At 24.2% G+C, this 121,736-nt stretch overlaps 1 protein-coding gene across 2 annotated transcripts; it reads left to right on the forward strand.

Moving 5' to 3' along the window:
* Positions 1-44,833: 44,833 nt before the first annotated feature.
* LOC122507752 (protein TIS11) lies at positions 44,834-71,338 on the forward strand. 2 transcript variants are annotated; one of them, XM_043620627.1, is made up of 3 exons: positions 44,834-45,784; positions 49,880-49,996; positions 69,771-71,338. In XM_043620627.1, the coding sequence occupies exons 2-3, from the start codon at positions 49,940-49,942 to the stop codon at positions 70,851-70,853; spliced, it is 1,140 nt and encodes a 379-aa protein (XP_043476562.1). In that variant the 5' UTR covers positions 44,834-45,784; positions 49,880-49,939; the 3' UTR covers positions 70,854-71,338. The 2 variants fall into 2 exon arrangements, with proteins under 2 accessions (XP_043476562.1, XP_043476563.1); XM_043620628.1 differs by lacking the exon at positions 44,834-45,784 and adding an exon at positions 49,607-49,698.
* The last annotated feature ends 50,398 nt before the right edge of the window (positions 71,339-121,736 follow it).

Genomic DNA, 121,736 nt, shown 5'->3' on the forward strand with positions numbered 1-121,736 from the left:
GAAACCTTTTCAAAATTAAATTATTTCTAAAAATTTACGCTCTGATGCTGTTAAAATTCAATTATAATTTAAAATTTTAACTGAAATCCATTTTTAAATCAATGTTTATGAGAAAATTCTACTAGAATTCAATTATTTAAATACAAAAATAACAATTTATTGAATAATTGCACGATTCTTAAAATTGAATTCTCATAGAGAATTTTATCTATAAATTTTTGAATAACTGAATTCTTTTGACGAATTTTAATAAAATTTTTAAGAATTTTTTGAGGAATTGGATTAAAATTGTATTAAAAATAATTGAAATTCTGCAATAAGTTTTATTATTTATGAAAATAATTGAATTCCTAAAAAGAATTTTCTTATTTACGAAAATAATTTAATCCCCGTAAAAATTTTACTATTTATGAAAATAATTGAATGACTGCGAAGAAATTTATAAAAAAAATTTAAATAATAAATGCAATCATTTGTAACTTCTCCAAAATTGAATTGTTTTATAGTGTTTTTAAATAAAATTCTTTTATAAATTCAAAATTAAAATTTTCTATAATTTCAAATGTAAACCTTTTAAAGTTCATTTATTTATGAAAATTGTAAACGCAACTCTTTTAAAATTCAATTAATTTTGAAATATTTAAGTAAAATTATTCATTAATTAATTTCTAAGTAATCATTTCATGATAGTTATTTGCGAAGAAATTTATAAGAAATTTGTAATGGAATGACATTGTAATGGATGAATTTAATATTTCTAAAAAGTGCCACAAAAGGTGGCAGCGATGGGATTTGTTTTAACCCAAATTCTAAATGTTCAAAGAAATCATTTTTGCTCTAGAATTCGGATTCTAATTTTGTCAAAAATAGGTTACTTGTTGACTCTATACACCATTTTATTTATTCCCACTAAAATGAACAATCGTCATGGTATATATTAATTTCAAATATCCAAATTATCAATAATTACTCGGTTGTCTTCGAACAATAATAAAAGAAAAAGGTAATTATTGAAACACTGAACCATTAATTGAAATATAAAACAAACATACAACTTGTTTGAAAGACATTTTCACAAAGAAAAAGAAGAAGAAAAAATACAGTAAACAGTGAAAAATAAAATATAAGAAATAGTAAAAGAATAAAAGAATAAAATGTAAGTACAATATATTCAGAAACAAAATTGATACACGATTGAGTAAACAATGAATTGCAATCACGAAATCAATTAATATTTTATGACTGAAGCAATCATTATAGAAATACATATAATGTCATTTGGAAAGATCGAAAATGAGATTGGTTGATTTGAAAATGAGTTTTATATATACGTATATATATAATATGTGCGTGGGAGTTGCTAGAGTCTTATCGACATGGCTAGAGCACTTTGAGCGCTAGATAGTTTATCAATGCAAAAGTCAATGACTCGTTTATGTAGAGCAAAATGATAGGTATGTATTTGCACTTATCGCCGCGTTCAGTAACAACAACTAACAATAAGTACATTGAACGAATGCAGACATGTAACAAGAAAACACTTGGGGGATGATTAAAATAGAGCATTATAAACCAGAGATATATATATGTACACATGAGAAAGTTACAAACACTATCAGTTACGCTATCATCTATTCTTTTCTCTAAATATCAAACACTCTGCTGGTGTACAGTTTATTTTTAGACAATATCATTCTCTCTCTGATTTTTCATTTATTTTTAATTAAGTGACAAATGTCATTTCTTTATATCATAATAGGTGTTTACACAGTAAATCGAGAGGTATTAAAAAGTGTTGCAGATTAAATTAACACCAAAAAAGATTAAAATAATCAATTTTGGTGTTATTTTTTACAATGAATGAAATTTTAGTTCATTAAATTTTTTTATAACTATAAAACATGAAGATATCGATAACTCCGAGTCTTCGACTCGGAGTCATCGATTTCTTCATATTTTATAATAATTAAAGATGACCAAGTAATAAAATCATTATTTTATATTATAAGAATATTATACTTCTTCAAAATTATTTTCATTATTATTTCAATTCAATTATTATTTTCAAAAATTTTTAACTACAATTTTACTTTATATCTATTATTTTTAATAATTTTCGAAAAAGTTCTTTGGGAATTTTCAAATCCATTTGTTTTCAATATTCAATTTCACGAACTTTCAATTATTCCTAAATTCTTTAATTAAATGCATATTAGAAAATAAAAACTTCAAATAATATAAAAGAAAATTCAATTAAACTTTTTCAAAAAAATTAATTTCAAAATTCAATTATTTCTCAAAATTCACGCTATATTGCTTTTAATATTCAATTATAATCTAAAATTTTAACTGAAATTCATTTTTATGAAATGAAGATCAATTTTTATTAGAAAATTCTACAAGAATTTAATTATTTAAATGCAAAAGTAAATAATTTATTTAATAATTGAATGTTTCTAAAAATTCAATTCTCATAAAGAATTTTAGTAACAAATTTTTAAATAATTGAATTCTTTTTGTCGAATTTTATTAAAACTTGCATGAACATAATTACTATTTTCAAGGAATTCAATTTATTATAATTGTATGAAAAATAATTGAAACGCTGCGATGAGTTTTATAAGAATTTTCAAATTCATTCGTTTACAATTTAATTTCACAAAATTTCAATTATTCGGAAATTCTGCAATTAAATATATATTGAAAAATAAAAACTTGAAATAATTTCAATAAAAATTTTTGAGATTTTATTGTTAAGAATAATTACATTTTCCGAGGAATTCGATTAAAATTGCATTAAAAATAAATAATAATTGAAATTCTGCAATGAGTTTTATTATTTATGAAACTAATTGAATTCCTAAAAGAATTTTATTATTTATAAAAATAATTAAATATCTGTAAAAATGTTATTATTTATGAAAATAATTGAATTATTGCGAAGAAATAACTTACTATTCTCCCTGAAGAAGCTAAATTCGTTGAATTTTGACAAATCGTTGACTTTGGTGTTTTATTTAAAGTAAAATTTCATTCATAGTTAAAAAATAACACCAAAATAGATTATTTTAATTCTTTCTGGTGTTAATTTAATCCTAGAGGGATTAAACTGTTGCAGATTATTTTAATCCATTTTGGTGTTATTTTAATACTTCACGTTTTACTGTGTATAATTAACATCAATATTAACATTAAACTAAACTTTAAATTGAATTTAAGAACTTGAAACGATAGTTACAACAAAAACAACAACGACAATATGCGAGAATGATAATATTACCACAAATATTTATAATTATAATAATATTTTAAAAAATATGTACAATAATATAAAAATACTAATTACAACTCCTTAAGGTTTAATTAGTAAAAAACTATTCTTTTGAGATAAAAGATAAAAACTAAAAGTTATAGAAATAAAATTTTGACACTATTTCTGCTTAAGGTTTTAAAATTCGTTAGGACCCTATTTCAATATAAAGGCTCGAATTTTTTTGTTTAAAAAAAATTCTTATTTAATAAGTTTAATTTTATTAATAAATTGTAAAAAAATTGCATATAAATTTATTAATGAATTGTAAAGAATTCATTGGCAAGAATTTAACATACTTAATTAGTAGTTCAATTTTTAATAATTAAGATTTAAAGAATATTTCTACAAATATTGTAATAATAGAAACGAAAAATTCAGATACTTTTGAGTGGTAATTTTTTTTCTATAAGTGTATAAAAGAATGTAACTTTAAAAAAACTTCATTCAGTTTGAACAAGTGTTCTGTTTTTGATACATTCCAAATTAATTATAAAGTTCAACAATTTTTTTTTAAATTCGAAAAGAAATAATTTTCATGAACAAACTGAAAAATTAAAAAAAAATTCTTTTTAGGAATAATAAATGTTTATTAATTCGTTTATTAAAACGACCATTTTTAAATGAACGATCAAACGAAATATTATTCGTAAAATATAATTTTAAAAAATGAGAATGTTTTCTATAAGTATGGAAAAAAATCAGCTTTAATACTAAAAAAATTCATTCAACAGAATTAGTGCCCTATTTTATATTAGTAAAAGATAAAACAAATTTTGTTTTCTTAAAACTATTTTACATTAGTAAACGAAAAAAATAAATTTCATTTACTTTAAACGAGCGTAAATTAATTTAATTAATTTATTGAATAAAAAATTCTTCATAGAGAATTGAAAAAATAATATACTTTTAAAATAAACTTCCATCACCATCATAAATGGTTATTGAACTTTATCAATATTCATTTAAACTAATTTAAATTATAAACTGAATAATAAAAATTATTGTAATTTTTCGTATAGGTATAGTTGCAGAAATAGAACTATACAGAAATAGAAACAATACTCTAAATAATTAATTTTCGACTTCTTTATTGAAAATTTATATATACAACAAATTTTATCAATATTGTCGAGTAGTACAAAAAGAAATTAATTATTTTATGTCAGAAAAAAAAGATTTATTATATATATTATTATTATATATTCAATAAATATTTATTCAAAGCAAATAAATATTAGAGTCAATTAAAGATATAATTTAAACCAGTTTTATTGATTTGCGAAATTTTTATTCAAAATAGTCATTGTTTCAATAAAAGTTTCTTTTATATCTTTTAATTTCCCATTCAAATAATCATTTGTTCCCTAAATTGTCTATTATTACCGCGGGTATTATTATTTTCAATTTATTCTATATTAATGCTTTTTTCTTCTTTTTGCACATTGGTATTTTTAGGGCTATCATAATATTATTATTATTATTTATTCTTTTATTATTACAATTTATATAAATTATTTGTATAATTTATATTTAACGTCATCGATATACATTTTCAACATTAATAAAACGAACAGAAAAGAGAAAAAAAGAAAATGTCCTTTTTTGTTCGTTTTATTAGTGCTGATTATTTTTTAATGAATTTAATTAAAAATTTTAAAGAACTTAGATTTTTCAAAAAATTTAATAATTCAAAATCTTCTAAAAACAGATTAATTTCTCAATATATATTTAATTAATTTATTATTAAAAATAATGGATTTATAGAAAAATTTTAGTTAAAAACACTGAAAAAAATTGAATTTTAAAGCATTGACAAATGATTGCAGAAATTTAATTACTTTCAAAAGTAATAAAATTCTTATCACAAAATTCAATTATGTTTAAAATTAAAAAAAAATTCGTCAAAATCCCAATTATCTTTATGGATAAAAAATTTTTTCTTCAAAATTAAATAATTAGAAATTTTAAAGAACTCAGATCTTTGAAAAATTTTAATAATTCAAATTCTGATGAAACTAGTTAAATTTTTTAATATATTTAATTAATTATTAAAATTACTGGATTTAAGTAGGAATTTTGGAGAGGTTACATATGATAGCAGAAATTCAATTATTTTCAAAAGTATTAAAATTCATCGCAGAATTTCAATTATTTTTAATAAAATTTCAATCGAATTCCTCAAAAAATAAAATTATTCTTAAAATTTTTATTAGAAAATAATATGAGAATTCTATTATTTAAAAATTTGTTTATAAAATTCTTTATGAAAATTAGATTTTAATATACAATAATTATATAATTTACTTTTGTATTTAAATAATTGAATTCTCATAGAATTAAAATTCTAATAAAAATTGATTTAAAAATAAATTTTAGTTAAAATTTTAGATAATACCTAATTGAATATGAAAATAATTTGCATAATTTTGATCAGTCAAACGAAATTTGTTATAGAAAAAAGCATATAATAAACGAAATGGGTAGATATATTTTTTAATTTGTTAATCATAATTTTTTTTAATTTTCTAATTTCTAATATTAATATATATTATGAATCATGAGAAAATACCTGCATATTTTCGATTTGACAAACAACATTTTTTAAAGAAACAAAAAAATTTTACTGTCTATTTAGTTATATTTAACTAATCCAAATTTAGAGAGCAAAGATACGAAAAATTCATAAAACTTGTAATTAAAAAAAAAATACAAATACAATAATCGACCTGCTTTCTAAAAGATGGATATAAAAAAAGAGAACTCTTGAATTTGAAGAAAATATTCTTACATAACACTGGGTATAACTATAAACACAGTGAAAGTGAAAATACACACATTTAAAATGTATATACTCATAAATACGTTGAAAATTATTATCTATTACGCATGAAGTAACATTCTCAAGGAAATTAGAAACTCCTTTGAATCCGAAACCATAAAAAATAGGTTAATGTCAGACGGTGACACGGCCAATGCAGGCATTGAAGGTATACACCAACAGACGATGTTCTTGGGTGCGTTTTCAGGAGAGTGAGAGAAGGTACCGGAAGTGAATTGGCTCCACAACACCGAAGTTCCGGCATTCATAAGAGAAGAGAAACATTATTTCTCGTCAAACAACATTGAGAGTCTCTCTCGTTTATAATATTCCTCCTTCTCTTACAAGAGAAAGAAAGGGAAAGTTTTAGCGGGCGCTGCGGTGAAAGTTCTCTCCTCGACGAGAGAGAGAGAAAGAGGATAAGATATACTTTTGTCTGCTGTGTTTATCTCCAATTGGCAGTTACGTCTCGAGAGGTGAGAGACTATCTCAAAAGACCAGTAGCAGTTAAAGAATATGTATACGCGTCTCTTCTCTCAGGTTAAAATATATTTCACTTCTGGGCATAGACATTTTTCAAGCCTGAGTCAAAAACGAGAGAGAAAAAAATCTCTTTTATTATACATAAAAGTCGTACCTGTTTTATTATCTTATCTTCTCCTTTCCTTCATTTATTTCAGGTTGAAGACAAAAATAGTGAATGCAAAGGGAACATTATGTCTTTTCAAAAATTATACTCTTACTCAAAAATTATATTACAAAAAGTTTAGTGAAAAATCATTAATGATTCAAATTTCAAGACTCGAACCAGTGTATTTAAAAATATGGACTTTACGGGCCAAAAATGAAAAATTACAGACCAATTACTGACAAAAATACAACTAGTCCGAGTTAAATTAGAAAATTAAAACTGAAAATAATATTTAAAAAATTCAACAATTAAACTTTTTCAACAAAATTAATTTCAAAATTCAATTATTTTTAAAAATTCACGCTATATTGCTTTTAATATTCAATAATTATCTAAAATTTTAACTGAAATTCAATTTTAAATCTATTTTTATTAAAAAATTCTACTAGGATTCAATTATTTTAACCCCTTGGCTGTCAACGAGATTTCCACTGTTTGGGCCAAAAGTGTGTTGAAAAAAATTTTAATGGATTTTTATGAAACTTGGTACCCTAAGGTTTCTGGGGTCGCTGATTACGAATCTGACATCAGTTTTTCGAAATTCAAAATGGCGGATTCAAGATGGCGGAAATTTTTTCCAAATTCGTCGAATTTGATTGAAACTTGTTACTCGGGGGTTTTAAGGGTCGCTGATTACGAATCTAACATTAGTTTTCCAAAATTCAAAATGGCGGATCCAATATGGCGGACAACGACATAAAAAATTGATCAGATTGGCTTGAAACTGAATACTTGGGGATTTTCAGGGTCGCTGATTACGAATCTGAGATCAGTTTTTCAAAATTCAAAATATCTGGTTCAATATGGCGGAAAATTTTTTAAAATTTATTGAATTTGTTTGAAACTGGTTAATATGACATCAGTATGATAATTTTTGGTGAAATCGAATTTCGATAAATACCCTAGAAAAATAATGACAGATTCGTAATCAGCGACCCTGATAACCCCCAAGTATTCAGTTTCAAGCCAATCTGATCAATTTTTTATTTCGTTGTCCGCCATATTGGAACCGCCATTTTGAATTTTGGCAAACTAATGTTAGATTCGTAATCAGCGACCCTTAAAACCCCCGAGTAACAAGTTTCAATCAAATTCGACGAATTTTGAAAAAATTTCCGCCATCTATGCGTCAGCGACAGTCAACGGGTTAATACAAAAAATAATTTATTGAATAATTGAATGTTTCTTAAAATTCAATTCTCATAAAGAATTGCACTTTTCAAGGAATTTGATTAAAATTGTGTCAAAAAAAATTGAAATTCTGCAATGAGTTTTATTATTTATGAAAATAATTGAATTCCTGAAAAGAAATTTATTATTTACGTAGAAGAAGTTTATAAAAAATTTGTAAGTAATTGAATTCCTGTGAAACTTTTATTATTTATGAAAATATAGTTAAATTTTAAAAACATATTAATTTTTTCACAGTCATTAATATTTTCAAAATTCTTTATCCTTCTCTCTAAATTTGAATTAATAAAAACGTTTACTATTTTGAATTAGTGTCTGACTTTTTTCTTTTGATTCAGTAAATTTTACTAATATTAGTATATTTTATAAATTAATTAGTAGAAATGACTATTTATAAGAAGAATTTACTAATTCAAAAGCAAATGTCTGTCACTAATTCAAATTAGTAAACATTTTTACTAATTCAAGTTTAGAGAGAATGTTAGTACTGAATTAGTAAATTTTAAATAAAATAGAACCGATCCGTTCATTAAGTGAATTAGTAAGCTTTGACTAAGTTATTCTTATTCAAAAACTACAAATTTGTAGAAGAAAACTACTAACTAATTTGTTAAGGCTACTATTTAGTTTTGTAAATGTTACTAAGGGGCCGTCCTTAAATTACGTAACACGTTTTTAGTAAAATTTTGAACCCCCCCCTCCCCCTGTGTAACAAGTTGTAACAAAATCGTTTTACACCCCCCCCCCTATCATTGTTACGTAATTTTTTAAAATATTTTTTTTACTAACGTTTTTCGAAACAAATTTGTTTCTTACTGTTATTTTTAGTATTTATATCGTACAATAGCAAGACAAAATTAAGTTAAATATAAAAAACATTTAGAGGAATAATTTTATTAATTTTATTAATCATATTGAACAACTAAAAATATAACATTGATTTTTTAACAATAATTTTATATTATTCCCAAGAATTAATTCGCGAAATAAATCGATTTTTATTTATATTGAAGTGGCGGCAATGGACAGCTTTTCAAAAATTTATCGATTATAAAGAGATCAAGTTCCTTATAAATATTACGTAACAATGATGATTGACTAATAAATAATTAATCAAAGCGGTTACTAATTTAAATTAGTGACTGACTTTTTGCTTTTGAATTAGTAAAATTTACTAAAAGAATTAGTAGAAATTACTATTTATTAGTAAAATTTACAAATGCAAAAGCAAAAAGTCAGCCACGAATATTCAAATTCGCAAACATTTTTACCAATTCTCGAATTTTTGACGTTGAAAATTTATTTTCCCGTGAAATAATTTATTTGAGACAATAAGAGAAGGAAATAATAATTACAGCTGGTTGAAGGGAGTCAATTGAAAAAGAATAATTACGAGCGTTGAGTCATCCCACGTGCACGTCATGTGTGATCGAAAATGTGCCTAATACGAGAGGGAAATGGCAACATAAGAACATAACGATGCACGAATGAGTCTCTCTATCAATTCGCCAATGCATATAACGCAAAGCGCAAGCGTTAAATGATAGACATATACATATATATATGTTTAAACGCAGACGCACCCTTCGACCTATAGCAATGACTCCATAAATATACACTGAAACGCCTACCAACAACATACATATATACACATATACATATGCCAACAACCAGCATCTAAAACCCTCGCATTTATATTTCAAACATCATTTTTATTCAATTTTTCTTTTAATCATAGGTCAATAAAATCATTAATTAGGATAAATTACTGATATGGATGGTCCATTCTTCATATCTTAAAAGTGAATTCTCTATAAGTATTTGCATTAAAAAATAACATTTATTTTAATCAAATAACCGATTACTTGTCTATTATCATTAATCCAAAAGTGTATTAATTTAATATTTTTTTAATGTGAATAATTTAAGCTGAAAGGCTTTTTAATTATAGGGGAGACTGGGGTAAACCCGCTCACTTTTTTCAGATCGGCTAAAATCTAGGAAATTATTCTCTAAATCCAAGTTAATTTATATCATTTGAAAGCTTATGATTTCTACTAAAAAAATTAAAAAGAGTTTTTGATTTATATTTTTTAGTTTTACTTAGAGAAACTTTTTCATAAACATATACCAAATTTCGAAATCACAATTTTCCAGGGTAAACCCGCTCACCTTATCTTTTCAAGACGGAAGAGTTTTATTTTTTAAATATTAAAGTTCGTCTTATTCCCGTCTTGAGTATGAATTATTATTGATAATTTATGAGTTTTATAAACAATTCTATAAACAACAAATTGGTTTAATAAATAATGAACATAGATTTCATGAATTACAACTATGGATTTAAATAGTGTTATATTTTATTAAGAGAAAGTGAAATGTAGTTACAATTTTGGTTTTAATAAGTCATAAATTGTGTTATTGTTGAAATATAATACGTGAAATTATTTAATTCTAAATTTTAAATTTAAAACTAAGTGAGCGGCTTTACCCCGACTTCACGTGAGCGACTTTACCCCGAGTGTATTCCTCACATTTCAGAATAAATTTAATTAAATCTTTTTAAAATAAGACAAAACTATATATGTACTTCGAAGAAGGACATCCAATAGCAACAAAAAAAATTTGCCAGATAAATTAAGACTCAAAAATAATGATCGAAAAACTTAAAAATCCAAAATACGTTTTTTTTTCTGACACCTCTAAAAACATTTGATCGTCTCTGATTCTATGTTGAATTCATGAAACTAAACGAAAGTTCGTTAATATAAGTTGAATGTCAAGTACTATTCACAGTACCAATATCTTCATCTTAAGTTGAGTTCATGGCGTAAAATCGCTAGTGAGCGGGTTTACCCTGTGAGCGGGTTTACCCCAGTCTCCCCTACCTTATAATTTACTGTGAATCAGTTTATGAATATATTTTAAAAAATAAATATTTCGTGCATTTGAACTTTCAAAACTTGTGGATCATGAATTTTCCTAACAATCAGTAGTATAGATCCATTTTATTAAAATTCGTCATCAATAATTAATAAATATTAATAAACATCAATAATAATTGAATTTACATTATCTCAATTTTCAAAATGTGCGCAACATGTATCCATACTTTACTCCACGTCAATAAAGTCATTAATTCATTAGAAATTTATCAAGTCATATGTGTATGGTATACACACATCAATAAATTAACCATTCACCATACCGATTATTGCACGAACCAGGAAATTCATAACCTACTCAAATAATATACAAAACATAGAACTAAATAAATAGAAAACCAAACGAATTTCATTAACACAAATTTATCGATACATTTCTAAATAATTTACAACGAATTTTGTAATATAGTCATATACTCAAAATGTTAATAAATACCTATTGCAAAAAAAAGAAGAAGAAAAAAAATGCAGAATCAATATATGCGGAAATTCACATACGAAATGTATACATATATTTATATTCGCACGAAGAACTCGATTACGTAACGAAAGATTGCTATTAATTTGAAATTAACGTGAAATGTGAAAGTGCCAAGCAATTGCTTATAGCCTTCGGGTCTTTGCTTTTGTGAAGAGAAAGAAAGTGAGAGCAAGTGTAATAAGACGTAAACAAGTACAACATATATATATACACGAAGCGTGAATGGAGGTACCACATTTCACCCAATATAATCATCATCACCAATCGACAAAATTGGTAATCATTAAAGTAAACTCGAGAGAAGTTTAATTCAAATTAAACTTGATATTTGCTATCCAACTGAACCAACTCGCCTTCAATACTTATGACTGAATAAGGCAGAATTCTACTTTATAAAATTAGTTTCACCATCTTTTTTAAATTCCAAACTTTCTATATATATATATACACGAAAGATTTCATTTTTGGACCTCGTGGTCACTATAATGTGAATTCTTTCGTATATATTTTTGTACTTTATAGCAAATGTCATATCATTTGTCTGCAAATAAATACCTTAATGAAAATTCATGTTTATATGAAGACTAAATAATTAGCTTTTACAGCAGTAGATTTCATGCTTTCTCCAACTTTATACAGATACTATATCCTCTCTTATATTCAAAATGAAAAAAAAAACAGTGAATTTCTCTTTAACAGGGCAATATATATTTTTTCCTTTCAAAAAGAGTGTCAACGTTAAATCAATGATGTTGCAGAAGAAAAAAACCTCGTGTTGATGATGGAGAACAGAAAAAACTTATTTTAAGAGAGAAAGTCTTGTTTTAAGTTCGCATTTTTATGACTGTCTTTGATTAATATTTGCTTTTTGTTTTAGTCTTTGACTAATATTTGCTTCTTTTTTTAGTCTTACTAATATTTGTTTCCTACTCTTGTTTTGCAAAAATGTGTTTCCTACTCTGCAAAAATGTGTTACATTTAAGAAAAAATACAATTAATCTGCAAGTATTTCAAGAAATTTTTTTAATGTATTTACTGTCTTCTTAATTTCTTATACTTTTAATTATTAAACTTTTTATTTAGGATTCAATTTTAAAAATTAAGACGAGCATTGTTAAGATTAAAACGAAGTTATTTAGAAAAAAAACCTCACACACAATTACAATATCTTAAACGTCTAATTTTAGGATCAAATATGTGTCTTAACTTCATGATAGTTTTTTTTATTATTTTTTTTTTAATTTAGCACATAAAGTACTAATAGTTGTCAAACATTTAAAAATTAAAGAAGAATTAAAACAAAATGCAAATATTGTTAAGGAATTAAAAACAGAAGCAAATTAAATACTAAAGCAAAAAGAAAATATTAAGATTAAAGAATCTTATTTCCATTTAAATGTTCAAGTTTTTAGTATTTCGTATTTTAGTTTTTAAGAAAACAAACTAAACTAATAACAAAAAAAAATAATTTTTAAGGATCTGTAACTGCTCCAAAATTAATTTCATGCTTTTAATTCAATTATTTTCCAGAATTTTTAACTAAAATTCTTCTCCAAATCAATGATTTTTGATAATTTTTTAGAAAGTTCTCTGAGAATTCAAGTGTTTAAAGAAAAAATTAAAGTTCACTTTTTGCTTTTGAATTAGTACATTTTAATAATAAACAGTAATTTTTACTAATTTATGAGTAAAACTCACTAATTCAAACACAAAAAGTCTGACACTAATTCAAATTAGTAGACATTTTTATTCATTCAAATTTATAGAAGATGTTAACATAACATTTTTTGGAAACTAATTCAATTAGTAAAATTTGACTAACTTCTTAGTTATTTATTTTCTAATAATTAGTTATTCTCTAGTATTAACTAAATATTTTCGACTAATAATTAATTATTTTTTACTAAATAAAGATGGAAAAAGCCAGTCAAGAAAATTAATTTTCGTTTAGCAGAAATCAAATTTAGAGATAATTTTAAATTAAAAAAATAATCTAAGTTTAAAATTGATTTAAATTTTCTAAACAAATTTCAAAAAAAATTTTTTAAAATTCTTTAAAAACGCAACTTTTTCAGAATTTTCAATTGAAATTATTTAAAATTACAATTTTCTAAAATTTCAATTTGAAAACTTTTGAAATTCAATTATTGATAAAAATTGTAAACACAACTTTTATAAAATTCAATTATCATTGAAAAAACTTGTAGGAAATTTTTATTATTTCAAAAAATTTCAAGCTACATTGCTTTCAATATTCAATTATTGTCTAAAATTTTAACTGAAAATAATTTTTAAATCAATTTTTATTAGAAAATTCTACTAGAATTCAATTATTTAAATACAAAAAAAAATAATTTATTGAATAATTGAATGTTTCTTAAAATCCAATTCCTATAAAGAATCATTATCAACAAATTTTCAAATAATTGAATTCTATCAACGAATTCTAATAAGATTTTTAAGAATAAAAAAATTTTAATTCCACAGAATTGTTACACGGAAAAAATAAATTTAGCAGATTTTACAAAACTGTTACGGAGTAGCGGATACAGCTTTTTACAAAACTGAGTTTTATAAAATGTGAGGAAGATTTCAAGATAAAGTACAGAACTTTCGTAGTTTATACTGAATATTTTTGAAGTTTATCCTGAAATATTTCTTACATTTTACAAAACTCAGTTTCGTAAAAAGCTGTATCCGCTACTCCGTAACAGTTTCGTAAAATCTACTAAATTTATTTTTTCCGTGTAGTTAAAAATATGAAAAATTCAAATTTTCAAAGATTTTAATCTGAAACCTTTTCAAAATTCAATTATTTCTAAAAATTTACGCTCTAATGCGGTAAAAATCAATTATAATCTAAAATTTTAACTGAAATACATTTATAAATGAATGTTTATAAGAAAATTCAACTAGCATTCAATTATTCAAATACAAAAATAATAATTTATTGAATAATTGCATGTTTCTTAAAATTCAATTCTTATAAAGAATTTTATCTATAAATTTATTTATTTATTATCTATATATTTATTTATTATTTATAAAAATAATTGAATTCCCAAAAAAGAATTTCATTATTTACGAAAATAATTGAATACCCATTAAAATTTTATTATTTATGAAAATAATCGAATGATTACGAAGAAATTTATAAAAAAATTTGTAAATAATGAAATTCCTGTGAAATTTTTATTATTTTTTGAAAATAATTATAAGTCTTTGTAGAATTTGAAGAAATTTCTTTAAATAATTGAATTCTTTTAGAAAATTTGATAAAAATATAGTAGATATTGAAAATCATTGAATTGAGGAAATTTTTGAAAATAATTGAATTTCGGGGAGAAGAATTTAATTATTTCTAAAAATAATTGAAATTTCGATGAGAATTTAAAAAAAATTTTGATCATAATTGAATTTTTGCGAAAAATTTTATTACTTTTGAAAATAATTGAATATCGTAGAATTTACAAAATTTTTATCCTATTTGTATCAAATTACGGACTTTACGGACATTTTTTCAAAAAAAAACGGACTTTTACGGACTTCAAGCAAAGTTACGGACTTTTACTTTTCCCAATTTCCCTAATCGATTTCATTTTCCATGACATTTCCCTGATTTCCTCAACTTGTATGTAGGAACCCAGAATAAAAAAAATACAGTGAAAAGATACTACAAATTCAATATAAAAAAAAATTTAGGTAATTGAAAATGTGTGTAAACATAAAAATTCTTATTAACCAGCTTAAAAATATGATTACTGAACTAACGTCACTTGAATTTAAAGAGACAAAATAAAGACACTTGAATAAATATAACTGACTAACTGACTACTAATAAGTGACTTACATGGAAACATTCATCGACTTCAATATCAAAATAAAATGATAAGAAGAAAAATTGCTTTTTCCATAACAAAGAAAATTCTTTTTTTCAGTGTCGACGACCTTACAAGGAGGATACAACTAGAAATATACATACACTTTGCTTCATTGTATAAAAAAATATACAATTTCAATAAGAATCGAATAAATTAAAAGCGCATATAATTTGAGAAAAAAAAACGCACGAATACCGTTTTTCTCTTTCTCTCTTCTATATACTTAAAGATACTTGTGGACAATTTTGAAAGTCCGGTTTCTGTACAGTCATATTGATAATTATCAGATTCGCAACTGAGAAGTACTTACAGTGTAAACTCAGGTATACATATACCTGAACATTACCTTGGCCTTTCAAATTCATGGAAAGATCTCGACTCAACTTGATCTAACGATTTTCAATCTTAGATTATACCTAACGATACAGTAAACGTACAACTCCTCGGAAAGTTACTTCAACGCAATATTCTCCAACGCAACAACCAATAACTTTATGACTCCCGCAAAAGAGAAAAAAAAATTTTTCATAACAATGTATCTCTACTTTATAATTATAAACAAAAACCAATTGAAAATACATACATTTTATAATCATTCCTCTTATCTCTAGCAATTATCTTCCATATACATATATATATATTTAAAATAGCACACACGATTATATTTGCATCTCATTTTTATTTTATATAAAAATCTCATGCACTTTCCTTATGCGCATTGATATATAAAAAAGAATAAAAATAAATCCCAAGAAGTAATGGATAAAAATTTTATTTCTTTTTCCTTCATTTAAAGTGCGTGAATAAAAAATGTTTTGGAAGAAGAAGGAGGAGAGAATGCATAAATAAAATGTGATTTCATGTTTTGCATAACATATGGGACATTCAGGATGAAAATACCGTTATATACTTGATTCTCCTCTCGCACTTGAACAGATTCAATCGAATTTGAAATCATTCAAATACACTTGCGTAAATCGAGAAAAACAGATTGGGAATAAGTATATATATAATGTATGTTTAAATTTAAAATGAGAATTCTATGAATAATGTACTGCAACTATAAGTCAATGGACGTATCAATCCCGTTAGTCACTATATACAATTTTTTTTACGTTTTTGTATTTATTTATTTATTTCAAGTTTTGAATAAAAAGAATCGTACGTAATTTAGCATTGCGGATAAATAGGGAAGTAGAGAAGAAGATAACAACATTTCGGAAGATTGGAAGAAGAAAAATATTTTTCCTCCCGAAACTGCAAATAACTTCCACATTTTCTATAATACAAAAATACCAAATAAAATTTTGATACAAAAGTATCGAAGCTGATTTCAATTTGAAATCAAGCAAAACGATTAAAATCAGGGTTGCTACAGAAATTTAATTTTCTATTTCCCTAACTTTTCTCTGATTTCCAAACAAAATTTTACCTTTTTCCCTGACAATAAAGAATATTCTGATTCACTCTAAAAATTATTAGATACTCAAAAAAATGTTCTATTACATTTATTAATGAATTTCTCTAAGTGTAAAATTATTTCAAAACTAACAATAACTTCTCTTTTAAATAAATATTTAATCATTATTATTTTTCCATAGGAATTAAGAATTTCAAAAATTTCAAATTTTAACCTTTTAAAATTCAATAAATTTTAAGAATATTATTATAAAACATAAAGATATCGAGCACTCCGAGTCTCGACTCGGAGTGATCGATTTCTTCAAATTTTATAATAATTAAACATGACCGAGTGATAAAATCATTATTTTATATTATAAAAGAATATTGTTACTGGAACTTCTTCAAAATTATTTTCATCAATTCAATTATTATTTTTTAGAATTTTTAACTAAAATTTTTCTTTAAATCTATTTTTTAATTTTTTGAGAAAGTTTTTTTTAATAATTTTCAAATCCATTTGTTTACAATTTAATTTTACACGAAATTTCGTTTATTCAAAAATTCTTTAATTAATTATAGATTAGAAAATAAAAGCATAAAATAATTTTAAAATAAAATTCAGTTAAATTTTTTTTTTTAAATTAATTCTGCAGAATTGTTAGTTAAAACTTTTAAATTTTCAAGGATTTTATATTAAAACTTTTCAAAATTAAATTATTTCTAAAAAATTTACGCTGTAATGCTTTTAATGTTTAATTATTATCTAAAATTTTAAATAAAATTCATTTTTAAAACAATTTTTATTAGAAAATTCAATTATTTCAATACAAAAGTAAATAATTTATTAAATAATTGAATGTTCCTTAAAATTGAATTCTCATAAAGAATTTAATCAACAAAATTTCAAATAATTAAATTCTATCAACAAATTTTTATAAAATTTTTAAGAATAATTCAATTTTTTGAGAAATTTGATTAAAATTGTATTAAAAATAATTGAAATCATGCGATAAGTTTTATTATTTATGAAAATAATTGAATCCCAGTAAAAAATGTTATTTTTTATAAAAATAATTGAATTATAGCGAAGAAATTTATAAAAAATTTGCAAATAATTGAATTTCTGTGAAATTTTTGTTATTTTTGAAAATAATTTAATGTTTGCATAGAATTTATCAAAATTTGTTTTAAATAATTGAATTCTTTTGGAAAATTTTAATAAAATATATAGATATTAAAAATCGTTGAATTGAGGAAAATTTTGGAAAATAATTGAATTTCAGAGAAGAAATATATTATTTTTAAAGATAATTGAAATTTTGCAAAGAATTTTATTAAATTTTTTAAAATAATTGAATTTTAGAGAAGAAATTTATGACTTCTGAAAATAATTAAATTTACCTGTAATGCTTTTAATGTTCAATTATTATCTGAATTTTTAATTGAAATCCATTTTTTAATCAATATTTATTAGAAAATTCTACGAGAATTCAATTATTTATTTATTTCTTTATTTTACAATCAATTAAATACAAAAATAAATAATTTATTAAATAATTGAATGTTTCTTAAAATTGAATTCCCATAAAGAATCTTTATTTATAAATTTTCAAATAATTGAGTTCTTTTGACGAATTTTAATAAAATTTTTAAGAATAATTACATTTTTTCGAGGAATTCAATTAAAACTGAATTAAAAATAATTGAAATTCTGCTATGAGTTTTGTTATTTATGAAAATAATAAATTGAATTCCTAAAAAAATTTTATTATTTACGAAAATAATTGAATCTGTGTAAAAAATTGCATAGTTTATGAAAATAATGGAATTATTACGAAGAAATTTCTATCTTTGATAATAATTGAATTCATTATAAATAATTGAATTCCTATGATATTTTTATTATTTATGAAAATAATTAAATGCTTTCGTAGAATTTTATCAAAATTTGTTTTTAATAATTGAATTTTTTTTGGAAAATTTTATTAAAATAGTAGACATAGAAAATAATTAAATTGAGGAAAATTTTTGAAAATAATTGAAATGTTGCCAAGAAATTTATTAAATTTTTTGAAAATAATTGAATTTCGGAGAAGAATTTTATTATTTATAAAGATAATTGAAATTTTGACAAGAACTTTTTTAAACTTTTGAACATAATTGGATTTTTGCAATCATTTGTAACTTCTCCAAAATGCAAATTTTGTTATTGTTTTTAGCTAAAATTCCTCTATAAATCCATTATTTTTAATAATTAATGAAATATATATTAAAAAATTTAACTAATTTCAGAAGAATTTGAAATATTACAACTTTTCTTTTTTTGTATTTTCGAACAAATGATAAAAGTTTATTAATTCTAATTAAATTTTTTTTTATTTCACCTTATTTTTCAAATATAAATAAATAACTCTCTAATAAATTGTAATTGATGAATTAGAGAAAAGTCATTATTTTTAATAAAATCAAATTTAGAGAGAATAAAACAATCAAATTACGTAAATTTAGTAAAATATAACTAATTAGTAGTAGAAAATAACTAATTATTAGTTGAAAATAATTAATTATTATTAGTTGAAAATTACTAATTATTAGTAAATAAACAACTAAGAAAATAATATCTAACTAATAGGATTAGTTACCTAACAATTAGTCATTATTAAAAATTTGATCAATAGAAATATTACTATTTGAATCATCCACTGAATTTTTACCACCTTAGTAACTATTAACTAATTCCAATTCAAAGACTAAAAATTCTCTCCAAAAGAAATTCCACCAAATGAATATTCCAACGAGCGTAAACATCAAAGAATAATTATGCTCATCACATTTTTTCCAGATGTAAAAAACAAGTTAGAGTTTACATATCAGAAGATGCCAGAACTGCAAAACGTAACTAAATGACATCATCACTTCCTACCATAAGTATTTGGTGCACGTATATAACTTCGTTATCAAACCGTCTTTTTTATGAAACCGTTCTTTGAAACCTACACTTAATATTTAGTCTAGAAAAAAGCAGTGCTTGAAAATTAATCCCTTCTACCATATATAGGCTATTTAATAATCATGTTGATTTTATAATAAATATATATGTATAACCAAAGAGTCGAGAATTTATCACACATGTTTTAATTACAAATTTATATATACATATATAGGATGATTACGTTATCGGTCGCTATCTAATCGCACCCACATTTCTTTGGACACATATAAGCAATAAGTTTCATCAATAACCACCGGCGAGAGTAAACCGAGAGTAACATATCGGCATTTTTTAAGATTGCATCATTAATATCATTTATTTTCAATGAACCGATCCCGTGATTATTCTTTAAGGCCTTATGTACAATATATACAGTAAGCGCGTAAACAACTCCCTTTATCTATTTATTATCTCTAAAACACCGACTGGAAAAATTATTAATAAAAAATTTCATTCAAAATTCATTCATTAACTCTCTCAATTGGAATTAGTAAAAATGTTTACTAATTTTGAATTAGTAATTGACTTTTTGCTTTTGAATTAGTAAATTTTACTAATAAATTAGTAGAAATTACTATTTATTATAGTAAAATTTACTAATTCAAAAGCAAAAATTCAGTCACTAATTTAAATTAGTAAACATTTTTACTTATTCCAATTTTGAGAGTAAATATAAAAAATCAAAATTTCGAACTGTTTAGGGTCAATTGGGGTAAATGTAAACGGAATATCTATTTTTCACGAAAAACATTAGTTTTTTTTGTTAAAAGGTAAAACGGACGGATTTCTTTTGCATGAACTTGTTACTAGAGTTCCCTAGAAAAATTTGATGAGGTACAAAAAAATATTGATGAACCTGAATCGCCTAAAACTTACTGTTTACATTTACCCCGAGATTTTGAAATTTTCCTAAAATTCGGGGTAAATGTAAACACCACTGTAGTTAAGCGAGGTTTAAGAAACAAGTTATTTCAAGTATACTACTGTTTTAAGGAATTGGAAAACTGAAAAAAAATTCTTCGTAGATTTGTAGTAAATCAACCAGTTGACTGATAATGTATCATATAAATAAACATACAACCATTACAAAATTAGTAATGTAAAAACTTGAATAACTTGAACAAATTTTAATAGATTTTCATTCAACTTGGTAAAAAGAAGTTTTTAAGGTTGCTGACTAAGAATCTAAAATCGAATTTTTAAATTTCAAAATGGTGGATCCAATATGGCGGATGAACCTAAAAATATTTTTAAAAATTGATCAAATTTTCAAAAAAAATTTTTTTTTTTTATCAAATTTTTCTTTTCAAAGAGGACCTAATTTCCTTTTCTATGTAATTTTACATTGCCAAATTAATGAAATTGTGAAATAGAAGCAAATTTATTCAATTATTTTCTTTTAAAATGTAGTTCTAGTTCTGTTTACATTTACCCCGAGTTTTCGAAATCTCGGGGTAAATTTAATTACTTAATTATTTACTAAGTAAATTGACGAAAATAAAAAATCAAAGTCAATTTTTGTTAGGGTATTAATAAGGAAGAATTACATATTTTTCTTTGATTTTTAAATTTATTTTTATGCAAATGCGAGGGAAAATACTGAAACAGTAAAATTTTGATTTTCAATATTTTTTGCATTAAAAGATAACTTACACTCTGGCATTGCCAATTGTCAAAATAAAATATTGGCAATACTCAGAACATCTTGTAGGTGAGCTGAGGTAAAAATGTTGACGTCGTACTTATTTTTTAATTTGTAAATTTAGCTGAAACCTCTACTGTTTACATTTACCCCTTGTTTACATTTACCCCAAATGACCCTATATTTTTAGTTTTATTTCTAAAAAGATCGGTTTTTAACCAACTGTAAAACAAAATCCAAAAAAACGTCAGAAATTTTGAACTATTCATAAAGTAACTTTTTTGTCACCAATTAAAATAATTTTAAAGATTAATTCTCAATTTGAAAATATTCCTTCTGCGAGACTATATACTAAAATTTTGTATTTGTGAAATTTTTCATTTTTTTTCAAGACAAACTTGAAACTTTGATAAGAAGTGTAGTAAACACTTTTCGAATAAAAATGATAATGAAATTAGTGAAGAGTTTTGAAGTAAAAGTGATAAATGATAACAATATATGAACTATCATTGCTTTTAACTACCAGTGATTGTAAATGTTACTATTTAAAAAATTACCAACGTGGGGATGACGATTATGATGCAAAAGTTTTAATAATTCTAAAATAAATTCTAAAAAAATACTTTGAAATCGGAAAAGACGAGAAATTGATTAAAAGTGATTTTGAGAACTGATAATTTTAAAGTTATTTTTTAATAAATAATTTTAAAAATATTAAAACTTTTTCACATCACTGCCCTTCTTTATGATATTTTAGAGTTATTCACAAAAAACTAGCTTAATTTATTTAATATTTCAAGAGAAAAGTGGTCGAAAAAATTTACATTGATTTCTGTAACAATCACATGCTGTTAAATGTTTAAAATGTTTAAAATGAACTAAATTCAAATTTAATATTTTGACGATTATTTAAAAAGTTATAAAAATTAAATTAACAAAATTGTTTGGAGAATACGTTTTACGATACTGTATTTTCAAAGAAAAATCTAGAAATTGAGAATCTTGAGAATTTTATTAGTTTTGAAAATAATTGAAATCTTGCGAAATATTGAAAATTTGGACAAAAAACTCAATTCTTTCCAGATATTTTATAAAAATTGTATTAAAAATAATTGAATTCCTCCTTAAAATTTTATTATTTATGATATAATTGAATTCTTACGAAGAAGATCGCTAAGATTTTTAAAATTAATTCAATCCCTAGTAGAAATTTGTCATAGTATCTTTAAGGGCACTGGACAGTTCCACTGGAAAATTTCGAGGCACTTTACAGTTAAACTGGCTAAAAACTATAAAGTGATGTCACGCTAATTTCTTCAAGTTATTGTCCAGTCAAATTTTACAGTTTCTGATCATCAGTCCTGTAGAAAAACTATACAAAATAATTCACTTGGAAATGTCAAAACTTTCTTTATATTGACGTTACGTATTAAACACGTACAAATTTGAAAATATAACGTTAAATTTTTTTGTCAACAAATTAAATAAATTAAAATTTTACGAAACTATATTTTTACTGTTGGTGTATCTATTGTTCCGTATAATAAATGATTTATAATAAATTATCTGTAAAATTATTTTTAAATAACTACATAATTAAAAAAAAATATAAAAATTACTGATTCTTGAACACATGTCATTTTTTTACATTAAACAACATTCACTTTTTCCTTTAATTAAGCACAACACTGAAATAAATATTATTATTTTATCACACTACAAACTTATAAGTAAACCCTAATATGAAGAATTAATTCAGTTCAAACGAAAAATATCTAGCGGTTTCGGGGAGCGAACTCGGGTCACACTGGGACGAAATACCTAAACGCACGCTTTACGCATCACGGCCGTTCTAGTCGATGGACGATTCCGGAAAAATAAGAACCATACTCTACCGGCAGGTAAAGCAGTTCCCTTTTTCATCTTTTCTAGCTCAACTGGCGAATTACTGGACAGCTACTGCATAACACTCTAAAGTTGAACTTATTGATTATTACTGTATAGAAGTTCTGTCTGTCCAGTTATTCTCATGGTACTGTCTAGGCGTTCCGTGAAATTATGTTTCAAAGTTTGTCGTGGCGTTAGCGCTACCGTCAGTCCAGCAACTGAACAGTGTTGTGTAGACATTTTCCATAAATACATCAGAGTATACACTGAAAGAAATAATTCGCGGGTGTAACTAGAATTATGTCTATTTTTTCCGTAAGGAATTAGTAATAAATTGTTACTGTCTACTGTCATTAATTATAGACAGTTCTGTTATTCAGATTGGAGAGCTATACATATGTCAACGTCAATTCATCAATGTAAAACATAACCTCACTTTATTGGACCAATTCTAACTTTTTGTATGTAACAGGTTTGTTAAATTAATATTTATACATATAATAAGAGTATATAATCTTGAAAAGAAATTGTCTTCTGAATTTAAAAAATTAGTTATTTTAATTAACTCAATTAATTGAAGCGAATTTTAAAAAAATTTTTTTTTTCTAAAGGAATTGTCATTAAAAATAAATTTTGATTGAAAAGAAATTTTTATTATTAAATCAAAATTTTAATATTAAATAATTTAAAAAATTTGTTATTTAGTTGTCAACAGTAAAATAAAAGAACAAAATTAAAATTATAAAAACTATAAACTGTAAAACCAAAAGATTTATTTTATAGAAAATATTTCGAAAATGTCAATACACAACTGTTTAGTTACTGAAACTGGCGGTAGCGCTAACGCCACGACAAACTTTGGAACATCATTTCTCGGAACGCCTCGACAGTGCCATGAAAATAACTGTACAGGACTTCTATGCAGTAATAATCAAGTTCAACTTTATATTTTCTTTAACAGTGTTATGCAGTAGCTGTCTAGTAATTCGCCAGTTAAGCTAGATTAAACTTCCATGACTAAAACTGTACAGTAACTTGAATAAATCTAGTCATGCCACGACAAATTTCTACTAGGGATTACTTCTAAAATTCTTAAGAATTTTATTAGTTTTTAAAATAATTGGATTCTTGCGAAATTTTGAAAATTTTTACAAAAAACTCAATTCTTTCCTGAAATTTTACTAAAATTGTATTGAAAACAATTTCATTATAAACGAAAATAATTGAATTCTGTCGAAAAATTTTATTCAAATTTTTAAAAATAATTCTATTCATTCAAGGAATTTTATTTAAATTTTATTGAAAATAATTAAATTTTCTGTGAAAAATGTTATAATTAATAAAAAAATAATTGAAGCCTTGCGAAGAATTTTATTCAAAGTTCTATTATTGTATAATTGAACAAAATAATAAAAGTAAAATTTAAAAATAATTGAATTCTTTCAAAGAATTTTATTAAAATTTTCTTAAATAATTGAATTTCTACGAAGAATTTTTTTATATATGGAAAAATTGATTTCTGGCGAAGAATTTAGTTGAAATTTTTAAAATAATTGAATTTTTTCTAGAAATTTTAATAAAATTGTATTGAAATAATTGAATTCCTACCAAGAACTTTATTATTTTTTATAATTGAATTCTTGCAAACATTTTACTATTTATGAAAATAGTTGAATTCTTGCGAAAAATTTTATTATTTATGAAAAAAATTGAATTTCTGCGAAGAATGTTATCAAAATTTTTTAAAATAATTGAATTTATGTGAAGAATTTCATTATATTTATGAAAATAATTGAATTCTCGTAAATATTTCTATTCCAATTGATGAGAATAATTGAATGGTTTTAAAGAATTTTATTAAAATTTTCGAAAATAATAAATAATAATAATTAAATAGTTAAAAATCCAATTTCTTTTAATTTTGAAATTATTAAAAAATTGAATTAAATCCTAATTGATTAATTACAAGAATAATTTTTTACTAATTGAATGATTTCCAATGATTTTCAACGATGAGAAAAAAGAGAGAGAAAAATAATATTCCAATGATAAAACAGATTGTTTTCTCGATATATATTTTTATTATTTTCCATTGAAAATAAAACGGCAATATTGTTCATCAAAGTTGATGGCAAAAGAATTGATTACATCAGTTCTTTGTTCTTTCTTTCTTTTTCCTTCTTTTTTTCTCTTTTCCCCCCTACTTTTATTTCCCCTTTTTTCTCCTTCATTCTCATCCACTATTTTTCTCAATTTTCAAGTAAATTACTTTTGTTTCAGTTTTATTACAGTTTCCACTGTAATTTATGTTTCCACTAAATAATACCGAGTTTGAATTTACGATACTTCCGAGAACCAAAATTACTAATTTTAAGGAAGTCTGAAAATCGAGTTGAAAATCCTAAAATATCATTTAAGGCCTCAAGGAGTATTAACCATATAATCTTATATAGGCTCAACGCGTGTTTGAGGTGTTAAAACCTTAAAATATTATCTAACACTCTCCCTAACGACATTTCCTTTCAGTTTATACAAAAATATTTAAGAAAATTTGAGATTTTAACGACTTAAAATTCTAAAAACGAAATGTTCCTATAAATTTTCAAACGTTCAAATAAGCATTTTTTAAATTTATATTTAACCCAGGCGCGAAAGACCAATGCTGACGATGGATTGAAGATTTATTGAGCCTTGAACGCCCAGCCTGGGTAACCCAGTGTTGAAGCAGTCTTTATACCACTGTCACTCAATGTTGATTCAGCATTGGACACCAATGTTCGTTCCATGCTCGATTCAAGACTCGGTCAATCTTCGTGAGTGAAGCTCGAACATCTGATCTTAATTCAAGCCTGAATCAATCTTGACAGTTTATTTATTGACATGTGCACTTAAAAATATTAAATATAAATATTTATAAATTAATTAATATTAAAATATTTTTTATGATAATTTTGTATACTATTTAAAAATTATTATTATTATTAAGATATCAAGTGGTAAATAAATATTAATATTTATTTAGTGTATAATATTTATATTAATTATTAATTTATTAATAATAATAATAATAATAATAATAATTATTATTATTATTATTAGGTATTATTATTATTATTATTATTATTATAAGAATAATAATAATTATTATTATTATATTATTTATTATTAGATATTATTAATTATATAAGATTCATATAAATAAAGTTAAATTATATATTATTTTTTTTCTTGCTCAGTGTCAAATTATTGTTTTCAAAGTCCAAGAGTTTCGTTTGTCTGAAAAATTTTCAGTAAAAAAATGTTCATTAGTGTGTAATAAATATTTATGCCTAGTAGTTGTACACTAGGATCAACTGTTTAGTAAATATTATCAAAAAACTATTTTTTGTCAAACGCGTGCGACTAAATGCAAATAACCTTGAGACTTTAGCATTGCCAACTCAAGAGTTGAGTTGGTAATGCTGGAGTTTCAAGGTTATTTGTGTTTAGCTGCGCGTGTTTGCTAAAAAATATTTTTTTGATAATATTTACTAAACAGTTAATCCTAGTGTAAAAACTACTAAGCATAAATATTTATCACTACCTAATGAACATTTTTTTCACTAATAATTTTTCAGATAAACAGTCATAATTTTTCAAAGATAAATATCTTTGAAAATAATAATTTGACACTGTACAAGAAAAAAAATAATATATATAATTTAACTTATAAAATTATCATAAAAAATATTTTAATATTAAAAAATTTATAAATATTTATATTTAATATTGTTCAGTGCACACGGTAATAAAAAGAAAGTGAATATTCTATCAAGATTGACCGAGTCTTTAATCGAGCATGGGACGAACATTGGTGTCCCATGCTGAACAAATATTGAGTGACGCGCCGTATATACAGAATATACGGCGCTGGCATTGAAATAGTAGATTAGGCGAGGTGCCTTCCAGCCTTCTGTGGCCGAGCGGTTTAAATGCGTGCGTTGAGAACTTCCGGTATGCGTTAGGGGCGGGGTACGTGAGTTTCGATCCCACATGCGAGCGAATATTTTTCATTCTTTGTTTTAAGCGTTTATATATAATAATAAATTTGTGTGTTGTGCTGTGAATAAAAAATGTGAATATGTTTGTAAATAATATTAAAAAGTCTGCTGAAAAATCGAGAAAAAAATGTACCGATTAACAGAAAAATTGTTTTCTTTTACTAAAATTATTTTTTTAATATTACTATTTTAAATGACATTTACTGTTAGTAATATATTATTTATATGAAAATGATATAATTATTATAATAGTAACTTAATGCCATTAAATTAACAAACGCATATAATATGAATAAAAATAATAACAATAATATTCATTACTATTATAATAATAATAATTATTATTATTATTATTAATATTATTATTAATATTATATACAATTCATATATTCGTATTATATTGAATGGGCGCGAGAGACGCGTAAATTTGGGAACAGTGGAAGCAGCCTTGTTTCAGTCCTGCATTAGGGTTCCGCAGCATTGATTGAACATTGAACGCGAATCTTCAACAAGGACTGGAGCGTCAGTCTTAAATAAGTGTTACATTATAGCTAGAAACAACCTTCGTTCCGCCGTCCCACCAAGGCTTGATCAATGTTGACCAAGCCTCAACGAAGGTTCCGTAAAGCCTGAATCCACCGTCAGTTCTCACCTGGGAATTTATATATTATAAAAAAATATATTTATATATTAAGAAATTAATTCTTAACTAAGAAAATAAAAAAAAATATTTGTTCATTTAAACGTTCAAAACTTTACATAGAAAAGGAAAAACTATTTGAAATTTTCTTTAAAATTTCTAAACAATTTTTACTAGAATTAAAAATTTTGTATAAAAATAATAAAATGTAAAATTTAAAATACATCGAAAAAAAAACATTCTCCGATAATTTACGATCACACTTCCGGTGGCAAAACTGAAATTAAACAAAACCATTTCACCAAAAATTCTCTCACTCTGCCAAGAATAGAATGAAAAATAGTTTCAAAGGAAACCTTTGCAAACGGAAACGAAATTTTTCGCATCAACTTGAAATAATTTTTCCATTTTCCCTTTTCAAAAACTTTAATGAACTATCGCAAGAAAACATCTGGAATCAATTGAATATATTTTGTACCTAAAACTTGTACCTAAAGCCCAAGTGTCCAACAGATGTATATATACGAGAAGAATAATAAAAAAAAAAAAACGTAACTGGCATTATTATGTGAAAACAACATAGGAACATGGAACTATTCAATATTGGAAGTGCACATGGAAGTAAGAGCTCAGCTAGGGGTCTGGTGTGCTCGTTCTTTCTTGCGTCCTCACGTTTTGCGTTGCACCACCAATGCGTATTACCAATGCTGAATGAATGTATGTAAGAGAGAAAGAAAGATCGTGACTTAAAAAAAAGAGCTAGAAAGGAAAACAAGACAAAGAATATATATATATATACTCAACTCCAACCGCGAATGCAGTTAACACGAAACACCCATACTGAAAATGTCGCACGCCGAGCCAATGATGTCACGAATCCTTTACTCTGACTTTTTCAGATGAACGCACATTATCATCACAAAAGAGTACACGCACACATGTGTATATATATCTACATAATGTTTTCTCAATGTTTTCTTTTATCGACATTGTCCAAATTATCGAATGAGAAACTTCGCATAACAAAGCACGCTCTATTATAATATAAATTCTGTAATAAATATATGACAAGAATATTTTTTATTTAAGTTAATTTACTTTTAAGGGAGTGTCTACTTAGCCGAACTTTGATAACTAAAAAAAATTGAATTTTAAAGAAGTTACAAATGATCGCAGAAATTCAATTATTTTCAAAAGTAATCAAATTCTTATCACAAAATTCAATTATGTACAAAATTTAAAAAAAAAATCTAGACAAAATCCCAATTATTTTTATAAATAAAAAAAATTCTTCTTCAAAATTCAATTATTTTCAAAAATTTTAATAAATTTCTTGTCAAAATTTCAATTATTTTCAAAAAATTTCCTCATTTCAATGATTTTTAATATCTAAGTACTATTTTAATAAAATAACCCAAAAGAATATAATTTATTATTTAAAAACAATTTTAATAAAATTGTACACTGTAAAAAAAGGGAGTTAAATTTTAACTCCCCCGGGGGGTCTATAAAAGTCGCACCCATTGGGGAGTTAATGCCAGGGGAGTTAAATAAAGAGAGTTAAAATTTAACACCCAAATGCTAACTCCCCATGGAAAAAATAACTTGCGCGGGTGTTGAATGAAGGGAGTTAGAAATTAACTCTCTTTTGGAGTTGATTTTTAACTCGAAAAATTTAACTCCCAACTCCCGAGTCCGTTAACTCCCTAAATTTTTTACAGTGTACGCAAACATTTAATTATTTTCATAAAAAATAAAAATTCCACAGGAATTCAAATATTTACAAATTTTTTATAAGTTGTCTTCTCAATAATTCAATTATTTTTAGAAATAATAAAACTCATCGCAGAATTTCAATTATTTTGCATTTAAATAATAAATGTCTGAATTCTTGTAGAATTTTCTAATAAAAATTGATTTGAAAATTAATTTTAGTTTAAATTTTAGATATTATAGAATATGAAAATAATTTTTAAGAAGTCGCAGTAAAAATATTCTTATATTATAAAATTGGTTTGAATTTCAAATTTTTGAAAATCTTAATTCCTATGGAAAAATAATAATAGGAATCAAATATTTAAAATATTTAAAAAAGAAATTATTGTTTTCGAATAATTTTACAATTAAAGATATTCGTAAATAAATTTAACAGAACATTTTTTTAAATCAAATTTTTTCCTTTATTTTCTACAAATTTAAAGATTTTCAATTTCATTTTCAATTAAATTTTCTAATTGACAAATATAATTTATAAACATTTTTTTCCTTTATTTTTTAAAAACTTTAAATTTTATTAAAACAATTGACATTAGTAAATAGAATTGATACAAATTATTTCCTTATTAAAATTGAGAATTTTGTACAAAAATATTGAGAAACGGGAATATCTAATGTTTTGCTTCACAAATTTTTTTAATTGTAAAATTATTCAAAAACATCAATAACTTCTTTTTTAAATAAATATTTAATCATTATTATTTTTCCATGGGAATTAAGATTTTCACAAATTTTAAATTCAAACCTTTTGAAATTCAACAATTTATCAGCATTATTATTTTCTACAATTTTTAACTGAAATTCTTCTTTAAAACAATAATTATTTTTAATAATTTTTAAAAAAGTTCTTTGAAAATTTTCAAATCCATTTGTTTGCAAATTAAATTTTACGAAATTTTGATTATTCCGAAATTCTTAAATTAAATATACATTAGAAAAATAAAACTTCAAATAATTTCAAAAATATTCAATTAAACATTTTCAAAAAAATTAATTCTTAAAATTTCTTATAGTTAAAAAAAAGTATGGAAAATTCAAATTTTTAAAGATTTTAATTTGAAACATTTTCAAAATTCAATTATTTCCAAAAATTCGTGCTATAATACATTTAGTTTTCGATTATAATCTAAAATTTTAACTAAAATTTATTTTTAAATCAATTTTTATTAGAAAATTAATTTTAAAGAATAAATGAATTTTGCGAAGAGTTTATTTGAAATTCTATTAAAAATAAGTGAAATCCTGCAAAAAATTTTATTATTGATGAAAATAATTGAATTCTTGCAACAAATTTTATGAAAATTTTTTCAAATGATTGAATTCCTGTGCTATTTATGGAAATAATCAAATGTTTGCGTAGAATATTATTAATTTTTTTTAGAAAATTTTATTAAAATAGTAAATATTAAAAATCATTAAATTGAGGAAAATTTTTGAAAATAATTGAAATTTTGCTAAGAAATTTATTAAATTTTTTGAAAATAATTGAATTTCGGAGAAGAATTTTATTATTTATAAGGATAATTGAAATTTTTACAAGAATTTTTTGTGAATTTTTGAACATAATTGAATTTTTGGGAACAATTTTATTACTTTTGAAAATAATTGAAATCTTCTGGAAAACTTTATCCAAATAGTAGACCTTCACGGAAAAAACTGGAGATTGGAAATCAGTAAACTGACGAGAATTTTTGAAAATAATTGAAATTTTGACAAGAATTTTATTAAAATTTTTAAAAATAATTGAAAATTTGTCAAGAATTTTATTACTTTTGAAAATAATTTAATTTCTGCATTTAATTGTAACTTTTTTATAATTCAATTTTTTTGAAATGTTTTTAACTAAAACTTTTCTAGAAATCCATTATTTCCAAAAGTAGAAAATTTAACTATAATTTCAGAAGAATTTGAATTATTAAAATTTTTCAAAAATCTAAGTTCTTTAAAATTTCTAATTAAATTTATTCAAAATTGAAATTTTATATAATTTTAGAAATTAACTTTTGAATATCATCTTTTTATGAAAATTGTAAGCGCAACTCTTTTAAAATTCATTTAATTTTAAAATCTTTAAGAAAAATTATTCATTAAATATATTACACAAAATTTCTGTTTAATTTTAATTTTGATAAAAATGAACTACAATAAAAATTCTATTACAAAGAATAATAAATTCTACTATAAAAAATAAAAACTTTTCTATAAAAAATAATAAATTTTACTATGAAAAATAATATATTTTGCTATCAAAAATTAAAATTTTACTATAAAAAATACTAAATTTTACTTTAAAAAATAATATATTTTACTATCAAAAATTAAAATTTTACTATTAAAAATTATAAATTTTAGTATCAGAAATATTCTATTATAAAAAATAATAATTTCAGCAAAAAAATTATGTTTTCCAGATTCTTCGTCTAAAATATAATTTAATTCAAAAATTATGAAAAATCGCGACAAAAATACGTGTTTATTCTTAAAAAGAAATAAAAATAAAAGAAGTTTGCCATCCTATTTGCAGACTCAAAATCAGAATAAATTAAAAATAAAATTTAATTGAAATCTTCCCCAATTAAAAAGGGTAAACACTCCTACTCGTAACGACCATCCTGATAAAATCATTTTTACAATTTTTAAAAAAGGGCAACTCCAAATTATAATTAAATATTCACCCTCGAAAATACGTTTACATAACTCTAATTCTCCTACACAATCAAAAACATACACGGATCTAATTTTCTTAAATGTCCACTCTCCTTTTCAAAACCAATAAAAAAAAAAGATACAGACACACAGCATGATATTTCTTTGTGAAGAAAGAAAGAGAATTTGAATTCCTTCTAGAGAAACATTATAGCATCAGTTAAGAAGAAAACAAATGCGCACCTTATAAAAGCTGTTAAGCCCGAAAATCCGAATAGGTACTTACTATATGAGAATTTAAAAATAAATGTATAATCATAGCAAGCTGAAAGGACTTGGAAGGACACTTAAATCGAAATTTCCAATAAACGACAGCTGTTGACCGTAGGCCAACTTGATTAACAAGGTTTTATAATATGGCCCTCAAGTGCACGTGACCTTTTCGTAACACCTGACATTGGACCTCCATGAAACAAGCACGGCAGGAGATTCGCTTCCTACACTCAGCAACCTCGAAACCAAAAAGCTTCCGGCTTTCCCTTTGCAAAAAATATCATAAGAAAAAATATATATTCGCAAAGAAATCAAGAACAGGGTTGCTACAAAATTTTATTTTCTATTTCCCTGACTTTTCCCTGATTTCCAGACAAAATTTTGTCTTTTTTCCTAACCCTAAAGAATATTCTGATTCACTCTCAAAATTATTAGATACTAAAAAAAATTTTCTATTACATTTATTTACAAATTTCCTTAATTGTAAAATTAATCAGAAACACCAATAACTTCTTTTTTAAATAAATATTTAATTATTATTATTTTTCCATAGAAATTATGATTTTCAAAAATTTCAAATTCAAACATTTTGAAATTCAGTAACTGATAAAAAAATATTGTAAAACATGAAGAAATGGATCACTCCGAGTCAAAGACTCGGAGTGATCGATTTCTTCATATTTTATAATAATTAAATATGACCGAGTGATAAAATTATTATTTTATATTATAAAAGAATATTATTACTAGTACTTCTTCAAAATTATTTTCATCGATTCATTTATTTTTTTGAATTTTTAACACAAATTTTCCTTTAAATCAATTAGTTTTAATAATTTTTTCAAAAAAGTTTTTTAATAATTTTCAAATCCATTTGTTTACAATTCAACTTTACACGAAATTTCATTTATTCGAAAATTCTTCAATTAATTATATATTTGAAAATAAAAGCATGAAATAATTTAAAAATAAAATTCAGTTAAATTTTTTGAAAAAAATTAATTCTGCAGAATTGTTAGTTAAAACACAAATTTTCAAGGATTTTATTTTAAAACTTTTCAAAATTAAATTATTTCTTAAAATTTACGCTGTAATGCTTTTAATGTTCAATTATTATCTAAAATTTTAAATAAAATTCATTTTTAAAACAATTTTTATTAGAAAATTCAATTATTTAAATACAAAAGTAAATAATTTATTAAATAATTGAATGTTCCTTAAAATTGAATTCTCATAAAGAATTCAATCAACAAATTTTCAAATAATTGAATTCTATCAACGAATTTTTATAAAATTTTTAAGAATAATTCAATTTTTTGAGAAATTTGATTAAAATTGTATTAAAAATAATTGAAATCATGCAATAAGCTTTAATATTTATGAAAATAATTGAATCCCAGTAAAAAATGTTATTGTTTATGAAAATAATTGAATTATTGCGAAGAAATTTATAAAAAATTTACAAATAATTGAATTCCTGGGAAATTTTTGTTATTTTTGAAAATAATTAAATGTTTGCGTAGAATATTATCAAAATTTCTTTTAAATAATTGAATTCTTTTGAAAAGTTTTAATAAAATATGTTATAGATATTAAAAATCGTTGAATTGAGGAAAATTTTGGAAAATAATTGAATTTTAGAGAAGAAATATATTATTTTTAAACATAATTGAAATTTTGCCAAGAATTTTATTAAAAATTTAAAAAATAATTGAATTTTAGAGAAGAATTTTATGACTTTTGAAAATAATTAAATTTAAGCTGTAATGCTTTTAATGTTCAATTATTATTGAAATTTTTAATTGAAATCCATTTTTTAATCAATATTTATTAGAAAATTCTGCAATAATTCAATTATTTATTTATTTATTTTACAATCAATTAAATACAAAAATAAATAATTTTTGGAATAATTGAATATTTCTCAAAATTGAATTCTTATAAAGAATTTTATCAATCAACTTTTAAATCATTAAATTCTTTCGACGAATTTTAATAAAATTTTTAAAAATAATTACATTTTTTCGAATAATTCGAGTAAAAGAATAATAATTCGAGTTTTAATATTTATGAAAATAATTGAAGTCCTTTAAAAAATTTCTTATTTACGAAAATAGTTGAATCTGTGTATAAAATTGCATAGTTTATGAAAATAATGGAATTATTAAGAAGAAATTTCTAACTTTGATAATAATTGAATTCCTATGATATTTTTATTATTTATGATAATATTTAAATTTTTTTGTAAAATTTTATCAAAAATTTGTTTGAAATAATTGAATTCTTTTGGAAAATTTTATTAAAATAGTAGATATTGAAAATCATTAAATTGAGGAAAATTTTTGAAAATAATTGAAATTTTGCCAAGAAATTTATTAAATTTTTTGAAAATAATTGAATTTCGGAGAAGAATTTTATTATTTATAAAGATAATTGAAATTTTGACGAGAACTTTTTTAAACTTTTGAACAAAATTGAATTTTTGCAAACACAAAAATTCAGAATTTTCTTATCAATTCTAAAATTTTATTTTCTAACAGTACTTTTAATAAAAATCCCTGACTTTTCTCTAACTTACCGGATCTGTGGCAACCCTGAAAAACCTTCACGACAATTTTCATCCTTTAAATAAAATCCAAAAAAACCTTTTACAATTTTCTTCCCTATAAAAAAGAATCCAAAACACCTTCACGACAATTTTAATTCCAAAAAAAAGAAGAAAAAAACCACAAGTCAATAAAAATGCAAAACAACAAATATAAACGCGCAAGAATTGAATCCGACATATATGAATATATATACGTCGCTAGAAGATGTGAGACGTAAAATTTGATATTTATTTTTTCACTGCGCTGTAATTCTTAGGGTTTATGCATTCTATTTTGCGGGGGTCTTAACCCTTTCTTGACGACTTCTCTATTGGTTTTGCGGTAAATAATAAACCAACGGGATATTGTGCGTCTTTTTTTAACCAAAAAGAAAAAAGAGAAAAAAATTTTTTTTTTCCTAATGGAAGAGATGACTATTTGCTGCTGGCAACAATAATGAAGATTTATGTCTCTGTCTGAATAGAGAGAACATACGAGAAAAGTAATAAAAAGTAAATGGAAAGTGAATTTTTACTCACATTTATAATTAGATAATATTTTATTTTCGTATCTATAGTACAGAATAGCGATAATTTCATCGAATTTATTCAATAGAAAAAAAATTACTAATTATATATGCAAATTACTTCATTACTCATAGAAATTAATATCTACTTCTCTCGAGTGATAATTCATTTTTAATTATTCACCTAAAAAGAATGATTTGATTTGAACCAAATATAATTTATTAGATATAAATCACGCAACAAATAATATTTGAGTTCCAAAAAATTTTATTTTTATTAAATAATTTATTTTAGTTAAATAAAAGTATATTTGTCATGTTCCTAAACTGAAAAAGAAAATTTATTTGACCGAAACAACCGATAACTTGTCTATTATAAAATAAATATTTACTTGAATCAAACAATTTCTATTTAAATCAAATAAATTGTATTTCAATTTTGAATCAATAAATTCCGTATATTTTAATCAATTTTAATTGTCTTTTAATACTTTTACTACTTAATTTAATAGAAAAATTAATAAAAATATTTTTAAAATAACAAATTAAATTATATTAAACATAAAAATAAATTAAAATAATAAATTGAATAAATAATAATAAACTTCTAAAGGTACAAAAAACTGTTGAATAACAGTTCAAAACTGCAAGAAAATTATTTCTCATAGAGCCCAATAAATTATTTTTAAAAAATGTTATTTGGCATAAATGAAATTTATTTGAAACAAATAAAAAATTTGGTAGATTCCCCATATTTCCCCAGACACAAACGTTATTTTTTCTATTTTTCAAAAATTTATATATATTTATACTCTTGATTTGATAAAAAGTAATTTTTAATGACCTTTAATTAAAAAAAACTGACTTATAATTATTATTGAATTTCGGGAAAATATAATTCTCGGAATTTTTCTATTAAATTAAAATAGTAAAAGTATTAAAAGACAATTAAAATTAATTAAAACATGAAACTATAAGTTCATTAATAAAAATTTTTATAATTCGTAAACAAATTAACATGCAATTATAGTTGATTATAGTGAAGTTATCCTAATGAGGATAGTGAAGTTTTCCATTTAATTTTTTTCGATGACAGTCATATCTCTATATTATGTGTTTATATATATACGTATATAATAATCTTTACAGAAAGAATACGTATATCTGTAAATATAAATTTTTCTTTTTTAAATTTTGTTACAATAATTATATTCTCATCCAAGATCGTATAAATATTTTGTAACAACTATACTTGCAAGCGTTGCAAAATAATTTCTTACTAAGCAAAATCTTTTCTATTCATCTGACCCGACGAGTATGATAAGGGATAAAAAAAAATCTATTTTCCAGTGTGTCTCTCGACGCGATCGACAGCTGCACACCGATAAGGAATTGATAAGACGCTATTTTAATATAATTAAGTAGACACTGTTTTGCAAATACCATGTTTGCTCTCTTTTCTAGCGTAAAACTTTTATACTTTGTATGAAAAAGAAAAATGCCTGTCACTTCTAGTTTTTCAAGAAACATAATATGACTTGAATTTCTTTTCAATTGTGTTGGAAATTTTTAGAATTTCTTTTAACACTCCCAACACGCTTGAGAAATTTATTGTTTTCTAATTTTCACTTGTTAAAAAAGAAAATAAAAAGACAATAAGACAAATTTTTCAACGTTGAAAAAATTAAATTACACCAATTTCGAAAAAGAAAGTTATCCGAAAAATAATTTTTACCAATATAATTGTAAAATTAATTGTAAAATTAAAAATGCATGTAAAAAAATAATTTACACGCATTTCTATACAATCTCTTTTCGAAATAATTGATTTAAATAATTGCAGGCCTCGTATTAAATTTAGGAAGAAAGAAAAATTTTCATTTCTTTCCTTGTCCAGATAATAACATCAATTTTGAGTTTTTGTAAATTTCAATTATTTTTAAACAAATTTTTGTATGTTTTCATACTTTTGTCCAAAAAAACCTTTTTTTTTATTTAATTTTAATCAAATTCTTTCAAATTTATATTTTAAAGACAAATTTAGGTATATTTATAGAAATTCAATTATTTTCAAAAAATTTTCATATTCATTTTTTTTAAATTTCAAACCTAAATTATTTTAAACTTTTAAAATTTTGTTAAATAAATATTCAAATATTTAGTTTTTTATATTGCCGTAGAAATTTAAATTCTTGAAAGTTTTTCAATTTAAACCTTCAAGAATTGAATTATTTAAAAACATTACTACAATTGTAGATCTTCAAAAATAAAAATTTTTTTAGTTTTTATAATTAAAATTTTTTGTTTTATTACTTAAATAAAAATTTTAATATCATTGAACTTCGATATTAATTAAAATGTTAAAAAATATTATATTCAGAAATTTAATTGTTTCTAAAATAACTTTTCCAAATTCAATTATTTTACAGTACAATTTTTAACTATAAAATTCTTCTCGAAAGCAAATACTTTTATTAAATTCAAAAAAAATTTTTCTTAAAATTCAATTACCAAAAAAAAAATTCACTTAGAATTCGTTTAATATTCGATTGATTTCAATTTCATTTTCATTTTCAACAAAATTTGAATTAAAATTTTTCAAAAAACTATTGATTTTCAAAAGTTTTAATAGAAGTTATTCAAAATTCAAATTTTCAAGAACTTCAACTACAAGTCTTTTGAAATTTAACTATTTCGAAAAATTTCTACTGCAACTTTTCCAATATTCAATTATTTTTTAGAATTTTTTACTAAAATTATTCTATTAAATTATTTTTAATAATTCTCCAAAAACTCTTTGAAAATTCTATTATTCCATTTTTTTCACGAATTTTCATGAAAATTACAAACTGTAAATTTTATGGTTGTTACACAAAGTTTTTAAAGCAAAAAAGAAAATTCAAAGAAAATAAAAATTTTTCAATCTTTTCAGAGGAAAACAAAAATAGAATTTTTTTACCAATTCTAGAAATTTGATTCTTTTCCACTATATTCTGAATAAAATATCCTATAACTTCTCTGATTTCCCTGACCTGCGACAACTCTGTTATTGACAAAATTCAAAAAAATGTCTAACTCAAAATTAAATTTTGAAAAATATTTAAAGCAAATGTTTAAAATTTATTTTAACCAATAATAATAAAATTTTAATTCTTTCTGCATTGTGAAAAAAAGTTCTATTTTTTTCAAAGTTCAGAGAAAATTATAGTTGTTTTAATGGATTTTAGGCAAATTTTGCGATTTAATTTTTGGAAAATTGAACTTATTCACAAAAGAATAAAATAAATATGAAACAAATACCAGTTAATTGACTTGAATAAAATTATTTGTCACAAATAAATATTAATTAACAAATAAACAAGTAATCGTTTATTTGAATCAAATAAATTTTTTTCAGTTAATTTTTTTAGTATAAAAAACAATATCAAAAAATCCAAAATGCGTCGCAGAATAATTGAAATTTCGAAAAGTTTTATTTAAAATTCTAAATAAAATTTATTTAAAAAATTTTTTAAATTTTTTGAAATTAATCGACTTTTTGAAGAATTTAAATTTATTATTTGGAAATTTATTGAATTTTACGATTTAATTTTTAAAATATTGAAGTTATCCAACAAATAAATAGAAAAATGTATATTTGAAGCAAATACCATTTTTAATTGACTTAAATAAAAATTATTTGATTTAAATAAAAATTATTTGATTTAAATAAAAATTATTTGATACAAATAAAAATTATTTGATACAAATAAAATTATTTTATACAAATAAAAATTTGTTGACACAAATAAATATTTATTTCCTAATACACAAATAATCGTTTATTTAAATCACATAAATTTCCTTTTTCACCCTGATTCACATAATTGATCCCTACACGCGATTAAGTTTTCAAAATAGTCGAAATAGAAGAAAGGAAACATCTTGAAAACACGTTTTTCACTCTCTCTCTCTCTTTTTCCCTCTGTATCATAAAAAGGAACACATTTGAAATTAATTGGCATTTTCAAACATGAAGGAATTTTTTTTCTCCCTCAAAAAAAAAAATGTCTATACAGAAAACAGATCGACGACCCATGTCAGAGAATTTTAACCACTTTTTCCAAAAAGGGAAAATACCCAATATAAGTGGAACAGAGAGGAAAAAAAATCTGTTGGGCTTGACTTCGAATGCAATTAGAATTGCTGTGATATTTCCCATCGTGTTGCATAGGGGCAAAATGAGGGTGGGAAGTCCGGACAAAACCACTTATGGGGGTGTTTTTCAACCCCTCTACAAGAGTAATAGATTCTCAAGCTGCTAAATATATATACCTATATAATGGTAGGGGGAGAGTCAATTCAAAGCTCACTTTAACAAAGTGTGTAACCCTCTAAAATGCCACGTGATATACATGCGGGTGTATAAATGTATTCAAAAAAAAAACTTGTAACGACATTTCATCATCAAATAAAAAAGAGAAGTTGGGTTTTTCATGAAAATTTCACATGCGATACAATTCTTTTTCTTTCTCACTCTTCAATGAAAAAAAATGCATTCAAAAGAAACCAAAATTCTCCAAAAAAAAGAAAAGTTTCTCCTAGAATAAGCTATTGACATTTTATTTGCAATATATTGTATTTTATATTTGTGTATTTGGCCCAATTTCAAAAAAAAAATTTTTTCCGTGTACTTGAAGCAAATACTGTTAAAATTTTCCTACTTCTCATCGCATATACAATGATACATAAATCGAGATAAGAGAAATTTTTAAAAATAAATATGCAAGTATAATGTGAATTTAACGCTTTGCAATTATCAATTTAATCTCACAAGAAAGAAAATGCAATATTATTTCTCTTAATACATTTCAATTCCTCCAAAGTTGAAAAATAAACAAATGTTTAATTTACTAAAGAAATTAAAAATTTTAATAGAAAAGCAAACATTTTATTTATTAAATTTTTTCTTTTGATTATTTTTTCTTCTTGTTTTTATTAATGATACTATTTGTTAAACAGAGATTATGGTTTATTTGATTTGCGAAAAATATTTGTTTCTCAATTCTTTTATTATAAACAAACTTTGTTAAATAAAAACTTTGTTTAAATCAACTTCCGAAAGTAATATTTAACCCGTTGCAATAATATTTAGAACACGATTCTTTTTTTATTTTTCAAAATTATATATAAAAAGTCTTTTACTTTCAAAAAAAAGTTCCGACACTATTTTATTGTATATAGCATTTAATTTTATTAATATTATTAATATTTTATTAATATTGTTATAGTAAATTTATTATATTACAAATATTTATTATGTTATTTGAAAATATTTTCTGTTAAAAAAAAGTTGAACGTTCTAATAAACGAGATATTTTAATATAAATATTTTCATAAATTACTCATCGAAATAAAAAATAAAAAACATTAATCGAAAATTTTTAAACTTTATTACATTATTAAATACAAAATTATTTTTAATAAGTGACTCAATATTATTGTAAAAAAATTTTTAATTTGAAAAAAAAGTTTGTTCATTTGAACGTTTAAAACTTTTGGGGAAAAGTAAATTATTTATTTTTAATGAAAAATATTTCGTTAATATGAAAAAGAAATAAATAAATGTTGTTCACTTGAAGGTTTAAAACTTTAGGGGAAAAGTAAATTATCAATTTTTGTATGAGGGAGAATTTTGTGAAAATTTATCAAAAATGAAAATGAATAACGAAAAATATTTCGTTGAATGTTCAAGCATTAAAAGAATTAAAAATTATTTTTTCATAAAGCACCAAAAGAAATTGTATCGAAATGAAAATTTTCACATGAACTTTAATATAAGCAACTCATTGGAGAAATATGAAACAAATATTAAAAATATATTACAAGGAGTAAAATCCAGGATAATTCATTGTTTACTTAGGATTAAAATCTAGTATCCATTACTTTAAATACCATCAATGTAATCGGCATTATTCGCCAGACCCATTAAGAGTCTCGTCCCTGTTTATACCTCTATCGTCGGAAGGAGAAAAAAAATCTCTCTCTATATATATATATATATATATATATATATATATACACCTCGGGCTTTTTGGATTTAGATATAAACGAAAAGCAGTTTTGGAGAGAAGGGATTTTATGAAATCGATCAAAGAAAAAGATTGTCGAGTATTGAATCATAGATCCTATGAAAAATCTGCAGACATATATATATAAGAGAGGTAATAACAATATAACAGCAACGACAATTACTATTTAGAAACGGCGGTCTACCAAGGAGCATGAATAGAAGTAAAGATTCCATTCATGAGACTCGACCGCTTTCAATATACTACACATATATACTTTTACATGTATTCATGACTCTAGACACACATGTATAAAATATATAGTATAAGGTATACATTAAACAATTATACGTATACCCGCAGCGAAAGACCATGTAATTTACTTTAATTTTAATACTAACTTTGATGATTCCTCTATGTATATATGTATAGACGTCGGCACTTGAAACAATTTTATATCATTTTCGATGAATTTTCACACAATTCTCCCCAAAGACAAAAAATTGATAATTGACTGACAGCAAATTTTGACACCTGCAAAATATTTAAATTAGTTTCCTTTGTTTTTTAAAATAAACAAATATGTATTATTTATAAATAATTCGAAATTATATACTGTTATTGTTAAATAATTAATTTTGAGATTAGGTCGCACTGTCTGCGCCCTGCAAAATATTTAAATCAATTTTTTTCGAAAAAATAGTTGTAAATAATTCGAAATAATCGAAATAATAAAATGTTTGGCAAACAATGTATTTTGAGGTTAGATCGTACTGGTTTTGGAAAAATATTACACGATTTACATCTGCAATCTATTTAAATCAATTTTTTTCGAAACAATAGTCGTAAATAATACCGCAATAATAAACTGTTTGGTAAACAATGTATTTTGAGGTTAGGTCGCATTGTTTGCGCCCGTCTTGGAAAATATCGACAAAAATGTAGAAACTGGCAATAATTATATAAAACATTTAATAAATTTCATGATTCAATCGAATAATAATACGATTAATGTTACATTTAATAATAAAACAGTGATAATTCGATAAATGAAACTTACTTGTTGACAGTTGAAATTGACTTTCTGACTTTGCAAAAAATTTATGTTCAATTTTGTACCGATTGATTAAAATGTCAAACGAATATTCAATATTCGAACTTTCTGTGCATAAAACCATTTTTAGAGACACTACTCTTGTTAAATTGAGTTTAATAAATGATACTTTTCGGCAACAAAGACAATTCCTTCGGAGCGAGAACAAACAACTGTGCATGACGCAAAGTACACTTGTTGCGCATGCGCATGTTGTCAAATCGAAATGCAAATAATTTTTACTTATTTTAGACAAAAATTTGTAACGTCAATCCCGAAACATGATGAATAAATAAAAAACTTGTTAATATTGGTAACAAATGTCCGTCACCGTCCCTTTTTCTCGAATTAATCGTTTCCGTACACAATGTATTTTCAGGTTAGATCGCATCCCCCGTATACCCCCGTTCAATATACAGAAAAACTCCAAAATTTGTTCAAAATTGTAAAAATTCGTTTAAAATATCGAACAACTGGTCAAATTTATTAAACACTTTTAATAAATAGTGAAAAAAATGATATTTTCGGTAAATAATGGAACTTACTTGTGAACCTTGTGAAAAAATGAAAGATTGAAAATCTGTTTCTTTGGACATTGAAAATTTCGATTTACTTCCACTTGGTTCAGATTTCAAACAATTATTCACTAATCCAACTGTTAATCTATAAAACTTTTCGTAAATTCGCTTTTCTTCGTGACAATGAGATAAAAAAGTAAAATATTTCGTGTGTTTTGGAGGGAGAACAAACAACTAATAACCATAGACGCAAAGTACTAAGATAAGCATGCGCTGTTGCAAAATTGCAACGAATCGCATGTTAACTAGGCTTTAATGCCAGGGTTGGGCTGTTAATTCCCCTAACCGAATTAATTCGACTAGAAATAATATAATTCGACAATAATAGTAAATAATAACAAATAATCGAATAAAAATACTTGGAATTTATCAAAAAAGGTAATAAAAGTAAATAAGAAGTAAAAATAATAATGTATAAAAAAACGATTGAGTTGATAACAGCCCTAACCGAATTTATTCGACTAGAAAAAATCATATAATTCGATAATAATTGCAAATAATAACAAATAATCGAGTAAAAACACTTGGAATGTATTAAAAATAAAAATATTAATAAATTAAAAGTGAAAATAATAAATAAAAAGTGGAAATATTAAATAAAAAGTGAAAATAATAAATAAAAAGTGAAAATAACAAATAAAAAGTCAAAATAATAAATAAAAATTGTAATAAATAAAAAAATTAGTAATAATTATTTAAAAAAATTTAATAATGAATATTATCTGAAAAAAGTCCATTAACGAAAAAAACTAAAAATTGCAATGCAAACAGCATGAATCAAGAAAGGAAAATTTGAAATAATTATTATTATCGCACAAGAGAGAGAGAGAGGAAAAAAATACCGAGTTCAGAATTGAAAAACCGCAAGAACCAATTTCATGAAGAAAGGACAAAACAGATCAAAAATGTATAATTAATCCTCCCAGTGATCATTCGAGTCCCTGCCCATCACATTAGAATTTAGAATCTACAAAGCCATCATCATTCGTTAACTTTCCTCCAAAAACATTTTGAACAAGCACAGAAAATCATCTGTCTCTGTCTAGTTTTTTTCTCGGACCTGCTCAGCAGGCAGTGGATCACCAAGTGGGGACTCTCAACAGAGAGCGATAACAGAGAGAGAGAGAGAGAGAGAGAGAGAGAGAGAGAGAGAGAGAGAGAGAGAGAGAGAGAGAGAGAGAGAGGCAAAGAAAAAGACAGTAAAAGAAAGAAGAAAAAAATCTCAAGTCTGCGGGATCAAGAATCGCAGTGGGAGAACATTATAAAAGGGATGCAGAGAAAATTTCAACTTAAAGCCCTCGACCAATCATTTTACTTGGCCCCCTTAGGGTTGGAAAATCGCGTGCTTCGAAATTCGCGGGGTTTCTGCATTGTTCATGATCGAGGGGAATGTTTTTACTAACATTGCGTTGCCCTCGAGTTTACACATCGAGAGAGAAAAGAAGGGGATTCACTTACTTGATTGGCTGGTCCAGTGGCGCCGCCTTTCCCTCCGCTCATCAATTTACCCACAACTCGAAAACCAGCTTCAGATCCCTGTTCACTACACGTCTGTTTTCCAGTTTGCTTTCGGGAGTCGAGCAGGATACAATCAATTTTTTTTTATTCCTCTTGAATAATCGTGAAAAACCGGCTTCTCGAAATCAACCCTCGCTCACTCTGAAACAAAAAGAAAATAAATTACTAGTGAGAGAGAAAACAATAACAAAAAAAAACAATCACAAGAAAGAAGAGTAGTGCGTCGATTTGAAAAAAAAAACAAAGTGCAGTTACGTTTTTTTTTAAACAAAATATTCAATGCAGACTCTTCGTTTATATTTACATCTTAAAAGTTATAACACTTCTTGTCACTCGCTTTTAACACGGGCTCAATTATAAATCTGACAACGAAAACCAATTCTGTGAATTGGATTTGCATTTTTCTTTTTTTAAACGTGTTTTGACGTGATTTTTTTTATTATTATCGTCAAATCGGCGTTCAACGAGAGCAGCGTGTGTGTATTTTCGCATAAATGTAATCGCGACACCAAGTGTCAGTTCATCGAGTAAATAGTGTTAGTAAAGTTTTTTTTCGCAATTCACGCGAAGAAGCTGATAAATAATCAACAACAAAAAATCGATTCAAGTTTTGTCCTGGCATTTAAGCAAAGGAGAAAACACGTTTTAACGAGAGAAGAGAAGAAAAAAACAAGTGTTTAGAAGAAGAGAGAAGAATTTTAATACGAAAAACTTATTTTGATATTCAATGACTCTTGTATTTTGGCAAATCCTGAATGCGATTTAGCCTTGAAATTGAAAAGAGCAGAACGAAGGGAGTTTTTCACCACAGGTAATTATTTCTTTGCCAAAAAAAAGTAGTAGATCAAAATGATACAAGTGATGGTTACTGAGAAGTGAAGAGAGAAATATGTTGTGAATCACTGTCAACAAAGTGATTATTGTGAAGGAATTGATAGAAATAACCTTTAAATCGGAAGATCAAACAGTTTCAAACAAAGACTATTTTGCTTTTTAAAATAACAAAACAGTTTGAGTTTTTTTTTTAGTGAAATTGTGTTCTTGATTTGAAAAAAGTTTTAGAATTGCCTATAATAGTGGAATATAACATTTACACTTCTGACATAATTTTCAATGGTAAACAAATAATTTAGGTAACATAACCTAAAATATGATAGTTTTGGAATAAATTTTTACTTTATAAATTCTTTTCTTTGCCTTTTTGAATTAATTTCGTAAATTTCAATTTAAATATTCGAATAATTAAATATTAGTGAAAATTTTATTACAAATCAGTGCTATTCATATTTGGAGTAAATTCGTAAACAATTATTTTAAAACTAATTTTTTTTCGTTAAAAATAAAAGTGAAATTTACTCATTTGCAAAAAAGATTTCAATATCTCGGTATCAGTACTAAAATTAAGATTACAGTGCTTACCGAAAATGAAAAATTTGTTTGCAAAATGATGACTTAAAAATTATCAATAATTAATACTTATTGCTGTTGAGACTATCAGATTAATTTGGCAAATATTCATTTAAAAAGATTTTGCATTATTAGTCTCGTATCTTGATATATTGCTTATGAAGCCAATAATGTTCTCTACCGGAATTCTCAAATAGGAAATTAATTTCAATTTTAATTTACTCTACAATTAAATACGTATTTTAATTATTATTTTAAGAAAAATTGTTATTCCAAACTCAAATACCGAGAAAAATTAATGATTTGTTTTCAATTTTCCTCAAATTTTACAAGTTCAAAGAGACGAAAATAAGTGAATAATTATATAACAACAAATATTTAACTATATAATGATAAATAATTATTTTATACAAATTAATAAATATAGAATAATAATAAAATAAATAAAATTCAATTCGAGTAAAAATACAAATTCGATTCAACAAATTCAAGAATTTCAATCGATTTCTGTATCGTTTTTTCCAAAAAGTAATTGTTATAGAATTTGTTAAAAATAATAAACAAATGATTTAAATATCATTAATAATTTTTCAAATTTTCATTTATTCTCTCCTTTTTTCGGAGTGAAAAAATTCGTCCACACGAACGTTTAGAATTTGAGAAAAATAAATCTGAAAATTAAAAGTAAATAAACCGGAAAAATTGAGGGAACTAATGAAAAATAATAAATTACATTTGTCAGAAATATTCTAGACTAGTTTTAAAATATATAGACAAAAGTAATCACAATTCTAATTAAATCTGGATTTTCCTCTCGTTGAAACATTAAAAATAGATTCCCCATAATCGAGACGAGTGCTTCACTCCTTTCTTCATTACAATATAAAATATCTCTTCTCTCTTACCTCAAGGAATACTAAATTTTTATGACCTCTGTTGCAAAATGACTAATGAAGACTATTGTAAATAATAGTCCCAACAACTTACAAATGTTTTCTTAGGATAAACTGCTGTCATTATACGACACAGGCAAAAAGGGTTAATTAATCTAACGAGAATAATTAATAACAAATAATATTTTTGTAAAATAAATTATGGCCTATACACAAAGTAGAGACAGAGATGAAAGTTTAGATTTAATTTCAATATTCAAAAACAAGTTCATGAAAGTAAATTTAATAGTTATACTATTATTTTTTATAGCAATAATAATATTAATAATTAATAATTAATAATAAATTATTAATATAATTATTTAATTACAATAATAATTGCAATAAATAAAATAATTTAAATAAATAATAGATTCTATCAATTGTTCAATATTGAGTAAAATAATAATAAATGCTAAGTAATATAATAATAATATTATTATTAATTTTCTTTGTAAGTAAAATTTTTAAATCCTAAAGTTTTGACCGTTCAAATGAACGACGATACGTTTTAACTTCTATTTTTTTAAATTTCCTTATTAAAAAAATTTTTATAGCAAATAATAATTCTGTATATTAACAAAATTAATTTTTGAATTAATAAATATTTATAATTGTTTTTCTTTTTACTATAGTATAGTTATAAAAAAAATTTAAAAAGGAAAAAAATTTTTGTCATTTGACGTTTCAAAATTTTTATTATTATTAATTATATATTATATTCATTAAATTATTATGTTATTAAATATTATAATAAATAATACTTTTCATAATACAAAATATTCTTTTCCATAATTGGAAATTTAATTTCTTACCAATTAAATATTTGAAATTTCATTCAATTTTCATTTCAATGTAGTAGGGGAACATAGTCTAGGTCGGCCACCTTTTTGACTTTTGTTTATAACTTTTTTAAAAAAATGAATTTGGACAATTGAAGTATATGGTTGGAAAGTCCTGTTTAATAGGAACATCTTTTCTGTACAAAGTAAATTGATTGGTTTTAAAATGAAAAAGTTATAAAGAAGTAAAAAAAAAAAAAATTTGTAGTCGAGGTTGGCCATTACAGTCAAGGTCGGCCATGTTTAAAATTCAAAGGGCATTAATCGTTAAAAAATAAAATAACATGTTTGGAGTTACGGAAAATTGATTCTTTATTGTTTACAGTTTGTAACTTAATGAAATAACAAAATAATAAAAATAAACAATATAAAAAATAAATATAAATAAAAAAAATTTTTGCACTAAAATATTAATAAAATTAAATAAAAATATTAATAAGATGATCAATTATATTATGAGTTATACAGAATTGCAGTTTTTGCAAATGACGTAGCTCGTCCTCATCTTTGCGCATTTTAAACACATAGTGGCCGACCTTGACAGTAAGTAACATTACCGAATTGTTGTAACCATAAAGAAATACGTTTCGGGATTCGATTTTTTACTTTGTTTTTCTTTCAACCATGAGTCCCACAAATTTTCTGCATACTTGCCTTGACGATTCAATTTGTTTTTTATCTTTTATTAATGGTTTTTCACATTATGCACAAAACTTTTTTTGAGCTTTTTTTGTACCGACGTCACAGAAAACACAATTTTCGATTTTCCGAAAATGTAATTGAACAAAAAGTTAGGTTACACTAAGACAAGCTTCGACAAGCATGCGCGTAGGTGGCGCTAGTGAACTTGTCCAAAAAATCGCGATGGCCTACCTAGACAGTAGACCAACCTTGACTACATTCCCCTAATCTTTGAAAATTTTTGAGCAGAAAAAAATTTCGTTTAGATGAACATTAAACTTTGGGAAAATAATAATAATAATATGTTTAAAAAAAACAGTAACTATAATTAAAATACATTTTTGTTTGAATTTGAGTAACTAATTTTATGAAATTAAATATTTTTTATTTATTTCTATTTAATTTAATTTTTAAATATTAGCAATAAGTGCGAAAATATTTACTTAAATTTTGACAATCAAAAGATTTCGATTGTGACAATTTTCGTTTTATTAAGTAATATATAACAAATATTTTTTCCTTCTTGTTTTCGCAGTATCAGAGGTCAAAAAACTGAAGTGTATAATAAATGAAAAAGAAAAAGAATTGAAAAAAAAATTTTTTTCACAATTATCACTCATAAGCTAAATTTTTGCATGTCAATTACAATTGCAGATTTATGAATTAAATTCCAAATATATGTAACATTTAAATGATAGGTAAAGTTCTTTTTTTTTTTTGAAAAAGGAGGGGGCGAGGGGGAACTGATGGCAGCTGCTTGCGCCGCTGCATATCCCTCTCCTCTCCTCTCCTCATTCACTTTCACCTCTCCTTTAGTCACTCACGAAACGTGGAGGTGTAAACTTCAGTCTGACGTTTATAGTGTAAGAGCGAATTTTTTTTTTCTTCAAAGACTTTTTTATTTGTTTATTTATTTCTTTTACTTTAAAAAAAAAATAATCACGCTCTAATATTTTGTGCATAAAGACAAGAAGGAAAAAATAGTTTTCTAAATTTAGTGTGAACGTTAAAAAATATAAATATTTTTCTTTCGTTAACTTTCAGTGACTAATAATTGGCTACTTGCTGTAGCAAAAGGGCCATTTAATAAGAAGAAAGGATAAGATGTCGGCTGCTGTAATGAACACACCTATGTTTGAGTGCAGTGAGCTTCTTTTTAAGGTAATTGACAATTATTTCTATTTATGGAATTTTTACTGTTTTTTTTCTTCTCTCTCACGACCGTTTCGAAACGAGATGAAAAATTTCGTTCTGTTCTCTGTTGGTTTTTTAATTCGAAACATTTATTTTACTGCTAATTCGGAAATATTAATTAGTGTTCATAATTATTAATAATTATTATAAGAATAATATTAAAATATTAATATTATAAGATTAATATTTAAATATTAATAAATATTAATATTACAATTAGTATTGATAAATATTAATATTGAAATTAGTGTTAATGAATATTGATAAATATTAATACTACAATTAGTATAAATAAATATTAGAATTTTTTGAGTAATTTTTTTTTTGTTAGTTATCGGCAAATAAGAAAGTGGAAAACACCGGATATATTGTAAATAAAATAATGTGTGCGTGTGTATCGTGATTTAAAAAGGGAATTCCACCGGCAAACAGGACAAATATGAAAATCATTTTATATTCATGATAGACGGATTAGCTACATCCTTACATATAAATAAGTTCAAGCTTCATAATATACGCGATATTACCCACGGGAAAATCACACCCATCATTTCGACATTCTTCTTTATTTTCATAGTTTATTTTATTCTAAATTCAATTTTTTTAATTCGTATAATTGTAATTAAAAATGTCCCTTAATTTTTGAACGTTCAATTTTTTTTGCAATTTTCAAAAATTAACATAACTAAAATAAAAAATAATGTTAATTAAATAGTTACTTAATTTTTTAAATAAAAATTTTTAAAGAACATAAATATTAATTTTATGGAAAAATTTTTGCAAATTTTTCTATAAAAACTAGTAAAATTTTTAATTACATTTTCTTATGGATCAATTATTTGTGTCTCTCAGAGAGGATATTACACAATTTTTCACGTTCTTGTCATTGTAAATAATTTCCCGATTTTTAATAGTATAGTTATAACAAGATAATTTGAGAAAAAAATACCATTTTTCATAGACACTGTTCTTTTTTTTTTGTCCTTTTTGTTGACATACATTTTTCACAATGTTTTAATTTCAAGCACGTGACATTTCCATATATAGGTTGTGAACGTTAAAAATTAATTGTTTTTCAGAAAGAAACACAAGATGCAAAATGGCAATTATAATGATAAATGCACAAACCTATTATTCTCTTATTACCAATTTCTGATTACTACTCACTTCGAAAAAAAAAAGAAAAATTTTTTTTTTCTTTATTTCTTCAAAAGGCCTTCATCAAATTTCACAATTTGCATTATTTCCCATTTTTACTTTGCTGATTCATAATATATGTGTCGTTGATAGCACTTTTTGATTAGCGGAAATTCTTTCTTTTGTGAAGAAATTTTTTTAAACTTTTTGTGCGAAATAATTATTGACAATTTTTTCGAGAAAGTGTTTTTAATATAAATTGAAAATTTTTTTGTCTCTTTGTGGAGGGATTTTTTTTTTATTGTACGCCCACTGATTTTTTTTTTGACTGCATGAAGGTGCATATTTAACAATGAGAATAAAATCTTCAGAGGAAGAAAGAAAGAGAGAGAGATATCGAAAGCGGGCAAAGACACGCGACTAAATAAGACAAAACGAAAGGAACAACTCTCGCCTTTCGCAGAGCAAAGTCTTTCTCAGTTTCTCTCCGCACTATACCTCATGGAGTTTCACTCGAGTAGATGAAATGGATCTTATTCAACTAACAATCAAGACGAATGTCAACTTTTCACCTTTTCAATTAAAATTAATGATCGTTCAATTAAAATTGAAATAGAAATGAGCCAATTATAATGCCTCTTTATATGTAATTTTCATTGCATTTCCTATATATTACGATTGCAAATTTTTCTCTTAAAAAAAAGTATAATACCTACTCGTATTTTTTTTCCCGGAAAAGTACTCAAGTAATATTAATTTTTTATGACCCTAAAGTTTTGAACTTGAAATTTTTTTCCTTGTTTAATATTTTCAAAAATTATTTTATTGATAATAAAAATAAACAAGAAAATTCCCAGAGTTGCCATAAATATTAAATTTTATTTTTCCCTGATTTTCAGACAAAATTTTAACTTTTTCCCTGACCCTAAAGAATATTCTGATTCACTCTAAAAATTATTAGAAACTTGAAAAAATGCTCGAATATCTGCAAATTTCTTTAACTGTAAAATTATTCAAAAACATGAATAACTTCTTTTTTAAATAAATATTTAATCATTACTATTTTTCTGTAGGAATTAAAATTCTTTAAAACATTCAAATTCAAACCTTTTTGAAATTGAACTTATAAGAATATTATTAGAAAATACCATAAATTTTTTTACAAAAAAGTTAATTATTTACGAAAAATCCCAATAAAATACCTTGCAAGAATTCAATTATTTTTACAATTAGTAAAATTTCACAAAAAACTTCAATTATTTAAAAAAATGTAATAAAATTCCTTCCAATATTTCAATTATTTTCATAAATAATAAATCGATTATTCGTTAATTCATTTATAAATTAATTTTTATTAGAAACTTCCAGAAGAATTCAATTATTTAAATTAAAAAATAAATAATTAATTGAATAATTGAATGTTTGTTAAAATTGAATACTTTTGACAAATTTTAATAAAATTTTTAAGAATAATTATATTTTTCGAGGAATTTAATTAAAATATTGTATCAAAAATAATTAAAATCCTGCGATGAGTTTTATTATTTATGAAAATAGTTAAAAATTTTCGAAAATAATTGAATTTCGGAGAAGAATTTTATTATTTATTAAGATGCTTGAACTTTTGACAAGAATTTTTTTTTGAATTTTTCGAACATAATTGAATTTCTCCTAAGAATTTTATTACTTTTTAAAATAATTTAATTCTTCCAACGAATTTTATTCAAGTTTATGAAAAAAACGAATTTCTGTGAAGAATTTTATTATTTATATAAACAATTTAATTCTTCCAACGAATTTTATTCAAGTTTATAAAAATAATTGAATTTTGGTGAAGAATTTTATTATTTATAAAAATAATTGAATTCTTGCGACGAATTTTATAAAAATATTTTTAAATAATTGAATTCCTATGAAAATTGTATTACTTATGAAAATAATTGAATTATTTCGAAGAAATCTGAAATTTATTAAAAATTTTTGTAAATAATTAAATTCCTGTGAAATTTTGCCAAGAATTTTATTAAATTTTTTAAAAATAATTGAATTTCCATGATGTATTTTGTTATTTATAAAGATAACTGAAATTTTGACCAAGAATTTTTATAACTTTTGAAAATAATTGAATTTCTGGAATCATTTTTAACTTTCTCAAATTTAATTTTTTTTAGTATTTTGAACTAAAATTCTTTTATTAATCTAGTATTTATGGAAATTGTAAAAATTATTCATTAAATAATTTATAAGTCATAATTTTATGATAGTTCTTGAAAAATTAAGTTATTTAAAAAGAAATTATTGTCAGAAATAGAAAAAATTGAAGATTTTGTTTTAAAAAAGTTCGTGGTAATTTCTTAATTTACGAGGCAAACAAAAAAACATCAAAATTCATGATTTTCTCATGATTTTTAAAACTTCAATTTTTTTCAGTACTTTTACTAAAAATCCCTGACTTTTCCCTGATTTCCCTGACTTCCCTGACCTGTGGCAACTCTGATTTCTTAAGAAACTAAAGTTCATAGTTATAAAGTCCTTTGAATTTGTTTCCTTTCAATTCCATAAATACTTATAAAATATGCGGACACTCGTATTATGTGTTGATGAAGATTGAGTTGTTGGAAACTAATAAAATTTAATTCGAAAAGCGATAACGTCACGATGACAAGAAGCTAATCGTCGTCTTTGCCGAAAAGTTGGTAAACAAATTATATTCAAAACACTTTTATTCGAAATCAGAAATATTTTCCATCATCATCAATTTTTCCCATGTGATTCATTTTTAACAATCCTTGTTAATCATACCTACATGAATCGTCAAAAATTAATAATGATAAATTGAGTAATGAAGAAGTATTTTTTTTCGATAAAATTAAAAACGATTTAGATAATTTTTCGAATACAGTTCGTTCATTCATTTTCCAAAAGAAATATGAAATTTGATTTTCTGTACTTGAAAGTACGGCCCTGAATGTTCGTCTCGCTCTCGAAAGTAATGATGCGTGTCAGGGGAATAAGCAACAGTCTTGTTTGATACTTGATAATTTTATTTCTTTACGACTGTTTTGCCAATGGCCTAAGAACGGAGATGGAAAAATTATGAGGAGGGGAAAAAAGAATTCAACAATCGGAAACCGCAGTAGTCTAATAGAGCGTAACATTATGATCTCGTTTGTCTCACAAATCTCAATTTAACTTGAATTAAAAACTTTTTCTTTTTCTTACACTATAACAACTGCTATTACTATAAACATTATGAAGTATTATTCCATCGAATTCTTTCCGATATTTATTAATTTCTATTTAAATACTATAAACTATAATTATTCTTCTACTGAATTCTGAAAAAAAATTTAGTACTAAATTCATATTTATTTCTTTATTTACTTCTGCATTTAATTATTATTTATTTATTATTTATTTATTATTCGTTTGTTATTCATTATTGATTTTTTTATTATTATTTATTATTTATTTGTTATTCATTATTGATTTCTTTATTATTATTTTTTAAAAATATATTAACATTAATTACAAATTATTAAATATTAGTTAATAATGACAATTTAACGATTTAGTTAATAAAGATAAATAAAAATATTTTTTGATAATATTTCATATTTAGTTATAATAATATTTTAATATTATTTATTTATTTTCTATATTACCGTTGAATTCTTTCGAAATCTATATTTATTTTTCATTGAAAAATTTCTCGTATAAATGGATAGTCATTAAATCGTGAAAAGTTATTCAATTAACAAAAATGCGCTCTTTTTCCAATTAGTGAGCATACACAGACGCACACTGAGAATTAGAAAAGAGAGCAATTTTCATTGATAATTCACTTTCCTAACTCTCGTTTTCTATTTAAAAAAGAAAAAAAAGTTCATAAACGATGGAGATTAAAATTACTAATGACCATACGAGAGATTTAGCGATTGAAAATAAATTTTTGAATGTCATATATGCGACTTTCTCACGGCAATTATATTTAAGTTACGTAAAAAAAAAGTTTCGCAATGTTTTAAAAAGAAAATATGTATTACACGAGATATGATAAATCATATTCTCAAAAATTGGAAAAATTGTACTTTGAATTTTTTGTTGGGAGCAAAATTTTCTTTCTAGTAACATTAAATTATAGTAAATTTATTTATATTTATTTGTATTTATTTATATTTATTTATTATTATATTAAAAATTATTTATCATATTTATCTAAAAGTGTATAAATTTATATTTATTTGCAAAAAACGAAAAGGCATTTCTTCCTTTTCTCCTTTCGAACACTTTTGATATTAAAATGTACACAAATTTTTATTAAAGATATAAATTATTTTAATATACGTTTCCAAAAGGAATGGCGAAACAATTTTTTGTAATTTACTCAAAAAAAGACGTTTTCAATAATAAAACGAATTTAAACATTTCATCCATTGAAATCTTTTGTATAATTTATTTTCAGTTTTCTGTTCAAATGTAAACTAATATGTTTACTTTGGTTATCGCATGTTTGATATCAATTGTATATGTTACTCTTTGAAAGTCCGTGTTATCTGTATTTTTTCATTTCATTTTCCCTTTTGGTGAATTATCAATTTTATCGACATTTTTTTTTCAAAAAGAAAAGAAAAAAATCGTTTTTCTCCTTAAAAAATAAAATAAGACGTTAAGATGGAAATCTAAAAATAAATTATTCTTGATTGATAATAATTTTAATTTTAATTATTTTTAACAATTTTAAATATTTTAATTAAAATTAAACATTCTATTCAGTTAATTAATTATTAATTTTTTAATAGGGCAATTTTTTCTCTAACAATAAATACAAAGAAAAGAAGTTAAAAATATTTTCGTTCATTTTTTTTGGAGAAACTGCGATGAAAATAAAATTTGAAAAAATGTAGTTACTTTAAAATGATAAGAATCAATTTTTGCTTCGCCTTGACTTTCGAGGTGACACGATTTTTCCATTTCCGCAAAAATAGATCGCTCGACCTTTGCCACGAACCTAGACTTCTTGCTCATTTGATTTTCTGAGAGAGACGACCCGCCATTTCACATACGGTCTCACCTCGTTTCTTAAAAGAAATATTTGTATACAAAACCATTTCTTTCAAACATTTTTTTTTTTTTCATTGTGTTTCGACCTTTCACACTACACGCACAAGAAATAAAAGAAAAAAAAAAAGAAAACGAAAGAATAAAAAAACGTTCCACGAAATGAGTCATGTTTGCACGATTTATTCACTCGTTAATCAGCTCATTGTTTTACCACCAGTCATATCAACTATTATTCAAAAAACCAAAATTTATACGTATACAAAAAATAATTAGTCTTTCGTTTGGAATTTTTTGTTTTCTAATAGGAAAATTATAAATCGGTTCTAAAAATTACCGATTGTAATAATAAAAATACTACTAAATACCTACTAATTTTCCTATTAGAAAACAAAAAATAATTTTATTATTAATTTTGGATAGCTTTTCAGTTTTGAATGTTGAAAAAAAATTTAACCATTTAATTTGGATTTGAAGAAAAAAAAAGTTCTTAGCGTCGACGCTAACTTCAGAGACTTGGAAAATTACTGGAGTAAAAAAAAGAATCGTTAAAGTTTACTAACACTTAGTATTTTTTGTTACAATTTAAACTAACTTGAGAATTAGGTTTTTAATGTTCCTGAAGATAGCGTCGAACAAAAAAATACTTTTCAATGCTAAGCGTCGACACTAACTTTAGAGATTTAATAAATGGAAAATTAAAATCAGTGCCATTTTCGTCTCTAAAAACCCAAAAAAAAAAGATTATTTTCTCTGCTAAGCGTCGACGCTAACTTTATGAACATAGTCTCAGGCCCATATTTTGCCGTTCTTTTAGCAACACTTTTAATGCCCATTATCTTTTTCAAACAATGCCTTTTTTTTCTGGAAGGGATTATGCGTTCTATTATATATTTTTAGAAATAAAAAAGAAGAATGTAAAGAAAGGAAAATTTCCTTTAAATGGTGATCTTTTGAACCGGAAATCGGACCACGTGGTGTTTTTTCGTCCCTAAGGTGCGAGAAGGGGGGGGGGATATTTAAAATTTCACGACCTCTTAATCGTGATTTCGAGTGTTCCCTAATTTCTGTTTTGATGCATATGTATGCCGGAAGCACTGGTTTGGTATCTCAGTCACGTTTTGCCGAGGAGTCATAGGGTCGTAAGTGCGAACCTGTTGCTTCATTCTGGGTGTGTTTACGAGGTTCCCCTTTGTGCAAAAGCAAACCTCTACTATATATAACACAGCCCCACACTTTTCTGCACTTGCATCCGCACGCAGTCTCCTTTTCTCTATTGTTAAATTCACAGGACCATCTCCTTCTCTCTCTTTCTCTTTTTTCGCTGTTTTTTCTCTCTCTACTATTTTTCTTCGTCTCGCTCTTTTTGTCTCTATTTTCTCTCTTTTTCTCTCTCTCTATTTTTTTCTCTCTTGCTCTTGTTTCCCTTTCTCTATTTTTTTCTCTCTAGCTCTTGTTTCTCTCTCTCTCTATTTTTTACTTTTTCTTGTTTCTCTCTCTTTCTATTTTCTTCTATCTCTCTCGTTTTCTTTCTCTTTTTTCTCTCCTTTTTTCTCTTTTTCTCTCTCACTCTTTTCCCCTTGCTCACTCAATCCGAAGCTTTAACTCCGTAAAATGCTTTGCTTGAAAAATTTTTCCCATATTCTTGAAAAGAAACGAGACGCATAAAAGGGGAGGATTTCCGTACACCTTGCTTTTTTCACTCCTCATCGTTACTATACTTGGTTTTCTTGTTGTTGTGTTGTTGTTGTTGTACGAAGTGAGGAGGGTTGCCTGCCTCTCTCTTTTTCTGGTTTTGTTCACAAGTCCATTTTACACCCAGTCACAACTTACATCAAGTCTTCACTTTCACTCTCTCTCTCTCTCTCTCTCTCTCTCTCTCTCTCTCTCTCTGTTGCTCTCTCGTAACTTATTTTTCCGTTGAGTAACAAAAGCAAAATATTGTAAAGAAATTCACAGTAAACTTGTAGAGTGACCATTATTAGTAATTGTATTTTTTTCTCGATTGAAAATCATCGAGTGAATAAATTTTGTGTAAAATGTTTTTAAATTTCTTTTCAATGTAACTGATTTTCTATTGAAAGGATTTTCTATTCTACTTTGGAAATTTATTCGCACCGTTGTCATTATTTGTTTACTAATAGTTATTATTTTTTAGTTTTTACTAAAAGGCCGAAATCGGCCGAAATTAAAAAATGGTTTTAAGCAAATAGTTGTTTATCAAAATATTCATTATTTGTTATTTATCAAAGTATTTATCATTTTTTTTCTTATTTTTTAATAAAGGCCGAAAATCGGCCGAACTTTATTTTACTACAAAAGAATTTTTAAAGAAACGGTTTTAACAAGACGCAAATATTTTTGTTTACCAATTTATTTATTTATTCTTTGTTTACGAATACATTTATCATTATCGCTATTTACCAATAACAAATAATTATATTCACGATGCCATTATAAAGTTCTGGTTAATTTTCATAAAATCCATTTTCAGCTTATGACATTGTAAATAAGAAGCAATGAAAGCAACAAGTACCGAGTCATGAATCTGTATTTTTATTGCTATTTAAGGAATGAGTAACACGCTTCGTACATTGCGGAGAATCGCCTTATTAACCTACTAAGCTTTTGTTATTCCAAGATTAGCATTCAATATGAAAATGACGCATTAAAATACTTCAGTTCAATACACTCGCGATGCATTGAAAAACTTTGATCTTGAGTTTACGAGTGGAATGAAATTATCATATTTATATTTCTTTTGCGCTAATAATTCCATATATGTTTATAAAAATATCCATTCAATTCAAACCGTAAAGTCGCAAAATAATTGGAAAACTTTCATGTCTCCTAAAAGTTTTCAACGAATTTGAAATTGATATTTATTTGTCACTACTTTTTATTTGTTTACATTTATTTATTTATTTCAAATTTTATTAATGTTTCTATTTCTAAAGTTTCCAAATATAAGACAGAAAAGAATTTCCAATCCGAAATCGGAATAAAAGAAAAAACTGGTTCAATGAAATTAAGAAATATTCAAAATTCAATGTCTTGGCAAATCTAAATTTAAAAATCTCGATGTAAAATATTGTCAGGCCAAGGGTTCACACTTTTGTCAATTTTTTTTTTCGTTTTTTTCTGAGAAAGAGCGCAGTCAGTCTTCGTAGTTTTTTTTTCGACATCATACCGAGGGGGCCAAAGTGAACACAAAGGAAAAACGCGCGCAAAAGACCGTCTCTCCCACGCTTTTTTTTCTCGCATCTTTTTCTCTTTTTTTTATTTTTTGGATTTCTTTGGCTCCCTGCCAGATGAACATTTTCCAGAATCATTTAATACTTCTGTATTCAGTATTGACGTCATGTATTCTATTTGTTTTTTTCTATAGTAAATAGATTACAAACAAATATATATATGTGTGTGTACAATAACAAATACGAAATATAACGTGAGCAATAAAGTCATTACTCGATTGAGATATCACTCTTCAAGTGTTTTTCATTATTTCAATTTTTTTTTCATCGTGGTAGAAGTTTATAAAAAAATCAAGATTTTATCGTTGGATTTTTTAAAAGAAAGATTGATTAGAGGCAATATTTTTCAGAGAAAAGCAATAATATCGCAATAATAGTCAAGAGGTGGATGTGAAAAAAAATTTCATTCATTAAAAAGAGAGGAAAAAATTTGCTTTTTTTGTTGTTGTTATAAGATGGTTTTTATTTAGATGTTTTAACCCTTGATCACGTGTTTCTTTTTTTTCTATTTCTTGTGATTCGCTATTTTTATTTTTGTCGAAACTTCTATTTTTGTCCGAATGACGTTGAGATTAATTGGAAATTTATTTATTTTTAACTTGATAGCTCGCTTGATAGGGAATTTTTTTTATTACTTTTTTTTAGTACCAAAATTTTTGAGAAAATAATTTTGCTTCTCGACTCTTTTCGTCCTTTTTTTTCTTTTAATTTTGTTAATTGAAAACTTATTTATTTTCAACTTTTTTTTATCTTTATAATTTTTTTCAAGTTTTTTTCATTTACTTAATTTTGATTTACTTTTTTGAATTTCCTTTTTCTTATTTACTTTTTTTTATTCTTTCTAAGTATTTGAAAAGAGTCGAAAACTTTCATAAGAGGGAGTGGCAAAAATGATTTTATTTTTTTTTTGTTCTTTTCGTCTTTTTTCTTTTATTTTTATTGTTTGACAATTTATTTTCAACTTGACAAATTTTTTTACTAAATTTTGTTATTTTCCTTTATTGTCTTCTCTCGAAAGCTCGTTCGAAAGTTTTCGACAAGAAATACCGGAAATAATTTTCTTTTCATCTCTTTTTGTCTTTTTCCATTATTTTTTAATTGAAAATTTATTTTTTTTATTTTGCTTTTATTTTTTTTTATTAGTAATTAAAGATTGATGTATTTTTGAAATACTGTTTATAATATTATTTTGAATTATGACGAAAGTAATTTTTTAGCAAATAAGTATTTTCGTTTTTTAGTAATTAATTTTTTAATTGAATTGAATTGAATTGAATTGAATTGAATTTTCCATCAAATGAAAATTTAATTTTCTAGCAAAAAAAATTTAATTCTCTAGCAAATGTAAATTTAATTTCCTAGCAAATAGAAATTTAATATTCTTTTCTTTCTTTTTTTAAAAAGTTAATGGCCTTCAAAAATTAATTATGGTAATTTCCAAAGTTTTCAGAATAAATTTCAATAAAAATCCAATATTTACACTTGAATGTAACATTACACATTTATTACACGGAAATTTGAATACAAAACTCTGATAAGATAGCACTTTTTTTGTCAACTTGAGAGAAAATACAAATTTTTTTCTCCCTCCCTCTTTCTCTCTCGCTAAATATTAATTTGCCGAAACAAGAAAAACCAGTTTATATAGAAAAGATGTTTATTCAGCTTTTTATATATTTATTTTTAGTTTTAATATTTTTCTCCACGACCAGCAATAGTAAACCTTAAGTGTATATACATACACATACACGAAATGAAGATAATAAAGAAAAAAAAAAGTCGTGGAAAATTACAGACTACGGAAAATGAAGATGTGCTCCAAAGTAATTATAAGAGCAGAAGGCTAATAAAGTAACATTCTCCGTTATGTATCTATACAAGTCTTTTTTTTTCCTCATAAAATCGCACTCGAAATGAATTGAAATTCCGTAAAATAATAGAAAATTACGTAATAAAAGTATAAATTCAAAAAAAAAAATTGATAATTTACTAAAAACAATGGAATTCAATTTCGTCCCCTTCTCGTCTATAGCTAACGGAATGTTTTCTTCAATTACAATTTTCCATCAATTTTTTCACAATTCTTTCAAAAAAAAAAATTTTTTTTTTCCTCCATAGAAGCAGCAACAATACATTGTTCACCACGTATTATATTCATCATGGTAGTGCAATTATGTTCGCAGGATAGCAACCGAGGGTCAAACGAGTTAATTCGTGTCTGGTTGAAATTTCCGAAGCGTGACAGCGACTTTAGAACTGCACGCGAGTTAGAGTTCGAGAGACTTTGAAATGTTGACGAACGAGAGCGAGAGAGATGGAAAAGCTGGGTCAACGGGTATAGGCCTACGCACTCTCTGTGAGCACACAAACACAGTGTTAAAAAATCACTCGAGTATATGTGTATCTATATAGGAACACGTGATTCTTTAAAGTATATGTGTAACTGGTCTTATGTAGCGACCTATACATAAAAAATAGTTGTGTGTGTGTATGCACACAAATACAGAGGCAATACATACAAATTGCCTCAGTTGAGAGCATAAAGTGGCTTTGTGCCCGCAGAAAAGTCGTCGCGGTCATGTAGCAAAGCCTGACGCATACCCGAGTCCTATAGCTCGCACCAACAACCATAGGCACTCTTCTTCTTCTTCTTCTTCTTCGAGTCCAAGTCTCTCTGGTTGCGTGCAAAGAGCCTCCTTCTCTCGCTCGCACAAAGGAAAAAAAAACTCACTTTGCCCGGGGAAAAAAAGAGAAGACACGCTCTTTTGCGCCGGAAAGGGAAACCTTCCCTTCTTCCTGGCAATGCACAACACTTTTTATCTCAAAACATTCGTATTTTTATCCAGGATTCCGCAATATTTTAATTATCCCCCCCCCCCCCTGTATGTATGTGTGTGAGTGTGCAAAAGTCCATTTATGGGTTATTTTTTTATATCGCACTTTTATTATTATAATGTGCCATTTCATTGTGTTTTACCTTGCAAAATACGTATATAACTATATACAAAACGTAGTGTGTATTATCAATTGTAATTTTTAATGAAGAATGATATATATAAATTTAAATTAATTTAATTTTTATTTACTTTGATTTATACTTTCTTTAATTTAAATTAGTTTAATTTTTATTTAATTTATTAATAATTCAGTTTGGATTTGATTTATAAGTATTTAATTCAATTCAGTTTACTTTTAATTTCAATTAGTTTACCTATTCTCTCTGAATTAGTAAAAATGTTTACTAATTTGAATAAGTGACTCACTTTTTGATTTTTAATTAGCAAATTATATTAATAATAAATAGTTATTTTTACTACTTTATTAGGGAAATTTACAGGGTGTTCAGCTACCTTGAAAACCTTGAAAAGTACTTGAATTTTTTTTTGCTCCTTGAAAACCTTGAAAACACCTTAAATTTTATGACAAAACCTTGAAAAATTAAAATTCCTAAAAATGAGATTTATTTCATAAATGACAATATTCATAACAAAAATTCAATTATTTTAAAAATTAATTAAATTCAATTATTTATCGCAGAAATTCAATTATTTTTAAAAAATCTGAAAAAAATGTCAACATTTCAATTATTTTTATAAATAATTAACAATAATCTTCGACAAAGTTCAATTATTTTGAGGAATTTTAATAAAAATCATGGCAAAATTTCAATTATTTTCCAAAAAATTTTTCTTACTTCGATGATTTTCAATATTCTATTTTAATAAAATTTCCCGAAAGAATTTAATAATTAAACAAAAGTTTTTAAAAAATTCTACACAAACTTTCAATTATTTTTAAAAAAAAATTTTTTTTTTACTTTAATTCTATTATTTAAAATAGAATTTGCATAAATTTTTTTCGCCAAAATCAATTGTTTTAAAATTTGTCATTAAATTCTTCGCAGTAATTCAATAATTTTCAAAAGTAGTAAAATTCAATTATTTTCAAAAATAATAAAATTGAATTATTTTCAAAAATTTTAATAAAATTCATTGCAAAATTTAAGTTATTTTCAAAAATTTTTCTTAATTCAATAATTTGTATATTAATTATTTTAATAGAAATTGTTAAGAGAATTCAATTATTAAAAAATAATTTTGATTGATTAAATGAACAGAATTTCACTTAATTCTTTCATTTAAAAATTGGGAAAAATGTTAAGGGCACTTTTTTTAAAACAAAAAATATTTTGATTTACAAAATTTTCGAAAAAAATATTTTTTGACGCTCAACTTCGACTTTAACTTTAGAAATCTGTTAATTAAATATTTAATTACTTAAAATTTTTTTTTTTTATATAAAAAATGAAAATTGTCTAATAAAATTCAAAAATGAACAGTAATAACAAAAATATAAAAAAAAACACACATAAAAGAATTCAAAACTTTAGGTACATTAAATTTTAATAACTCAGACGTTAAAAATTGATTTAAAAGAGAAATTAATTTAAATTTAATTTGAAACGAATTGATCTAATTTAATACACTTGAAAACAATTTTCATTTCTCTATAATTAATGAATAAGAAAAGATAAAAATAAATGAATCATTAAAAAAATATTTAGAAAAATATAATAAAAAATAATAAAAAACTAATATAAAAAACAATTATTAAAGAATAGTATACGAAACTGCGTAACATAAAAAATGTCCCTAAAGTTTTAAACGGTGAAATGAAGGAAAATATATGTATTTTTTTTACTAGTTTTAATTTATAATTTATTGAAAAATATTATTTTTTATCTAAAAAAAATTAACTCTTCACTGAGTAAATATTGAATTGACAAATATTTTCCAAAGCAATATTATTAATTTTTTAATATATTTAAATTAGAAAAAAAATTGGTTCATTTGAACGTTCAAAATTTCAGTGTATTATGAAATAAAATTCATTATATAAAAAATATAATACACTATAAAAAATATAAGAAAAATATAGTACAAAACTAATTAAAATATGAACTAAATAAATAATTATAATTTTAAATTGAATAATTAATTAATTAAATAATTTTAATTAGATATTAATATTACCTAATAATAACAATTAATAAAAATGATAATAATAATTATTATTATTTATTACTTTAATGATAATAAGAACAAATAGCTTTAATTATACGCAAATAATAAATATAATAACAATTAATTTGTATCGGAAAAATGAGTACAGGGGGTAAAATTCCTTCAAACATCGTATACAGAGCACTTGAAGGCAGGTTTTTTTTATCGCCACAACTGTTTCTAAATTAAAAAACGCCTTTCGATTATTGTAATTTTTAATAAGCCAATATTGAAGCAGATGTTTTTTGTCTCTAAATATATATCCGTGTTATAGAAACGCGAATATGAATAGAAATTGAGTCCCTTTTAACAAATATCTAATCTATTCTCTTAAAATTGAATCAATCTTCTTATCTACTATAAATTATTATTGCTCGAAAAAAATTGTCTTTATAAAAGGTCTGAACGAGAAAAAAATTAAGAAATTATATCAGAATAAAAATTTTTATCGTAAAAACAGTTTTTTTTCAACAAAAGAAGAGTCACAAAATAAAATTTTTCTAAACATTAATAACAAATAAGAAAAAAAATTAATATTAATAACAAATAAGAAAAATAATTTTTTTCCCCAAAATTTTGAACGTTGAAATAAACGAAATTCATTTAAGTGTTTCTTTAAATATTTTTTCTTCGCAAGTACTAAAGAAAAATATGTCTCTCATTATCATTGCAAATGTCAAAAAAGTGACACATTTGTAATAAATGAAAAATTAAAATATTAAATAGTGGGTGTTAGGTGAAAAAAGTTTTTATAATAGATAATAATTAGCCGCGTAATCGAGTTGTCGACCTCCCGTTGTTAATTACGTGCAAATGCATTATATGAGACACGACTTTGTCGAACGAATGACGACCGGAAATGACTACCTGTCCTCAGAGTTACGCAAACCTACAATTATTCTTTAAAGAATCAGCGAAGGAGAGAGACAGAAAATTTATAAGAATGATGAAAAGAGAAAATATTTATGTGAAGAGACCGAAAATCTTTGTCACGTGCTTCAAAGAAACGTCTTGAGTTTCTAATTTCCATAATTAGATTTATCGCAATGCACTTAAAAATTATAAACGGCAATTTCACAAATTTAGACGTTTAATTATTTTTCAATTTGAAATATTTAATGATTTTGGAAATTAAATATTTCACATTAATATCGAAGTATTTAATAATTAAAGTATTTAACAATTAAAGTATTTAACAATTGAAATATTTGACGATTTAAATATTTAACATTTGAAATATTTGACGATTTAAATATTTAACGATTTAAGTATTTAACAATTGGAATTTTTAACATTCGAAATATTTAATAATATAAATATTTAACAATCGAAATATTTAACAATATAAGTATTTAACACTCGAAACATTTAACAATTTTTAAATTGAAGTAATTAACAATTGAAATATTTAACAATCGAAGTATTTAACACTCGGAATATTTAACAATTTTCAAATTGAAATGTTTGATGATTTAAATATTTAACAATCGAAATATTTAACGATTTAACTATTTAACAATTAGAATTTTTAACATTCGAAATATTTAACAATATAAGTATTTAACAATTGAAATATTTTTAAATTGAAATAATTAACAATTGAATTATTTAACAATCAAAGTATTTAACACTCGAAATATTTAACAATCGAAATATTTAACAGTTTTTAAATTGACTTAACAATTGTAATATTTAACAATTTGTAAATTGAAATTTTTATCAATCGAAATGTTAAACAATTCTTAAATCGATTTAACAATTGAAATGCTTAACAATCAAACTATTTAACAATTTAGAAATCAAAATCTCATTTCGTTTTTACAAAATTGAACTCCTTTATTTATAAAATCAATGGAAAGTTGTTATGAAATTGATATAAGTAGGGCATAAATTTACTCCTTATTTTAAGAAATCGTTACTTTCTTTTTTCTCAAAAAAAAAAAAAATATATGAGCGCACATGAAACGAAAGATGATAATTGTCGTTGTAATTAGAATTTCAGTGAAGATTACGTAATGTCGTGTGTTACATCTTCAACGCGAGACGTTCTTTGAATACAAAAACCGTGACTCGCTTCTGCTTTTCACCTCTGACCTTCGGGTTTGTATTACGAACATTACAGTGAAAGTTTCCCCTCTCTTAACAACAAATTAACGCGATGATATTTCGATAAGGATTATATATTCTTCTTCTTCTTCAGAAAAAAAAAAATTTTTTTTTACTCCTAATGAATTATATGGCAAGCGTATCGAAACATTTGAGAATATCAAAAAATTGCGCCGAAAGACGTGTCGAGGTAGGGGAAAAGAAAAAGGAAACTACTTGTTGAAAGGTTTTTCTTTTAATCCGAAAAACCTGTGACGAATTTGGAGAAAATGCTTCTCCTCCAGTGTATAGCATGTCAGATTGAAAGATGGTAGTGCCAGATAATTGGTCCATTAGAGCCGGAGAGCTAGAACCCTTGGAAATTCTTTTTTTCCCTCAATAGAAACTTGAAGAATTACTTTTTGAAAAGGAAATTTTTCACGAAGCGAATCCGTTAAATACAAAGTGCACTAATACGTAAGATTTTCCTTTGTCGGAAAACTTCCCAAGGGACAATTTTTACGTAATTTCAATCTTCATCACGCGATTTTTGCTTCTTTTTTTTTGAAAAATTGTTTCGTATAACTTTAAAAATTGTTTCACAACTTAAAAAATCAAAAATCACAATAATCCAAGTTACAGAGGAATTTAAAACAAAAATCTCACGTGAATGTGGATTATTATGTAAGAAGTTAACGAGTGACTCGTGAAGTGAGTATACACGATAATTGGAAGGGAAAAAAAGCAGAAGCTTTAAAAATTTACATGAACACAAATTAGTATTCACTATAAGGAATATCCGATTTCTATTTGACTGAAAAGTAATGAGCATTTTTTTTTCTCTCCTCAGTATTTACATAATTGCTACAATTTACATTTCTGAAATTCAACACTGTGACTCGAACACAGTACTGCTAATATATGTCTTTGGAATTATTACCGCGCAATTCTAAATTACGGAATGAAATGAAGAATATTGAAAATACGAGACATAACCTTGTATGAACGTGTAATAACACTTTTTTTTCGGTGTGTGGGTTGACATTTCGTAATGTACAACTGATGAATGAAGCGATATTTTGAAACTAATATTTCAAAGCAATATTTGAACCACAACCGAACACAACTAATAGATTTTATCACTCGAGCAAAATTTTGTTTTAATATTTCCATTAACGAAAAGAAGATTAGAATCTGAAAATGTAAATCAGTTCATTACGAATGAAAATTGTTTCTTTGTTTCTGAGAATGAAGTTCGATATTAGTGAAAGATATTTTAATTGGTATTCTTAATTCGCGTAGCAAACATGTGTGTGTGCATTATACAAAACTTTAATAAATGACTTGAGATGAAAGTAACCAATTTCTAATTTCCTCTTTCTTTTTTTTTGTAAGTTATACACTTTCTGTTTCACTTTCTTTCGTTCAATTTAGTGAAGGTTGAATATCCGGTTTTAGAATCTCGTAATAAGATATCCAGCTGTGGCAGTTCACAAACTTCACTCTTCGATAATAGAAGAAGTGACATTTATTGGAAGCAGACCTTCCAACAGATCCTAAATTTTCTTTTTTCCTTCCCACAGGACTGAAGTTTGAGACTAATTTTAGCTAAACAGCTGTGATAATTTGTATACTTTGGTATTTTTTTGAAGATTTTTCAAGCGAAAAAAAAGATTTTTTTTCGAATTCGAAACCAGAGTGTCAGTTTTCCTAAATAGCCTCGTTATAATGATACTGATCGTGGAATCTCTTTTTTAACATTGAGAATAATGTATTTTGCGGCCTTGGGAAAAAAGTGTTCCGGCTTCTACTTTCTCAACTTGGCGCCATCACCTTTGTTGGTCGTATATTAAACTTTTGAGAAAGCGATTGCGTCCCTCTCGATTCACCCGGATGTTTAAAGATGGGACGGATTTGGGATGGACCAAAAATTCAGAAATTTTGAGGATACGAAACGAAAAGAGTTTCGTAATTGTAGTCGCAAGAGTTGAAGTATTTGTGAAAAAAAAGAATTATTTTCAAATTCTGAAATTAATGTCCAAGAAATAAATTCTAAATGGACATGAATAATGTCGTCATTGTATGACAAAATTGGTCGATAGGTTCAAGGGCGATCTTTACATATGGCTCTTAATGACTTTAGTATAGAATGACTAAACTTCCGGCTTTTATTTTGACCTTTGATTTAGAATACGAAATCCGGTTCATACATCTTGGCAAAGAGTTCATTGACAGACCTCGAGGCACACTGATCTAACAACCAATTATCAATTGCTCCAATCATACTCTATTATTTTCATATTCAGACTCTCCATCGTCTTTTGAAGCCCTTTAAAGAGCACTGAAGGGGAGTCTGATTGACTAAAAGTGTTTCTTGATTGTTTCAAATGAAGGGCAAACATATATCTGGTAAAACTCTTTTTACAGTGCACGAGGAACCCTCAACTGAATTCATTGTCAAATTTTCTTTGTTCGCTATATTGTACCGATTTAAAGCTGTTTCTTGATAAATATTACAGATGTTAAAAAAGAATTTGTGAGTTTCTTTTTATCAAATTCGATAAAAAAGATTTGAGAGTTGTTATCAATCTACAGCATATCTTATGCTGATGATAAATTTTTGAATATCCAAGTTTTATTACGCTTTTGGTTTTATTATAGAGACAGAAAAGTTGTATAATGAGTTATATTGGCATTAGCGGGAAACTCATAAAGCGGTTTTATGACGAAGGATTTTGATTGCATACTCAAGCGGGAATTATCGTACGATCGAGGAGAAATCGTACCAGGAGCAAAAAAAATATGTTTCTATTACGATGTAATTGCAAGCGAGGCTGTTAGAATATTGTTTCTAGACACCTATTCATTTTTTTCTGTCTATAAATGCGGGAGTGCAAACAAACAAAATCCGTTTCGGAGACCTTAGTCTCCGAAACGGATTTTGTTTGTTTGCACCTAGACGACTTGAAATTAGGGGTACTGGCTAAAAATGTTGGTCAATGTAAGAACCTAGTGAAACTCTGCTAAAAACCTTGGAGTTTATGCGGATCACTAGATTTTTTTCTCAGTAGAATTTAGATAAACCTTAATTTATCTAGTATCGAAGACTTGAACTAACGTGAACAATATTTTTTGTTACAGAATGCTGCTCCATCGAAGAAAGATCCTGCATCGAACACAAATGGCAATGGTCACGCGCCTCTGCGTCGGAGTTACACATCCCTGGTGAATCTTATCGAGCAGCACAGGAAGCTTGACCGCAGCGTGAGTGAGCCGACCTCACGCTACAAGACCGAGCTCTGTCGACCGTTTGAAGAGAGTGGCGTCTGCAAGTACGGCGACAAGTGCCAATTCGCCCACGGCTTCAATGAACTCAGAAATCTCGCACGTCATCCAAAGTACAAGACCGAACTCTGCCGCACCTTTCACACGATAGGCTTCTGCCCCTACGGGCCCCGCTGTCACTTCGTGCACAACTTCGAGGAATTGTGCACGATGCACAATCAAAAAGTTAGCGCTCAGCTTGGCACCACACCAACAAACATAATGGGCCTCAATCCCCTAATCGCCGGCAATGCTCCCGCAACAAACGTCAGTGTCAGTCTCCTTGAGCAAATCGCAACATCGCCCCAGGTTGCTGCCGTTGCTGCCGCGGCCGCCGCTGCCAGTACACCACTCATGCGAGCAAACTCACTCAGTCTCGGAACACCCGCTGCCACTTCGTACAATCAGCCACTCCTCAGGACCAACTCGTTGACCCTGGCGAACATCACCCACCATCACCTTCATCAACAACACCAGCAGCAGCAGCAGCACCACCACCACCAACACCACCAACAACAACAACAACAACACTCCACAAGTTCCGTGATTGGTGCCCCAAGACCAAAGCCCTTGAACCTCAGTCCCACTTTCTCCCTCGGCAGTACCGCCGACTCCATTTCGCCATCCTCGAGTCTCAGTCAATCGCCAACAAATTCAATGGCCAGCTTCTTCAGTGACGATCAAACCAACATCATTGCACCAACACCATTCAGTTTTGGCCAGGACTTTGGCCTCCTAGCAACGAGACAAAGTCCCAGTCCCCAAGGCATTTGCAGTCCAATTTCCGACGATCTCACACCACGAACACCATCACCACTCTCATCAAACGGCGAGTCCCGACTTCCCGTCTTCAACAGGATCAGCAGCACTCGCTCAACTTTCGAGAACCTCAAAATCTAATCTTTTCCACTAAAAAAAAAATCCCAACTACTAAAATCCGAAAAATCCGAAAGCCCCACCCCCAAGCGATAATATCGAGAAGTAACTAAAAAAAAAGAGGGAAAAATAGAATTCCTCTGATCTCGTTTCTTCCTTCTCGAACTTAACCCTTGTCGGTGGGATTTCCTCCATTTCGGGGCAGGTGAGAAGTTGCAATATTTCAAGAAAAATAATAACCTCTTCTAAATAGAGCGTTCCGCTGTCTTTTTTTTTTAATTTAACAAAGATTTGGTTAAAGGGATAAAAAACTCCCGATTGTCTTCCAAATGCGAAAGAGTAGAGAAAGTGTGATACGTGTGAATGTGTTGCGTGAAAAGAGAGAGAGAGAGAGAATGCGCGAGAGTGACAGTGGAAACTTATTAACAGTGGGCCTGTTAATAAACGAATAAAGAAACAAATATCAACTATATAGAATTAAAAATTAGATTTCTAAAAAAATGGTTTTTTGAAAAATAACTCCAAAGTTTAACGGTGGAGTTTTTTTTTTCGCTTTTTAATTGCGGGAGTGAACCAAGCCATGTCGCGCATTCTCGACACGTAAAACGCCATAGAGTGCGAAGGGGAGGTCATTAAATATTCGTGGTAACATGTTCTTTCCCATAAAAAAAAAATGTGATATGTAACTATTGCAATAGAAATATTTACTTTAATTGAAGAATATTCTATTTCTAACGAGATAGGAGAGCATGGTATATAAACCCGTGCGACTTTCAATGGAGAATTTTTTCACCCATTTAATTGCCATTTTCAAGTTTTTAATTTGACAATTGGCTTTTTTAATTTCTTTTTTGAAATTCGATTGCCTTTTTTAAATTTCAATTGACTATTGAAATTACCATTGAAATTTCGATTGAAAAAATCACTCAATCGCTAAATACAAAATGCAAAACTAACAAAACTACACAATTCGAATCATTTCGAAAATTCCGATTTCAATTCGAAAAAAATATGTTTCGTTTGGAAAAAAACCCGAATTTTCTAAAAATTTGATTCTTTTTTTTAAACACTCGACATATTTTCAAAAAAAAAAAAATCGTTATTTCAAACATAAATTTTTTTTAAACCCTTTTATAAAAATTTGATGAAAAACAGATTGTTTTTTTGAATAAGAGTTTGAAATTTGGTTTTTTTTTTAAAAAATATTTAAGAATAATTTGGGATATTTTGCAAAAATGAAATTTTTGTAATATCCAGACTTGATTTCGAATGTGATGAAAATTGTGGTTTATATTTTAAATTTATTTCTAAATTTAAAATTCAAAAAAATGGTTTTGAAAAAAAATTCAATTGAATAAATTCGATAAATTGAATATATTCAGTAAATTGAGTTAAAATAATACTGTATTTTAAAAAAATTCAATAAATTCGATTGAATAAATTTAATGAATTCAATTGAATAAAATTTATCAATTCAATTGAATTGAATAAATTCAATAAATTAAATAAATTAAATTGAATTGATAAAATTCAATAAATTAAATTGATTTTAATTTAATGAATTCAATTAAATAATTTCAATAAATTGAATATATTCAGTAAATTGAATTGTAAAAACATTGCATTAAAAAAAATTCCTATAAATTCAATTGAATACATTTTATGAATTGAATTGAATAAATTCGATAAATTAAATTGAATAAATTCTATAAAATGAATTGAATTGATAAAATTCATCAAATGCAATGGAATAAATTCAATAAATTGAATTTTAAAAAAAATACAATAAATTTCAAAATTTCAATTGAAATAAAAAAATGAAAAATTCTTTTTTTTTTAATAAATCGGCAATAAAATGGTGCAAAATCTCTTCGTGGAGCGTCACACGGGAATAATAATTCAAGTAAACTAAAGTGCCTAAGTGACGTGGTTTTCGAAAATCGAATACATTCTGTACATATACTCTTTTCTTACGATACGAAGAAGAAAATGTTTTCGTTTAAATTATATACATGATTCAAAATGTTATAGATTTAGTTTATTAATATTATTTTCACGATTAACAATTATTATATTATTATATTATTATTATTATTATTATTATATTATTATTATTATAATTATTATATTATTATTATTATTATAATTATTATATTATTATACTATTAATATTATTATTATATTATTAATATTAATATTGATATTATTACTAATATTAATAATAATGTCAATATTATATTATTATTAATATTATTTATTAATATTATTATTATTATTATTATTACGACACTATTATTATGTTCGCATACGCGTCGGGTTTGAAAAAGCGCAGCATACTCTATTTATGATATCCCGTTAGCATGGTGTTTTGCAAAAGCGCTAAAATTTTTTTACGATGAGGGTGCGTTCTTATCTTTTTTTTTTGTTTGTTTTTTGATCATATTTAAATACGAAGTCACCTCTTGTCGGTATATAGAAAAAAAATCAAGTCAGTCCAATCATCCGTTTCCTCATTTATATTGTAACCATTACTACTACTCTAGGTGTACTGTTACGCTATTACATTATTACTTTCTATTATTACCATACGCCATTGTCACACTTCCATAACGGGTTAAATGTTTCACAAAACATTTTCTCAGACGATTTCTTGAAAAAAAAAAAATAATTTCGCAATTTATGAAAAATGAAAATAATCTCCAGAATATTTTGAGTTAATTTAGTAGATTATTTTTTATTATTTTATTATTATTATTATTAATATTATTATATTATTATTATTATATTATTATTATTATTATTATTATTATATTATATTATTTAATTATTTAATTTTTTCTATGTTATGAACCGTCTGTCTCTCCCGTTTGCTCTTTTGTTTCTTCCTAGGCTCGATTTTTGTCACTTTTTACCAAAATAATTATTTACTTTTAACGCTTTTTTATATTATAGTATTTAAGAGATCAGTTTTTTCTTTTCTTTTTTTCTCTCTTTTTTTCTTTTTTCTTTTCCTTTTTCTTAATTTTTCCTTTGCTTATTTTTTTCACACTATTTTTTTCTTTTTTCTTTCTTTTTTCTAATTTTTTTCGCTATTTTTTTCTGCCCCTATTTTATTATTTTCCTTTTTGTGATAAAATCTTCCTTTTTTAATTGGAGTCGCAGGGCAAAAATTTTTAATAGCCGAAGGAAGAAGGGAAATCGACAGACGGAAGCAAAGAAATATGGGAGAATGAAGAAAAAAGATTTTTTAAAATATTTCTTTCGTGAAAGATAGAGAGAGAGAGAGAGAGAGAGAGAGCGCGTGCTTGAAAAAGTGTCTCGGAAAATAATTATTTTTTAAATGTATTTAAGCGGAAAAGAACTGATTCGCAATTCGTTAGTTTCATTTTTTTTTTTTTTTGCCAAGATTATATATTTATGCCATGATCATGAAAAACAAGATAGAGAAAAAAAAATGGCGCCCCAGTACACTATGAGCGCGCGGGCTTGGTTGCATTATCCTTGCGAGTATATTTATATTTATAAATTATTATTTTTTTCTTCCTAATTTTTCCAGTTTATAATCTAATATATTTGAAAAATTAATTAAAATTTATCGCAGATGCAGAAAAATAATTTTTTTTTTCTGTAAACAAAATAATTACGTGCGTGCAGAATATAAACCCTCTGACTCGGATTTTTTTTCTTTTTCTTTTTATTGAAAGAATTGCATGCATCTGATTAATTTTAATGCGCGCGTCTTTTTCTTTATTTATTATTATTATATTATTATTATTTATTTATTTACTTTTATGTTTTTTTTTCTCTCAACTTGAAACGGAAAATAATTTAAAAGAAAACGAAAAAAAAGTACAAAAAAAAAAAAGAAACGTAAGGGTGACGCTCAAGCAGCGCGCTTTCCTGTTATAGACTTGACCACTTCTATATATAAATATATATAATATTATTAATAAATAATATACTATACGTGTACGTCTCTTTTTTAATTTAATATATTTATTTTTTCAAACGTATTTATATATTTATACAATATTTTATACTGCGTTCTTCACAGATATACACGAGCAAAAACTGAAAATAAAAAAAAAAAAAAAACAGGCGCATGTTATGTGTGCAAAGTCGATCTCTTGGCTCTCAGAGGAACCGGATGTTCTTTAGCTATTCTCGGAAGCCCTTTTTTTTGTCGAGACAGAATAATCATCCCTGCGATTTTTTTCATCAATTTCGAAATGTTAGTTTTAGTTTTTGAAAATATTCCTTTTTCTGTGTTTATAAAAAAAAAAACTGTGATCCATAGCAGGGATGATGTTTCTTTCAAAGAAAAATCTCTCTTCCCCCTCCATCACCATTTTTGCTCTAGTTTTTATATTTAAAAAACGTAAAGATATACTTAATTTCCCTTTGTGATATATAGAAACGCGTATACAATGCGTCGATCGTCCACGATTTTTTTTTTTTTTTGAGCGAGTATATGTGAGAGAAAGGAGATGACAAACAAAAAAAAAAAATTTATAATATCGAAGAAGTGTATTTTGTGAAAGAAAAAGAAAAATAAAAATTGTAAAAAGAAATCTCGTGCTTCCTTCGACGAATGAAAAAAAAAAACACTTCGAAAGTACAGTATAGTTAATACACAGACACACAAACATATGGGAGCCAACTGATAGGCTGGACGGAAGTCGTTCGAATCCAAAGTCAAAGTTTAGTTATGTGTATAAATGAAAGATCATATTTATTTCTGTATTCTGTGATAGGACTCGGTTTCAACTCTTTCCCATGTTCCCGGATGCGAGATTATATATATATTATTATTATTATTTTTTTTTTACGAAAGAGTCGAAATTCTTTTTTTTTTTGTTAATTAACCTTCTTTTTGTTCAAAAAAAGAAAAAAATTCCTTTTTGTTAATTCTTTGAATAAAAAAAAATTATTTTTAGTAAATAGTTTTTTATATTTATTAATATTATTATTATAATGGAAAGATCGAAGGTTCGAACGGCTTCTTCCTTGAAATCGCAACGGGACCACAAACGTGATAAAATAAAAATAAAAATGAAAAAAAAAACAAAAAAAGAACAGATTTTTTTTTCGTTGTCAAAGGAGAAAAAGTCAAGTCAGGCAATATAAGAAAAAAATAATGTTGAGAGTGAAGAAAATGATTTTTCAAAATTATTGTGATTTTTTTTTTTAAATAATATAATTGTGTGTATAATGAATGATAAGGGGAGATCTTTAACGATGTGCCTTAGCTGAATTTTGTTGGTTTGTGAGAAAAGAGAGAAAGAAGGGGAAAAAATAAGAAGAAGAAAAAAAGAAGAAACTTTTGGCATTCTCAGCAGATTATAGATTCTAAATATAGAAAATAGCTTTTTTTTGAATTGTGAAATAAAAGTTTTTTTATCGTATTCTTCTCACGCGGCTGGTGTCAGTTTATGTGAATTAATGTGAATTACTGCTGAGAATTAAATGATTTCGTTATTTTTCTCTCTTTCTTTCTTTCTTTCTCTCCCTCTCTCGGCAGGATTTTTTTCATTACATTTTCTGAAAACAAACACATAAGTCTCATGTATGTATGTAGTTTGATAAGTATTGCCAACAATACATTACCTATTTAATACATTTTATTATTACAAAATATTTAATCACGTGTTTTCATTTTTTAATCCTTTCGTCCTCTAGTTTTAAGACTTTTATCAAATTACTATTAATTTAGTTATTTTTATGTTAAGATTTATTAATTATTTTTTTATTCATTACATTTATTATACTTTTTATTTATTTTATTTTTTTAAATTACAATAATAAATTTTTAAATTAGTTTTAAAACATAAAATTAAACATAAAAAAATTAATTTAAAAAAAACATAAAATCTTTTAATTAAAGTCTTCAGATTATTATTGTCAGTTCTAATAATTAATTCGATGCATAAAAAATTGACCACTGCATAAAAAATAATTCAGAAAAAAATTGATTTGGATGTTTCCTAATTATCTTTTTTGAAAAAAGAATTAAAGGTAAAAAAAAATTATATTTTAATCGAAGATTTTTATCTTACTAGTTTTTTTATACTCGCAATAAAAAACTTAAAGTTGACAATTATATAGACTCGTTTGTGAGTTAATTATTTAAAAAAAATGGTATAAATTATTATTTAAGATAATCATTATACAAAATATATTTAACCACTCACTTTGATAATTATTTAAATTATCCTTTTAATTGTTAATAATGATAATTAATTTTTATATTTATTTTATATTTTTAATAAAATACGTCCGAATCAGAAAAAAGAAGAAAAGCAAAAATACGAACTTAATAAAAGATTATCAATAAACTCGTTTATTTACAAATAAATTATAATTAGAAATTCGAAAAACTAATTAAGATTGAGAGAAATAATTAGAGAGACTGTTATTTCGATATAAATAATATCTATCTATCTAGATTATATAGATATAGAAAATGTACTTCAATAAATACAAAATATTAATTAAAATTTAAAATTCACAATTTAAATTCAAAAAAACAAAATTTACATTTTAATTAAAAATTTTATTTTTAAATCTAATGAAAGAAAAAATTCGATTTCCTCATTTTTTTTCTGTAGAAAAAAACAAGAGTAAATAAGAAATAAAATTTAAAAACAAAAACTAAATAAACAATATAATTTAAAAATAAAGACTATGTAAATAAAAAAAGATAATTGAAAAACAAAAACTAAATCAAAAAGATAATTCGAAAACAAAAACTAAATCAAAAAGATAATTTAGTAAGAAAAAATAAATAAAAAGGATAAGTTAAACAAGAAAATAAATAACAAAAAGATAATTAAAACAAAAGATAAATAATAAAAAAAAATGATAATTAAAACAAAAAATAAATAAATAAAATAAATTAAAGAAAGAAAGAAATAAAAAAAGATAATTTAAGCAAAAAATAAATAAAAAAGATATAAAATTATCAGAAAATTGTGTAAATAGTTGGAATAAATTTGAAATGAACGTTTGAAATTGTACAGTAACAAGGCGCGCAGACTTGGAATTTTTTTTTCATGCGTAATCTTGGTAGTTATGCCAACATATCAGTCGATAGTAATCAATATGCATGTTGATCAATTTTATTAGCAGACAGAGAAAGACAGAAAAATTGTAAGAGAGAGAAAGAGAGAGAGAGAGAGAGAGAGAGCCGTGTGAGAAAGCCTCACGATGGAAATCCTCTTTGGAAATTGCCAACTCTATTTGTTTCTAATGCAAATGTCTTGCCCTTTGGGATTGAGTAACTCGGTATAAGAAACAGGTTCTCAAATTTACTTCAATGCCCATTTTCTTCTTTTGCTACTTTCAAATCAAATTCACTTCTCTGTGTATATATTTTATTTGTATATATGTATATATATATACTGTATGGTAAGTATATTTATATTTATTTATTTGTATGCCTGTGTATATGCATTTTTATCCGATAATGATAATTGTAAAAACTTGTTTTCAATATTAAATTCAAATTAATTTTTTTTTTCACCTAACTAAAATTTTCTAATTCTCGTAAATGATTAAAATAATTATTAATATAATAATAATTATTAGTTACATCTAATATTGTTCGCTTAAATAATTATTTACTATTCACAATAACTATAATTTTCTTTCATATTATTACTTGATATAATAATATAACAATAATTTACTCCATTTGTATTTTTTACACTTTTTATATTATAAATTAAATAGATAATTATTATAATTTTATTTATGATTATTGCTTATCAATTTAAGTATCTAATTATTAATTAAATTAAAATACTAATAATCAAGAATTTATTTAATTAAGGTATTATTTTTAGTATTTTTATTGAGTCATCTATTATTAATTACGTAGCTAACAGTTTATTAAATCTATTTTTTGAACTCATCACAGTGATCACACACTGAAAAGAAAATTTATCTGATTCTACTAAACGATTAAATTGTCTATTATCAAATAAATATATTTATTTTTATGAAATAATTTTTGTGTAATAAGTAAATATTTATTTGATTATAAATCGGTTATTTGAATCAAATAAATTTTTTTAGACCAGTGATTTTTTCTGGAAATATTAATTTGTAAAATTTATTAGTAAAACTTACTAAATCAAAAGCAAAAATTGTTAGTTAACATTTTTACTAATTTAAATTTAGAGAGAAAACTTCAATGATTAGTAAAATTTATTACAGATTTGATCAGATTTCCCCATAAAAATATAGGTAGTAATAAATTGACTATTTGATTTTTATTTTTTATTCTATTTATTTAATTATTAAATTTTTTATTACCAGAATAACTTTTACTATTTTGAAAGAAAATTTCCTTTATAAAAATTAGAAAAACTTATTTCAGAAGTAGTAAAATTTTGTTCTTTTAATTTAATTAATTATATGGATTCCATAAAAACACTTTGGAGCTGATATTTTTCGTTTAATAAACGAATTGTAATTTTCAAATTCTTTCTTTGATAATTATATTTTACTTATAATTAATAGAATTATAAATATTTCAATTCAATATATATATTTACTTACAAAATAAAGTCGACAGGAAACAGATGTTGTTTAATTTACCTGAAACAAAAAGAAAAGAAAATATTTGAATTATTATGAAAAAAATAAAAATGATTAAATAAAAATATGTTATAATTTCTATTAAAAATTGATTTAAAAATGAATTTATGGGGAAAACAACAATAAAATATTGGAACCATTTTGTGGTACCAATATGGTACCAGTCAAAAATTTGATGACACCATATTTAAAAAGTAAAAAAAAATACTTTAAAAAAAATTTTTTTTTATTAAAATTTTGTTTAAATAATAGAATTCTTTTGGAAAATTTTATGAAAATAGTAGATATATAAAAAATAATTGAAATTTTCTTAGGCACAAATAGTATCAATATTCAGTTTGTACAACAATCACTTGATTTCTTTTAGCCTTCGGATTTCGATATTCGGTTGGAAGCAACATTATATAATTTCTTTTGGCATTTGTTAGCATCAAAATTATTTTTTGGTACAATATTTATTTCCTTTGTGTCTTTGTTACCGTCAAGATTATAGTTTGGTCCCAAAATTTGTTTCCTTGGTACCAATATTCTGATGGCATAAAAATTATTAGTTTTCTTTTGGTCGCAATGACTAAGAAAATTAATTTTTCTTTGGTATCAATCTTCGGCTGGTACCAGTATTTATTTTTTGTAGGTCAGTGTTGCAATCAAGATTGTAATTTGGTACGAACATTAACCATTTTGTTCCAACATTCTTCTGGTACTAATATTCTGTTGGTACCGCAATCATTTGACTTCTTTTGGTCTTTACTATCAATTTTCAGTTGGTACCAACATTATATATTTTCTTTTGGCCTTAATTACTATTTTGGTTTCAACTTTGTACCAAAAACACAATTATTTAGTTATACCAACATTATTTATTTTCTTTGTATCTTTGTTACCATCAAAATTATGTCTTGGTACCAAAATTGTTCGTATGGTACCAATATTCTGTTGGTACCACAATTTAAATTCTTTTGAACTTTGGATACCAATATTCAGTTGGTACCAACATTATATATTTTCCTTTGGCCTTTGTTACTATAAAAATTATATTTTTGGTATTTAATTTTTTCCAGTACTTTTAATAAAAATCCCTGACTTTTCCCTGACCAATTCTAATTTTCCTGACTTTTTCCTGAATTCCTTGACTTCCCTGACTTGTGGCAACCATGTTACACATACAAATGTCCTGGAGAAATAAGAAATCTGTCCTGGAATGTCCTGGAATTTTAAGTCATATTTTCAGTAGACACCCTAACTCTGGTACCTATTGTATATTTGAGCCTAAAGTCTGTGTTCATACCAAAATATAATCTTAATGAAAATAAAGACCTAGAGTCAAAAACCTAGAAAAAGAAGAAAATTTTATTTAAATCGCAAAAGAAAAGAACAAAAGAACTACTGGCTTTTTCATTGGCAAAGACTTGAAAATTGGTGAAAAATAAAAAGATGAAGAAAAGTGTTGTTTTTTTATTCATATGGTTAAAGGCGGGACGTTTTGAATGTTTATTCCTGGTAGGAAATTATTTCCGTCTGTGTATTCTGAATACATATACACATGTAGATAAATGTGTTTGTGAATTAATGTCGTTGAACGCTGCCAAATATCTTGACGCTTTACTCCCTCGCTAATTTTAGGTCCTCTTGAATGAAACACACAAGTCAAGGTGCGCGGACTTGGAGCCAAGTTTCCTCTTTTCTCAGTTGTGCCGCGCCAATCTATATAGCGCGTTTTCGAATGTCCACACAATCGCTTTCAGCGGGGTCAAAGACCCAGCTTCTTGGCGAAACCGTAGTCGTAAAGCAAAAGCTGACTGCAAAACTGCGTTGGGGCAAAGAGTCGTAAAACGAATCTGCGTGTAAAGAAAAGGATGAAAACAGTAGCAAAATTTCTTGAAACGAAAGACCGAAAAAAAGAAGAAAGAAAGAAAGAAAGAAAAAGAGTTGAGAGAATGAAAGATGAAAAGGAAATTAGTGTAAACTATTATAGAGAATTTTGGGACATTCCGAAAAAAAATCTCTCCCTCAGTTATGAAAAAGAAGAAAAAGCAAACTTGTTTCTTCTCTTTTTCTTTTTTTAATGTTCAGTTTAGGAATTGACCCCATCACTATAATGATGGTTGAAAAAAATAAAATTAGATACGATTTAGTGTTTCAGATTTTTCAAAAAAATTGATGTATTTGGCTAAATTATGAAAATTAATTTCCAAGAAATAAGAATTAAGTTCAGGGATCACAGTTAGTCTCCTTTTTTGACCACTTTTCCCTTCTGTTTCTCCTTAAATTAACAAAATCTCTAAAACACTTAAAATCACTCACGCGACAATTGATACTTTTTCAACTTTTATTATTACAGACTTCGCACACGATAACTAATGTTAAAAAAGTAGCAAAAAGTAGCTTTCAAACTAAAAAAAAGCAGTAAAAAAGTATCTAGCGAAAAATTAAACTTGACGACCAAAAAAACTCGTTTTAGAAACTTCACAAAACTGACAAAAATTCCATTCCATATTTTTTATTTTTCTAACTTTTTCCTAATTTTCACCCAAAAATATATTTACATCTTTCTTATCCTGCTAATAAATTAAATTCTTGCAACGAACTTTATTAATCATGAAAGAATTTAAATATTTATAAAAATAATTTAATTCTTGCGAAGAATTTTAGAAAAATTGTAAAATAATTGATTTCTTTCGACTAATTTTATGCAAATTCTCCTATAAATAATTTAACTCCGGAGAAATTTTTATTATTCATGAAAAAAATTAAATTCTTACGAAGTTTTCTACAAAAAATTTCTTAAACAATTAAATTTTACAAAGAATTCTATTAAAATTTTTGAGAATAATTGAATATTTGTGTGGCATTTTATTAAATTTTTTTTAAAATAATTGAATTCCTAAAAAGCATTTTATTATCTATTTATGAAAATAATTAAATTATTGCAAACGATTGTACTAGAATTTTTTAAAATAATTGAATTTACAAAAAAAAATTTATTACTTTTAAAATTATTGGAATTTTTGAGATGAATATTGTTGTTTACTAAAAATAATTAAATTTTGCAAAGAATTTTATTAAAATGCCTGAAAATAATTGAATTTTCGGGAATAATTTTGTTATTTATTTTTAATAACTAAATTCTTTCGAAGAATTATAATTATTTATGTCAATACTAATTGAATTCGTGAGAAAAATTTAATTAAAATCTAAAAAAATAATTGAATTATTTCAAAAAAGTTTTATTAAAATTGTATTTAAAATAATTGATTTCTTTCGAATAATTTTATTAAAATATTTGAAAATAATTTAATTCCTGTGAAAAATTCTAATATTTTTGTAAATAATTAAATTCTTCCAAAGGATTTAAAAAAAATATTTTTTAAAATAATTGATTAGGAATTATTACATTTTTTTGAGCATTCCTGTAAAATTGTATTAAAATAATTGAAATCCTACGATGAATTTTAATATTTATAAAAATAATTGAATAGTTGCAAAGAATTTTTATTAAAATTTCCAAAAATAATTAAATTCCTAAGAGGAATTTTAATATTTATGAAAATAATTAAATTATTGCGAATAATTTTTTTAAAATGTTTAAAAATAATTTAATTTTTGGAAAAAATTTCGTTACTTTTGAAAGCTAATTGAATTTTTCGCTTAATTAATTGAAAATAGTATTAAAAATAATTGAAATTCTTTGATGAGTTTTATTATTTATGAAAATAATGGAATTCTTGCTTAGAATTTTATCAAAAATTTTTTTAAAAAATTGAATTTCCACAAAAAATGTTATTATTAGTAGAAGTAATTGAATTATTGTGAAGAATTGTATAAAAATTTTGTTAAATAATTGAGCTTTTCAAAATTTTTTTGGAGAATTTATTTATAATTTATAATTTATTTCTAATAATTAATAATTAAATAATTTAATTAATTAATTAATTTATAATTTATTTATAAAAATAATTGAATTTTGGATGAATTCTTTTTAAATATAATTAAATTCTTTTGGGAAATTTTATGAAAATACTAGATATTAAAAATAATTGAATTTCGAATATTTTTTGAAAATAATTTAATCGTTTTAAAGAATTTGATTATAATTTTTGAAATAGTATCTTTTAGTGGCTGACATTTTATTTTTATTCGTTAGTAACTTTCAAGTTCTCAGTCGCAAACCGCGTTTATTAATAACAGTACCATACGTAAATAGAGAAAAACGAATTATTTTTTTTTGTAACTTTAAAAAAACTGTACGACACAAACCCGATAAGGGTATATATAAAAAAAACTTGAAGTAAAATAACAAGTGTACATTTATTATAATTTGAAATTGTCACAAGGTTGTCTTGTACTTAAAAAATTGTTATACTTAGTATGGTTAAAGTAATAATCTGTATTTAGCATAATTTAAAAAAATGACTCACGTCTCATGTCAGGCGAGTGGAAGTTTAAAGAGAAAAAGAAGATGAAGAAGATGATGAAGAAAAAAAAATATTTAAAAAAAATATTTCTCGTTACGTGAATGACACATTTGAAAAAGGTAAATCCAGTTTGTTGCTCACGATGCACGTTTTGCGAGTGAATCTCTCTCTCTCTCTCTCTCTCTCTCTGGATGAGACTTGAAGAAAATAATTTGCGAAATGTGAAATAGACGTAAATTATATTGAAGGAAACTGATTCATATATAAATAAATAAATGCAGTTAAGCGCGTATATAACACCCTTGAGTTGAGACCATTGGAATATACATATAGACATGTGTACACATGGACTTTGCTATTCAATCAGTGCACGATGGAAAGTCATTTAAATCGAAGTCACTTCACTTCCTGTATCGGAAAAGGATTTCCTTACAAGCTTTTGAATCGATTAAAAAAAATATTGCCTTGGAAGAAAAAAAATTGTTGAACAAAAATCCCATTGCAAATGGCAAAAAGGTTTTTTTTCTTTCTTTTTCAATTCTGAAAAGTTTACTTCTAAAAAAAATTTCTAAAAAGGAAAATTTTCTTGCTGAGTTTAATCTTCTATTTGCAAAATATTTTTTCCTCTACAAAGAAAACCTGAAACAATTTTTTAGAACTAAAAAAAAGATCTCCAAGATTTTTCCCTCTCAAAAAGAAAAAACAATATTTTTGAACTTGAAAAAAGTTATTCAAGAATTTTCCCTTCGCAAAAAATCAAAATAATTTTTTAGAACCAAAAAATAAAAAACAAAAAAAGAATACCAAGTACTAAAAACAAAGAAAAACTAATAACAACAAAATAATCTTTTAATTGATACCAGTATTCCATTGCTATACCAATAATTTTGGTACCAAAAAAATCTCAAAGATTTTTTTCTCAAAAAAAAACCCAAAACAATATTTTTGAACATCAAAAAAGGTCTCACAAATTTTTCCCTTTCCAAAAAAAATCCAAATCAATTTTTTAGAAGAAAGAACAAAACAATCTTTTTGGTATCAGTATTCTATTGGTATCAATATTTTTGGTACCAAAAAAAAATCTTCTAGATTTTTCTCCCTACAAAAAAATTACAAAACAATGTCTTAGAACAAAACAAAAACAAGCAACAATAAAGCAATTTTAAAATTGATACCATTAATTTATTGCTACAAATAATTTTCTTACTAAAAAAAGTCTCCAAGATCAAAATTTTAGAGACTAGAAAAAAACAAAAAAATCCAAATGACTTTTTTAGAAATTAAAAGATTTTCAAGATTTTTTCCTTCACAAAGAAACCAAAACAATTTTTTAGAACAAAAAATATTAGCAAATACTAAAAACCAAACAAAAACAAAAAAGTAAATAAATAACAAAAGAATTTCTAAATACCAGTTTTCTATATTTTTATCAATAATTTTGGTAACAAAAAAAAATGTTAAAGCTTCTTTTCTTTACAAAAATATCAAAAAAAAAAAAATTTTTGAAAACAAAAGAAGAATACAAAATATCAAAAACAATAAAGAACAAACAAAGAATCTTTAAATTGGTACCAGTATTCCATTGCTACCAATAATTTTGGTACCAAAAAAATCTCAAAGATTTCTCTCTCTACAGGAAATCCAAAACAATAATTTTAAACACCAAAAAAGATCTCACAGATTTTTCCCTTTCCAAAAAGATAAAAATCAATTTTTTAGAAGAAAGAACAAAACAATTTTTTTAGCATCAGTATTCTATTGCTATCAATGTTTTTGGTACCAAAAAAAATCTCCTACATTTTTCCCCCTACAAAAAATTACAAAACAATGTTTTAGAACAAAACAAAAACAGGCAACAATGAAACAATTTTAAAATTGATACCATTATTTTATTGCTACAAATAATTTTCTTTCTAAAAAAGTCTCCCAAGATTTTTATCTTTAAAAAAAATCTAAATGACATTTTTAGAAATTAAAAGATTTTCAAGATTTTTTCCTTCACAAAGAAACCAAAACAATTTTTTAGAACAAAAAATAATACCAAATACTAAAAACCAAACAAAAAAGTAAATAAATAACAAAAGAATTTTTAAATATCAGTATTCTATATTGTTACCAATAATTTTGGTACCAAAAAAAAATGTTAAAGCTTCTTCTTCTCTTTACAAAAAAATCCAAAACAATTTTTAGAAAACAAAAAAAGAATACAAAATTCTAAAAACAAAACAAAACAAATAAGAAACAAACAAAGAATCATTAAATTTGTACCAGTATTCTATGGCTACCGTTTATTTTATACCAAATAAAAATCTGCAAAATTTTTCCCTCTACAAAAAAATCCAAAATTTTCTAAACAAAACAAATTAAAAAAAAGAATTCTAAATACTAGAAGCAAAACAAACGAATTATAACGAAAGAATTTTATAATTGGTACCAGTAATCTATTCTATCATCCAAGATATTTTTCCCAGATATCTAAGATGTTTCTCTTTGCAAAAAAAATCCGAAACAATTTTTTGAAAACTCAACAAAAAAATCTCCAAGACTTTTTTTTGAAAAACACTTCAATAAACCAGAAACAAATAATAAATCTTATAAATCCCCAAAAAATATTTCTGCGACTCTTATCCCCTGTTCCTCATAAAAGAAAATTTTTTCCACTTTTAAACTTACAATTGAAAAAATAAATACAGAAAATGTGTTAAATACAGAAAAAGGACATATATAAGATTAATAGCTGTGACTCAATTAATTAACAATTCCTGACGAGAAGGGGGAGGACGAGGGAGGGAAAAAATGTAAAGAAATTATAAACGAGGAGATTGTAACCTTGATTCTAAAAAAGGACATATATTTTGGCCTTGTGAAGATATAGAATGGACATTATTATTATCAGAAAGATGCGAGGTGTAGATGAAGATGAAGATGAAGAAGAAGAAGAAGAAGAAGAAGAAGAAAAAGGTTCGTAGATCCCAAAGAGAAGGCAAGGATCGTAGAAAAATATTTTTGCCCCAATGGAAAGAAGAACACATTACACACACAAACACACATATTGGATTCATGAGAGAGAGAAGCGAAGGCACTCTTGTGATGGTCTCAGCTCTCGTGCTTTTTTGGCGGTCTCGAAAAATAGATAAAAATGTGCAAATAAACGTCGGTCGCTTCTCTCAGGGACAACCAGTTGCCATCTTGCTTTCTTATATAAGTCCCTCCTTTAGTCTTCTCTCCTCCTCATCCTCAACCTCATCCTCCTTCCTTATCCAATATATATAGATATATTTATATATAAACCTTCTCCTCTCCTCGAACCACCAGCTCCTCGTCATTATTCCTCTCTTTTTCTCCACATATGGCTGTCACTGTCTTTCCTCTCATCTTTAAATTGATCGCATTTTCAATCTTATAGACCTGCCTCATCAGAAGATAATACCGGATTTTTTTCTCTTTTCAAAAAAAAAAAAAAAAAAAAAAATCAGAAAAAAAGGATTTATTGATTTTTCTTGCAAACAGAAATGTGTATTTTTAAAATCCAAAAAGTTGTTTTGAGACGAATCAAACTTTTGTTTAAAGTTGTGTAAACAATTTCAAGTGGTTAATAATGTAGATGAATAAAATTTTCAAAATGTATTTTTGATATTTTGTTTCAACAAAGAGGAAATTATTTTTCGTTTTCTTTTTATCTTTAACACCATCAACACTTTCAGTTTGGTAGCAATATTTAGAAGATACGATAATCATTTACTTTTTTTTTGGTACCAATAATTTGATGATCCCAACATTATTTGTTATCTTTAACACTTCGTTTTCATGAAAATTTAATTTTGGTACTTATATTTTCTTAGTGCCAATAATCGCAGTACCAACATTATTTTTTTTCTTTCTGTTTTTATTACCATCGAAAAAATTATATCTTTTTACCAATATTGATTTTTTGGTACCAAAAAATCAATTAAATCTGTGCCTTTGGTACCCAAATTATGCTTCATTCTTTTTGTTTTTGACACCATTAATATTGTAATTTTGAGACCAATTCTTCTTTGGTACATAATCAAAAATTTACTTTTACTCATCCTTACAATCAAAATTGTCTCTTTGGTATACAATTTTCTTTGATACAAATATTTTTCTGGTACTAAAATAATTTTTTTTAACTTCAATACCATCAATACCGTATTTTTGGCAACAATTTTCAATTGATACTACAATTATTTGATATCTTTTCATTTTTTGTACTAATATTCAGTTCCTATCACAACCATTTGATTTCTTTTGGTCTTTTGTACAAATATTCCGTTGGTACCACAATTATTGGTTTTCTTTTGATGTTAGTTCCGATAAAAATAATTGTTTCTTGGGCACAAATAGTATCAATATTCAGATGGTACAACAATCATTTGATTTCTTTTAGTCTTTGGATATCGATATTCTGTTGGAACAACATTATATAATTTCTTTTGGCATTTGTTAATATCAAAATTATTTTTTGGTACAATATTTATTTCCTTTGTGTCGTTGTTACCATCAAGATTATAGTTTGGTCCAAAAATTTGTTCCCTTGGTACCAATATTATGTTGGCATAAAGATGATTAGTTTTCTTTTGGTCGTAATGACTAAGAAAATAAATTTTTCTTTGGTATCAATCTTCTGCTGGTGCCAGCATCATTTATTTTCTGTAGGTCATTGTTACAGTCAAGATTGTAATTTGGTGCATTAACAATTTTGTGCCAACATTCTTCTGGTACTAATATTCTGTTGGTACCACAATCATTTGACTTCTTTTGGTCTTTACTAATAATTTTCTGTTGGTACTAACATTATATATTTTCTTTTGGCCTTAATTACTACGAAAATTAAATTTTGGTTCCAACTTTATACTATAAATACAATTATGTAGTTATACTAACATTATTTATTTCCTTTGTATCTTTGTTACCATTAAAATTATGTCTTGGTACCAAAATTGTTCCTATGGTACCAATATTCTGTTGGTACCACAATTTAAATTCTTTTAACCTTTGGATACCAATATTCAGTTGGTACCAACATTATATATTTTCCTTTGGCCTTTGTGACTATAAAAATTGTATTTTTGGTACCAAAAACTAATGTTGATACGAACAAAATATTAATTGGTACCAACAGTATTTATTTTCTTTCAATCCTAATTACTATGAAAATTATATTGTGGTACCAACTTTGGACCATAAATATTATTATTCAGTTATACCAACTATTTATTTCATTTGTATCTTTTTTACTAAGATTACATTTTGGTACCAAATTTTTGTTTCCTTGGTACCAATATTCTGTTGGTACCACAATAATCAGTTTTTTATCCTAGTTATCAGGAAAACAATTGTTTCTTTGTTACAAATTTTTTGTTGGTACCAAAAAATCAACTTTAGATCTTTTCTTCATAAAATATTATATTTTGGTACCAACCTTGCTTCTTTGGTACCAATATTTTATTCTAACTATAGGATAATTCATTTTCTTTAGTTCTCATTATTACCATCGACTAGTCACTAATGAGAATATTTTTCCAAAAAATTGGAAAAAGAAATTAATGTCCGTTTACAAGCAAGAAAATATTTTCCTAAAGAAGTAAATAATACTATAATGTGAATTTTCGCATAAAAATAAAAATAAACTTTGTTTATTTACATATATATCAATTTCCCATTTTAGCGGTTCTTTTTCAATTACATATATACACGTTGTTAAATCAACAAGTTAAATCAACAGGTTTATTGTGTCGTGAATCAGAAACCAGTCTCTCGCGCATCGAATATAACTTTATTTTTCACTTTGAAGAAGAAAAAAAAAATTTGTTCCTCTGAATCAAATAAATTGTAAACTTTATATTCGAATATAAATCTTAATGCCTTCTCCTAATAAGTGCTTTTGCAAAATGTAATTTCACAATTTTGACATTTTATTTGAAAATTACTTTTAGCTTTCCCGAAGTGATTTTCTATGCAACATAAAAGAAAATTACGTGCGGTTAAACTTCTTTTATTATAGTACTTTATTATCATTTACAAAAAAAATTACCTAAAGAGATGTACAATATATTATAATTTATAATTGTTATTTAATTACGCTGTACAATAATTTTTGAATTATTTCATACAAAACTACTCTTGCGAGTGTAAGAGAGAAAGAGTTTCTTTTATGTCCACAAAAGACCCTGACCTTTATCAATATATTTTTATTTAAAAAACCACCAAAATATAAAGTAGTTTTTTCTTTTAATTCTTCTTAACTATATTTGCTTGAGATTTGATTATAAATATTGACATTAACAGCATGTTGTTTTAATTGACTGTCATTATTTATAAACTTGTATAAAATAACTTTTTTTTTAAGAGAGCGATAATTTTTTTCCATCAAAAGAATTCCAATTATTTCGTTTCGAAATATTCAAAAAGCCATTAAATATATTTAAAAGTTTCTTTTCGTCTGTAAATTTTGATTTTAAGAATACATTTTATTGCGGTAAGACAATTTGGATAAAACTTATAAAACAAGCAAGGAGAACTCTTTCATTTCTTTGTAATATTTTGTAGAAAGAAAAAATTGTTCGCAGTATTTTTTTCTTCTTCCTTTAAATATAATTTATCGTTTAATAAATGAAGAAACAATAGTACATTGTTTCTATTTTTTTTATTTTTTTTTTATTTTTTATTTTTCTATTTATTTTTTTTATTTATTTATTTTTTATATTTCTACATAGGTATAGTTTTAAAAGTAAATAAGAAAAAAAAAGGAAAATGAAAAAAGAATTGTCACTTTTCACCGGAAAAGTGTAGTTTAGTGACCTAGTGACAACACGGGGAAGTTTAACTTCCGTTTCTTTATTCAAGTCACAATCTAATCAACAATTTTCGTTTTCTTTTTATGTAATAATAGAAAATATTTTGTAATTTTTATTTTTTATGAAATAATAAAAACAATTTTGTAATTTAATTTTGATTTGGGTCAATAACTGATAAAAAAAAAACAGTTGACAATAATAAATTTTATTATTAAAAGGAAATAATTTGATAAATAAAATATCGAGAATCAGAAAATCTAATCAATAATTATCGCTTTCTTTTTATGGAATAATAAAAAATATTTTTTTATTTTTGTGGAATAATAATAACAAATTTCTAATTTACTTCAAGTTATTAATTTATAATTAACAAAAATAAGTTTTTATCTTTAAAAGAAATTGAGTCGATAATTCCAAATTCCAATTTTTTGATTTTCATTTTTCATTGAATATTAAAAACAAATTTGTAAAATAATTTAATTTGAGTCAATAAATGATGATGGTAATAAAGATTTAGAGAAATGAAACAATATTTGTATCAAACAAATAACAAGAAAAAGAAATAATTTTTGGTCCAAAAAAGCTATTGGTACCAAAGGTACAATTTTATTAAGAGAAACCAACAAAACAATAAAATATTGGTACCATTTTGTGGTACCATATTGGTACCAATCAAAAATTTGATGGCACCATATTTAAAAAGTATGGAGAAATATTTTTGGTTATAATTTTAGTGGTAACAAAGATAGAAAGAAAATAAATAATGTTGGTACCAACAAACTATTGGTAACAAAGAAACAATATTGGTAGCAAAATATAATTTAGATGGTAATAAAAACAATAAAATAAACAAATGTGGTGCCAACTAAATATTCTTACTTAGTATAGGTACAATTTTGATGATAACAGAGGCCAAAAGAAAAAAAATGTTGGTACCTAGACAATATTGGTATTAAAGATCAAAATAAATCTAATGATTTTGGTACCAACTACCAACTGAATTTTTGTACCAAAGGACAAAAGAAAAGAAAATTTTGATGATAATAAAGACCGATGTTGGTGCCAAAGATAAAAATTTGATGGTACCAGAGATAAAAAGTAAAGAGAAATCATTTGGGTACCAAAAATATTATTATCAAAGAAATAATTTTGGTACCAAAAATATTTATAGCAAAAAATTATTATTGGCACCAAAACAAATACTTTGAATGGTACCAAAAAAAAACAAAAGAATTCTTTGCAAGAAATGATTTTTCAGCCAAAGAAACAACAGTTTGAATCGTAGTCCGAATGAAAAAGAAAGACAAAAATTTCTTCAACCAAAGGAAACAATGCATTCTACTGAAGAAAAATTCACCTTCAACCAAAACACATAATAATTAATGCTAAAGAAAGCAAATAACAAGAGCAATAACACCATTGTCTCACGATGAAAGAAAGAAAAAAATTCCATCCGATTGAGTGACAGAAAAAAATAAAAATATTTATCATCAGCAGCGTCAAAGTAATGTTCAATACACACAATCATCATATTGGCTCAAGAACTTGAGAGGAAACAAGAAGCTTCCATTAAAACTTTTTTCCTACATTGATTATTCAGTGGCGCTATTTACTTAAAATCTCCTTAAAAAGGATCAGCATTCGTTTTTTTATTCTCTTTCGAATCCTGCTTATTGTTATTTGCAGATGACTGGACGTAAAATACACAAAAATGTCACTTAAAGTCATCCAAGTCATTTTGAAGTCGTGTCCCAAGGACTTAAACTTCTCATCGCAGACAATCTTTTGTTGAATGATTGTACATCAGTATGAACGAGAGAAACTTCATGTGGAGAGTTAATCTTTTGGGTAGAGAGAAAATTTCCTACACACCCGTATATGTAATATTGTATATATATATAAAATAAAATATTGCTTGTCAGTCTTTTCGAAATGACCAATTTTCTTTTATTTATAAATATTAATTTTCGACACTGACAAATGGTTGAGGTTTCATGGTTCGGTGATAGTTTTCAATTAAGCGACTATAATTAGACTAAGGCTCCACGGAGTGTACATAAACGCGCGGTGAGACAGATTTCATATCTTATAGACGAAAGGAAATTATATAAGAAAACGTTCTAGAATTTCTAGATGGGTAGCAAATAAATTCAGATGTAGTGACAGCAAACCAATTATCCCGCTGATCGTTTACTTTTAACGTCGATTGCCATTAATAATTTGTTATTTTAACTAACCTATCGTTTCTTCAAGTGAATGAAAAAATTCAACTTATTCCTCGATATCTTGTTGAGAGAAAATGAAAACAAAAAGGAGATAAAAAAGCGAGAAATTGTTGGAAGTACTTTTGATTCAAATAAAGGAAGGCTGTTTATTATTCTTGAAAATGATATCTTTCTGTAAAAATTTTTGAGAGAATTTTGAGGAAGTGGCTCTTTTTGTATTCAGGAATTTTTTATTCGTATTTATTTTTCAATGCAGTATAACATTTTTTTTTATTGACTGCGCATGAGATTTTACTGAATAAATTAATTTGCGTTCCTTTTATCTTTAACATCATTAAGTAACCGTATTTTTGGTGACAATATTCCGTTGGTATCATAATTGTTTCATTTCTTTTGATCTTTGGTACCAACATTTTTTTTATTCTCTTAGCTTCTGTTACCAGCAAACTTGTATCTTCAACTTGTACAACAATCATTTGATTTCTTTTGGTCTTTGGATACCAAAATTCGGATGGTACCAACATTATAAATTTTCTTTTGGCCTCTTTTACCATTAAAATTATATTTTGGTACCAAAATTTGTTCCTTTGATGTCAATATCCTGTTGGTACAACAATTATTGGTTTTCTTTTGGTCCTAGTGACAAAGAAAATAAATATTTCTTTGGTATCAATTCTTTGTTGGTACATTATTTATCTGTAAATCATTGATACAATTAAGATTGCAATTTGGTACCAACATTGATAATTTTGCGACAATATTATTTTTGTTTTCCTTTGGTACTAACATTCAGTTGGTACCACAATCATTTAATTTTTTATGGTTTTCACTACCAATATTCTTGTTGGTACCAACATTATTTATTTTCTTTGGCCTTTGTTATCATTAGAATTATATTTTAGTACCAACATTATTTATTTTGTATCTTTGTTACCATCAAGATAATACACTGGTAACAAAATTGTTAATATGGCAACCACAGTTGGTACCACAATTATTTGATTTCTTTTGGCGTTTGGTACCAACATTATGTTTTCTTTTGGAGTCGGTTACCATGAAAGTTGTATCGTAAATACGAATAATAATAGTTGGTACCACAATTTTTTTTAGTCTGTATTACCATCTAAATTGTATTTTGGTACCACTATTCTGTTGGTACCAACATTATTTATTTTCGTTAGGTCTTTATTACCATCATATTAAATTTTGGTATTAACATTATTTTTTTTGGTATATCAATATTCTGTACCGAAATTTGTTTCCTTTTAATCTTACTTGCCATCTAATTAATTGTATTTTTCGAACCAGTGGCTTCTTTGCGCTAATTATGATAAGTATTCCATACCACAAATAAAATTTATCACACCTCCAAATAATTGTTACATTACACTTAGAATATTTATATCCACTAAATTTTCCACTTACTTTGTTAGAGCGAATAATGTAAATAAAATCAATTTTCTACGATATGAAATATTAATGAAATGTTATTGATAAAATTATTAAATATGTATGCGCGTTATGAGGAATAAATTGAATCGGCAGTATGGATGGTATAATTAAAATAGTTTACGTTGAGCTCTATAATACGCACTCACGTCGTGCGTAAATATATGTACATAAAACAAGAAACGAGAACGAAAAATAATATTATTAACCCATGAGACTCGTAATACCTATACAGTTTATAATCGAAATTGAAATTCAAAGCAATAAGAAGAAATCGCGCGGGAAAATATTCTTATGTACGATTAATCAAAGTCAAAAATATAATAATCACTTCGGAAAATATCTGATATAAAATTGAATTAATCTCTATTTCAAAAAAAAAAAAAAAAAAATTGTTATCTAATTTTTCTCCAGTTTGTGTATTCACCTTTACACTGTTTTCTTCTGAAAACACGATATCAATGTTTGGTGTTTGATTATCTGGATCTTTTTTCTTTCCCTCTCTCTCTCTCTTCATAAATATATACATATTTCATGTAAGATGCTGTTTTTGTCAAGTAAAGTTTGACCATTGATATGAATTTCTACGTTTACAATAATTTATTTCTTGGGGAAATTCCAGAAATATCAATAAATAATGTATACGATTGGTAAATGTCAATACTACTGTGATAAGAAAAAAAAAAGTGAGCTAGAATGATAAAACTTATGATGAAGGTAAAAGTTGAAAAGAACGATACTTATCTGATAAGATAAAGATAAGTTTTTGTGTATAGATAAAATATGTTCATCATAGAATTATTTTGTATTGTATTTTTCTTCCTCATTTTTTTAGATGCAAATTTTTCTCATACAATGTTTTACTTTTATTTTTAAAAACGATGTTTAAAATTTCCGAATATATAATTTATTCATTGATTTAAATTTTAGAAAATAATTCTTTATTCTTTGTTCTAAATTTTAGAAAATAATTCTTTATTCTTTGTTCTAAATTTTAGAATATAATTCTTTATTCTAAATTTTAGATTATTCTAAATTTATATTTGAATTGTTTATTAATAAAATTATTTATATTCTAAATCTTAACTCTAAAAAATATTTCTAAAATAAAATAAAATAATAAAACTTATTCTAAATTTCTAGAAAGAAAATTAATTCTAAATTAATAAATAAAATTCTAAGTTTTACTCATTTGAAAAATAATATAATTCTTAATTTTTTAAATAAGTAAATTTAGAATTTCTATTTTCTTTTCTTTATCGTTTTTATTCTAAAATTTATATATTTTTATAAGATTCTAAATTTCCAAAAAAGTTAATTCTAAAATAATAAAAAAAAACTAATCCTATTCATGGAATGATTTAGAATGTAATATAATTCTGTATTCTAAATTTAGGAATTTAATTCTTCATGTTAAAATTAAAAGCAAAAAAAAATGCAAAATCGTTATGCATAAATATGTAAAAAAAAAAAAAAAAGAACGCATGCTCTCGATGAAGACACGCGTTTCGTATTACGAACGAAAGAAAGTTAAAGAAAGATGAAATGATTTTTCGAAAGTGAAAGTCCCAGTTTATGATGAGGATACGTCAACATTAAGAAATACATAAAAACTAAATGAAAGAATAAAATGTAGTAGTAGTAAAAAAAAGAGGAACTTCTTTTGTACTCGTACTTTTTCAATATATGGTTCATCATTGTTATTATGACTTATTACTACCCATTTCGTTATCGTATCACGTAATTTTAGACAGTCTGTGGGTTGGGTAACAATGTAGGTCAGTATTCACTGATGACTTCAGGAATACCAAATAAAGATCATTAAAAATAACCCACCGAAAGTTCATTATTATTATTTATTTATTTTCATCTCGATTATATCAATTTCGAAAGTCTTGTTTTACTTCTTCACTTCTTTACTTGTTTTATTATTTATAATTGTCTTTTTTGTTTTATATGTAAATTATTTTTAATTGTTTCTTTTAATTAAATTAAATGAAATTAATTTTTATTTTTAATTTACTTTTGTTTTATTTATTTATTTATTTTATTTTATTATTTTTAACTGTTTTCTGCTTTTATTTATAAATTGTTTTTAAAAAATTTCTTTGCTTCATTTATAAATTATTTTTCTATTCAATATTCAGTTCAATCAATATATTCAAATAGTGATTCAGTTTAAATATTGTATGTATCACTATAAATGAGTCACATTCGCAAAAAATTGTCTCTGAAGTTCAAAGTTCTATCAGTGAAATAAAAATAAAAATTTTTCATTTAAATGAGAAACAAAAATTAAGGGCATATTATTTATAAAATTTAATATTCTAAAAGTTGTTTTTATTTTTTGTTTTACATGATTTAAATATGTCGATTCTTTCAAACGAAGAGAAAATTTCATTGAGAAGCGAAAAATTCTTTTCTGTACCAGGAAAATTTTTTTATTCTTGGAATATTAAATTAACTAATTAAAAATAAAAAAAAATAACAAAATAAATAATTAATTTCTTCTGCTACTGATCCTCAAAAAACTATTTTTATTGCATTTTGTTTATAAAATTGAACCCTAAAAAATGTTTTCTTATTTTTTTATTTCTATTATTATTTTTTATTAATGATTTTTGGTTTGAGATGATTTAAAGCCCTATTTTTTGTAAAAAAAAAAGGAAATTTCATGGGAGCAAAAAATTATTTTCAGAATGAAGAGAATTTTTTTCATTCTGGAACTAACTTAATGAAAGTTAAATAAATAAAAATAAACTAAATAAATAAATTAAATAATTAATTTCCTCTTCTTCTAATTCTCAGAAATGGACTTTTTTAATAAATTTGGTTTATAAAATTCAATCTTAAAAACTGTTTTATTATTTATTTTTGGTTTGAGATTATTTAAATTTCAAAAGTTTAAATGCAATTATCTTGATAAATAAAAAAATTCTTTTCAAAAATTCAATTATTTTTAGGAATTTAAAAAAAATTCTTTACAAAATTCGATTATTTTCATAAATAAATTGTTATTTATCACAAGAATTCAATTATTTTCAAAACTAATAAAATTCTTCGAAGAAATTCAATTGTGTTCAAAATTTTTTTTAAATTCTCGTCAAAATTTCAATTCTCTTTATAAATAGCAAAATTTTTCGCTAAAAATTCAATTATTTTCAAAAATTTAAATAAAATTCTTTTCAAAATTTCAATTATTTTCAAAAGTTTTTCGCAATTGAATAATTTTCAATTTTTACTATTTTTATAAAATTTATCAAATAATTTAATTATTAAAAAGAAATTTTGATACAATTCTCCGTAAACATTTAATTATTTTCATAAATGATAAAATTTCATTTAAGAATTTAATTATTTTCATCGCAAAATTTCCAATATTTTAAATACAATTTTAAATAAATTTAAGATTTAAATAAATTCAAATTTAAGAAACATTCCATTATTCAATAAAGTAATAAAATTCGTTGCAATAATTTAATTATTTTCATAAATAACTTTTCATTCGTCATAGGAAATTAATTATTTTCAAAAATTTTTAAGTAATTTTGCAAAAGAATTCAATTATCTTGATAAACAACAAAGTTTTCCATATAAAATCAATTATTTTAAGGAATTTTAATAAAATTCTTTTTCAAAATTCAATTATTTCGATAAATATCAAAATTCATCATAAAAATTCAATTCTTTTGAAGATTAATAAAATACTTTCCGAAAATTAAATTAATTTCAAAATTTTTTTTAAATTCCCGTTAAGAATTAAATTACCTTTTTTTATATAAATAGATAGCGAAAATCTTCTCAAGAATGAAATTATTGTCAAAAATTTTAATAATATTCTTGGCAAAATTTCAATTATTTAAACGAAATTTAATCAAAATTCTTCGCATGAATTCAATTATTTTCATAAATTATTATTTAAATTCTTTTCAGGAATTCAATTATTTTAAAAAATTGTTATAAAATTCGTTAATTTGATAAATTTCAGTAAAATTTTAATTATAAGTTCCTTAAAAGAATTCAATTATTTTCAAAAGTAATAAAATTCTTCGAAGAAAATCAATTATTTTTAAAAATTTGAAGGAATATCTCGTTAAGAATTCAATTATCTTTATAAATAGCAAAATATTTCGCCAAAAATTGAATGATTTTCAAAACTTTGAATAAAATTCTTGGCAAAATTTCAATTATTTAAACGAAATTTAATCAAAATTTTTCGCATGAATTCAATTATTTTTATAAATTATTATTTAAATTTTTCTCAGGAATTCAATTATTTAAAAATTTTTTAATAAAATTCTTCAAAAAGTTGTCAATTATTTTAAAACATTGTTATAAAATTCTTTAATATGATAAATTTCAGTAAAATTTCAATTAAATTCCTTATAAAAAATTAATTATTTTTAAAAGTTGTTAATAAAATTCTTTGTAAAAATTAAATTCTAAGAAACATTCAATTATTGAATAAATTATATTTATTTTTGTATCCAAATAATTGAACTCTCGTAGAATTTTCTAATCAAAATTGATTTAAAAATTAATTATTTTAGTTAAAATTTTAGATAATAATTAAATATTAAAAGCATTACGGGGGAATATTTAGAAATAATTGGATTTTGAAATGGTTTCGAATTCAAATCTTTGAAAATCAGAATTTTTCGTAATTTTAACTAACAATTCTGCGTAGAATTAATTTTATTTTATTATTAATTCACTGGATTATCTTTAATTATTATAAAAAACATGAAGAAATCGATTACTCCGAGTCGAAGACTCGGAGTAATCGACTTCTTCATGTTTTATAATAATATTCTTATAAGTTGTTGAGTTTTAAAAGATTTGAATTTGAAATTTTTGAAAATCTTAATTCCTATATGGAAAAATAATAATTATTAAATATTTATTTAAAAAAGAAGTTGTTGATGTTTTCGAATAATTTTACAATTAAAGAAATTCGTAAATAAATGTATTAGAACATTTTTCTCAGCATCTAATAATTTTTAGAGTGAATCAGAATATTCTTTTCTGGTCAGGGAAAAAGTTAAAATTTTGTCTGGAAATCAGGGAAAAACGAAATTAAATTTTTGTGGCAACCCTGTTGAATTAACTTAAAAATTTAAATATTTGAAGTTAAATAAATTTGTAAAAATATTTTTACAATTAAGAAATTTTTTTTTTTCCGATTTCAACACCCAGTATATATAGATATATGATTGCAGTGTCTATAACTTCTCATATTCGGCTAAAGATCCCATGAAAATTCGTAGTGTCTTGTGTTGGTCTTGCCCCAGGCCTTGAGAAACTATTTTGAAATACCCCCACGTGTAATGGGCAATCCGCCATTTCTCTTTGTGCAAACGAACAACACACATATGTACACATAAATACACGAGGGCATAAACATTAAAGAGATTTTCACTCAAATTGTAACGGATAATTATAGTGTGCATTTATATTTATATGGAAAGGAAATAATACACATGTATATTAGAAAATATACATATATACATGTTAAATGTATTATACCTTTCGCTTATTTTTTTAAAAGTGAAGCGGAGCCAATTTTTTTTTCACCCATTATACAGTCTCTCTAATGCCAATAGGCACAAAAAAAAAGAAGAAGAAGAAGAAGAAAAAACAAAAAATTGCACTATTAATCATATTTAATGACTATAAAAGAAACGAGAGGGATTTGACCAAGAAAAAAAAACACAAAATCTTGGAAATACTATATTTTTAATATTAGAAAATGTTTACTCTGCTTTTTTTATTTGAAAATGTTTCATTCATTAAAAGTTGAAAAGTTTTTGAAAATTGGAAAAATCAATCACTTTTTCTGCAGTTGAAAATAATTACAAATTTTATTATTTGTATTGCAATTATTATTAATGACCTTTTTTTAAAGATAAAAATATTTAATACAAGAAAATTTTCAATATAAATTAAAATGGGAAAAATATTATTAAATATATATTTTTTTATTATATTTAAAAAGAAAATAATTTCTAATACGTATTTACGTTCAAATAATGAATTTAATATTTAATTTCTCTCCAATTCCGGATATGCAATTCATAATTTTTTAAGTCATTTATCAGTTCATCAAACTATCGCATTAGCTTGAAAGATTAAGACCCTATTATCCTGCGTGACGTCCATAATGTAATCGTTCTTGCATATCAACTTCCTGTTTCACATATAATCATCTAAAACCTCCGAGCATACACATATTGATTCTGAATCGTTTTTCTCTTTTTGTTTTTATTCCACATGTGTGTCTATACACGACTTTCATATAAATAAAACGAAACAAAAATTATCGTCGTGCACTGAAGTTTTATTATTTTAAAGGAAAAATTTTATTTTTTATTTAAATTTTGTTTATTTTATATTAAAAGATATAATTTGAGAAAAATGCTATTTTTAGTTGAGAATTCAAGAAAAGATGTTTTTTCAAATCCAATAAACTTGTATAATTTTCAGTAGCGTACAAAAAATATTTTTGTTTTGGTAAATTATTTGTTTACTATCAATATTTTTTAGTAGAGAAACTATTTTTTTACTACCAGTATTTTTTTATACAAAAACTATTTCTTTGTTAATATTTTTTTGGTAACAAAACTATTTCTTTGCTACCAATATTTTTTGGTACCAAAACTATTTCTTTGCTACCATTATTTTTTTGGTACGAAAACTATTTCTTTGCTACTGATATTTTTTAGCACCAAAATTATTACTCTTTAAATTTTATCTCTACTACCTATTATAAGTTTGTACCTTTGGTAACAATATTGTTTCTTTGGTACCCATATTTTAAAGTAAAAAAATTATTTTATTCATACCAATATTTTACTGGTTCTAAAGTATTTTTTGTATTTTTTCTCATTGACACCATCAATACCGTATATCTATGGTAATAATATTCTGTTGGTACCATAATTATTAGATTCTTTTTGGTCCTTGGTACCAATATTTGTTGGTGCAAATATCATTTGATTTCTTTTTGTTCCTTGGTACCAATATCTATTGGTACAAATATCATTTGACTTCTTTTAATACTCAGATACCAATATTCAGTTGGTACCAACAGTATGTATTTTCTTTTGGCATTTGTTACCATCAAAATTATATTTTGGTACCAACATTATTTATTTCCTTCGTATCTTTTTTACCATGAAGAATATATTTTGGTACCAAAATTTGTTCCCTTGATGTCAATATCCCGTTGGTACAACAATTATTAATTTGCCTTGGTCGTAGTAACTAGAAAAATAAATATTTCATTAGTATCAATCGTATCAATTCTTTGTTGGTACCAACATTATTTATCTGTAGGTCATTGTTACAATCAAATTCGTAATTTAGTACCAACATTGACAATTTGGTTCCAATATTTTTTTTTTTTTTTGGTACCACAATTCTGTTGGTACCACAATCATTTGATTTCTTCTGGTCTTTACTACAATAATATTCTGTTGGGACCAACATTATATATTTTCTTTTGGCATTTGTCACCATTAAAATTATATTTTGGTACCAACATTATTTATTGCCTTTGTATCTTTGTTACCATCAAAATTATTTTTTGGTACCAACATTATTTATTTCCTTCGCATCTTTCTCACCATCAAGAATATATTTTGGTACCAAAATTTGTTTTCTTGATGTCAATATTCTGTTGGTACAACAATTATTGGTTTTGTTTTGGTCCTAGTTACTAAGAAAATAATTATTTCTTTGGTATCAATTCTTTGTACCAACATTATTTATTTTCTGTAGATCATTGTTACGTACAAGATTATAATTAAAAACTAACATTGCTTCTTTTGTACTAATATTCTTATTGCTAATATTCTGTTGGTACCACAATCATTTGATTTCTTTCGGACTTTGGATGCCAATATTCGGTTGGTACCAATATTATTTTTTTGGCCTTTGTATCTTTGTTACCATGAAGAATATATTTTGGTACAACAATTATTAATTTTCCTTGGTCGTAGTAACTAGGAAAATAAATATTTCATTAGTATCAATCATTTGTACCATCATTATTTATCTGTAGGTCATTGTTACAAAAAAGGTTGTAATTTGGTACCAACATTGACAATTTGGTTCCAATATTATTTTTTTCCTCAGGTCTTTGTGACTATTTAGATTATATTTTGGTACCAAAATTGTTTCCTACCAACATTATTTGTTTCCGTTGGTTCTAGTTGTTATCAAAATAATTGTATCCTTGGTAAGAATGTTTTCTTCCCAATACTAATATTTTTCTGGTACCAAAATTTTCTTTGTTCTCTAAATTATTTTTTTGTACATTGCTTCTTTGGTACCAATCTTTTGTTGGTAGGAAAATTGTTTCTTCGATAACAATTTTTTGTACCAACATTATTTCTTTGGGTGTCAATCTTTTGTTGGTATCAAAATTGTTGCTTTGCCAGCAATTTTTTTGTTTGTATCAAAATTATTTATTCTCTTCAGGAGTTTGTTACCTTTTATTTTTTTCTTTTGGTACCAGCACTTCCTCCTTTATGCCAATATTTTACTGGTAGAAAAAAAAATTATATTTCTCACATATAAAAAATTATATTTGTCACAAATTATTTATTTGTGTTTTAAATGAAAATTTTATTTAGCATTTAAATAAAATGATTCTAATTATAAATTAATAATGAAGTAAATGAGCTTTATTAAAAGTAAATACAATTCATTAACTGCACTTAGTGCTTCGTCACGAATTATTATCATATTCAGGATAGATAAATTTGAGTGATTCATATTTTTCATTAATTCACTGCTGGATGATACGTCAACATATTTTTCCGTAATGAAGAAATCTGTTTTCACTCGCAAGGCGCTATAATATGTATATATAATGTAGAGTTCAAAAACTGTATATATTCTCTTATTCGATACACATATATATAAATGCATATTAAAAGTGATGGATTACGTTAGTTTAAATCTTCTTATAAAATTCTCGTTTTCTTTCCTTTTCCCCTTTTACTTGATAATATTTTAAAAGCATTTCACTGTCAAGTGGATTTACGTAAATGAAGAAAAAGTCTTAATTAAAAGCAAAAAAAGGAAAACTGGTCTACTCATCAGTGACATGCATTTGCAATAAAATTTATACATTTTAAATAATGAATACAATTTTTTTTTTTTTTTTGAAAAAACTAAATTTCCTGTTTTAAAAAAAAAAATTTTTTTTCTTGAAATTTACATTAAACTGTACATAAGTAAATATCAATTTGAATTTGAATTTCTAAATTGTGTCAGAGAGAAAATTTGGTAATTATTTTTTTTCAATTTTCTGTGAATCTCGAAATTATTCATATTATAGTATGATGACAGAAAATAATGATTTAAATTTTAAACCTTGAAATATTGTCTTTTAAATACGTAAAGATGAATTTTTTTCCCGAATTCTATGAAAATAAATAAATAACTTAATTAAAAGTTTGATAATCTGTTACGTACACAAGTGTTTTTTTTTCTTTCTTAAGTGTGCAACATTTGGAAAATTTTTGAAATTTAAAATACTGAATATATGTTTGCACTTGTCTAACGTGTAATCAAACTTGTCGGCTTTGATATATCAGCAATGTGTGTCGTCTATCAAGTGACGTTATAGTTGAATTTTCAAGATTACTTAACTCACAGCTCAACAGTCAAGTGACAAGAGTTCTGAAATCTCAAAGTGATCGATAAGAAACCGGTGTATACTTGGTCTATAAAGTAACATCACACGACATTGATCGAACCATGGGAATTAAGATGAATCTAATCGATATGAATTAGAAAAAAATTAGAAAAAATTATTTTTATTGGTACTTTTTTTATATCATTATTATTATTATTAGCATTTTAATTTTAATTTTAATTTTAATTTTAATTTTCAAAAAAAAATAATTGGTGTCAAAGAAATTATCTTAATGGTAGCAAAGACATAATTTTAGTTGTGTAATTTAATTTGTATTTTTAATTATAAAATTATTCGTAAACATAAATATTTAATTATCATTGTTATTATATTTCTCCATAGGAATTATTTTTTTAATAATTTTTTAAAAAGTTCTCTAAAAATTCAATTGTTCAAAAAAAAAAGAGGAAGTTCACCTAAAATAATTCTGAAATCCACTTGTTTGCAATTCAACTATTAAAAAATTTTTCAATTAAATAATTGATTGTCAATTAAATATTCAAAAATTCAACTAATTTCAAAAAAAAAATTTGAATACAATTTTTTCAAAAAAATAAATTTTTCAGAATTTTTAATTTAAATTATTTAAAATTTAAATTTTCCAAAATTTTATTTTGAAACCTTTTGAAATCCAATTATCGATAAAAATTGTCAACGTAACTCTTATAAAATTCAGTTACATTTAATAAAATTTTAGAATTAATTAATTTATTATTAATTAATTTAAAAAAAACTCACATACTTGATAATAAAAATTCAATTACATATATTTAAAAAAAATAGAACTGAAATATTTTAAAAACAAAATTTTTCGAACTTTAATTTCTAAAAGAATTTTTTAATTTAAATATGTGCTTTTTAAATTAACTATTTAATAAACTAAAAAATTTTAGGTATAATTTGAACTCATTAAGGCTGATTTTTACACTAATGTGAATACATTCAATTGTAACTCTGTAAAATTTAATTATTTACTAAATATTAAATTAAAATTCTTGGAAAAATCGTGTTTAAAAATTTCTACTGAAATTCTCTCATAAATTTAATTATCTTCCATTCGATTTCACAAAATTTAAATTTCTTTTCAATCTTTTTAAAAATTTTAATTAAAAGTATTTAAAATTAAAATAAATTATTTTAAATAAGTATTTAATTATTATTAATTTTTTCACAGCAATTTAAATTTTCAAAAATTTTCTTTCTTCTGAAGTTTAATTATTAGGGGAGAGTCTCCAGTTATGAGACGGGTTTCATTTTTGACCCGTAAATTGTAAACGGGTAAACGAAATTGTAAATAAAATACACCGTTCAAAAGGTAACAGAAATACGCAACTTTTATTAAAAGAAAGTATAGTGTTTCGATGAATTCAAAAAATTTTACGATACATTTTCCGAGCACATCGCTTTTTTCAAAAAAAAAAAATGTCTCCAGTTGTGAGACACTCATTAAAAATTGCTAAAATTTAATAAGTTTGACATAAAACGTTATGTTCAGTAGAAATAATTAAATATATTAATAATATATATTATTATATACTAAATAATAATATTTATTCGCCAAAATATGACTATCAAATAAACACAATTAAATAGCTTCAACAAGAGCATTAAAATTGATTTCTTCTGAATCAATTGACTTTTTTCCACTTGACATGCCCAAAAATACTAGAAAAAAAATCAAAACAACATTTAAATAGTATGCCTGCAAAGTCGTATTTTTTATGCTGCCCAGATGGGTGTTGACACCGTCTCACAACTGGTGATATGCTGTGTCTCACACCCAGAAATTGGCGCTATTTTGAAAAAGGAAAATTTAATTATTTTCAACCGTAGATTGGAACAATGCAATATTGCATCACAAAATATAAGGAAAACACTAAAAGAAAATGCATTACATTTACCTTTTCCAATTAATTAACTTGGAAAAAAAGTACTTTGCATTTATTGAAAAAACGCTTTTTAGTCGATTATCACACACAGTGTTGGTATTTAACAAAAACAGTTTATATATCCGCTTCGGCGTACACGAAAAAGTTGGCTCATATAAAAAGAAATGTTTTTATATAAACCAATCGGCTTTTTAATATTGCATGTTAAAAATAATTGACTGTCTCACAACTGGAGGTGTCTCACAACTGGAGACTCTCCCCTATCTTTTTAAAAATTGCAACTCTTTTAAACTGCAATCATTTCTAAATTAATAATAATAATTAAGAATTTTTAAGAAAGTTATTCTAGAATTAAAGTATTTAAAATTTATTTACAGAAATTATAATTAATTAATTATTATTATCTATTATTAATATTTTTATTTTTTTTATTTTTATATTTTTTTGTTTAATTAATAATTAATAATTCTGCATAATTACCTAATATTTTGTTTACTGTTATTAATTATGATTACAAATTCAAATGTATATTTTCAGTTATTTATTTACTGGCTTATGTGTATATATAGTAATTTCAATACAGGAAAACGAGTGAATAAAAATTGTTTACAAGAAAAATAAAACAGATTTTTTCACTCGTGACAGGTAAAAAAGCGTGATTTCCGGTGAAAAATTAATTGACTTGAATTGAACGATTGAATAATGAAAAGTGCATAATCTAGGCCAGCATTAAAGTTGTTGTGTCAATTTTGAAACATTTACTACATTCATCGAAAAATTTACATTTATACACATTTAAAAAAAAATAATCTTTATAAAGTTTGACACTAATAAAATTTAAAATGAAATAATTAATTTAATAATTTCAATTGAATTAACATGTAATAAATTTTTATTACCTACATTATTTATAATTTTTTATTTTTATTAATTAATCTTTTACGTCCGAGAATATAATTTAGATACAGAAACAAGACAACATTTGGATCCTAAAATTATTTTTTTTATTTATTTGATTATATTTATTAAACAACAATTTGTCAATAGTATAAGAACGTTAAATTTTTTCATATCTATAATATATCTATAAAATAAAATTATTTAATTGGGTATATTTAAATGTAATTAATTAAATTCAGTTAACAATTTACTAAATTTAAATTTAAATTTTGTTAATATAGAATTTTTTAAAATCCTTCTAACTGTTTATGCATTCTTCTATTATTTGGATTTTTATTCAGTTAAATATATTGTATGTACGTATTTTTTTTTCATTGTGCATTGAAAAGACAAGGATTTCGAAATAATGACACAATTGCCTAACAATTATCAAATGCATGAAGTGGAGAATTATATGCACCTTTCATCTAAAGAGAAAAGTCATACAAAGTTCAATTAGGTAGTTATGAACATAATAAATGTGTCTCGGCTATTTTGCAAAGTATATATGAATGGCAAAGTAATTGTATTTATCAGTATTAAGTAGCTTAATATCTCAGAAGATACTTTATAGCTTTTACTATGATATATGCTTAATATAGGTACTGTATAATTTATATAATATTATTATTTGTATATAATAAATAAATAAATATTTTTACACTCTGAATTTGAATTAGTAAAAATGTTTACTAATTTGAATCAGTAACTGACTTTTTGCTATTGAATTAGTAAAGTTTACCCATAAATTGGTAAAAATTACAATTTATTGGTATAGAATTTACTAATAAATGAATTAGTAAATTTTACCCATAAATTAGTAGAAATTACTATTTATTAGCAAAATTTACTAATTTAGAAGCAAAAATTCAGTGACTGATTCAAATTAGTAAAAATTTTTATACTAATTTAAATTTAGAAAATAGATAATAATTATTTTTGATGTAAACCTTTTTTGTTACAAAACAAAAATTAAAAAAGAGAATTAAACATACATACTTATACTTTATTTATTTCTATATATTTTTATATATATTTATATAAATTTCAATTTTGAATAAATGAATTAAATACTAAAAATTCCACAGGAATTCTATTATTTACAAATTTTTTTTATAAATTTCTTCGCAATAATTCAATAAATTACTTTCATGAAGAATAATATTTTTTACCAGGAATTCAATTATTTATTTATTTACAACTTTAACTGGTTATACCCTTGATTACATTTACAAAAAAAAAAAAATTATAATAGTATAAGAAACATATAAGCAGTACATAAAAACATCAAGCATTATGCCATTTAAAACGCATTAATCAGTGACAACTTCAACTGTCTTTTAAGAGCAGATTGTGAGGAGCCAAAAAAATTTACATCTTTATAGAAATTTGCTTCTCTGCAAATTATTTTCATAAATAATGAAATTTTGTATAGGTTTTCAATTATTTTCATAAATAATAGAAATCATCGTAGAATTTCAATTATTTTTAATACAATTTTAATAGAATTTCTAGAAAAATGTAATTATTCTTAAAAATTGTATTAAAATTCATAAAAAAAAATTCAATTATTTTAAAAAGCCTTCCTAAAATTTATGTATTATTTTCAAAAATTTTAATGAAATTCTTTTTAACAATTTATTGAATTTTTTTCCAAAATAATTTTAATAAAATTCTTCGTAGAATTAAATTAATTTCAATAATTTATCAAAATTCATTTATTTTTAATATCTACTTATTTTAATAAAATTTCACTAAAGAATTCAATTATTTAAAAAGCAATATATCATTAAAATTCGTCTCAAGAATTCAATTATTTTCAAAAGAAATAAAATTCTTCACAGATATTCAATTATTGTCAAAAGTTTAAAAAAAAAATTCTTGTCAAAATCTTAATTATCTTTGTAAATAATAAAATTCTATTTCAAAATACAATTATTTTTACAAATTTTAATGAAATTCTTTTTATCAATTCAATTTTTGTTCAAAATAATTTTAATAAAATTCTTCGTAGAATTAAATTAATTTCAATAATTTATCAAAATTCATTTATTTTTAATATCTACTCATTTCAATAAAATTTCACTAAAGAATTCAATTATTTAAAAAGGAATATATAATTAAAATTCGTCTCAAGAATTCAATTATTTTCAAAAGTAATAAAATTCTTCACAGAAATTCAATTATGGTCAAAAGTTAAAAAAAAAAATTCTCGTCAAAATTTTAATTATCTTTATAAATAATAAAATTCTTCTTCAAAATTAAATTATTTTCAAAAATTTTAATAAAATTCTTGACAAAATTTCAATTATTTTCAAAAATTTTTCTCAATTAAATCAAATTTTTTTATGGAGATTCAATTATTTTTAATGCAACTTTAATCTAATTTCTGGAGAATGGAAATTATTCTTAAAAATTTTATTAAAATTCGTTAAAAGAATTTTAATTATTTAAAAATTTGTTGATAAAATTCTTTATGAGAGTTCAATTTTAAGAAACATTCAATTATTCAATAAATTATTTATTTTGTATTTAAATAATTGAATTCTCGTAGAATTTTCTAATAAAAATTGATTTAAATATGAATTTCAGTTAAAATTTTAGATAATAATTGAATATTAAATTCTAAATTTTAATTAGTAAAAATGCTTTTTAATTTGAATTAGCGACTGACTTTTTGCTTTTGAATTAGCAAATTTTACCAATAAATAGTCGTTTCTACTAATTTAATAGTAAAATTTACTAATTCAAAAGCAAAAATTCAGTCACTAATTCTATTAAATAGTAAACATTTTTACTAATTCAATTCAAATTTAGAGAGAAAGTATTATAGCGTGAATTTTTAGAAATAATTGAATTTTGAAAAGGTTTCAAATTATAATCTTTGAAAGTTTGAATTGTTCATACTTTTAACTAAAAATTGTGTAGATTTAATTTTTTTTAAAGTTTAATGGAACTTTTTTGAAATTATTTGAAGTTTTTATTTTCTAATATATATTTAATTGAAGAATTTCCGAATAATCGATAAAATTTCGTAAAGTTGAATTGTATGTAAACAAAAATATTTGAAAATTTTCAAAGAAATTTTTCAAAAATTATTAAAAATATTTAATTTACAGAAGAATTTTAGTTAAAAATTCTAGAAAATAATTGAATTGAAATTTTGATGAAGTTACAGTAACAATATTCTTATAAAATATAAAATAATGATTTTATTAGTCGGTCATCTTTAATTATGTTTTATAACAATTTTTTATAAGTTGTTTAATTTCAAAAAGGTTTGAGTTTGAATCTTTTGAATAATTTTAATTCCTAGGGAAAAATAATAATTAAATATTTATTTAAAAAAGAAGCAATAGAACATTTTTCTGAGTAATTTTACTTTCTAAATTTGAATTGGTAAAAATTTAACTAATTTGAATTTAGAGATTATCGATTTAAGGAATTAACAAAATCGTAGGATTATAATTATCTATATTTATTTATATATTTATTATAAACTTTTATAAAATATTGCATAATATTAACATAAAAGTAAGTTGCATTTAACGCTTTTCACATTCCGTTTACTACATAATATCATCCTACGCTTTTGTTAATTCGTTCGGTAAAATGTACCCGCGAAATGTCGCGTGAATTACGTATTGTTGTCTATACGAAAGTGGAATAATTTACGTGGGCGAGGTCATTATAGTTATTTTTAAGAAATATAGTGTTCAAGACACATTGAGGTCAAAAATGCATTTAAAAAAATTGAATTCAGTTGCGAAGATATTCTTCATTTTTTTTCATTTTACGCAGTCAAACCTTATATATTATAAGTGGAACACTGCGAAATAAAGGAGATTTTTTTATTAAAACAACAAAGTATTATTTCCTAAACAGAATTCTGAAAATTTTCTAAAAATTTATTTTATTTTAATAACAGTTGCAAATAGATAATTTTTTTTTTTAATAAGAAAAAAGTTTTTCGGAAATAAAATGGTGGATTGATTTCTTCACCTGAGAACACCAAGGTCACCACCAGGTGTTAAGAGAAATTCCAAGAAGGAACTAAAGTGCCATCTACTGGTGACCTTGGCGTTCGCAGGTGGAGAATAGAATCTCCATATTGAATCTCAAAATATTCATCAATATTCGTAATTCTATAATTATTTATAATCAAATTTAGAGATGTTGGCAGATCTACAATAATAATTTTCAACAATAAAAATTTAATCTACAAAAATAAGAAAATAATTCAAAAAAATAATTCAAAACAAAAAAAAAATAAACAGAATTTTTTTTTACTAAATTTCCAAACATGGTGTACCTTAAACATTGGATCCCTTCAATGTAATTCTAATCTGATGAAAATTGAAAGGATTTGAAATTTTAAGGCCCATTTCAAGAGGGCCATTACATTTAAAATATGTAAACTCATCAACTCACATATATAACTTTGAAATTCGCCGCTCCTAATTCATTGCCCCAAGGTATAAGGTTGCTCAATCGACTCAGAAATCAGCCTCCAGAATAATTAGCAAAGCGATGGTGTATTACACTTTTGCCAATGGCTCATCTGCTTCTTTCAAAAACAAAAAGGGAACCTGGAAAAAAAAATTATACATTTTCTTATTTTTAAATCGAAAATTATTTCCTCATTATAATTCATTTAAATTTTAATATTAAAAAAACTATTTCCATCAAAGTTATATAATTTTTTTTCTTCTTCTTTGTATTTAATCATCAATAATATATTATATCCAGTAGTGATTAATTGTTTCTAAAAAGTTTCAAACGAAATATATTATTTTTCTAATCAATTTTATTTATTTTATTCAATAAATTTTTTTCTCTCTTTTTTATAATGTTTCTAAAGTTCCTAAAGTTCAGAATTTCAGATGAATGACATTATTACTTCTTTTTATTTGTATTTTTTAATTTGGAAAAGTTATTCTGTTGGTCAAAGAAATTATTGCTTAATTAATGTTTAACTTTAATTATTAATCTTTTTTGTACACTTCTTACAATAAACAATAACATTTTTTTAATTATAAAAATTGAGGAATAGAGAAAATTTGAGGGATAAAATGGTTATTTAATTTCTTCACTTGAGAACGCGAAGGTCATCACTAGGTGGCGCTTGATTTTTTCAATTGAACTGCCATCTGACGGTGACCTTGGCGTTCGCAGGTGGAGAATACCAACTCCATATTGAATCTCAAGTTGTTTGGAATTTTCTAATTATAACAATTAATACAAATGGATTTGAATCCATTAACTTTAAAATAAGTAAATAAAATAAATATTAATAATATAAATAAATATAAATAAATATAAATAAATATAAATAGATAAAAAAAATTAAATAAATAAATTTATTGTACAATGAAGAATTTACATAAAAAAGAGTACACAATTTTCTATCTAATATGACTAATATTTTCGATTTCTAAATCAGACGCGTGCTTTTAATTTAAAACGGTACGTGTCTTTGACATATTAATTTTCTTCCTGCAATAAAAAAAAGTCTAGGCAAATTGGTATGAGGTCACGTTTTCTTCAATGAGTAACGATTGTGTACATCGGCTATTGTCATTATTCACAAAGTATATTGAAAAAAGTATTTTCATTCTTAAGAAAGAAAAACCTATTTTTTTGTCTTTTGATAAAATTTTCTTTCAAAAACAAAACTAATTCAAAAATTTTTCCCTCTTTCCCATAACAATTATTTTTTATTTTCTATAATTTTTTTTCCCAATCATCAAGCACATAATTTATTTCAAAACCAACAAATACAAATACGATCGTCAAGGAAGTGATAAATTTTGAAAATAGTAAACCCTCATTTCCGTTATTTTCGAAAATATGTCACGAATACATTGCTTCTCGAATAATTAGACTACTTTAGAAGCAAAGGAGATTTTTTTAAAATGCAAATAAAATCTATACATGTTTCTATATGTTTCCTTTGAAAATTTACACCTAACATTGAATGAACAAATCTCATTTTTTTTCGAAGATAAGATTCACGTGGTGTAAACGTGACTTTTTAGCAACACTTAGAAGCACACAGAGAAATCATAAATACTATAGAGTATATAGATAATGTGATTATTCTATCGACGTCATACATTCGTATCTTTACAATTTAAGAAAATTTTTTAATATAAAAAAAAATATTAAAAGAAAACAATTTTTTGGTCTCTTCAAAAAAAAAAAATTTTTTTTCCTTACAATTTTTATCGTCGTATTGTCAAAAAATTAATTTTGAACATTACCAAAAATTTTCAAAATAAATTGGGAAACATTCTTCAATATGAATAACTTCAAGGATTACTTGCATTAAAAATTAAAAAAGGAAATTAATTTTTGAAATTGATATATTATTTTTGACTACTTCAGACAATACTATAAAAGAATTTGAATATTCTGAATAAATCAATTTTCATTTATTTTCAGATTCGAAATTACAAAAAATTTTTGAGGAATAAAATGGTGGATTTATTTCTCCACCTGAGAACGCCAAGGTCACCACCAGGTGGCAAGAGAAATTCCAAGAAGGAACTGAAGTGCCATCTACTGGTGACCTTGGCGTTCGCAGGTGGAGAGTAGCTTCTCCATATTGAATCTCAAAATATTTGTCAATATTCGTAATTCTATAATTATTTATAATAAAATTTATTTTCAATTTAATAATTTGCAATTTTTTTATAGTCTCCAATTATTTTACAGTCTTACAATTACCATATTTAAATTTTCGGTTTAGAAAAAGTACGATTTTTTTTTTAAAGTAAGATTAGTGGCCCTTTTAACGAAATAAGTGTCATTAGCAGCTTATTTATAAAAATAATATCTAAATATCAGGTAAAAAAATTATCGCATGAATCCGAATGGCTGCAATAAAAAAAAATTGTTTTCTTTCATATATAGAAACCCATTTTTCATTATCGAGCGGAAACAATATATAATTTTGCGTTTGTCAAAATAGTGTGAAATATAAAAAAAAGAAAAATTCAGTCGATGCCTATTGGCTTTATATACACACAAGCCAATATTTTTAGAACGCGGAACGAGGAAATGAAGTCGAAGGTTATATACAGCGAGAGCGGGGACGACGAAGAGAAACTTTGTCTTGAGAATATTTAGAACAATATTCACACAATTCATTTTTATAATTGGTTCCGCTCGGCTAAATGTTCCCAAAGTTTTGAACAACTTTTATTATTATACAAAAAGGGAAAAAAAAGAAAAATTATCCACGATCCCTTGTCCATAAGTCTGTGATAACAATAAAAAGCAAAACGAACGTCATTATGGAGACTAATTAAATAATTTAAATTCGCTATACTGTATAAAAGGAGGGGAACAAAAAGCGAATTATTGCATACGGAACAAGAAATAAATATAAATTAGCACCGCACAATTTTTTTATATATAAAAGAGGAGAAAAATACGAAACAGAAATATAAATGTGGAAGCAAAAAAAAAAAAAGAAAAAAATGTAAAACTAAAAATAAGATGCTTTTTATTTTTCTATTTTATATTTTTGTTTTATTTTCTATAATTTTTTTTATTTATATTTTATTATTTTTTGCAGGTAAAGTATATTTAAAAAATGCAGCTTTTTGGAATTAAACTTTCTGTCGAAAGTTTAATCCGAAAAAGCCGATGTTCAGAATTAAAAAATATATTCTTGGAGAACTGTAGTTTTATAAATAAAATAAAAATACTTTCTTAACAGTAGATAATAAAATTTATATTTATACACGGAAAAAGTAGTAAAGTATAATTTTTACTACTTTCATAAAACAATCCAAACTTTTTGAAATTTCTGCGCAACGCTTTGACAATTTTTACTATTTCCGGAATAAAATTTACAGTGAAATGAATTTTAGTCAAAAAAATGCAGTAAAATTTACATCGAACATAAAATTTTATTTATTCCATTTTCTCTATTTTTTTAATGTTTCTAATTTTTTTTATTATTTATTTTTTTATTTATTATTTACTTTTTTATTTATTATTTACTTTTTTATTTATTATTTCTTTTTCCATTTATTACTTACTTATTCATTCTTTATTTATTTTCTATTTATTACTTTTTTATTTATATATGTGTATATAATAAATATTATTTATTTATTTACTCCGAAAATAATTAAAATTACCACAAATTTTTTAGTCAAAGTTTTACTTCGTAAATAAAAAAGTTCTTTTTCAATTTTTTTAATTATTAAAAAGTGTTTGAGGGATGAAATGGAGTTTTAATTTCTCCACTTGAGAACGCCAAAATCATCACTAGGTGGCGTTGAATCTGGTTTTGTCAACTGAACTGCCATCTAGCATTGACCTTGGCGTTCACAGGTGGAGATTAGCGTCTCCATATTGAATCTCAAGGTATTTGTAATTCTATATAATTATTTTTAATCAGACATTAGATCTAGAAAGTTTAACCATAAACATAAATAAACTTTAATTAAGTCCCAGGCCTGAATAAAAACAATATTTTAATTTTAAATATAATAATGTAATAAAAATTTAAAATAACAAAATAATTCAATATTTCAAATTCAAATAAAATATAAACATAAATATATGATATATATTTAATATATAGGTGATATTTGCTAAAACAAAAAATAAATAAAAATATAATAATAAAAATAGATTTTTAATTTCTTAATTTTACATTTCAACAAATAAATGCAAATATATTTTAAAAATCATAGGCAAGATTAAGCATACACGTAAATTTAAACTATCTATTTTTCGTCGAACTCATTTACAAAACATTAAGAAAAAAATCAACGAAAATCGAATATTTTATTACATATCTTAAAAAATATTTCGTTTCTACCTTTCTTATTTTACTGTTTTCAATAATGCAAAAGAAGAAAGGATCATAAATCAAAAATGCTTCCTCATTCATAAATTCAATTATTAAAAAAACTTTACGGAGAGAAAGAAGAGTTCTCGTTTTCTTTTTTTTTGAAACCTGTGGACTCGAAACCGCACATTTTTACTCATGTTTTATTGACTTTAATATTGCCATGCGGTTTTAAATAAAAAAAAAAAAAAGAAGAAGAACTGTGACACTCTTGGTTTTCAGCGCGAAAATCAACGAACGGAAATATTGATAAATACCTTCTTTAGATGTTAAAATAATATTTTTTTAAACAATTAATAATTATATTAGAATTAAAATAATTTTTATTGGAACTTCAAGAAATGGACGTTTATTTATTCATTTATTGACGGAACGAGTTTAGATACTTCTTTTCAAATTAATGATATTAGGAAAAAAATGATATAGAAAGCAAGTGAAATATATTTTGTCTTAGAAAAAATACGATTGTACGGGAGTCATTAAAATTAATTATTTACTTTGGTTTTGCTCTTTGAGTGTATATTTGCAATTATATTTGTAAATGTATAAAAGTATGTATATATAAACCCACAAGAAGTGCATGGAGTTATTAAGCGAAAGTAAGATTCACTATCTTTTTTTCTCACGCTTCGTAAATCTCTCAATTATTTCGAATTGTGAAACTGTGCACATTTTTATTTATATACAAAAAAAAAAATAATTTAGTTATAACCTTTAATAACAAATTTCACCTGCTTCAAAAATTTTATGCAATTGCAATTTTTTTCCTATCAATCGCAAATAATTATTTAAATTAATTTTAACCATCATTTTAACATTTTTCAATTAATAAAATTTAGTGAATTTTTTCAAAATAATTTATTCCTTTGATTTTCACCTTGTTCACTTGTCTTTTTTCAAATATTTTTAATCGAATGTTCAGTTTCAAAAATTTTATAAATTAATTTATATTTTGATGATAAACTGTATTTTAATTTCACAAAACTTTCATTCATATTAAACTTGTAAGTGACTCTGAATTTAATTCGTTAAAAATTTTAATCTATGTAATTATGATTCATTTTTTTTTTAATTAAGAACATTATATTTTTCCTTTTCTTTTGTATAAGATCGTTGCCAAAATAAATTTTAAACAAATATAAAATTAAAAATTTTAATGGAAAAAATATTTTTTCTTCTAAATCGCTGCTTATAAACGTTGTGAACTTCACTAATGTAAATAAATAAATTTTGTCAATTTAAATTTTTAGAAATGTACATAACTTGCTCCTCATTTCAAAATGTTCTGAATTTTTAAATTTAAAAATTAAATTTCTAATTTAGTTAATTTAAATTTTACTTTATTCAAATTTTAAATAACGTAAATTTTTAATTTTGATAATATCAAATGTAATCACTAATCAGAAGTATTAAAATTTATTATGAATAAAATTTTTTTAAAATTAGAAAAGAATGTTTACATTTGAAAAATTTATTTAGACTTTTCTCTTCTAATTCACTATCTCCTTTTGGTCTAAATTTGAATTAATCGAAATTTTATTTATTCTTAATTTTAATTGATAAACAATTTTCAATCTATCAATAAATTTTAAACATTTTAAGCTTCAATTTTTAAATAAATAAAATAAATGAAATATAAAATAAATATAAGAATAAAATAAACAAAATTAATAAAATATTAACTAAAATTAAAAAAATCCAATTAGAAAACTAACCGCGCAAAGGTAAAATCTCAAATTGCTTCATCTCGAATATAAAAAAAATGAATTTAAAAGAAAAAAAAATCTCAAATTCCAAGATTGAAGCACAAAGACAAAGCACGTGTGGCAGCTTGATTTTCTGGAAATCTCTCTCGCAACATTTGTTACATCGTGCGGAATATTAAGCCGACATGAGAGACGTTCGCGACGCCCCTTTCAAGCACCGATAAATACTTCTCCTACCGGTTTTTATCCATTAAGATGCGAGCGAGAAGAAGAGAGTGAAAGAGAAAGAGAGAGAGAGAGAGAAAATTGAAATTTGCAAATAAAGAAGATGAAAATTTTTTACGCCACTTAGATTACGTGACAAACTTTCATGGCTTTATATCTGCATAAAAATCGTTCCGGAAATAACGTTCCGTGTCATTTCCAGGATATGTTTTGAACTGTAAAGTCAAGATATGCGTCAAAAATATAATTTATTTGTCATCTGCTAGCCACTGGCAATAATAAAATGTTCATTTTCTCTTTTTAAAACAATCGATAATTTACATGCAAAACTAGTGGCAATTGTTTGTCTTTTAATAAATTCTCAATATATGACTTCTTTTATTTTATATAAAAAAAGAAATATTCTTCTCGAAGAAAAAATTAATCATTTCTTTTAAGCAATAATTCAATTTTAATTAATAATTAATTAGTTAACGGTAATTTATTAATTTAATAGTTTTACATAGAGTAGTTTAGTTTCAGTACAGTTATTTCTATTATTAATATAATTATTTATTGCTATTACAATAATATAATAATTTTTTGTTTAAAAAATTAATACTAATTAATAACGACAAATTAATTATTAGTATTAATTAGTAACAAATTATTACTAATTATTAATTTGTTATTACAAATTAATAATTAGTAAAAAGTAGTTAATAATTAATAAGCCATAATTATTTTCTATTGTAAGATGTAAATTATTATTTTCTTTATTATTTATTTTGTTATGTATTATTAATAATTATTAATATTATTTAAATTTATCTAAACTAAATAATTTATAAAAATATTAGTTAAATAAAATAATAAATAAAATAAATAAATTATTTTACGTAATTAAATTAATGTAATTTTGACTAAGTTTTTTTAATTGTTTCTTTTGTTTGAATTTACAGGAAGAGAATAAATATTTATATTTGGAAAAGTTATTTACTAATTTCTCTTATTCAATTGTTTATTTATTGTTTGTTTACTGTTTGTATATATATGTTTCGTATATTAAAATGTTTATTTATTAAATTTCCAGTAGGAAAAGTTCTTTAGAATTTTACTAGAATAGAATAGATAAATAAAATGATCTTATTTCCCCACTTTATTTTCTCTAATTTTTTCCATTAAAAATAATTATTTGCAATTTATTTATTAATGTAATTTTCAATATTATTCATTTCATAACTTAAATGAAAGAATTTTACATCACCGCTCTTTTAATTCGTGTTACTCTATTCACTTCATGTCGTTTGTGAGAGAACTTTCATGCCGTCTAGGCGGTAATTTAAAGAACTAATTTGCCGCGAAATTCAAAAACAGAAAAATGGCATTAAAATATTAATATTTAAAACTCGTAGTCAATTAATATTTCTAAAAGAAATAATTGTCTAAATTTTTGCTTAAAATTTACCGGAATTCATTTAGAAATTGTATTGAATTGTTCTAGTAAAATTCCATAGAAAGTTCGCTAGATTTTACCTAAAATCATTCTACAAAATCATTCTAGTAAAATTCTACAGAATTTTTTTGATTGGGTTCCTTTTTTATTGAAATATTATTTATTAAAATTTTTTTCTTAATTATCTATTAAATTATTTATTAAATTATACTTAATTTTAAAAATTCGTTTTATTAAATTTATTTATTTATAACTACGCACGGACTGTAGAAAAATGCCCCTTTATTTATTCATATTAATAAATGGCTATTTGAAATGATGTAAATTTTTTTTTTTTTTGATTTATTATAAAAATTGTGGCGAGGGCAATCATGTGAAAATAAGTGCTTTTATAGTATAGAGAAAGACGAGTTTTGATATTCTGTGCCAAGCAGCGCGTTACAAAACACATTGCTTGGCGCGATAACATAATCTTTGCTTAACAAGCAACTACCAACGAGAATTCAAAATGAGAACTTCATCAGTTTTCTTAAAGCATTGCGATAATTAATTGTAACTTCAATTCACACGAACTAAATTATTTATCTCACTAAAATTTATGTCTTCAATTGTTCTCAATTGTCTCAATTGGAACATCATTATTATTATTATTATTAATATTAATATTATTATCAATATTATTATCATTAACAACGTTAATTCAATTTTCAAAATTAATTATTATTCTAATTAATAAATAATAATGATATTAGAAAAAATAATAAAAAAAGGGGTTTTTGAAAAAAGCCAAAAGAAGAAAAAGCAAAAAATTCAAAAATCATTCAAAAATAAAGTGAAAAAACACAGAAAATAAGAAAAGAATTCGAAGAAAATGTAAAAAAAGATAAAAACTATGGAAAGCATTTATCATAAAAAATGTTACATATTCAAAACGTGATAACAGTCAATTTTTAATTTCAGGGTCTTTTAACGATTTTCAATCCTTTAGAAAGTTACAATTTTTAAATTATTAACTAAGCGAATTTTGAAAGAACTAATTATATAAATACTAATTTCATTCATTCATTCATTTTCGAATACATTCAATATTAATTCTTCAATTATTATTCGGTAACTTAAAAAAATAAAATTATAAATAAACTTTATTATTTATAAATAATTATTTAAATAATATTCAGTAATTAATTCTAACATTGTCACTTTCCAGACTGAATAAAAATATATTAAATTTAATATTAATAAATCAAACACTAATGATGACTTATTAATTAATTATTAAATAAATTAACCGTTTGATAGTTTAATTTATAATTATCTGGAAAATTTTATTAGTTCTTATATTTATTTTGCTTCATAATTATTGTATTTTATGTACTGATTACAAAAGATTTATAATAAATAAAAATAAATTACTAAATAAATAAACTAATAAATCTATTTATTTATTTAAATAAATAAAATAAAAAATAGTGAAGGAGAATAGAACTAAAAAATAAAAAATAAAATAATGAATAAAGTAGGTAATGAACAAATAAAATTGTAAAAAATGTAATAATTAATTTTCTGCAATAATTTAATAGATTTTATTTATTTTTATTAATAACTGTATTTTTATAAAAAAAATATAACAAATTTTTCCATAATGAAGAAACAGACGATTTTAGCAAGTAACAAAATTAATAATTAATGAAGTATTAAATAAATAAAATACTAAATAAATGAAATTATGAATAAATTAAGGTAATAAAGTAATAAATAAACAAGTAAATAAAATTATTAATAAAAAATAATTATAAAATTTAGTTGGATATTTTTTTAATAAATTAAATTTCTTTTTTTATTAACAATTAAAGTGGTATAAAAATAATAAAAAAGTTTTAAAGTTCTTTTTTTAAAATAAAAATTATTAATTTGGAAAACGAATCGGTGTCGGCATCTGTCGTACATTGGCTGCAATTGCAAGGAAACTTATTCTCTCTCCGGATAACTAAGAAAGTGGCGCCAATTTTTATATTAAAATATTCATTAGATCGAATCTTTAGGCGATTAAATAAATACTTGATCTTTTTAATCAACGCCAAAAGACTATTTTGCATTAGGTTGAGCATCTATTTAACCCCAAATGAATTGCGAAACAGAAATTTGTAATGGAAATAGCGTTCGTTCGTAATTTTTTATTATCTAAAAGTTTCTTTTCTCCAAATCGTATATATTTTTCTCTCCAAAATTTCCTTTTCTACGTCGATTTTTTTATTAAATAAACATTTATTAATTAATATAAATTAATATATATTAATTAATATTAAAATTGACTATAATTTTTATTGTTTTGTGCATTCGTTTCTATTTTTTACGTAAAACAATATAAATTTCAATAAACGTATTATTTGTTATTTTGTCAATTTATTTTACAATGAATTGAAATAATTTTTGTTCAAAAAAATTATTTTACATAAATTTTATTCGAACTACTAATACGAAAACGAAAATTTGATAAAAAAAATGTCTTTGAAACAATTTTTCTCCAATTATACATATATTATACTTTATATCATAAACAATGCAATCTTCATAATTAGCAAATAACATAATTATATGCTCCTAATTATTAATACACTTTTTTATTG

This window comes from Leptopilina heterotoma, unplaced genomic scaffold (genome assembly GCF_015476425.1).
Source record: "Leptopilina heterotoma isolate Lh14 unplaced genomic scaffold, ASM1547642v1 Lhet_51, whole genome shotgun sequence".
In the NCBI taxonomy this organism is placed as follows: domain Eukaryota; kingdom Metazoa; phylum Arthropoda; class Insecta; order Hymenoptera; family Figitidae; genus Leptopilina; species Leptopilina heterotoma.

Bases quoted from the DNA above. Each gene is read 5' to 3' on its own strand.
- LOC122507752 (XM_043620627.1), top strand. From the start codon at position 49,940: ATGTCGGCTGCTGTAATGAACACACCTATGTTTGAGTGCAGTGAGCTT. The intron at 49,997-69,770 runs GTAATTGACAAT...TTTTTGTTACAG, and splicing joins GCAGTGAGCTTCTTTTTAAG to AATGCTGCTCCATCGAAGAA.